The sequence below is a fragment of the Camarhynchus parvulus genome, chromosome 13 (genome assembly GCF_901933205.1).
Source record: "Camarhynchus parvulus chromosome 13, STF_HiC, whole genome shotgun sequence".
NCBI classification, from domain to species: Eukaryota; Metazoa; Chordata; class Aves; order Passeriformes; family Thraupidae; genus Camarhynchus; species Camarhynchus parvulus.
The window spans coordinates 7,545,850-7,675,083 of NC_044583.1; the positions used below are offsets into that span (position 1 = coordinate 7,545,850).

Sequence of the window (129,234 nt, forward strand, 5' to 3'; positions counted from 1 at the left end):
AATACTCCTCCCCCAAACCAAGAAGTACGGGACCAAAAGCTCTGACTGAACCAGAAGGAGGGAATTACCTTCACAGGCTGAGACTACTGCAGGAGGATGTGGAGGCCCCTCTGCTGCCCTGCTTCTGGCTCCAGAGGGACAATGAGATGAGCACAGCCATTGCTTCTGCAGAGCCCTGAGAAGCCCAGCCTGCCCTGGGCTCTGATCTCTCACAGCTGGGATCACAAGTGCTTTCAATTTCTCAGGCATTTATTTTCTCAAATGATCTAGATGCAATAACTAAAGCCCAAGAGGGCCCTTGCCCTCTGTAAAATGTGAAAAAGTTCTGTGAAGGCAATTTTAATGTTCATTATTGCTAGAGTAAGCCACAGTAGACAATTCCTCATTTCCTACAGAAAAATATACGAGTGAAAGGTAATTGGCACAGATGAGTTGGGAAGCTGGTGCCTTGGAAGTTTCTCTTTTTTTGCATGATGTTCCTATTCACACATGGCAAACATTGCCTTCTCATGCTCCACTGGAACAGAGAACAGGAAAAATAAGCACAGAAAAAAAAGAAAAAAGAATATGTGCAGTGAAAGACAGAGAAAGCTGGAAATATGGAAGAAACAAAAAGTAGAAAAGGAAAGTTGTGAATCAGTAGAGTTTGGCTTCCGCTATGAATGAACAAAACCCAAAAAATAAACCCAGCCAAAACAAAAAGTTTCATTTTGAAAATGCAGTACTTACTGTGCCAGAGACACAGTTGTGCAGGGAGCTCCACCAGAATGTTTTCCTTGTTTTCCTCTGCTTTTCAGAGCACTCAGTATTGATCCTAAATTATTTTGATTCATGCCAACCCATGAGAGCCCACAGCACCCAGCACATGGAAACCACTGTTTTACTGCTCTTCAGAGGGTAAAATAGAATTAAATCCAAGGATGGCTGCAGCAGCTTTAAGCTACTTGCAGTTCAAACAAGATACAAACTTACTTAGATGGAATTGCCCAAGAGTTATTAAAGCTACAGGGTCTAGGTTTACCTGCCCTCAATTCTTCCCCAGTGTCCACTAAATTAGTTTGGGGTCTTTTCTCCAGCACCAGGATAGTGGCAAACCAGTGCATCTCCACTGTCAGGACTGCACTTCTGGTATCTCTCCACCACTTCTATGCTTGTGTAACAAGCAATAAAAAATTCAAATTATATCAGAGTACCTTTGCAGAGAGGAGCTGTTGTGCTGCCAGCTCCCAGCCTGGCTCTGCTGCCCTTGGGAGGCTCCTGCTTCCAGATAAATGCATCTATTGGCTCCTTTCCCTTCCCCCTGTGCTAAATACCATCACTGCAAAGCCCTGGTGATGGCAGGATGCAGCCACTGAGAAGTGCCCCTGGGTCAATTGCACCATGGAAAACCCCAGCGCTGAGCTCAGCTGAAGAGCTGCAGCTGCTGGTTACAACACTCAAATGCAAATGGAAATTAAAAAAACTTCCACAAAGTAAACAGCACCACACTGAAGCATGCAAAAAATGCATTACAGCAGCTTTACTTCCTATTTCCTTTTCCTTACAGCTCTCAAAATTATAGCTGCAGAATTCTTTGGCGCTGTTGTGGACAGTTGCTCGTGATCAGGCTGCTGTGGGACTGACTGAGTATTCAGGAGCCATGTACCACACACCCACCACTTCCACAGGATCATCATTTAGGGTGGAAAAGCCCTTTAAGAACTGTGGCTAGAGCCCTAGAGATAGCATGGTGCAAATGTCTTACTCTAGCTTGTATTGCTTGTAGTCACAAAAAAGGGAAAAATTATGTAGAAAGGACAATAAACACCCTTTTGAAGACAAGATGCAATAGGAACCTCAAAGATTTAAAATAGCTCAGGTATGTCTTTGTCCAAGGTTCAGGAATTCTTGACAAGAAACTAGGGAGAGGGCTTGGAGACCGTGAAAGAGGCAGCATTAGGAAACAGGAACTGAAGCAATATCTGATGGGAAAAGAGAAGTGACTGGGATATTTCTCAGCTGGTTTCACATCCAGGCATCTCCTTTCATGCACAGTCACTCCTGCTTTACAACGGGTGGGAAAGTGGGAGGTTGGAGCCAGACCACAGATTGCCCAGGGTATGGGGCTGATGGAAACATCATCATGTGGAGACTGATTTATGAGGCACTTCTTATTTAAGAGAGATTTTTTCCTCTCAAGCAAAACCAGCAGGCTGCCAGCAGGGGTATTCCTGTTTGATATGGTTGTAGCATCAGCATTATGTCCCTCAAAATATGTGGTTGTGTGGGTTTATTTTAGAATAGTCAAATACCCAAGAGGGTTTATGTTTCTGCTTTCTCATATTTACATATAAATAAACCACTTACATATACTCCAGCACCACAACAGCCAGCAAACCCAGCTACACCCTCAGAGACTGGGCTTGCTTTAATTTCTAACAATTCTGCCAAGCAGATACTCCCCACTTCTGCCTACAGTAACTTGTGGTGATGTACTTCATTTAAAGACATGTTTGGAGAGGCTGTTTTATTACAAGTGTTTCCTCAGTACCAATTTTTAACTCACATTTTCACCTAGCAGCTGCTTCATAGCACCACAAATTGGTTTGGGCTGGAAGAGACCTTAAAGACCATCTCATTCCAAAGCCCACCATGGGCAGGGACACCTTCCACTGGAGCAGGCTGATCCAGAGCCCCATCCAAGCTGGCCTAGAACACTTTAAAGTCTCCCATTCATTCCCATTCACTGAACACTGGGAGCTGCTGGGGGTCCTGTGCTCAGTGGCTGGGGGCTTCCCTCCAGAGCAGCTTTTTGCCTTCCATTGAAGAGAAATCTGGTGTCTCCACAACCATGAGCTGATGCAAGATTTGCAGTGCAGAGGAGGAAAGCAGCACAGCTGGAAATGCAGGGACATTTGGGTAAATCACAGCAGAACCCATGGGATTGCCCCCACCGTGGGGTGCTGAGCATGACCTGAACACGAGGGTTCTGTGTTTTATCCCCATCTGAACACACACAACAAGGATGATGCAATTTACCACAGGTTCATTTTTCACAGTCTTTTATCAGAGTAATTTAGAAACATCAGCAGACTGGTGATGACTGAACTTACCCTCACCTTGAAGCAGCCTGGGAAATATTAACCACAAACATGAAATGAACATACCACAGCCACAGGGTTTTTGGTTGGTTTTTTTTTTTTTTCTCTTCTTAGGGTGGTTTTTTTTTGCCTTGCCTTGGCACCCCAGCATTTTCCTTGCCTTGCCCTGCTGATCCTCCATTGCTTTGCATTCTCTTGCATGCCCATTCCCCACCCTTGACCTGCTACTGCTTTCCTCCAGGGCCTTACCTCCAGGCCTACACCTTGTTTGCATTTCCTTGCCTTTCCTGTCCCTTCCTGTACTCTGCCTTGCTGTGCAGTCTGTAGCCTTCCCTCAGCCTTCCTTCCCTCCACTGTTTGTATTGACTTGCTCACCCACCCCCCACCTGACTTCCCTTCCCATTTGTCCAGGTCAACCCTTTCATTTCCTTCCCCTTCTAAGACTCCATTGCCTTGCCTACCTCTTTGTTTCCTTGCAAAGCCACTGATTGTCTTGCCTTGCCTTTGAACCCCTGCCTTGCCTTCTGTTCCTTTGCTCACCCCTCCCTCACCTGGAATCCAAGATCCCATTTCTCCAGACATGTCCCAGCCCTGTGCTGCCCTGAGGACTCCCAGGGCTGATCACACAGCCCCAGTGTTTCAGAAGCACGTGAGAAGAAGCCATGGGGAGGTCCCATGCAGCCAGATCCACCTTCCTGGGCATTTTTGGTGTGGGATCAGTGCTTGCATGTGTTAAATTGTGGACAGGCAATCCAGATTTTGCCCTTGGGCTCTGGGATCAGAATGAGAGTTCTTTTGCATACACAGGAAAGCAGGTGGCCCAAGAGCTTTAGGTGCAGATCAGAGATGGCCCATGTGGGATCAAGGCCAGACAGAGCACTCTGTGCCTGGCTGTTTTTACACACCAGCAGTTCCTGAAGGCATATCTCATTTGCCTTGCCTTGGCAACCCCAAGAGTTCCCTGCCTTACCCTGCAAACCCTCCCTAGCCTCGCACTCCCTTGCATGCCCATGCCGCACCCTTGCCCTGCCTACTGCTCTCCAGGGCCTTGCCTTGCCTGGCCCTTCCTGTTTCTGCCTGCCTTACCCTTCACTGGGCTTACCTTCCTATGCCCAGCCTTGCCTACAACTTCTGGGCCTGCTCTTTCCCACCACTCCATTTGCTTTCACTGCTCTGACCTTGCCCACCTGCACCTTGACTTGCCCACAATTGCCTGCACTTGGTTTGCAGTGCCTTGCCTGCATGGAAGGCAAGGTAAGGAGTGGTAGGCAAGGCTTAGCAAGGCCAGGAAGCTCTGGGTAGGGCTAGGCAAGACTGATGTAGGCAAGGCAAGCAAAGCCAGGGCAGGCTAGGAAAAACTAGGCAAGGTACAGGAGGCAAGGCAAAGCCTCAGAGTGCCTTTCCTTGGGAAGCAAAGGACATGGTGCCAGCGTTGGCAGGGCAGATGTCAAGGTACCATGGACTTTTGGGAAGGTATAGTTCAGCAAGACATTTCTGTCCTGGCCCCTTCTGTGTAGGAGCCATTGTTGGACATGTTCAATACTGGAGACATGGTATGAAACTTCTGCTTGCTAAGTTCCTGAATGAGAATGGCAATGCCTTTTCATGGGAAGGAAAGCATGTAACCCAAGTGTTGGAGATGCAGATAAAAACTGCATTGTGCAGGTCAGCAGCAGCAGCAACTTTCTATCCTGGCATATTTGGTGTGAAAGCCCTGCCTCAATGTGTACAATTATGGAGTTGGTATCCATCCTTGGAAGGTGGTCTCCTGAAAGATTTAATTTGGCATGTAGCTCCCACTTCTCAGAGGCGACCTTCTTGAAATTCTGGAAGCACATTTCTTTTGGACAAGGTAAGCAGCTACGGTGAGGCTTGGTGTGCAGTGATCTAGTGCCCTGGGCAGGTAAACAAGTGTTCTGGGACTTTTGTATGGGATCAGTCACTGGAAGTTTTGTATTTTGGAGGAGGGGACACCATTTCTCTTGAGATGAGCTTCTAGTTCCTCTCTTTGGCAAAGAAAGCAAGTTTGGATGCAGAATTGGGGTGAGCCTGGTGAATTTAAAAGCTTTTCCCAATAGGCAGTTGTCTGGGTTAGAGCTGTTGAACTGCCAGTGGGAATGCAGACACCAGGCTGCTGAGCTTTCTGTCCTGTTAGCTTTAGTGTGTGAGCTGTCCCCAGTCCTGTTCCATTTGGATCCTGACTCTGAGACTGAAGGCTGAGGATGGTACCTAGAGCTGAGAAGGAAAGTGCTGATAGCAGGGTGTGCTGCTAGCTTGATGGATGCAGGTGAAATTGTAGCCAGCAAGAGCTCTGCTGGCACTTCTGTGAGCTCTGTTTTTGCCAGATGTTTCCAAGTTTGTTAGAAGTTTCACTCTTCGAGAGTGAAAAGCTTTGTTGGGTAAAGGAGTTGTGTTGCCCTTTGAATGTGATGCAAAGAAGAGTACGCACTTGGAAGGGGAAGATCAGCCAAACGTTTTTATCCTGACACGTTTCTGACTTGGTGTGTCCTGGGGGAGTGCTTTTGAGCTGGGCTGGGTGTGTTTCCTTCTTCTGAGAGCCGACACCACCATCGTGTGGCTGTTTTGATGAGCGCTGACAGTGCCCAGGACAAAGCCCAGCCTGACCCCATTCCTGTGGGAGCAGTTCTTGGAACAGCTCTGCTGCAGGTCCTGGCCCTTGGGCACTGACAGAATGGGATCCTGCATGTAGCGGGGAAGGAAGAGGAATCCTTTCCTTCTTGACTGAGCAGATTATCAGCTGCAAAAGAAAAGGCAATTGCAGCATGGCCTCTTCCTTTTAGAACCTTTTCTGTGCAATCAGCTGTTCAACATGTGCACCCTCTGAACTGCATCCACCTCCCTGGAAATACGCACCATCTCTCCAGCTCTGTGTACCATGCTACCCTCTCCCTCTCACAGATCCCAAGCCCCTTCAAAACATTCAGCAGCTGCTCACAAAAAAATGTCCTTCAACAAAAAGCCAGTGCTGGCCTTCATAGTCCTTTTACAGTCTGTAAACTAGACAAAACACACTAGTGACCCACACTTCCCTTCTCAACTATACATACAGCATCAGTACAGTCAAAGTGGCAGAGTCCATGGCTAAAGCAAAGCGTTTCCAGCTGCAGTTCAGACTGAAAGATCTGCCAGGGGACAAGGTATCTGCTAAGCTTCCCTCTTCCCTGAGAAACCTGATATTCACAGCATGATCATTTTCACACAGCTTCAGTGTCACTGAGCCCAAGCAGCTCACAGAAAAGTAGATCTCATGACAGAAGACATTCCTAACATAACTATTTCTCCTAACAGCATTAAATTGTGCAGAGCATACTGGGACAAGGCACCTTCCTTCTCACATATATGTCCTGTGAGAAGGACAGGCTGTATGTGACAAGGACAGTCTATAAGTGAGAGGGACAGTCTCTATGTGAGAAGGACAGTGTATATGTGACAAGGACAGTCTATATGTGACAAGGAAGGTGTGTAGCCCCACTGTGCTCTGTGCAATTTAAATGCTGCTGGAGAAATGGCTGCTTTAGGAACATCTTCTCTTATGAGATTTTTCCCTCTGTCCTGAACTCAACATTTTTACTCTTCCTGGATCAACCAGAAGGCATTTGGCCTTGGCACAATTCCTATCTGCCTGGGCCAGTGGCAGCAGTTCTTATGACCAGTGCCAGTTCCCAGGTGGGTGGAGTGGGGTAGACCCAATGTATTTACTAAGAGCCCCTCAAAAACTCTCTGTAGAGCAAACTTAGCCCCTCCAAGCTAAAAGGGCATGGATTTGGGTGCTTCCCCAGAGGAAGGCAGTTCCTGGGCAGCATTCTGCTGGGTACCTGCTTTATGGACTGAAGGCAAGGTCAGAGTTATTTGGATCATCCCTTCCTGTCACTGGAGTCTGGGGCACAAAAAGATGCTCCACAGGGCAAATGGAATGGTTATCACAGGGTTAAACTAGTAAGACTAAATTAAAGCTAAATTATACAAATAACTCTAGGAAATATTGGCTGTAACACAACTTCAAACCCCAAGTGCCAGCCAGGTTTGTTAAATCATCATCATTAAATCAAATACATCACCATTAACAACTTATCATGCTTTAAGAACAGAATTGATTTAGCAATATGGTTTAAATTTTTATGAATTTATTTTATAATACCTGGATATCAGAGTAGGGTTTTTTGTATGCAGTCCAGAAGCCAAAAGTATGATTGCTTTTACGCTGCAACTAATCAGCTATGAAGCAGTCTGCCCACTTCCTTGAGTAAGCACAAGGAAAAGCCAAAACTTTCCTGTCAGTCTGGGGAATTTTTAGCAAAAACCTGAGTTTCTGATAAAACTATTTACTTGAAAACAGTTATTATTTTCATTTCAGGAGAACTCCCTTGGTGATACTTTTAACTTTCAGTGGGTTAAACGCTGCTGCAGCCTTCTGTGAGTAGTAAAACACTTTAGCTTTGCCATTTTCTGGCACATGGATATACATTTGTATGGATATACATACCGCTTGGGCTGAGTTGTTTCTTCATCCAGACCACACCAAAACAGTGCCCCCATCCCCCCCATCCTGTTCACCCCTCAGCTCTGCACGTCTCTGCTACCTCACCCTGATCTACAGGAAGGAATATTTTCTATTCTGATGACTCATGGTTCACACAGCACATCATAATTCCCTATTTATGGCACAGTGACCCTTCACATGGCTCCCCACCCTGGCAGGTTTAAAGAGATCATGGACACTCCTCAACACAGTAACCCTGATCCTGGTGCTTGGGTTTGTTCCTCCAGACTGCAGGGTTTATTCCCAGGGTGTCTCTTTCTTGCTTAGGGCAGCCTCTGTGGTCAGGCTTCCACAGCACAGCTGTGACAGTGACAGGGTGGGCTTCTGCTGGCCTGCTGTGCTACTGGCATACACAGACACCTCCAGCACCTGCCTGCACTGAGTTATTTCTCCTTCCCTTATTGCCAGGTTTTCCAAGGTACACTGGAACTTTACAGGATTTGATGACGTACTTCACGATGCAGCAGCAGTAACAACCAGATCAGGGCAGCAGGAATGACCCAGCAGCAGTGACCCAGTGACCCAGCCTTGTCACCTTGCCTGCCTCCTGCCAGCTCTCTGTGCTTTCATCGTCACCAAAGTGGCATAAACACAGAATGGTTTGGGTTGGAAGGCATCCTAAAGCTCATTTTGTTCCAACCCTGCCTCCGTGGGCAGGGACACCTTCCTCCAGACCAGGCTGCTCCAAGCCCCATCCAGCCAAGCCTTGAGAACTTCCAAACTTTTCTGAGCAACCTGTGCCAGTGCCTCACTACCCTTTCAAGGAAGAATTTCTTCCCACAATCCAATATAACCCTGCCCTGTCCCCGTTTGAAGCTCTTTTCCCCTTTGTCCTGTCACTCTGGGCCCTTGTCAGAAGAGCCTCTCCAAATTTACATTTGCTGATCAGCTTCAAACCAGCACTAAAGGCAACACAGAATACTGCTCCTATTTTTGTAATCTTTGTTTTTTCTTTCCTTAGCAGGGTGTGTCCTCCAAGTGCACAACACAAACAAAGGAAAGCTTCTGCTAACACAGACCCAGGTCCTCAGGGCTGTCTCTGCGCTGCAATGCAATCTGTCCTTAGAAACACCAGTGCCAAGAGGAAACCTGACACTTTTAAAAATGGGTCCAAATCAAATATGTCAACATTACAAGCCCTAACAAACAAAAAACTCACTTGAAAGCTACAATCCTTCCTGCCTGAGGCCATAATACAGTCATGCTCTTAGGCTCACCTCCACTGGGCTCAAAATAGCCCCAGAGTCCCCAGCCCAGCCCAGCTGACACCAGCACGCAACCTGCACCAGCAGCACCAGTCTGGCTCCAGTGGTGGGGCCAGCGCAGCACACTGGGAAGGCAGAACTCATCCCAGACATGCCCAGGGGCAGAAACACAGCTGCAAGGCTGCCAAGTCATCCAGCCCTGACTCTGAGTGACTTTACAAGGTGGTCTAGCAAGCCTGGCTCTGTGTCTCCAGTGAAGAGACACAGAGCTGGATAAGAGCTGGATGCTCCAGTCCAGCCCAAATGCCCTCTCATGGAAAGCAAGGCACTGGGAGAAGGGGACAGGGTACCTCTGCCTTGACAGGGAGACCCAGGACTAGGATTCTTCAGCCCACAGTGTAGAGTGAGCAACAGTTACAGACACAACTCCCAATCCAAAAGCTTATCTATACTCCATCTGTATTACTTGCCTAAAAAATAGTGTTTGCCACCTGGGATTTTTTTTTTCTTTTTCCCATGATGTTTCCAAGGCAAAAGAACAGACATTATCAAGCAGGTTTGATGACTGTAAAAGAGAAATATCCTATCACTGAACACTCACATTGTCTTTTTTGTCTCTTTCTCCATATAAGTTCTTAGTTGTAAACAAAGGACAACAGACAAAATAAATTACAGAGGAAGATGTACTTCAATAAATAGATATACTTTTTTTCCTAAAACTGTCTCAATTCTGTTTATGCTGGGAGACAGCATCCTCCATTCTCCTCAGACAACAAACCAACTCTGAGCTAATCATGCAATTCCCGCAACCAAGGTCACGAGCCTGGTTTTGCTGGAGCAGGCACTGAATGCTGTATCCAGGGCAGAACTCAAAACCTCATTTAAAATGGGCTAAGAATCAACAATTTAAGTAATTTGCTGAACAGGAGGAAAAGCACTTAGGGAATGTTTTTCTCTCAAAAGAAAGGAGGAAAGTCGGAAACCTTGTGGGTCATCTTGAGTGCTTCCTGCAGAGGAAGCCACAGGGAGGGCTGTGCTGCAGCGGCAAAGCTCCTCCCCACCAGGGTGAAACCAGGACTCTTCTCCATCTCCTTGAGGCTACACCCAACCAGGAAAGAGGGAAGGGATGCCTCACCACTCAAACCCATGTGCAAAAATCAAAGTAATTTCCCAGCTGTGACACTCACCCGGGCTGCCAGTGCCTGAAGCAGCAGCTGTGACCCCACACTGTGAACAGGGCTGCTCCCTGTGCTGTGTGTGCAGGAGGGAGGGGTCTGTGCCAGGGACAAGGGCAGGGGCTTGACAGCCCTTCCTGGGAAGACTTTCCTCCTCATATCCAACCCAAACCCCAACAAGTTTGAGGCTCTTTCCTCTTGTTCTATCACACATTATCTGTGAGCAAAGACCTCTTGTACTATCACATTATCTGCGAGCAGAGACTGATCCCCACGTGGCTCCTGATGCTGCCAGGGAGTGCTGGAGAGTGACAAGGTCCCCCCAGAGCCTCCTTTTGTCCAGGCTGTGTGACCCCAGCTCCCTCAGCTGCTCCTCATCCGTCCTGTGCTCCAGACCCTTCCTCAGCTCTGCTGCCCTCCTCTGGACACACTTCAGCCCCTCAATATCTCTCTTGTCACAAGGGGCCCAAAACTGAAGCCAGGGTTTGGGGTGTGGCCTCACCAGTACCCAGCTCAGGGGACAGTCACTGCCTTGATTTCTGCCCACCACGAGATGCTTTTATTTGCACTGTGTATTTGGTATAAATTAAAGCTCTGCTGAAGCCAGCTCCTTCCTCTGCCAAGGGACCTCCCGTATTGATGCTTGTTATCACCAGGCTGTCCCAAACTACAATTTTATTGCCCAGAGAAAGATGATGCAACAGCTGCATGGGAAGCACCAGCTATTTTATGCAATGCTGTTTGTTGTTTCAGAAAAGCAACTTTCAGAATGGAATGGCTGCTGCCAGGCTTACTGCCCTCCTCAGAAGGCTTTTAGCCTTTTCTTTCCTCTAAGGGAGGGAAAAATATCAGGATGAGAAAATGGGTGTATGGTAGGGAAGAGGAGAAATCGAGCAGGGCTCCCCCTGATCAGGCTCCTCCTCTGCCACCCACTCTGGCTCCTCCCAGAGGCTGAACTCCAAGGGTTGAGCAGATAAGACAATCAGTTTCTGTATCTTATCCGTTGCCCATTGCATTATCTCAGCACAAACAAACAGCTGATTTCTCCACTGCTCAGTTAAACTCCCTCGAGGGAGCAGCAGCCACGGCATTGCCTGAGATCCAACAGGGCTGGGGGAACTGGTCCATCCTCCACTGGCGCTGCTGGCAGAGGTGGCAACGCTCCCAGGAAAGGAACATTGCCCCATGCAAACAGCTCGTTTGGAATTATAATGTCTGCCTGCTGTTCTTTCCCTGGAGCTTGCAGTTACCCGTGTCTTACAGGGGCATAGAACCAGTTCAGCTTTATCAGCTCCAGTCGCTTCCGTCATCACTAACCTCATGCCATGACAGTATTACACCACCCCTCAACAAAGAAAGGATGGCAGCTGGATTTGGGCTCCTGAGGACAAACATTCCTGCAGCTTTTCACGGGCTTGTGAAAAGCCTTGCCAGACAGGCACGGATAGTGACAGTCGAATAAATTAAAGGCACATTGACACCGTGTTAAAATCGATGTCAAGCTTCCAGAAAGGCCAGTTCAGTTCCTCCCATCAGCAGGTGTCACTGCCTCTAATGACAGGCAGGTGATTAGCAGGCTGCCCGGGCCCCCAGGCCGGTGCTGGCAGGACCATGCAGCCTGTCCCTCAGGACTGGGGCAGGATGAGCCCAGGACCTGTGCATCTTTAATTTCCAAGGCTCACAGCCCACATTTCCCAGGAAGAAGCATTCTTTCAATTGTCCCCAGGAAGGCCATTTTTTAAGTTTGCAGGACATGGAGGTCACCAGGTAAATGCTTTAGGTAGCCAGAATATAACAAATGCCTTTCAAAAACTCTTATGGGAAACCCAGAGAAAAGAGGGCAGAGGTCTAGAGTTTGTCACCTCCAAATCTTCTTGTTCTGCACCTTCCACCATCAGATGGTGCAAAAGCTGTTTCATCTGTGGAGCCTGAGCCCTGTGTAGGGGTCAGCAGCCGCCTCTGACCCACTCAGCACAGTGCTATGTTATTCAAGACGATCCCTTCCCTGTAACACTCAGAGAAAACTGGTTTTGCAGCCCTTCAGTCGTGCTAATTTGCTAACGGAAAATAAGGTGTTTGTAAGGGAAAGCCAGTTAAGTGGGCTTTATCTAGTTTAATCACCGTGTTAATTGTATAGGAGACGAGCACCATTTAAGTTGTATAACTAGTGTATAAACCTCCTTAAGCAGGGTTCGCTTAGAACAAAAACATCTCACCCATGAAACCACCTTCTCTCCAAGAGCGTCCCTCCCATCAGCTGCCAGAGGTAAAGGGAGAGGAGAGGCTGCCCTGAGGCTCTTCACCACAACCACGAAAGGCAATAAAGTCACACCAGGCGTTCCCTTTTCTCCAGGGACGCGGTTTCAGCTGGGAGAGGTTCACTTGGGCAGCACAAGTTGTAGACATATTGTGCTAAAATAAAAGCAAAGGCTCTATAAGGCAAAGGGGACTGACTCAAACTCCTCCGAAGTAATGGAGCACTTTCAGCAGCAGCTTAACTGCCCCTCAGGGGAGGACACCTCACATCTCATTTGCCTGTTTCTTCAATCAAATCCACCTGCAGTTTCTCTACCAGACCCAGCCCACTTCTGCTGTCCTGCAAACCCCTCTTCCGCATCTCTCTTCTAGAAATAACCCCCCTCCAGGTTTCCTCTTGTTATAAATGGCAATACAGTTATTGGCTTTTGCATTTATGTATTGATCACAGCTGTTGCTAGAGGAGCAAACTGAATTTCATTTGCCAAGGCAAGGGTAAAGCACTCGGTCCTCACTGGTCTCCAGCCTCAGCAACTTACAGTGTAGTCTTAGTCCAACCTCAACATTAGCCCCTTATCCCAGCATCGACTGCTAAACCCACATTATGCCTCACCCCCTTCAGGTTCCTGACCTTTTCTTCACACTCTGGCTCCACCAGCAGCAATCTGTACCAGAGCTACAATCAATACCCAACTTGAGATAGAACAGAAAGAAATTAAATTTACAGTTTATTATAATTTGTGCAAATCAGCTTATACTTGGGCAAGAGATCTTTACAAAATCTGTTGCCCCTTCCCAGATATGAATTCCTTGCTGGAGTTGAGAAGGAGGTTGGGCAGGCAGTGCTGCTCCAAGGAAAGGTCACCAGAACTACGGCCATCTGAGAGCCAAGGGGCAGTCCTTGCCTCCCTCTTGGATGGAAGAAAATAAACGAACACAGAAAGCTGAGGCAGTCACCCAGGCCACAACACTTTCATCTCAAACAACTAAAGCTGGCAGAATTGTAAGCAACTGAAAACCTGAAGATAGGACCTTGCTGTGGGATAAACTGAGCATTGACCAGCTGCTCCCCAGCACTTTGGGACACGCACCAAAGAAACCCCCGAACAGAATCCCAGAACCCCAGAATAGCGTGGGTTATCAGGACCCTAAAGGTCGTTCAGTCCACACCCAGCCATGGAACCAGACCAAGCTGCTCCAAGTCCCAACCTGGCCTTGAACAGGCACCCACAGCTTCTCTAGAACACGCATGCCAGTATATTACTGCTTTCCAGAGATAAATAAATGCGAAGGTCAGACTTGCAGAGCTCCACCGAGAGCTCACAGGACCCAGCCCGGGGGTGCAGGAGCCGGCGGCACCCGGACCGGGGCGGGGATCCCCGAACGGGCGGGCACCGCTCCCAGCTCGCACCCGCCCGCGGCCGGAGGAGGAGGAGGATGAGAAGAAAGGAGCGCCGGGGGGCCGGGCAGGGACTCGCCGCAGCCGCTCGCTCGGTGCCCGCAGCCCTCCCGGCCCGCTCCGCTCACCTGCCGGGCCCGCTCCGCTCACCTGCCGGGGGCCGCTCCCCTCACCTGCCGGGCCCGCTCCCCTCACCTGCCGGGCCCGCTCCGCTCACCTGCCGGGGGCCGCTCCCCTCACCTGCCGGGGGCCGCTCCCCTCACCTGCCGGGCCCGCTCCGCTCACCTGCCGGGGGCCGCTCCCCTCACCTGCCGGGGGCCGCTCCCCTCACCTGCCGGGGGCCGCTCCCCTCACCTGCCGGGCCCGCTCCCCTCACCTGCCGGGCCCGCTCCGCTCACCTGCCGGGGGCCGCTCCCCTCACCTGCCGGGGGCCGCTCCCCTCACCTGCCGGGCCCGCTCCCCTCACCTGCCGGGCCCGCTCCGCTCACCTGCCGGGGGCCGCTCCCCTCACCTGCCGGGGGCCGCTCCCCTCACCTGCCGGGGCCGCCACCGCCCCCAGCCCCGGTCCGGCCGCGGCCCCGCTCCGAGTGACACCGCTCACCGCTTTCACTTTCCCTTTCCTGGCCAAGGAGGGGCGGCCCCGGCTCCGGCCGCCCTCGGGGCAAGGTCTGGGGGAGCAGGGGCGGGGGGATCCCGGGGGAACCGTCCCGGAGCCAGGGCCACGCTGGGGCTGCGAGAGAAGCGGCTCCCCCTCTCACACAGCGGGTTTGTCTCCTCCCCAGGGCCCGACCGCGATTTCCCCCTGAGCTGCAGCCGGACAGGTGCAGAAGCGCTTGGGCTGGGCACCGGAGGGACCAGAGGGGTTTTACAGACGTGTAGATGTGGCACTTGGGGATGGGGCTTAGCGGTGGGCTTGGTAGTGCTGGGGAATGGCTGGACTGGATGATTGTAGAGACCTTTTCCCACCTGAACGATTCTAGGAGGTCCTGTAGCTCCCACAAGGTCATTTACCTCTTGGGATCTGACCTGAAGGCACTTGGGATGGTGGGAGTGACTTTGTTCATGGGGAAGCAGCAGTCCCGCGACAGGAGAGCTCTCTCTGACCAATACCCTCTCTGCAATTGACGGCAGGAGCTACATGAACTCTGCTGGCTTGGATAAAGCAATCAGAGCACTGAAGAGTTCTTATGGCTAAGAACAATTAATGAATAAATCAAAAGGAAATTAAGTTGGTTCACCCCAGGGGCAAAGAACCCTCCAGATGGTCACAATTAAGATACTTCAAGAAGTCTCACTTCTAGCAGAAAGCCAGCACTGACACAGCCAAGGGGAGAAAAGCTGGGACTCTCAGAAGTGCTTTGCAGGAACAAGGAACATCCTCCTCAGCTGGTCTGCAATTCCCCTCCTGCACAGCTGCTCACTCCAGGAGGCAACATCTGCTACCAGGAATGCTCACTCAGTGGCTGCAGGCTTTTAAGGTATTTTCTTCAGGAATTTAATCAATTACCTGGTGTTCTTGGACAGTTGCTGCTTATCACTCATTATTTACCTTGCCTCGAAGTAAAGCTGACCTAGGAGCCAGCACACTTGTAGTTTGTTAGAAGTCAGGCAAAGAGTCAAGCGACACAGGTAAGACTTGCTGGCCTAAGAGGTTGAAGATCTACAGTGCAAGTGAGACAGAAAAACTGTCTCCCTGCAGCTATGGACATCCACCTCCAGAAACAACTGTCTTTACACAGTGCAGTCTCTTGTTTGTATTTTTTTTTCTCTTCTCAGAAGCATTTGTTTCTGCACAAGAATTTCTGGAATGCTGCTCCCAGGCTCTGTTCAGAAGAATGACCCCAAATGTAAGAAAAACCACTGTGCACAGGCTGCTAGAGGCACCAGGGGTTTTACATGAAACCACAGACTGGTTTGGGAAGAGACATTAAAGCTGATCTCATTCCAACCCCTGCTGTGGGCAGGGACACCTTCCACTAGATCAGGTTGCTCTAAACCCTTCCAACCTGGCCTTGAATATTTCTAGAGATGGGCCAGCCACAGCTTGTTTGGGCAACCTGTTCCAGTAGGCACTTGTCACTCCACAGTTGATAATTTCTTTTCAATCTCTTATCTAATCCTGCCCTCTGTCAGTCTGAAGCCATTTCCCCTTACCCTGTCACTCCATCCCCTTGTCCAAAGCCCCTCTCCCACTCTCCTGGAGCCCCTTTAGGCACTGGAAGGGGCTCTGAGGATTCTCTGGAGCCTTCTCTTCTCCAGGTGAGCACAGAGCAGGTGGCTGCAGAGCAAAGGGGCTCCAGCCCTCAAAGCATCTCCATGGCCTCCTCTGGACTCACTCAGCAGCTCCAGGTCCTTCTGATGCTGGGGATCCCAGAGCTGGACACAGCATGGCAGGTGGGGTCTCACAAGAGCAGAGTAGAGGGGTAGAATCTTTTCTCTTGACCTGCTAGTTATTCTAAAAGCACATTTTGTTCTGCTTTCGTTCTGCTCAGATCCTGGGCAGCACATCTGGGTTGCACAAGTGCTGCTGGCACCTCTTGCTGGGCTCCTGGGCACTGCAGGCCTGCTGCTATTGGGATGCACACAGAGAGCTCTTACACGAGGATCCAGGGCACAGACAGTCCAAGGGATCTCAGACTGGCTGTTAAACAATGAAACTTCATATCAACAGCCTTTCAATAGATACTAGGATATATTTCTAACCAAAAAAAAGTCATTTTAAAGATAATTTCAGATATTTTATTCTTAATTTTACAAATAACAAGCATTTCTCCATAAAAAACCTAGGGTAAGAATCAGTGTAGGTACAGCTAGGAATATTTACATTCTTAGAAGAAATTTATATATTTTTCTATGTACAAGGCTGTAGCCATTACTGGTTTAAGGTACTCCCAAAAGCATTTCTAAGTAAGGCTTTATGGTCCTAAGCTGATTCTATGTTTTAAGAAAATAATTTATAACTGCCAGGACTAAGGTTATATTCTACAAATACTGAAATAGGTAGTGCAGTCCAGCCCCCTGGGCAATGCACCCCCTTCCTGTGTACCCACCCACCCCAAATGCTCACTTGCAAAGGGAGGAGGAGTTCACACCTCTTCATGAAATAGTGTCAGAAGTCAGCCAAAGCTGCCCCATTGTGGAAGATGAAATACTAAATGATGCTTATGGAAGCATTACATTCACTGTCAGGAGATCAGAGATTCTAACAATTATTGACTGTGGAGCAGAGAACATCACAAGTAGGTGTGGTACCTTTTGAGTTAATGGCACTTCCAAACAAAGAAACAGAAGTCACAGGATTATCTGACATGCCTGAGATGATGACAGGAGTCAGCCTGAGAGCTGCAAAGGAAGGGATCCTTGTCCCCAAGGCCATTGCTATTCTGTGATTGTTCTCGGGCAACAGGGAATCCTCCCTAACCAGATAACAATAACATGCATTGCTGCTGTGATACAGGTTATAGGCACCCAAACCATGCAGGATTTCCCAGGTTAAGATCAGTCTGAGTGTCAAAGTCTGTTTCATCTTCCTCGTCCACAGCACAAGCTCACAGATGTGTAACAATTCCTCTTCCAAAGGTCAATTCTGGCCTTTCTCCCTATTCTGCAAGTATATCTGTAGTCACACTCTGTGCTGCAAATCTTATCTGTTGTCAACACGGATACCACTCTAAGATTTGCCCATGACTGTATCAGGTCCTTTTATCTATATCTTATTTATGAAAATATTCCCCCAGTTTCTTTTGGAGATGCCTGTTACCCACTAGAACAAGATCCTTGGCTTAGAGCTGAACTTGAAAAGAATAGGATAAAACAGTAAGTACAAAATAACCCAGTCTGCTATTTCAATTATGTTCCACATGTCTGACTCAGACTTTGTGTTTTTAAAAACATAAGCAAGGGAAAAACCCTTTTTTTGACATGAAGTGATTGTCATTGAATTTTGCAGTATTAGTCACAACCGGGAAATCCCCCAATTTGGATTTTAAAAAAATCCCAAACCAACAATAATAACAGAAGACCTCACAAAGAACTTTAGTAAACATCAAAATATTTAAATATTCAAGAACAAAAGTCTCTCTTTCAAGGCACATACTTTGATAAAACAATGGGTGAGAAATTACAGCTAAATCAGATGTTAAATGGACACTGCACTTTAGGACTGGAATTTCCAGACTAAATCATCTATCAGGCAAGCACATATCTTACTTTTCAGGGTATTTTCTGAAGCTGTTTACAGGAAGAGCCTTATGGAACACGGTTGTTTACATTGGCAAATTCATTACAAGGAAGTTGCAGCTAAATGTGTTTTGCCTCAGATTCCTGCAGTTACCAGATCATTCTTCTACAACACACACAAAAAAAAGCTGCTTCTCAATGTTCCAGTTCCTAAACATAAGGTTTACAAAGAAAAATATCTGTACTACGTTTTACAACATACTCTCGTGGTTGCAATAAATATTTCAGAAAGGCTGTAAACCTAACAAATCAGGTCATGTTTTTGGGCAAGGGGGGCTGGCTGTTACATGCACTACCCTGACATGTCTTTGTTCATGTCAAGGCTGTCCTGTGATGTGCAGTGAGGCTTGTAAAATCCAGGTTCTCAATCTTGGCAGTAGCCTCAAATCACACACTGCATTTTAAATCTGCCTGCTCAGGGTTTGTCAACCTACTAAACAGAGTGACACTGAACCTGCCTCAAGCTTTCGATTTTTTTTCCTTGGAAAAGCTGATAACATTGTGGTTTTGGTATCATTCTCTGACCTGGGGACACTGGTCAGCTCCTGGCTGCATTTGTTAATGAAAATCCTGAATAAAAAGTGAGAAAATGCAGGAAAAGTGAAGCAAACCCTAGAGCTCAAGACACTGTTAGGAAGAATTTAACCAAACCAAACCAAACCACTATAGTCTATACAGCATTTTCTACTTTCTTCCTGTGACAAGCAGTCCAAGGTACACATCAGTCCCATTGCTGGAGTCTGCTACCAAGGTCACAATTTGGGGTATTGATTAGTGAAAGACTGGAATCAGCCAACACCACCTGTATATTTAAACACCATAGGAAAATGCAAAACTTCCCCAACCAGCTGCTGCAGTAGAGTAAGGACCCTGAGAGTTTAGGCTACAAAGGTTTAGGTTGTTTATTATTATTGTCTTAATTTAACAAGACAGAACAAAACACAAGTGCCATGAGAGAGAAACCTTTCACCACTCACATTTGTCACACTGTAACCAGCATAGTACAAATGAGACTCTGTGTACATATATATTTTGTATTTCAAGAAACTCAGGTAATGCTAAACTTCCATAACACAAGGAACAGTTTCTTGGCAGACTGACAACAAGATTTGTGGGTTTGTTGGGTTTTTTTAAACAATTTAAAAGCAATTCCCTAATTACATAAGTTAAGTGAAACCTAGAATGACCAGACCTCACAGCAATCATATAGTTGACACTTGAAGATGGAGAATCAGGCGTCAGAGATATATTCTGAGTTTGTTCTCAGTACATTCCACCAGGAGGTCACTGCAGTTGCATGATTAACATAAAAATTTACAACTACATATATTTATTGTGTGCATGTGTACATGAGAGGGAAAAACACAGAACAGACAGGAGAATTGTTTCCATCATCCAAATTGCACAGAAAACATTAAAACAATTTATACATAAAACTTTCACCACACATTGAAAAAGGATAATGCCAAACTAACACCACTCCCTCTACACACAGGTGAAACCATTTGCATTATTTAGAATAAATCCAGCCTGAAAAAAGGCCATATCCAAAGTCAGATGTAAACAACTTCACCAAGAAGGTACAGTTGAAATCCAGCATTGGAATCAAGTGAATTTCATGAACAAAATTTCAGTGCTAAATACTTTGTGCAAGACAATGCTTTCAGTCTATGCTGAGTTAAAACATAACAGGTTAGAATTAATTCTCAAAATCTTTCTTTGCATCTTTCTCAATTTGGTAACAAATTCAGCATATGCAAAGTCATTTGAGTAAGATCACAGAGAGGCACGTTGTCATAAACCTTCACTATAATAAATAAGTTTCCTGATGAGCAACTTTTCCAGGCAATTTTTACCTCTTGATGTAAGCATTAGCTCTGGAGGAGGTTCACTGAAGAATCCAGGCAAACTGCCAGCCCTTGAACTCATTTTCAAGTATCTTTCAGCTGAACTATACGTGTAAAGTTACAAAAGATTGATCAGATTCTGCTCCATGGTACTACTGCATGAACTCAACCGTGGCTGAAAAATCTCATTGAAGGTTACAAAGTATTTATGTTCATATAAAAAGAGAATGTAGGGAACATGGTGTTTAAATTAATAAATAAGGTTAAAATTACAGAAAACAAAGTGTTGTCACTAGCCCTTTCTAGGATAAATTTTAGAAGAAAAGTCCATTTAACTTTCAGTCCACCAGGAAATACATAGGAGTTCCATCAAAAAGCTGTGCTTTTAAAAATCTCTGGATTTTCTTCTTCCTCCTTGGAATCCCTTGTGCTACTAGATGGAGGCCTGTATTCCAACCTGGAATGAAGAAAGAAAAAATAAAATAACTTTAAAAAAAGATGAGAGAACTTGGAAAAAAAATTAAAATCTGAGTCCTGTCTGACATCACAGCTTCCTAATTTTAATATCCTGTTGACTTCAGTTGAAAAGGTCCCTTTCTTACACCACATCTGTGCTCATGTGTCATCTTCAATCAGAGCCATGGCAAAAGGCCAAATGCTCTCAGTGCCTTTTAGATCAGCTGAACTGAACTGGAAGAGTTCAGCTCTTCCCCAGCACTTAGGAGACTTTCAGGACCTACAGCATACCTTGATAAAGCTACACACTTTTAATAAAAGTACATCTGAGGAATGCATTTTAAGTCATCAGAGTCAAATGATAAATTTGGGGCTGAGAGATGTACACATGAACATTTACACTTGGGAAGAGGGACTAAGAATTCAGCTAAGCTTTTGTATTTTCAACAGAGTGCTGCCTTTGCTGCCAAAACCAGCCTCTCCCTCTGACCATACCTAGACAAGCCCATTCCTCAGAGCAGAGGATGTTAAAGCAGGTGGCACTTACCCTTTGACCCTCAGCATTTGATCAATGGTGTCAGGAAGAGGCATACCATAGCTTTCAGGCAGGAACAGTGTGAGAATTCCTGACAGCACAGTCAGGCTCCCCATCAGGATGTAAGGCAAGAATCGATCATAGGCACCTATGTAAAACACAAAAAAAGAAAAGAAAGAAACAAAGAAAAAAAAAAAGCTGCATCAGCTCTAAGTTTCTGATAATCGAGAGATGCTGTGGATGCCCCATCCCTGAAGTGCTCAAGACCAGGTTGGACAGGGCATGGGGCAGCCTGGTCTGGTGGAAGTCTGGTGGAATGACATGATATTTAAGGTTCCTTCCAACCCAAATCATTCTGTGGTTCTGTGGTAATGTTTGTACCAAGGTTCAGGGCTTTACCTATGTAAGATTTGTGCTTTCAGTAAAAACAAAACCAATCAACTCCCATCACAGCCTGACATTTAAAGTGTATGTTGTTATAACTGTGGTTGTAGGAACTCAGGGGAGTGGGAATAAATAGCCGTAAGGAGTGTCCTTATTGAGGCAAGAGAATTGAGTCTCTGGAGCATCTCTCCAGCAGCCCAGGTAACTCACCAAGGTAAACAAAGTAGGGTGAGAGGATGCTGCCCAGTCTGGAGGCCATGGAACTTGCTCCAACTCCCATGTTTCTTACTACAGTTGGGTAGAGCTCAGCCGTGTAAACATAAACCATTGAGAAGGCAGAGGTGATTCCAAACTTGCCCAACATCACCAGCAGAATAGACAGCACACTGAGATCTGAAAGCCAAACACAGTCAGGACTTAGGCTCCTGCAATTCACTGTATCCCTTAACTCCTTTGTGTTTGTGTAACTCCTGCCTAATTAACTCCAATATCTGCTGTCTTTTTTCCCTGTAAATATCCACAAACATAAGCAATGTTCTTTTTAATGTTTTCTTTTTTAAATTACTAGAAGACAACGTATCCATTTTCTCTTGAGAACAGGGCTTCCTGCCAAGTGAAAAATAAAGAGAGCAGAGTCAGAACTGCTGAGATCCTCTCAGGTTTTAGGGGCCAGACCTCTGCTATTGCAAAAAATGCCACAGATCCCTTTTTAATAAAGTGAACAAAGTAAGATATTTGAAACAAATTATTTTATTTTAGGTTTCCTAAAAAACTGGTTTTTCATAAACATTCTTAGCTACATTCTTCATTCTATTAACACTCTTAGCGGTAATAACTTAATTATAGGAAGTTGAGTTGACTTTAACTGAAACAGTTAAGATTTTGAAATCAAAACAGATCATATCAGTGTCCAATTAACTCAAAGAACAGGGGAAAAAAACACCAAACCTTAGAATGCAGCACACATATTACCTGTATAAAACAAGCAAGGCAGCTCTTGCCCATTCTCTTTTGTGTATCTTTGGTTTTTAAATGAGCCCTAGGCAACACCACCTCCCCTTATATTCAACATTGTTATCAGTAATGACTCCATAGCCCTATTAATCTAACTGGACTAAAGACATGTATGGTTTGAGATCCAATAAATGTTGCTTGGTCTTCCTTCCCAATAGCTACACATTATTTTAACTATCAACACTAATTCAGTACAAACATCTCTGCTTATCAAAAATACTTCCATAAGTATTTTTGATACCAAAGTCAACAACAGCTGTTTGGGAAGTGAGTTCTGCAGCCTCTTGGTAACTTCCACTTACCAAATTCTGGTTGGTCTAGTCCTGGTTTTACACCTGGACCTTACCAGGACACCCTGCCAGAGATGCAGCTTAGAGGCAAAGCTGGACTACAATTCTAATCCCAACAGATCCCAAAGCCAATGACCCACCTTTCAAACTGAGTCTGAATGTCCTGCTGTGGCAGTTACTGAGAGCCAAGGAGGAGGGGCAAGGATAGGACATGGGTGTCTGTATTGAGTCCCCTCAGGACACTTTTCCTCCACATCTGCCCCGTGCAAGGTACTGCACCTCACCTATCATAGAAATGTGAGATCAACTAATGATTCCATACGTGAAGGCACCAGCTGAATGAAGAGAAGAACACAGCCTCCCAAGAATAACGCAGCAGCCATTGAGTACCGTCGGGGCAGGTTGCGCAGCAGCAGCCACGAGATGATGTAGGCTGGCACTTCAATCACTGCTGACAGAAAGCAGTTCAGATACACGTCTCCGTGCAAGTTAGGTGTGTCAAGAGAAAGTCCAAAATAGCCAACTGAGATTATCATCCTGAAAGAAACAATAGCAGGGTCAAATCTCTCTTCTTCCTCAGGTTGCCACGAACCTCTTGCACATTTCCATCAAGCACAGAAATGGCTGTGTACGGTAAATTCAGCATCTGGCAGACTTGTTCACTTCTGAAGCAGCTAAAGTGGTGACTTCAGAAACAGCAAGTCAACAATTAAACCATGCAAATGCTTTTGATCTTTCAGACTGCTCTTGAATTCAAAGGAAAAAATATTACCCTGGCAAGAAAGCAATGATCATTCACACTGCAGCAATGCAGTATTGCCATTACTATTGTTTATAGCCTTAACCTGAAAGTCTGAGCTACTGAATTTTACTGCTGCTGAGGCCTAGAGCAGCTTTCCATTATGTTTACCAGGGAGCTCTGGGTGGAGAGCATGGTTTCTGGGTCATTATGCTCCATGCTTTCTGTGTAGTCAGAGAGGAGGAGAATGGCATCCTGGCAGGCCCAAGCAGCCTATGAATTTCTCTGCTATGCTCCAAGCTGGCTGGGCAGCATCCAAATCACATTGGCATGGCTGGGCTGGTCAGTGCATCAGGACAGAGACTGGTGGCTGGATCACTGCCATCTTAATTTTGTGCCAGATGACAGCTGGCTTCCATGTAATCCAGAGAAATACACAACTGGCCTTGGAGGCAAACTCTGTCCTGTCTTGGGAGATGCTGGGTAGAGAAGGTTAAGCTTTACCAACAAGTATAACGTGGTAAATAAGGAAATAATGGGCAGTGGATCAGGACATGTCCAGGTGCAAACATGAGGCACAGAACACTTGGCACTTCATCTCCACCAGCATCTACCTTAAAACAGAACCTGGAGCAAAACCACTGCAGAGCACCAAGTGCACCACTGACAAAAGATTAGCTCTTCCTCCTCCTCACTTAATATTGGAAAAGCCTTCATGGTCCAGTTGCTTAAAATAAAACTGCTTAGTGTACCTGGGAAAGCATGAAGTGACACAGCTGAGAGTTACCCCCTGCTGCTGTGGTGCCCTGCCCTAAGCCATTCTTCTCAGAAGTAGTTCTGCCGTGTTTTTCACACCCTGTGCTCCTTGGAGTTATTTTTATATACAAACTGTAATGCTGGAACTCCCTTTGGTAGCAGATTGCCTCAGCTCATTACATTGGCAAACCTTAATACAATTATATATTTTGAAGAAAAACTTCAGTGGTATTTACACATCCTAGGGTGCCAAGAAGCCAAACTTCTTCATCCCTAGTGCAAACCCTGCAAAGGGAATAGTTTAAGGGCCTGTTACTTAGTCAAAATTAACAAAACACTCAGCACTATGTAAAGCTGATATATTGCTGTCTGCAACTAGCCTCTTTTGTAGCCCTTTTTGGTGAGAACTTTTAATTAATGACACAGAATATACCATCAGTGTACCATGGGCTGGAAAACTGTGCTGTGGGGAAACACAAGATATTATGTCTTTATATATTAAAGGAGATTAGGTCACTGACATACAAATTAGAATAGTGAAAAAATTGCCCAACTTAACCAAATACTTTTCTGCAAGAGGAGGTAAGAGTGTGCAAGTCAACTGTACCTCCTTGACTCTTCCTGCCTATCATAAAACTTGATTTTTGATGTGGTAAAAAGCCCTTCAGTATGGGTTACTGAATCCATTAGAATGGATTACATACTGTCATGTCAGTGCTTCTCTCAGTTGCTTCATCCTACCAGAAATGCTGTTCAAACAGGTTTTGCCTTTAATTTCTACAACCACACACCCAAAGCCAGCTGTGCTCAGGAGCTACTGCCCCACATCAAGCAGATGAGGAGTAGGGCAGTCTCATCTCCAATCAAACATGGGAGTCAGTGACTGGACTTGAGCACTAAGACATTATATGGACACTTTACTGACATTTCTGCAAGGAACCAACATTACTCTTCTTTTTGAGCTGGTTTTTTTTGCACAAGTTCCCTTCTCAGTGTGTTTATGGCTTGGCCTTGTGCTTGGTGATGGGCCAGAGAATCTGGCTTAAATATAAGCCAATTCATCCTTTGCCCTAAGATGCCACATCATCTTGTATGTGCTGGCAGGTCAGTGGACTGAACTCTGAGGCTCTGCCTCACTAAGGAACAGGAACATTGTTCAAAAAGACAACATATAAACTTAGTTGGCTCCCAAGCACTTGAGAGACCTTCTTGGTTTGGTCATTAGGTACATGCACTAATTAAACCTCACTTGTACAGCCTCTGGCAGGTTTTCAGTTACTCTCTCTGTTTACAGCTTTACTGAGATTTCTGGTAAGGAAAATAGCCACCATTTAATCAAACTGAGCATAAAGCATAGCTTCAGCTAGTGAAAACCAAGCTGAAGATGACAAGTAGACAAAGCAGATATCAGGAAGATATAGGGAAATCTCAGATGAGAACTTAAAAGGCAGCATTATCTCTTTAAGAGCCAATACAAAAGAAATGGAAAGATTCTCCCCTTATTCAGGCATCACATTCAGATCCCTGGGCAGAAGTTCTCTGACTGGGGGTAGGGTATGACTCATTCCTCTAAAAATACTTTGTTACAGTCAGAAGAGCATTCCCCAAGGCCAGGATCAGGCAGCATTCCCACACATCCACTGCCAGCTATTTGGATTCTTACTCAATACAGGATGAGTCTGACTGTTTCAGAAAGGAACACCAACCCAGATGTGTTTCTGCACTGTCACCAAAATGAAGACCCTATGTAACCAGAATTTTGTTGTTTCAGCCAGCTAGTCATTGAGTTTTGAGCTGGTTTTGTCTGTATCTCTTCAGAACACCTTAGTATTTAAAGTTACATACTCCTGAATCACACTTGCTTACCAAAGAAGCACTGACATAATTGTGATAGTTAGGATATTTCGAGTTCTCATTAGGTCCAAAATGGTGTATGTCTGTTGCTTCTGGGAATTTACATCTTGTAGCTGTAAAAGAGCAAACAACAAAACATGGGAACTTTAACTTCCTGCAAAAATAATGATTATGAAACTAAGTCCTACCACCAACTTATACCTTAGTCTTTTGATCTACTGAAAGAAGTTTGTATCAAAACACATGTAAGAGCCAAACTTGTGAAAGTAGAAGCTCCTCTCTAATTTAAAGTCACTTAAAATTTAGACTGAAACTCTTAACTCTTGTGACCAGTGACAGGACTCAAGGAAACTGCATGAAGCTGAGCTAGGGAATGTTTATGCTGGGTATCAGAAAGAGGGTGGCTGGGCACTGGAACACGCTCCCCAGGAAATGGTCACAGCACCAAGGCTGACAGAGCCCAGGCAGCACTTGGACAATGCTCTCAGGCACTCTCAGGTGTGACTCTTGGGGTGTCTTGTGCAGGGCCAGGAGTTGGACTCGATGATCTGTGTGGCTCCCTTCCAGCTCAGCACATTCTATGACTCTGTAGTAATAATTTTCTTTATCTGAGGCTTCACAAAACAACTGCTTTTTGTTACTTGAATTATAAAGCAACAGCATTAATTCACTATTTATATGTCACTACTGGAAGGGTTCTTACATCCAATTTTGAGCACTGCACCTGGAGAATCAACTGCACTCAGACTAGAAGAGAGTAACAAGGATGGTGAGACATTTGAAAAAAGTAGAGGGTTTCTTTAGCCTGAGGGCCAGAAGACCAAGGACATCTGGAAAGACACAGCATAGTCTTCAAATATGAGGAAACAAAGTGATAAACTGTCCATTGCAGACACAGCAACAATTAACAAGGTTTGCTGCAATAAACTGCAGCAGGACAGAGCTAGCCAATGACTTCTCAAGCTGGACCTAAGAGTAATGTATTTAAACTGAGACAAAGTGGCTAATGAGCTGAAGAGTGCCCATCATTATCTAGTCTGTTTTTGAGATTATCTTCTAAGAATGTAAACAAAAAGACAACAATCTTCTCCTTTCCCCATTAAACTTTCCAGCCTCTCAACATAAAATCACTTCCATGTAAACAATGCAAGGGTATTCATCCACAAAATATGAGAACAAGTTCTGTGCTTGGTAAGACTGTAAAAAAGAATTTTTTTTCATTAGGACTTCATTTAGACTCCTAAAGAGGGGGACCAAGAAAAAGATTTTTCAAAATATAGAAAAGGTGATTTAAGAGGACAAAACCCATTGATTAAAACTATCAGCTCTGATAAAGCAACTTGGAGTTTCTCGAACCTCTGCAGTAACATGAAAATTCTTTCCAAGTGACAGTCAGTTCTGAAGATCTGGATAATGAAATAGCAGTCTGGTACACACCAAATTTCTGTGTATTTGCTTTCATCAATCCCATTTTCTACAAAAGCCAAACAGTCCTTTACCTTTGTTAGCTTTCATTCTGCCTGAAGCCCAACTTACATCACACAAACTGTAGCCACTTCACAGCTCACAGCCCTTTCTCATAAATCACATGATCTTTCCACATGCCACTACTTGTTGCCAAGAAACAAGAAAAAAAAAAGAAACAAGCAAACCATAAAACAAAACCAGGAAGAGAAATATTCAGTCAATTAGTCAGTTGATGAGAAAAAGGGTCCTTGCCTTTCAAGAGCTGGATAAGCAGACAACATAATCTTTACCAGGACAGGCTCAAACAAGAAGCTATGAGAGAAGGGCAGGGAAACCAAAATGATGATTTGAAATTAAATTTATCACCCAAACATTTCTATCCTTTCTTAACCAACCAGGCCCTATTTGTGCTCCACAGCTGGTTTGTGATTCATGACCTGCTGGACCTCAACTGGCCTGAAATCTCTGGAGTCAAAATTCTGCAGTTGCTGCTCTCCAGCTGCACAGGCTTCAGGAACTCTCCAGCCATAAGCTTGGATGGCTCCTCCATCCCAAACACACATTCCAAATGAGGAAGGCAAAGGGCCAGCCAGATTTCTGAGAACCTCCCTGCAGCATAAACATGCTTCCTACACCCTCAAGAGGCTGTAAGCCTTCTGCTTTCCAGCTCTTCAGATAGCAGACACAAGAACAAAGTAAACACATCACTGATGCAGAGGAGTTTTGCATAGATCTTTTGGCCATAATATTACTTTTACCTTAGAAAGGAAAGAGATGGACAGGAGTTCTGCATGTTCATCAAGCTCATTTTCCTTTGATGGTCAGAAAGTTAGTATGTTTTTGAAAGCTGATGTGCTAATGTCTGTACATGCACACCACATTCTCCAGCCCACCCTGCTGCAACATCAGCATTTCTCCTTGTCCTGCATTTCCTGAAATAAAATCCCAATTTTTGCCCCTGCCTTCTGCTCCTTCACTATCCAACCCCATTAAGAGACAGCAAACTCATCAGTGTTTCTTTCCAAGACAAGAGAGAAGATTCCAGGAACAGTGATCTTAGGCACATGTTGGAGCCAGAGCTTATTTTCTATTCTCCTGCTGCAGTGCTGGCAATAGATGAGTTTTCATGGCCACAGCATGAGAAAGAAGAAGAAGGAAAATATGCATTCTAACAAAGATCCAGAGGAAAAGGTATCAGAAGGAGTGTGTTTTCTTGGCATTCTTACTCTGCTCCAGTAAGACCAGGATGTTTGCCCTACTATCTCCTAGTAAGTCTGCACAAACAGCTTTGTCTGTACTCAGCTGACTTCAACACAAGGGAAGCTGTTTCAATCTCAGTAGCAAACACCTACAGCTTAATGGCTTCCCATTCTCCTTAGCCCAGAACAGAGGCACTGTAGAGCAAATGAGTATATTATACTCATTATATACATTATGTGTATTGTCACTTAAAGGACTGTCAATTGTCAGCCTGCAACTGCCCAGACAGATTCTGCCGAGGTGCCCATTCTTCTGGAATATACAAACAGTTTGTCTGTCTTGACTTTCTGAGGTCAAGTTTGAATGTCTGTGGAACTGCTTCTACACCTTAAAGGCACCCTTCAGCTCAGACAAAGGGAAGATTTCCAGAGAAAACAGGGGCGTGTAGGAAGAAAGAGATGAGAAAGATACCTGTCACTACTTCACCTGAAAGGGGCTCAAATTTTGCTTTCCCTAACGTGGATTAGAATCCTAATATGCCCTTATGGATTTCAGAAGTGCTGAAGGAATTAGCAGTGACTCAGAAAAAAGAGCAATCCAAACATTCCAAGTATGGGATTAATTTAAGAAATTCAGAAATGTGAACACACAAGCAGCACACTGTAGGTTAAGAAACATATCTTTAGAGGCTAACACATATAAAATTAGTAACTGTAAATTCTGTGACAGAAGTTGAGTATGAACTAGAATAACAATATTTCCAATGGCCAGGATTAGCCCTGTGTCATACAGAGTTATAGACTGAATTAACACAGAATCTGTTTGGTGCAAATATTTAGATCACTAAGCAATAGGTACCTCAAATTCATTATCCTCCCCTGAAAAATAGAGTTGAAAAGGAAAAAGGGCAGCTGTAAACTGGATGAAAAAGACGTTTGCATTAGAATGCATGTTGGCATTCCTGTGGGAATGGGACCACAAGGGCTTTACAATGAAGGGAAAGGGTATTGTGCTTTTCAGCAGAAAACAATGATCTTTCACCCACTTGAGAAGCACAGAATGCAGCGCAGGCATAACTCCATTCATCTGTATGGAATTAATTGCTTTATGTAAAGTCCAGCAAACAACTGGACTGCTAAACAAGACTTACCTCACTAGGGTCAAATATTACATCTGGGGCTGTAATGCCATTGGTTTTTGCAGCTTTTCGGATGATGTCTTCTGCCTCCTGAAACCTCCCCATGGAGATCAACCACCGTGGAGACTCTGGAATGATCCTGCAGAGAAGGTTCACAATAACAAGCCTGCATTTCCATAGAAAGAGCTGCTGAAGGGACCAACACATTGTTCCAGGCAGGAAGATCTCTAAACATGCCACATCTTGCAGGAATTAGTGCAGTGATAACAGAAATCAGATTTCAAGTGCAGACTGGTGTAAAGAACAAGACCAGACTAATATGCCCTTATGGATTTCAGAAGTGCTGAAGGAATTAGCAGTGATTCAGAAAAAAGAGCAATCCAAACATTCCAAGTATGGGATTAATTTAAGAAATTCAGAAATGTGAGCACACAGGCAGCACACTGTAGGTTAAGAAACATATCTTTAGAGGCTAACACATATAAAATTAGTAACTGTAAATTCTGTGACAAAAAGGCAAATCAGAGAGCAGAATTCCCCAGTCATTGGATTGCACAGGAACTGAGATGGAAGCACAAACACAGCTGCTACTGTAAGTGAAGCAACACCACCACCACGTGGACTATTTCAGTTTTACATTCCACTCATAAGTAGTATTTTAACAACTACAGAAGAAAACAAGGAAGTGCCACAGCTGTGCAAGTACTGTTTTGTAGTTTGTCATATCTGTGTCACCATACCAATGCCCAGAACATCTGGTTTTTCCTTCTACCCTTAGTTCACACCTATACTTAAAAGCCTGTGGATTTCAGTTGGTGCAGAAGTATGAGTTTTATTGACCTTTTTTTGCTTTCTCTGCATGAGCAAGACTTAATTTTACGGAAGCTTACGGAACATGAAGAGCAGGTTTTTCAGGCATCAGTCACATCACATACAACACCACAGACCAACAGCTAAACAGCTGGGAGAGTAAAGGACACAACATCCATCCTTCACCTACCCATTCCTGAATTTCATTAGCTTCATCAACTTAAAAACCCGCAGACAGGACCTTCTAAAGACTAAAGTCTTGTGAGAGAGCTGTACTCACCACCAGAGTGGGATGCAGAGCAGGCCGGGCAGGGTGAGCGCCAGCAGCAGCATCCGCCAGTCTCGGAGGAAGAACGCGAACAGGGGCAGCAGCATGTAACCAAAGGCATAAAAGATGCACACACCCAGCGTGCAGAACAGCACTCTGACTGACTTGCCAAGGATTTCTGTGCCTGTTCAAAACAGAAGGATTATTAGATTTTCACTTAATAGCAACCAAGTCACTTAATAAAAATATCCCTAGCAATTGGCTTTGAAATGCACTGCACTGCAGAGATGCAGGATGTAGCACTCTGCTGTCTAGTTGGAGGCACCACAGAGCTATTTCATGCTGTGATCCTGCACCAATGGAGGTAATTAGATGTGTAAAAGAATGAGAACTGGGTCACATAGCATTTCTTTAGCTCAATATGTAGCTCATATTTCTGTAACTTCATCTTTTTAGAATCTCACATTTTACCTGAGGAGCTGAAGTCACCTGACATTCTCAACAGTTAAATGTAGCTTGATGTCCAGAATCTTCTCCAGCTTTTGAAGAGTGACCAGCTTCTTTAAAGAATAATTCAAAGGTGCCTCAACTAAGTTCCCAACCTGTATCACCTTCTAAAAGACTGTATAGACTATCTAAAAGACTATTTAGACTATATAAAAGCCAAAATCCTCACTGTCTTTTGGGGTAGACACATGGAATTCATGTTGGTCACAAAGACCACGCTACTGCCAGGGGAATTAAATGCATGAACAGGGGTCAGTGCCCTCCTCTGAAATATTTTGGGACCTGCAAATCAAGAAATAGAGAAAAAAAATACAATCTTTCTTGTTTCCATGGAAATCAAAGAAGATGCCTGCAGTTGCAGCAGGCTATGTGCAGTGAGGTTATCTAAGCACTGCTTTCACTCCTGAACTGACCTTCCTTGGCACAGAAATAATTTCTTGCCACCATTTGGTGCTTTGGACAGTGAGGTCACTGTAAATAATTTTTTTTTTTAAATCTCAGATTCATGAAGAGGTAATTCATATCCCCATAACTAAATATGGTCTTAGTTTGAAAGTATACAAAGCAAAAGTCATGACGACATTTAAATTTTTACTATAGGTTGTTTAAAGAATACTTTATAAAACTTACCTATCTTGGTTCTTTTGCAACTTTTAAATTAAACCGGTATTTAGGCCCCAAAATGGACATCAGAAATCCCAGAAAAATCATAGAATCATGGAATGGTTTGGGTTGGAAGGGACCTTAAAGATCATCTAGCTCCAATCCCCAAGAAATCATGTCTTGATGTATTATCTGTCCCACTAGAAGATGGACTTTATTTCAAATAGTCAGTTTCTGGGGTTTTGCCTCTTTTAGGATAGTAAACCATAGAAAAAATTCAAATTGCACCTCTATCAGCTGGAAGCTTCCAAGGAGAAGAGAAATTATTCATGCATGGTGAGGCCACACTCTTAACAGTGTTGCTTGGCAAAACAAATCTACCCTAAGTCAGTACTGAAAAGGAGCAGAAAAAGCACAAGATGAAAGGACACATGCAGTGACCAGCAGGACTTTCATACCAAGAACAAATGCTGCCACGTAGTTAGATATCTGTCCCATGCCAACCAGCACAAACAACACTGAAAACATCTCCCAGCTGGTAGAGAAGACCTGTATGAAACTGAAGCCAGTCTGCATTGCCAGAGTTGCAAACAGCACATTCTTCCTGCCAAACCTTCCATGGACAGATTAAAAAAAGAAAGAGAAGGGGAAAAAATATAATTAAACAACATCATGAACGAAATCTACAGACACAGAAAAATAAAATTACTTATATGCATAGTTAAGGAGATACAAAACTTCTGCAAAAAGCAGAGGTTCAGGAAATGCAACACAGGCACAACTATTCTAAACACATTAAAAACATCACTGGCAAAGAGAAATTAATATTCTAAGGGCTGCTAGTTAAGTCATCTTCAAGTATGTGCTGGAACACCATTCCTTTCTTACTGACTGGAAACAAATAATTTGGAACAAGTTACTTGAAGTGCAAGAGTATCCAATGCTTCTTCTCCTCCAAGGAGCACATGGTCCCTGACAGATCAACAGGTGAAAAAGAGAAAAAGAAGAAAGGCTTCTGGAAGAGAGGTAAAACTCAGATTTGGAAGATGCTATTGGCAGTGAGTGATCCCGTGCCACAATCTTCATTCTCTTTGGTTTAAATATGAACAATATTAAGGGGTTCTAGAAGACCTCTTGATGAAGTTCTAACAAAATCCCAAAAACCAAGGAGAAAAGAAATTAAACTAAACTCAACCTGTCAAGCTGCTGTAAGAGTGGTTGCTGCTGTCATGGCCCAGGCAGCCCCATGCTGCTGGGACAGGGTGTGCTGAGTGCAGGTTTCACAGCTCCAAAGTCCACACTGACCTGCAGGTCTACAGCTGGCATCACGGCCAACACACAAAGAACTGACTGTTACTTGAAACCCCCAAATATTTTGTCAACCTTCATGTCTCAGGCTCACTGCAGTGCAGAACAGTGCAGGCAGCTTTGCTGGAGCATCCTCCTCATGGATGGAGCATCCTCCTCATGGACCCTGAGCTTGGCATCCCTCAGTGGCTACAGGTGACTGGATGGGCTGCAGGGGTAGATGGATGGGCTGCAGGGATTGCCTGCAGGGATGGGCTCCTCACCTGCACCTGGTGAGGATCTGTGCCACCAGGGAAAGGAGCTGCAGGAGGCTGCCAGGAGTGAGAAGTAGGAAGCTCATGGATTCTGGCACCAGAACAGTTCCTGCTTCACCTGCTGGGTAGTGACCACGGGAGACACTCAGGATCCTTGTAGCAGACAAGGAGCTCTTTGGAGGGAAGCACCTGAACCTTCTGAAGCAGCAGTAGCACCAGGAAAAGGTGGTGAGAGACTCAGGGAAGAGGGGAATCACCCCTCATGTGGGAGGGCATGGATCTGGGCCTGGGGATGAGTGACAAGCCAGCTGAGAACATGGGTTGGGATTTGCAGGGAGGACAACAAGGGTGCTAAGTGCCTGCTGCAGCCACCTGCTGAGAAAAAGGCAAACAGGACCTGTTGCAGAGCACCACAAGAAACCTCCTCGTGTCCAAAGGCACTGCCCACCATGAGGGCTTTGAACACTCCACGCTGGAAGGACACAACCCAGGAGGCTTCTGGAGCTCATTAGTGGTGACTTCCTAACAGAGAAGGCTGAGGAGGTGACAAAGGGACACTGCTGGACCTCAAACAAGGCTGCACTGACTGGGGGCGTGGAGGCTGCCAGCAGCCTGCTGGCTGTGCAGGGGGAAAGAGCAGGACTGGGAGGGGAGGAACCAGGCAGAAGGCAGGATCACAGAGAGAGCAAACACTGGCCTGCCCAGGGATTTTTTTGGACAAAAAGCATAGCATATAGCTTTGCAGAGAAGTACAGGAGACCTGGTTAATTTTTAAAGATCATTCTTTCTAAGCTTGAAATCGGTCCATCCTGATGGCAGCTATGAAAAGCCCTAAATGATGCCAGAAGATTTGTGGCATGGAGATTATGTTTCAGTGAAACAGAAACTTTGCAAGTACCAGCAAATTAGAGAACCACATATTGTTCTCAGGGAATCAGAAAGACAGCACACAATGCACAGCAAATCCCAGGGAGAGAATCAGAAAAACTGAGCTTTACAAAATACAAACAACTGTTGGCATCACAGAAATTAATGGTGTCTTCCTTTTTTTTTTTGTACTGATAAACAAGAAAGTCTTGCTTCTCTGGAGTACAGCTGAACAGCATTTATGCTTCCACTTAAATGGTCTTAAATGCTGTATTTGATGATGAAAAAAAAGCAGCTATAGTTTATAAAAAGAAAAATCCCAATTTAAACTAAAAGAAAAATAGTGTCAGGGATCCCTCTGAACATAGTCCAAAATAAACAGAAGAGAATTTCACTGATCAGATTTTTCCAGACAAAACTCATCTCCAACACCTGTTTTCTGGCATAAAAAACCAGTTTGCTGTAGAGTGACTTTGTTGCAAGAACAAGCAGATGTAGATAACACTTACTAACAATCTTTGTAACATTCTGTTCTAGCTCAGCACATTTCTCTACCCACTCTGTGTACACTCAGGTTAGACAGTCACAGAACAGACATGTTAGCAGTTGCAGAAGGACACTAGTAGGAAAGCTGATGTACAAGAAATGCCTACAAATGAGCATCGAAGAGACAGCAGCTCTGGTGTATATACTTTACTTGTCTGAGAGCTGTCCTGAGATGAAAGATCCCAGCAGGACACCCACAAAGAACAGGGAGGTGCTCAGGGGTCCCTTCCAGTCGTTGTCACATACGAGATTCCACTGCAGGGAGAGAGAATTGGAAAGTCTTTTAATAAACAGGATTTCCCCTCCCTCCTGAACTCTGCTGAGCTGGGTTTGGAAGGAGTGAGAACAGAATTACAGAATAGCCTGGGCTGTAAGGGGCCTTAAGGACCATCTCATTCCAACCCCCTGCCATGGCCAAGGACACCTTCCACTGTCCCAGTCTGCTCCAAGCCTCATCCAGCCTGACCTGGAACACTTCCAGGGATGGGGCAGTCACAGCTCCTCTGGGCAGCCTGTGCCAGGGCCTCACCACCCTCACAGGAAGGGTTTCCTCCTAATATCCAATATAACCCTGCCCTCTGTCAGTGTGAAGCCATTCCCCCTTGGCTTGTCACTGCATGACCTTGTAAATAGGTTCTAAACTTGATTTTCCTGCATATAGTAATGCTTCCCATTAAAAATTCACATTCCTAATTTAAGAAAAATTGAACGATAGAAACAGCAATATAGAAAGAAAAAGCCTTTTTATTACATTTTAATATGGTTTTGAGAGACAGGAGACTGCTCATTCTTCACTGGGAATCTAACTAACCTCAATTAGAATCTTTAAAATACAAATTGAAATATACACCCAACAAAAGAAGATTTCCAAGATTAAAACAAAAATGAGGAATAAAAGAAAATATTTTTTAAATAAAGTCTTCAATATTTTTCAAGATCCTACCCAATTCAGTCAGATGTTTTTGAAACAGCACTTGTGTTATTTTTCCATCTACATAAACAACTATTATTAAAAGACTCCTAGTTCTATTTTGGTTTTCTGGGGAAAAAATGTGTAAATATTAGAAGAAAGGACAAAACCCAGCAGGGATCCCTCATCCCCTCCTTCACAGCTATGTTCTGACTGGAGGACATAAAACCAGTTTCCCAGAGCTCTCCCAGCACCTGCTGCCAGAGGGCAGGTGCTGCAGCCCTGCAGGAGAGGAACTGGGAGGCAACCGATGTGAGACCAAACCCTCCTGAGCGTAGTTATTCAAACAGTTCCCTCAAGGCCCCTTCTGATGTTTTAGCAATGGAAAATTTTAGGTTTTAATCTGTATTAAAAAGGCCAAAATGAAAATATTCACCCTGACCTGAATAATTAATTCTCTTTGTCCCCCAGTTACAAATAATTGAGTCTATTTTTTTCAATTCATTGAAGGGAACACCCTTCCATGCTTTGATCTGCTCCATGATAAACACACAGCAGTTGCTGTGTGCTCCAGCTCCCACACATGGGACTGTTCCTGTTTCACTATCTGCCAGCCTCATCTCCTCAGCACCAAGCCTTTGGCTCCAGGAATCTCACAGCCCTCAGCCTCTTAACAGTCACAGAACCACATCCTAGACCATGGTTTAAGGCTGGAGCATCACTTAAAACTATGCACAGAATGAACAACACCAGCAATGGCCTTTCACTGCCAGATTCCTGTGTCAAAATGCAACTGAGCTGTCACTTATTTCATGGAATAGCATCTAGTTTTGAATTAGAACTGGGAACTGTTCCAGAGATTAATTATGGTCATTCACACAGGCTACACTCTCATCAGCTGTCTAACTCCAGCAGCCAGCTTTTACATTACCTTATATTTATAAGACAGTCATCACATTTATTCTTTTTAACGTCAATATGCACCTTTTTTGCAACTGTACTCAGTTCACTTCACAACCCCTCCATTGATAAATCTCTTTATGATTTTATGTCTGAAAAATCTCTCCTTCTATCAGATTTCACAACCCTCATCACTTCCTCCCCAGGCCTTTCCAGCCTCACAGCACCTGGAACTCAGGTACCAGCACTCCAGGCAGTGCTCCAGCAGATCCCACCACCACCATCCATTAGGCATCGCTACAGAAGTTCCTTCCAGAACTGTGGCTTTCCAGTGTGTTAACAAATGTATCCCAGTCATGGTAAGGAATTGAACTTACTATAGCTATCCACATAATTTAGATTATGAACTATAATTAACATTTATAGTGAAATCTGTATTATTTAACAAAAGCTATACTTCATTATAGATTAAAGAAAGTTTGAGCCTGTCATGACCACAGAGGCTAAGCCATCTAGGAAGCTTCAGTAAAATATACCTGGCAACTTGGAAATACCAGCAAATGATTGTTATCAAATTTATAATTTATATAGGCCAAAGGTCTCAGTGGTTATCATATGCCTTTATATGATAACACCTACCAGAGAGACAAACACCACAAATACAAATCCTGCTGTTCTAAACACTTGCCTACTCACAAGAAGTTATCTTTGCATCAACTACTGCAGCCAGACATCCTCAATAACAGAACTAAAACCTGTCTTGGTCATTAGTCTGTCATTACTAAATAGATCATCACTTTCCAGCTGATCAGCCTGTGCCTGTGAGTCCACCATCTCCTTTCATCTGTCCTGCACCCTGCACTTTGGCACGAGGCTTGAACAACACTTGGATTTCCAGACACTGGCACATTTGTGTCCTGTAACAAACATTTCCTTCAGATCACTGAGGTGGAGACCTTTCTTGGAAAAGTTCAGGGTATTAAAATGTTTAGCACAGCTCTGCCAAAACCTTCTTGCTCTGGCAGGTGGAAACATACTGGGCATTCAAATGTGGCAATGATTACCAGCTTGTTTTTCTGGCCTCTCTGTAAAGCACAGTGAGGAGCTGTCATGCTGAAGACCACTTGAACCAGGCATCAAAGTGAACTTCAACATCAAATTTCCAAAGTAGAATTACCTTGGTTGTACAATACCAGTTATTTACAGACTCCACAGAAGCACAATAATTAGAACAAAGGGATTTTAAGGTCTGTTACCCTTTGCCCCAGTAAATAAATGTCAAAGTCTTCAACTCATTAATGACACACCTATAAGGTCTATTATACTGTGTGTCAGTGATGATGGCATCATCCTTCCAGAATCATTTTGCAACCATTCCCTTTCCTCAACTGCACATTGTCCGAGAGGAAGTCACCAAGGCAACCCTGCTAGATCAGCATGGCAAAGAGCAAGTGTCCCAGGAGTAGTTACTAATCAACCCCCGCTGCTGGTAGTGCTGTTTGGACACAGTATACTGTGACCTAGTGCTCTAAAATCATGTGCTATTTTCACTTCTTAGTATCTTCTGAACTAGCCTGCTAGCTGCAACAGCCTTTGCCCCACTGGACAAGACAAGGTTAACCTTGGCAAGGTATCTGGGCTTCAGACAGGAGAAAAAACATTTCCACTCTGTTTTCGAAGAGCAACTGCTGATTGTGAAGCATTGAGCTGCTCAACACTGGTACCCAACAGAACAGAGCATTCTTGATCTATTTTGTTATAACTTTAGGACATCCTCTGCTGCAGTTTAAACTTGTCTTCTTACTCATCTTACAGATATTTTGTGATTTTTCTACTTCCCAGGCAACTCCTCAGGTTGGGGTGATGTCTGCCAGCAGCCTCACACCCAGCACAGTGCTCACTTGTGTGCTGGAGCTGAGCTGTGCTCATGCACCTCCGTAAGCAGATCCCTGGCTGATGCCAGTGCTGGTGAGGACAGGTGGGAACAGGGGAAAAGAGGACAGGCTATGGAGATGGCCAGGGATGTGGACAGCTTGGGTCAGAAGGCAGGGGGAGCAAAAAGGAGAGGGACTGAAGCAGTTGATTCTCAAGCACAGGTTTGGGGCCCGAGTATCAAACAGTCCCAGGCACTCACAGCCATCACTCACACACCTCTCTAGGAGAGCATTTTCCAAGTTCTGCTTGATCTCCTACATGCCAGCTGCCTGGAACCATGTCTCCAAGTCCCTTGCTAGAAAGGCAAGGCCAGTGACAGAACTGAGAAGAATAAAAACTCTATAAATTACTCCATCAGAACTCCTCTCTCTCACAAACTCAAGACCCTTCCCTAATGCCACTACAAGAATCCTAAACAAAGCTGGACTGTGACAAATACAAACCTTCAAGAGCATCATCTGACTCCTGTCCTACAAGGAAAAGCCTTATAGACAAAACAATTTTTACAGCTACAAGATACTGTGTCTTCACATTCCTTTATTTTTTTAAAACTCTTTTCCTGTCTTGTTCAGAATAACATGCATAATTGAAAAATTAAATGGCTAGTTCCATGTATTAATATTTTCTTTTTAAAAAACAAGACTTTTTGAAGCTGGCCCAGTACGCTGTATTCCCTCCTTCCACTTGTTTCTCTCAGCAAGTAGAGGCAAGTTCTTCAAAAAATCTGTCACACAACCAAGTACTGACAACCTTTGATGCTGAATCTGATTTTGTTTATATCCACACAAGTATTCTCTGCTTACTTGAAAGCTGTGAGTGTTATTAAACATCCTTTCCTCTAAAAACACATTTGTATATTCCAAATACTTAAAAGGTCTAGATGTTACATTGAAACTTATTATCTAAAGCAAACAGAAGTCTGTGTCTACAAAATATACATTCTGCTTAATTTTCCCTCCTCTACTTGTTTTACATTTTTGCAGCAATAAAGCTTGCATAGAACAGGAAGGAAATTGCCAAATATTTTACAATTCCAGTGCAGAAATGAAACTGTTCCCCAAACATCACATTTTTGAGATGGCTGGAAAAAAAGGAAACAGGGCACTGCCATCAACTGAGGTGAGTTTGAAGTTAAAAGTAAAGGCAACATAAAGGGAATTTTACCTTTACTAACTGTCCACAGTGCCTCTAAAAGAGCACTGTTTCCATTTAACAGTATCAACTGCAGGCCTATTATTCTTTAACAATATTAATCTTACTTTATGTTGTGATCTCAGAAACAGCTGTACTTTGTACAATTCCAAACACTACTGCATGATGCGCTTTTTAAATCACACCTTGAAAAACCCAGCATTTTACAAACACTTTTTTATATCTGTCAGACACTTGTATTTACTTATTAAATGAAACCCAGACTTTTTTTTCCTTCTTCTGACAAAACTAGTAATACTAAGCTTTTTCAAAGCTGCAAAAAGCTTTTTTAGCTCCCGAGGCTGCAAAGTTATGAGTATGAACTTCAGCCACAGTGATAAGCAGATATTAACCTACAACAATAAAAAAGAAGCACCTGTTTTAAAAGATGATAAATAATGGAGGTGACTGACATTAATGAAGAGTTGGGTGAGAGCTGAACCTGGGTGACACAGGGTTGATTTACAATTCAGCTGCTGGCCCCACTCCTACAACAGCCTGCTCTAGAGGAAGGTGTCTCTGCCCCATAAAAGTTTCCTTCCTCGATGGAAGTAGATGATCTTTAAGGTCCCTCCCAACCCAAACCATTCCATGATTCTATGACCCTATAAATTGCAATGTCTAGCATAAGCCTGTGTTTTTATTTTGGCAAAGTGAAACAATACATCCCTCTGCCTTCCAGCAGGGTGAACATCGAAACCTCTGGATGAGCAGCTGTGCCCCAGAGCCCATTTGTGTCCTGCACATGTCACTGCTGCAGTCTCCCCTTGCTCCCTGGAGCCCTGGCATAACCCACTCATCTCCAGGGACTGTGGTCTGACAGCACAGCAGGGCACTTGGATCCCTGGGGTGTACAGAATCGAAACCTCTGGGCCCTCATCTCTGCCCAGAACTTTCTCTCTCTGAACAGCCACACAGGAAGGAGCACCAGCCCTGCACATAACCAGCTTCCAGACACCTGGCAAGTCCCACCATGTGCATCCTTCCCCTGCAAAAGCCAACAGGCCCTACAATTTGCCAGTAGCAAAGCAGACACAAAGCATGCAAATCTGGCATACACCACCTGCACTGATTTCAAATTGATGAACAATACAACACCTTTTAGAAGTTGAGGATGAATAAGTGTATCCAAAATTCAGTATCTGTTTATGGTTCACTGTTTAAGAATTACTCTTGTGTGAACTAAAACGTTCTGACTGATGTATCATCTAACACCTCATTATATCATATTTCTAGTGCACTCATGCCCTTAACTCCACTGCTCAGTTCTACTCCTGGTATAGCCCCATAACAGCCATGACTGGCAGAAGTTAATCTTTTCCCTTAATTACTTCTGGTTTAGTCCTTTTACTACCATGCATGAACTTTAACTACTCCTACATTCATTTTTTACAGGACTTATGGAAGAATTAGAATGACACAGTTGGTTTCTTGAGCCAAAATAAAGCCCTTCTTATGCCCTGAGCCACAGCATTTCAAAAAGTAAAAGACAGAAAGGGATTTTGTTACACCAGCACTGGTTAAATACTGCAGACTGGCTAATAATAACCTTCTGTTGTTAGTCTGTGAGAAAAGAAAGTCTCTCTTTAAGTGGGAGAGAACTGAATGTTTTAAGTCTCCCCTGAAAAGCAGAACCATAAACAAGGTTTCTCTAAAGTCATGAGAGATTCAGCAAAAACCTTTCTTAAAAAAAAAAAAATCCCCTTCCCCCTCCCAGTGTCAGCTATGGAAATCTGGGACAAAGGTCCTCATGATTATTCAACGAGTTAGAGATATGCAACTAAACACAAGATTAGTTAATCATGAAAGCAGTACCACCAAGCCAAGAAATTAAACAAGTTAAACACTGAAAACCTGTAAGTGTGTGAAAGGCCACAGCTCTTGCAAAACTCCCTCAGAAGCATTAACATTAGATGAGAAAAAAAAAAATACTGCCTCAGTGCATGATGCCTGGGCAGACAAACATTGCCTCCCACGGACACGGGACATCTGCCAAGTCACACAGACGAGGAGCCAGGGCTGGGGAGTCTCAGCACTATGTGAGCAGCTCCCTTTTCTTATAGGTTGTAAAACTCCTGCACAATACTCCAATAGCTCAAGATGTTAATTAACATCAAGTCAAAGCTGAGCGAAGCTCTAAAGACAAGGCAGCACATCTAAGCCAGGATAACCACCTTAGCACAGCACTCAACACCCATGTGCCCCCCTGTGAAAGGACTGCCCACGAAGATGCCAACTGCCTTACACTGCCCTGAGAGCACTCAGCCTTTCACAACAGTGCATTCAGCAAGCACTGGAGCTGAGACATTCCCAGCAGCTTTCCTCTCCAGTAAGACAGCAATTCTTTAGATGAGGCAATGCCTTGCACTTGTCAGAATCATTCAAACCCTTGACTGAGTTTCCTACAAGTCCTGTGTTCCCATTTCTAATCCTCCCTTATGCTGCCATGGCTCCTTTTCCATGTTCCCCAAGTCACCTTAGTCCTCTGTGCCCAGATCAGCTAATGGTCATTCAGTACTCACACCCATCACTACCTAAACACTGATCACAACCCAGTTTGCAAAACAAGAAATCATGGCAGATTTTTTATGGAGCTCCCTCCAGCTCCATGAAACTCATGTTCAGGCAATGGGACTGTACAAACTTTGTAAGCCTTCTGAAAAAGGCCTATGCTTGTATTGAAATTCAACTATTCCTCAAAAGCACTTCTCAAAATCCATTTCCTTGCTTCTTAAGTCAACCTGCCCCTATGGGTATGGACAGCTTTCTTGTGAAAGCAGTGACAACCGGCCCAGCTTCACCTTTGGTAGGCTGTCCACACCCCAGACCTGACTCAATCAGTGTACACCTGCACAAACACAAACATGACCTGTCCCAGCACGTGAGCACAGGGACACAGCAGACGCACTGTGGGCACACAGCAAAGTTCAGGGTCTTTTGAATAAAGCATCAAACCAGGCCTCCCCAACCCGTGTATCTTGCACAACTCAGGATGACTCCAACCAGTGAGAGGGGTGACACACTGGCACAGGCTGCCCAGAGGAGCTATGAATGCCCCACCCCTACAAGTGCTCAAGGCAAGGATGAACAGGGCTTGGAACTACCTGGTCTAGTGGAAGGTGTTCCTGCCCATGCCAGGGGGTTGGAATTGGACGCTCCTTAAGGCCCCTTCCAACACAAACCACTCTGTGATTTCATGAGTTCTACCACCTTTACTTTTTTTAAAGAAAGAAAACAAACAGTGTTGATGTTCAAAGAGACATCTCTGTCACACCAAGCAAGCTGAACCCAATGCTGACCCTGCTCCAGCCCCTTGCACAGATACCTGATGAACCAAGAAGCATTTGCACAGTGCGATGAGTTTTGCTGGGTAAGGAAACAGGCTGCACTTGGAAGCTCATTATAGAAACAAACAATGTTAAGGGATTGGAATGGACCTTATAAAGATCATCTAGTCCCTGCCATGGACAGGGACACCTCCCATCAGACCAGGTTGCTCAAAGTCTTATTCAACCCGGCCTATGAACACTGGGGATCCACAACCTCCCTGGACAACCTGTTCCAGCATCTCACCACCCTCACTATAAAAGTCTCCTTCCTCGTTCTTATGCAAATGAAAGTGAACAGAAGACCTCAAAATAAACTCGGCATGGCGGGCTTAGAAGCAGATCAATGTGCCGGCAGAGAGCCCAGAAGGCGGCGGAGCTGCACGGGCACTGCGATAACCCCGCGGCTCTCCGCGGCACGCCGGGGCTGCCCGGGCTTCCCCTCCCGCTCCCGCGCACCTCGGTGACGATGGTGGAGCGATAGACATCGCGGCTGTACTCCCAGCCGTCCAGGCACGGCTCCTGCTCCAGCGCCTCCAGCTCCACGTCGGAGCCGGGTCGCAGCCCCAGCGCCGAGAAGTTGGCGAGCGCGGCCAGGCGGTAGCGGCGGCAGCGGCTCGGCACCTCCTGCCCGTCCCGCAGCTCCAGCGGGATGCTGGCGTTGCGCCACTCGCCGCTCAGGTTGGCCCCGCGGGGCACGACGCACCGGTGCTCGGGCGTGCCGGCCAGGAACACGATGGAGAGGCCGTTGAAGCCATTTGGAATGATGCTGGCGCTGAGCAGAAAGAAGACGAGGCGCTGGAAGCGGCCCCATTCGCCCAGGAAGGCGGTGGCCGCATCGTAGTCGCGCATGGCGCGGCCGAGCTGCAGCCGCCGGTCCCGCGGCTCGGTGTGGCGCGGTCAGGAAGCGGCTCGGCCGCGCAGCCCCGCGCCATGGGCCGGCCTGGGGGTGGGGTTTGCCCGAGGCCGCGCAGGTGGGGCCGGCCCGGCGGAGGCGGGCCCGGGGCGCTCCGCCCGGAGGCGCGGCGGGGGCTCGGCCGGGCCGGGCCGGGGCAGGCGGAGCCGCCTCAGGCGGGCCGAGCGCGGCTCTGAGGCGGGGGTGCCGCACGCGGGGGCCCCGCAGCCCGCCCTCTGCTCCCGGGCCTCGGCTCCGGGCCTGAGGCCGCCTTCCAGCTCCCTCCCGGCCCAGGGCTGCGGGACAGGTCCCCTGCCCTTCGTGACTTGTGGTCAGGAACGGCCATTAATACAGGCGTCGGATCTCGTATTTACTGCCCAAAGAATTCAAAAACCAGGGTGGAGATGAATTCTAGTCAGTGGGGTGGGATAGGACCCCACAGATCACTGCGTCCGACCTCTGACCGAACAGCATCTTGTACCTTCCATTGTGCCACCGAGTGCCACGTCCCATCTTCCCTTAAACACCTCCAGGGACCCGCACTCCAGCACCCCCCGGGCGGCCCCTTCCCACCGCAGGGTGACTGGGCTGTGACTGGGCTCCCTGCAGCCCCCAAGGCACACTGTGAACCTGCCTGGGGGTCTGCCAGAAACCCTTGTTTGGGGTCAGTGCCATGTATGAGCCAGGAGCCTTCATGGAGTGCTCTGCTCATCAAAGCAGGGCAGGTGCTGCAAGTTCAGGAGTTAAAGGGTTCCTCATGTCACTCTGTAGCACCTTCCTACAGCTGTCCCTTCAGCAGGTTCAGCTAAAGCTGTAAAAAAGCTTTCCTGACCCTGACACTATTTTCTCAGGCAATGCACACTACATGCTAGACAAATAATAAATTTAATAAATAATAAATAATATTCTAATCCTGGGCCCAAAATCACAGCTCAGTACCTGGTGGTACTGGCAGGAAGGTCACAGAGTCCCATAGATATACAATTCAGCTTTTGAACTGATCACTGCACAAATTTGGTCCTGCTCTTCATAAGGCTAATTCACATTTTCAAGGGGCTTTTTATGGCTGATATTTTTCCCCACCTCTAACTGATTAAAAAATAGTGCACCTTTTACAGCATTTACAATGATCTTTTATCCCAGGTTGGAATCACACAGCTGTGAAAAATCTCAAAGGTAGAAAATTAATGACATAATTGGAGTTAAATCACAAAATCATCCTTGAACCTGGCCAAGGTCAGCTCCCAGGGATTTGCACCTGAAAGGCAGAAAAACTGTACCACACCATCATAATTTCCCTGTGTGGAAGAACTTAATTGGTGAAAGAGCTTATTTCAGCAATTTTTTTCCATGCCTGATCCACACTAAATACATTTTATTATTTATTTATTTAAAATTCTTGGTAATACATTTTATTATTTATTTGTTTATTTAAAATAAAGTTCAGAGACTTGCTCTTCAAATAGAACCCACACAGGAAGCATGTTGAAACAATGTCAGTGCACACTTTTATTGCAATGAAGACAGACAGCAATGACTGACAATTACTACAGCTTTATATAATTATTAGCAGATCCAGGAAGTCAGCTGAGGATCCAAGGTTGCACAGAGAGACCCCAGTGAAGGTGACAGAGGTTACAGATGAGGCACAGAGGGATGACCCCTGTGTCAGTGAGAACAATCCAGCTGGGATTCCCTCATTTCCGCTGTGCTCAGACTCCATAAGGCCTTATAACAACACCACAATTTTAAGAAGGACATTCCACTCCCCTGAAAGATTACTAAATCTGCTGCAAAATATACTAAAGTGTGATGCTAGCTTGAGATCAATGGTTTAAGTAAGAAAAATGAGACTGGTTAAACATGGTATTTTAAAAAACACTGTACTTTTTCTTATTTAAAAAAGGAAAAACAGGTTTTAAGATACTGAAAGGTTCAAGAGTACAAAAATATTTACCTTTTAGAAATACCCAAGCCTATAATCACATAAGTCTCAAAATAACAATCTTCATAAAAATATGACCACCTATATTTAACTCAAGTCCTCAAACCTGTCCTATGCTGATAAAAAGACTTTGTTGAGAAATTCAGTTACATCTAAACAGTACATCTTTAGATTAACTCTGTAAAAGTAAAAGCAAGGTTAAATACTGCTGTTATTAGAGAAATTGATTGAGAAGGGATGAGAAGATCAGGATTCACAGGTTCTCTTATGCCATGTTACATTTATGGCAAAAGCATAACTGCAGGAAATTAAAAATAATATTTCAACTCCCAAAAGCAGCTTGAGTTAATTGCACAAGTTCCTTGCAATTGTTATAAAGCTTAAAATTTGTGCTTCAACTTCAGGGAGAGCCTCATTCTTGTGCCAAGAGCCAGCCCAAGACAACCTACCCTGAACTCATGCATTAGAGATGAGACACTGTGCTTTTGTTAGCCCTTACAGAAGGTGAATCAGGGCTAATTGTTATTTATAGAGGAAAAAAATCAGTCTACCAGGTCTGGCAGACTTTAAGTGACCAAGAAATGCACATACAGCCAATAAATACAAAAATAAGAGGAATTACACTCTTCAAACAATGTAGTGTTCATAAAACAGTAGAAGCACAACTCTGAGCTCGACATTTCATCTTCATCCAATCTAGTTTTGCCAAACTTAAAAAAAAAAACAAAAAAAAATCCCCAAACATGCATAATCTGTAGGATTTGAAAACCAAATACTGGTTTTGTTGGTGTTTGGTTTGTTTGGTTTTTTTTTTTTAAACCCTTGTGGTCCCAAATTAGTCCTTTTGAATTTTTAATAGCTGCAGGTGAACATATCCAGTACAGAAAATCAGATTTTTGTGAGCATTAAATTGCCTTTTAAGTTTGTAAATTCTACAAAGGTTTTGTGAAAGCTTTTAAAACTGCAGTGAATGTTCTCTGAAGATGCAGAACAAAGTGGTATATATTCGAAGAAGAAATTAAATACTTTGGGAAAAGAAAAAACAACACCCCAAGAGAGCTAAAAAACTGCTTATGCCCATATACCACAAAAAACCTGAACGCTATAATGCATGGCACGTTGGGACAGGATCATGGATTTGCTACAGCTCACTTTTCTGTTGAAAGTGGGTGTGACCCACCAGAAAGTCAGCAAATTATAGTCCTTTCTCAGTGCTCAAGATTTTCCCCCTTCCCCAAAGACACTGAAGATTCACAAAGCTGAGGGTTTTGGGTGGGCTCAGGCTTTATGAAAGAGCAGCAGCTTTTACAGGAACAGGGGGATCCCAGGTCCTGGAAAAAGCAAGTGACATCTAAAGCCACTCTGATGGCATGTTTGAAACCCATGTCCTAACAGGGAAGTCTGTGTCTGCTCTGCTACAAATGAATTTTGACTCCACTTAGTCTATGGGCTTTGGTCACAGATTCCAAAGGAGGCCAGGATGTTTGTTTCAGGTTTTGAAAGGCAGACACCCAGCTCCCCTTCCTCCAGTCAAAACATAAAGTGAGAAGAAACACCAGCATTAGGTTTGCTATTTTTTTCCCCTTTCAGCAGCTTTTATCAAGTACCTGACTGCCTGGAGTCACTGCTGTGTTATTTCTAAGGCTCACTTCCAGCTTAGTCCTTGACTTGTGTTCAGCACAGACAGGCCCCCATTTCTCAACAGGGGCTGTGTCTGCTGACAAACAGCAGGGTACAGGACACTGAATGACAGAATAATGGTCCTGCAGGAGCAGACAGCATCTGGTCAGTATACCATGTAATTTGGGGACAGCAGCACAGGGGATAACAACTATGGTGCAGTTGGGTTTTGTTCATCTTCCTCTGGCAGCAAATGCATTTTGAGATGATTTTGTTCTTCTTTCAGCCCCTCTGAGAGGTGTGTCTTTCTTCACAAAGGTGTTATCAGACTTTTAGGACTCTCCTTGGAACTCCTTATGCCAGTGGTTTGTTGCTCATTTCTGAAACTGAAAGCAAGTAAAAGACTGAGCAATTTCTCCAGGGTATCATCAGATACTTCCCTCTCCTACAAGCACCATTACAATAACCATGTTATACTGCTAGTATAAACATGAGATGAAATATAATGTTCTGTACAGTGTGCCTTGCTGGATGGCAGCAGCAGTGCAGCAAACAATGCCTGGAACTTGAACATCATTCAGCAGCTATAACTCAGTTACTTCAGGCTGTTCATCCAAGAAGGCTCCAAAGGGGAACCTGGTTTGTCTCTAGGATTTCTAGCTACAGTTTGTCAACTGCAAAGCTGAAAAGCCACATGTGAGACATCAAAGAAGTAATTGTGATAAAGACCAACATGTCCTTTCTCAAGGAAAGGCCTAGCAATTTTTCTTTTTCTGAAAGCATAATGACAGCTCCTTATGCTGACCAAGAATTAGATAAAGAGAATTCTAGCTTTTTCAAGCTATTATTGCTTACAGGGGCAAATTCCATTCCAATACCAATATTCACTGAACTACATGGTGGCTATGCAGCTGCTCTTTGGTTAATTCAGTTTCCCTCCACTGCTCTAAGAATTTTTCTCACACTGTAGTGGATGTGCATAGATTTGAGTGTTAATATTTGCTTGGGGCACCCTAAATAGCAATGTTGGTGGGACAAGAGAACTGTCATTGCTTACAGCTAAATCCTATAAACCAGAGGAAATCTGTCCTGGCTTGTCTCTGGCTGCCCAGGAAGTGACTAGAATGTTGAAATCCTGCATTTAATTTAGAATAGTACCTAAAGAACTTACACTGGAAGAATGAAGGGTCTCATAATGCATATAATCCTACTAAATAAATAGTTTAAAGGAATAGTTTAAATAAAGAGTTTAGGAGAGTAAATGATATAATAGGATGGAAAATGTCTGGACATCTGAAGCAAGCCTCAAAGTGCTGTGAAGGTCAGCCTTGCTTTGCCAGCACACATCAGCTCTGGGGTTTAGACATTCTGGAGAAATTGTATGATGTCATTGTCTGTCAAATTAACAACCCCAAAGAAAACAATCTGAAGGGCACTTTGAGAGCTTTGAAGTTTTGCAGTGGACCTGAAGAAACATGTTTTCTGATTGTGAAAAGGGACTGTGTTCTGAACTCCTGTGAGGTGTGGGCTGGATGAAAGCTGCCTTACCATTTCACCTTCAGCATCTGCTCAAAGCTCTCGGGCAGTGGATTGCCAAAGCTCTCTGGGAGAAACAGGGTCAGGATCCCAATCAGCACAGTCAGGCTCCCCATCAGGATGTAGGGTAGGAATCTGTCATAGGCACCTGGCAGAACACAGAACATTCCAACAGTACTCAATGTCCACAACTGACAAACTCACAGGTAAAGTTTATATTCCAGATGTTGGTGTAATGCAGAATTAATTGGAATGATTAGCTGAAAGATTCATCAATATCAAAGGTGAATCCAAAACTGAATTACATCTATTACCTGACAGCAAAGAGACTTTTCAATTTTAAAGCTTCAACATGTGCTTTTGGATGGCCACACCTACCATAATTTCATGCCAACCCTCGCATTTGTGTAGCAGCCAGAAGTTTAGGTAATTTTTTTTTTGTTTGGCTTTTTTTTTTATATTTTTATATTTTCAACTGCGTTTTTTTTATATTTCAACTGGGATAATCAACATCTTTGCAAGGCAATAGCTCTGCTGGAGCCTTCAGTACCACACTGTCAACAAGAACCAAATCCTCTGTTAAATAATACAATATGAGGGAATAAAATTGCTTGTAAGCAGTGAAGCACTAATCACTCCCTGAGATCATGCACCCTGCTGGGCTGATGCAAAAGAAGGGAAGGGACTAAGTCAGCTGAACACATCAGTTCCAGACTAACAGCTCATTAATGGGGAACTGCTTTAAAGCCTTCCTTGCTGCAAAGGGAGAGGACATCAGGCTTCCCAAGACACACATGAGGCTCTGACCTTAGTCTACTCAGAAAATTATTTTGGACTTGAATGCAGCAGCCTCTGCCAGCAGCCTCAAGCTGGCACACAGCTGTTTAGGCAGGATGCAAGATCCTCAAGTCACAAGAGCACAGCAATGAAAAGGTCTTTCAGAAAAAGGATTAGCTAGGAGCTAAAGTATTGGAGATAGAGAAAGTACCAAACTGGACTTGACAGTTTTATTTTATAGCTGGGATAGAGCAATATGCTTTATAATGTATGGAATAAACCCAGATTAAAGAGAGGATCTCTGGGTATGTCTCACAGAGCTGAAGTTTGTGATCTGATCTCCTCTGTGTTTTTGAGCTGGATGAATGGCAAGGTCCTAATTTAGCTGCAGCAAACAGCAGCAGCTGACAAGTTTCTCCTCAAACCACTTAAAGTTTAATAAACTACTTTGATACCTGAAACAAGATTTTTTAAAGACTGAGCCCATGGATACCTGGGAGAAAAAACCCACAAATCCACAAAAAACAATCAGTAAAAATGCTATTTTGTCTACATTTCTCTCTTGGTGCTGCAATGGAGACTCAAGACCTTAAGGAGAGTCACAGTCCTGCTGACCCTTTCACTTCACATTTGCACTATACGAGTATGAAACTAAGACAAGGTATTTTCATCATTTTTGGTACAGTATGTTCCAGTTACACTGGAATGCAGAGGTGAGTCAACACTGATTAGTACGGATAGTCATCTCCTCTCCACTTTCCTGCCATAGAGAATCAGCAGGAACCCTTCAGCAGTACACCAGCAATGTTTTGTCAAAGCCAGCAAAGTCAAGCTCATGTTGTATCAAAGATCTCAGCAGGAAGCAACACTCATTAGGGGCAGAGAGAGCTTGACATGGGTCCAGTAATGGCAGAAGGAAATAAATCATGTGCGAATGAAAGAAAGAGGAGATTGAGCACCCCAGACTGAACAGAAGGTATTCACTTTCACCCTTAGTCCCCTAACCTCTATCACTCTTTCCAGTCTGCAACAGGAGGAGCATGTATTTTATGTATTAAACAAAAAACCAAACCAAACAAAAAGTATTTGTTAATATGTGTGCAGCACTCAGAATGTGATGGCATTGAGTGTCAAAAAAAGCCTATGAGGAAATTAATAATTCTGCTTACAGAAATATTGAGCAAAAAGAAAAAGCAAAATGAATGAATGCTGAGATGACTGGCTTAGAAACAAAACAAAAAAAAATTTAAAAACCCACTTCAAGTAAACACACTTTCATGCCACTTAACCTGTATGTTTTGCATGTATTACTTTAGAGAGCACAAATCCTGGGAATGCTTGGATTCCCACCTGCCAACATACCCATCTCAGGATGCACAGGGACAGTGCCATGCAATGAATTTCCTACTGCTACATTTCCTTACTTGCAAGACCACTTCTTGTCACACTCTCCTGGGTAACTAACTGGCATCCTGAGATGTGATTATCATTTCAGCCCCTCTGCTTGCACAGTTTATAAACTTCACCATTCTATTGGACCAGCTCTAACTCACTTAAAGGATACACGAATGGTCCCTAAAGGAATGAAGTGCCTGATCCTTCTGTGAAACCCAGGGAGCTCCACTTAATTTCTGCCATGTGAACTCATACCCAAGCCAAAAGAGAAGGAACTGAAAAGCCAACAAGTGAAGGGACTTAAAGCTGAGCCTGCACTGCAGAAGCTCAGACAACTTCTCTGTTGTGGCAGTTGTGTGGTGCAAGGCAGGAAGAAGATGATCTCACCCAGGTAAACGAAGTAAGGAGCGATGATGCTGCCCAGCCTGGAGGCCGTGGAGGTGGCTCCCACTGCCATGTTCCGCACCAGCGTGGGGTACAGCTCCACGTTGTAGACATAAAGCATTGAAAATGCAGCTGTGATGCCAAACTTCCCAAGCATCACCAGTCCAACAGACAGGACATTAAGTTCTGGAGGAGAAAAAATAAAATCAAGGTGAATAAACAACACCCTGTGCTTATTACCTGTATTATTTCTACATCCAAAAGACTGTATTGCTGTGTTTTTCCAAAAGGTCACGAGTTGGGCACTTTAGGTTTTTTTAATTATACAAAGTATTAATCCCATCCCTAGATGACACCAAACTCCCCACTAAGCATAATGTAGATGCTCAGGTTATTCTGTATTTTTCAGATTTTGGTTGTCTTCAAGTAAAACAGCATTCTTGAAATGGAACAAAACTCTGGATTACACAGCAATAAACTACAAACTTGAACCCACCCCTTTTCCACAAAATCCTTTGGAGATTTACAAAGAGGGAAATCTGGATACAGGTTTTTGTAGCCTGGAAGCACAACCAGATAGATCACAGTACATTTCCAGCTTTCATTTTAGAAGTTGGTTCCCCCCGAACTATATAAAGCTCAGTAATTTGACACAATAAATGAGAGTCGAGTGTGACTCAGCATATACAAATGCAAAAAAAAACAACCTAAGGCTGCAAGGGATCAGCATAAACTTGACCTCGAATTCTAAATTTGATCCTGGTTTCCAGTAATTTTGCAGTACTATTACACAGTACCATCACATATTTTGAATGTTTCATATACTTAAGTCACATGTTTAATTTTGTACCTGCAGGAACCAGCTGAATGAAGAGGACAACACTTCCCCCTAAAAACAAGGTGCCAGATAAGGAGTAGCGCCGTGGGAGGGAGCGGAGGAGAAGCCAGGCGATCACATATGCTGGAACTTCAATAACAGCTGAGAGGAAACAGTTGACATAGGCATTTCCATGCCAGTCTGGAGTGCTGAGGGACAGGCCAAAGTAACCAACTGATGTGAAAAACCTGAGAAAAGCAATAAAAACAAATTATTCCAGAAACAGCAGTCTCTGAATGCCTCCAGTGTTGCCTCAGATGTTGTTACAAAAATAGGATACTGCAAAGCACCGCCACAGGCATTGTGGCTTAAAAAAGTCTCAGTGGCAACCCCCTCTTTCTAATTTTGTCATCCCATTCAGTGATCATATCCACAGCAGCTTGAAGACACCTCAAATTTCTCTGTCCTTCCTGCATACACTACACCGAGTAAAAAGCTTTCTGAAAGTTGTTCACAAAGGCTTTTCACTGCAACGGACTCAACCACACAATGAAAATCTTGCAAGCTTCCAAAGCCAACTACATTCCTACTTGCAGCTAGTGTCAGGATCTCCCACCCTCAGCAGTTCCATTAGATCTTATTTAATCTTCACAGAGAGCTGGATGTTCATGTTTCAGATCTCAGGAGTGCCTTACCAAATGTGCTAGCCAGTTCCTTTCTGCTGGAGTGAATATGGACAGAAAGAGTTCTGGTTTGTCTAAAGAGCATTATTGGGTCCTCATTTCTCATGGCTGCCCAGGCAGGGACCAGGATCTCACTGAGATGGGCACAGAACAGAACAGAACAAAAATGCTGGCCATGGGTCTGGCTCTTGTTATGTTACTGAGTTGCTGCCTTTGCTTCAAGAAAAATATTTGTCTTCAAATAGAGGTTACAGAGATGGGGAGCATTAAAAAAAAACCAAAACAAACAAATTACTTAAAAATACAGAAGTTGTTACATATAGTTTTCTAACTATTTTACATCTGAGTCAAGGCTACTGTCTCCATATTCTTGTGTGTTAATGTGGTGGGGTTGTGAGGACACTGAGGGCCATGTACCAGCCAAGGACCACTGGAGCTCGACTCCGAAGCTCAGACTTATTATCTAAACCCGTGGCACGTGCCCTCAAATCAGGAACTGTTCTATTGCCTGGGTACTTTACGAATACACATTTCCTTACCACAAAAGTAATGACATAATAGTAATAGTTGCAATGTTTCGGGTTCGAAATAGGTCCAGAAGGATAGCCTTCTGCTGCTGCTGGGGCTTCGAATCCTGCATCTGAAGGAAAAAGGAAAACAAAACCAAAAAAATTCCCACACACCTAAGAGCATAACAACCTCTGCTACCCACAGTCCAGGCAGTTATGGAGTTATGGCTATCAGGGGATAAGAGGTCAGCCCAAGGGCCACTTCTGCACCAGGGACCACAGTCCTTAGTGGAGCTTGTCCTTGCACCCAGCTGTACTCATGGGAGTTTCCACTGCACCACGAAGATTAATTAGAAAGGAGAATCAGCTGAGCAGGCAGATGAGTTAATGTTTCCTTAAGGATCTCGCACAGTAGTTCCAGAATTAACCTCAGTACCAGAGGCATTGTTCTGTCCATTCTCTGCACTGTCCATTCAACTCTCTCAAACCTTCATAAGTGATGGCAAATGAATGCAGGAAATCAGCCAGTTTTGCTGCCTGCCAGCACCCTGACAGGGAGAAGAATAGATGAGAAATTTTGGTGAGGCCAGGGCACATCACAGGAGCATCCACCACCTCAGATTGGAGATAGAGGGTCTAGTTTGAGGTTGAAGCAGGAATCTTCTGGGTGGCATTAGGGTGCCTTTCTGCCTGCACACTTTGCCCTTGCTAGGGCAAAGCCAGAACTTGTGGCCAGGCTTCCCCCAGGCCCAAAGAACAAACCATCCTGCTTCTCCCTACAGGACTACCCAGGAGATGCTCTTTCCTAGGAACAGATTATGGTTTCCAAGGAGTGTCTTTCTATTAATGTTTGAAAAATACTTCCAACATGAGACTTAGCATGCAGACATCTTCCTCAGGGTTTTTTGGACAGACATTTTGGCACACAAAATTTCCATGAAGCAGGTGAGTGTCTCCTTGGTTTAAGAAAATACGCAGGAATGATAAAATGCTGCAATCCAAAAAAGTCATCCCCAGTTTGAAAGACATCTGAGGCCTGGCTGTGAAGTAAGGGAAGTGATTATCCATGGCTGGTGTAGAATGAGCTTCCCATAATGGGAACACGCACTTCAATTTACACAAAAACTTCCACTTGGGAAAGAACTCTTCAGCCAAAATATAAGTGTGACAGTCAAGTGATGGGTCCTGCCCAGAAGAGGGGTAACTCAGCATCTTTGTCCTGCAGCCACTGCAGAGGAGCACACGGTGCTTTGCTTTCTGCTCTCTCTGCCACAAAAGGAAGGTGGCAGTATAAGGCAGCAGAGGAAGATCCGACCTACAGACACAAGGTCATTGCTGACGCAAGGCTGGAGGAGTCTTTGCACAAGAAAAACCTCTGTGAGGAGCTCCAGTGAGGGCAGAGCCAGCAGGGGGAGAGATGAGCACAGGAACCAACCATCCCACTGTGGCTGTGCTGCTCCCTGCTGCTGGGCTGCCGGGTTTCACCAGACTTTCTTCTTTTAACCAACAGATATGAAATACAGAAAACCACAGTTTTGAAGAAGAGCTTGATGTTCTTCACTGTCTTCACTCACATCACGGTTTCCAAGTCCCCTTGTAGCACTCCGGTGCTTTGGCTGGTTTGGGCAACCTGAGGAGTCCCTGAGGCTCCACACAGACCCAGCTCATGTGGGTGCTGATTCAGGGTCCCCCACACAGACCCCTGCAAAGGGCCCTCGCTAAACTGCAAACTGCTAAAAAAGCACCAAACTGAAACGGGCACAAACACATTCTCCTTGGGTCTTTGCAGTGCCCAGAGGAGGAAGCAATCTGGGTCACCCTTGCTTTGAAAACCACAATAAACCACTGCTGAGGAAGAGAATTTTACTGTGAAAAGCAAACAAATAAAACCTCCCTCTGGATTCTCACTTTGATCTCTTTGATCACTTTGCTAACCCAGCACTTACCGCAGGCCAGCAGCCACTGCCAGCCCAAGAGCTGCTGGTGCAAACCAGCTCTGCTGGCATTTCCCAACAAGTCAACCAGCCAAACAGGGAAGTGCCAGCGAGGTAAAGCACCAGGATGTGTGGAACATACCTCTGCAGTGTCAAAAAGCACAGCTGGGGCTGGAATGCCATTCATTTTTGCAGCCTTTTGGATAATAGCTTCTGCCTCCTTATATCTTCCCTGGGAGATCAGCCACCGAGGAGACTCAGGAATGATCCTATAATAAGTTTCAGAAGAAATGATTCAATGTTTCCCCAAAAGTAACAAGTTATAAATAACATATTTATTGTGCCTAGGAGTTACACTCAGATCTCACAGCTTGCTTGCAGCAGGAGACAACCAGCACAGAAGCACGTGGGCAATGTATTTCAAATAGATGGGACCTAGTGTCATGCAAAAGTAGATGCTTTGTCCTCAGAAGTTGTTTTTTAAGGAATAATTGATGCCCACCAGGTGTCACCAGGCAGACAGAAAGGATGGGAGCAGCTTAGCCAGTGTGAATCAAAAATATTCTTAGGAAACTGCACACAATGTGGAAATGCTTTAAATATGCACAGTGTGTATTTAAAGGTTTTGTGTCATAGGGATCTTATATACAAACCTCACCATGTTACCACAGCTCTGAGGCAGATTTTCCCAGGCAGAGGGCAGGGGTAGTGTCCCCTTGCAGAGTTGATGACATCCTCTAATCAATTACAGACATGTTGAATGAATTAACACCAAGAACAGGACAGAAAACTTTAACTTTCCTTAACTAAATCCTTTGGTATTAACAGATGCTATCTTGCTCCCTTTAGCCAGCAGCACTTTTTCGTCTCCTTCGAAAAAAGCAGGTCAGGCACTCCTTTTCTGATGAGCCCCAAAGACTGATTCAAAGCCAGGTCAATAATTACAAACATCAGATGATTTATATCTGATCAATAATCACTAATGGGACTTTCTGTAAGATGAGCTGCCCCACTGCTCTTCTTACTGGGAAAGCTGAGGATCTTGAGACTGCAGAGATAATGCAGGGAACCTTCTTGAGAATTTGGAAGAGAAATGAGTAAAAGAGCAAGAATTGTGCAGAGCAGAGGGATGTGCAAGTCACATGGCCCGTGGAAGCAGTGGGTCCACATGCCAAAATGCCAGCTAACACCAACCTGCCTTGGCAGAGCTGTGCCAGGGCACCTTGATCCCCATCTACCCCCACACAGGCCCCAAAGTGCCATCAGAGGAAGTTTTTGGCGCTTTTAAGTGTAAGCTTTTAAAAGGCCTGGGAATTCCCAGCCCATAGATTTCAAAGCAGGGCTCTGAAGCCATGCTCTGGGGACAATTTTCCTGTGCCTCACAGTGCCTGTTTTATAGCAGACATAAAAGGCTCCCACCCAGAACCAGCCTCCCCAGAGAACAGCTGCTTGGTGCAGAGGGAAATGCTGCTGTGATGAAGGAATTTGAAACACTTCAAGTGAAATAAGCAAACTGACCCTTAAACAGAATCAGACTGTCTTTAAAATCCTATGACAGCAGAGGTGGAGCTGAAAACCATTTCAAAGGTTTGGTTTGAAGACTGAGGTTAAAAAAAAACCCCAACTACCAACAAACCATCAGCAGATACTTCTAACAAGACTGGGACATGCAGGAGGTGTTTTAGACTATAGAAGAGTGTGTCTAAATCACTCAACTGTTATAAAGATCCTAATTGCTCACTTACAGATACAACATTTTCAAGATAGCAAAAAGAAAGGAGTTCCCTGAATAATATGAAATCACTCTTCCTGTTGTGAATTATTCTTAAGAGTGTGATGCCTTGCTTTTCCTTTCCTATTTTCAAACACCTGTCCCTTTAGAAAGGCAGCAACCAAATAGGGCTATCTGCCCTTCTTCAGTGCTTCTGTCCAGCTAAAAAGAGCAAGGCTTCAAGTACACAGCACCAACGAGGCTCTCTAGGTAGTTACTCGACTTAAAATTGGCAAGAAACCCCAAACAAAAAGCGCTCCCTCGAGGCAGAGCGTTCTCACGCGGTGAACAGAAGAGCGCCCCTCCTCCCTGACCCAGCACAAGGAGCAGCAGGCGGGAGGGGAGGTGGAAGCGTGGCCCCGGCATGGACTCACCACCAGAGCGGGATGCAGAACAGCCCCGGGACAGTGAGCGCCAGCAGCAGCATCCGCCAGTCTCTGATGAAGTAAGCAAACAGTGGCAGCAACATGTAGCCAATTGCAAAAAATATGCAAACTCCTAATGTAGAGAATAGAATACGAACTGATTTGCCAAGAATTTCTGTGCCTGTTTAAAACAAGGGAGGTTGGATTAGCATCTTAACTCTTTGTTTTCAAGCATGACTAAATACTTTATTGCATTTACAAACAACAACAACAACAACAATAAACTAAACAATCTTAGAAAAGAGCAGCACAGCACAGACATGCCTGTACAGCAATGCTGCTGGGAGTATTGGGAACCTGCAGATAAAGAAGCTACTTCTGTTTGCTTTGATTAATGCATTGGCAGACACAGATAAGGACAGGCATGGGGGATGGCTGGCAGACTTCCAGGAGCCTTCCCCACACACTCATCCTGCTCCCCCACTTAACCCATCTGGATTTAAGATTAATTCACTGCTGGGCACTTCTGAAAGAGCAAAGGTCTGAGCACAGCAGACTGGCATGGGATGGAAGGATGTGAATTTACAGTAAAGTGAGGTGGAAACAAATTTCCCACCTATTTTTGGGAACAGAAGGAAGGTTGGAATGTTGAATGGGCACATCAGGGGCTGAAGGACAGAACCAGGGAAGACGCCATCCCCTAGTAGTGTTACTGTTCCAGTAGCCAGGCAGCAGTCAGGGAAAGCATCCTACAGCCATTGCACCATGCAGCAACCTAATATTGAGTCATGAAAACTCAGTTCTAAGCCTTCCACAGCCCCTCAATTCTTTTATAATAAAACACCCAGCCACTCCTTAGCAGAATCCAGTGAAGCTCTCAGGTCCACCTCACTTCTCCTTGAGCTCTCAGGCCCTGGTCTGCAGAGCTCTCCATCACATCAGGAGCACTGCAAGGGCCATAACTGCCACAGTGTGATCTGGACTCAATTAAAACACAAATGACACTGAGTGAACTGAGGGTCGCAAAGTGTGGAGAGTGTACTTGGCTGTGTATCATGACAAGAACTCCAACATTTATTATTGCAGAGAAGATGAAAAAAAATACCCAAGACTGGAAAACCCTCCTATTTGATAGCTACATGAATTTTCATTTCAGAAACCTGGAGTAACTGAATAAAGTCACAGTAAAAAAACTGCATAAAAAAAGAATTTGCTGGGCTAAAGTGGGTGTGTGGGGATAAATGTTACCATCTTCCTCTTTACTTGCTCTTGTTTCAAGGGACTTTCTTGGGAGAGGTCTGATACTTGAAACATTGGTTTAAGCCTGTTAAAGGTTGCATTATAATTTGTCAATTCAAAGTCAGTATGAGATGAGGTCTCTCCTGCCTTTCCTCTTCCCTCGTTCTCCTAGCCATGGAGTAACAGTCTTGGACAATACCAACATGCCTTCACAAACCTCTGCAGCGTTTTGCAGCCCCAGAACCTGAACACAACAGTTTTGAGCACAGAGAACAACTGAGACTAAAGCTATGACAGAAATTTCACAGCATGTGATTGAAAAAACCCTAACATTGACTACAGAAGTTCACCAACAGCTCAGGGGGAACTCTTTCCAAGAAGGTGGGCAACAGTGCAATGGGCAGCATTAGCCTGGGTGGCTTAGGATGCTGAAACAGAGTCTGAGCTGCACATGGGGGGGCAACAGACGTTTGGATGCTGAGAGTTTGAGTGACAAGAGAAACTGTGCTGAACTTGGGAAAAACCCACTGCACTCAGGGATGGAGGGTGCCAGGGCTGCAGCACAGCCAGGGTCAACAAGGCCTTTGTAGGTGCTGGTGTCACTGCTGCCCTGCCAGGCACAGCTCAGCCCTGCCTGCTCTGGGATGAAACAAGGGGAGCATCTCCAGCACATCCTGTAATCAGGATGGGATTTCTAAAGGAGTTACTTTTCTTTTAATGGCTATATTCTCCTATTCAGTACCTCTATCATGGGCAGCCTACTGGAAGCTCCTGGGCTTGCCTTGCCACAGGCAGAAGTCACAGTGCTTATGGGGACACCTGGACACCTGGCTGTGGAGCGTAGGGTGGGACAGACCAGCCTCTGTAAGTACCTCCCTCCTTACCCATGACAGGCAGCTGATGGCTCACTTAAACGAGGAAGCTAAGTTAGTTTAGATTAACCTTGCCCTTAGAACCAGCCTCAAGGCTGCTGGGGAGTGGCAGCACTGCTGCCAAGTGCCCCAGGAATCTGCCTCTGCTCCCTGGGAGCCACAGCTGAATCTGCCCCTCTGTGCTCCCTGGCAGCCACAGCTGAATCTGCCCCTCTGTGCTCCCTGGGAGCCACGGCTGAATCTGCCTCTGCTCCCTGGGAGCCATTGCTGCTGTGGCAACTCTATAGAGGAGACAGCCCAACGGGGCAAGGGCCAGCAAACAACAGCTAACCCATTAAACAAGCCTAATGGCACTGGGGGAAACCCAGCCCCCTCTCAACAGAAGAACCATTTGCCCACTGGGGTGTTCCTGGCCCTCCCTTCCAGCTTTGCTTCTGATGACCACTGAGACACCTTCCCAATCCACATCCAGCTGTGCCTCGCATTCCCAGGGGAGCTCCCAATCCACATCCAGCTGTGCCCCACATTCCCAGGGGAGCTGGCAGCTAAATTCCTGCCTGATCAGAACCTGCACCTCTGCTACACAACACCCATGCATTTCCACAAGGATTTTCAGCTTTACCCAGTGCTGTACCTCCCAGCCTTCCCATGGCAGGCATTTGCTCCTGCTCCATCAGCTCCACACAAGAATTAAACTACCAGGACAGTGGAAGCAGCGGCAACTGTGACAGGAACAGTTACGAAGGTGATGGCAACAAGGGATCTCCCTGCTGACAGCCTGACCTTTATCCTCCCTGTGCCACAGGCAGCAGTGACTCCTGGCTGCTTGAGGACACAGTGCTGTATCCTCTTCATAGCACTGACTTCATTTTATGCTCTTCTGAACTGTTTTTTCCCCGTTAAACCTCATGGGGTAGGAAAGACCAGCATTAACTAGTAATGTACAATTTTACTCTAGCTCACATTACAATCTACAAATTGTAGTGTTGACACCAGGGGTTTAAAATCAGCCATAAATACATATTTGTACAGACTTTAAAGACAGCAAACTCCATTTCCCCCCTGAGACCTGCATCACTCATCCCCATAATCTGCCCATGGTGCTGCCTCTCCTGAAACCAAAACCCCCGTGTCCAGTGGGAGCCTCTGTGGGGTCCCCTTCCCCATGGGGTCCCTTGTTCTCTGCAGGGTCCCCAGGCCATGCAGCTGCTGGATCTTTATTCCTACACTCCCCGTAGTAAAGAAAGCAAAAAATCTTCCAAAACTTAGGTCTTTATCACTGATCTCAACACTGAGAGCATTTATGGCTAATGGGGCTTTGGCACCCAGCCAGCTCCTCTGCTCTGGTCCCCCTGACACTCATCGTGCCTGGAAATTACTGGTTTGCTCCAAGGCTCTGCACTCAGGTATGCACTGACCTCTGTGCAAAGGGTGCAGAGGGAGGCAGGAATGCACCCAAATGCCTTCTGTATCTCAGACCTACTGCTGCTGCTAAACCCTGGACACTGCCTTGAATGTCTTTTCCAAAGAGGAATGAAATGCATGTTTATTTAGACTCTTCCTGCTCTCTTCTTTTTCTCTAAACCTACAGAAAGTATAGGCTTGAAGAATCACAGAGCAAAAAACCAATCATTCTGGCCCAAAGTAGGAATTTTACCAGTACAGATTTACCACTGTCCAATTAAATGATCCAGGTTCAGCAGGGAAAAAAAGTAACAGTACAATAAGCAAACATTTAATCTAATGCAAATATATTCATACCCAAAATGAAGGCCACCACGTAGTTAGAGATCTGTCCCATCCCCACAATGAGGAAGAGCACTGTGAACATCTCCCAGCTGATGGAAAAGATCTGCAGGAAGCTGAAGCCAGTCTGCACAGCCATTGTCAAAAAAAGGACATTCTTCCTTCCAAACCTTTGGTACAGAAAAAGATTATTAGTGAAACAGCATGTATTTATGGTGGGGGCTATGTAAGAGGGCACAAGAGATAACAAATATCCAATCTCAAGTCATGCATCTTAGCACAACCTGAAGTTCTGTTAATTTTAAAAAAATATTTTCATATGCATTAAAAAATATTAAAATTTACAAGACCCAGGAGACAAACAGAGAAGAAAAGCTATGAGCAGAAACTTCAGAAAGCCACTAGACAGAGATTAAGGAGACCAGGCAACAGTACAATAGGGAGACACATGCAGACTGCAAGCCACACACCTGAAAGTGAGGAAATGATGGATTTTAGGCTACTGGCACCTATACTTGCAACACCATTATGCTTTGTGTGTGCTAAATAGCTTTGTCAACTGCTTCTGGTCTGAGTTGCCAGACATACTGCCCCCTTTGTCTCACCTGTTTCTCTGCACTAGGATTACATGGCTTGTGGTCCTGGAGAGGCAGGACAAGCTCAGGTTTTCATACCTGTGGGCACAGATGCTGCACAGGCTGCATAACCCGCTGCCTGCAGCAGCCCCTCACTTGGCAAGGCTTCTGTGGCAGGCATGGGGAAATTGCTTAGGGACAGGCTCAGATCACAACCCTTTACTGACAAAAGCCCCAAATAATCCAAGGAAGCTCATGTGGGAAGGCATGAGCCGGGCTCTCAGTGGCTGCGCTGCCACCAGGGCACACACACTTCCTCAAATGCTCCCACTGGGAAATGGCACCACTGGGATTTAGTGATTATCTCATCTCCCTTTCAAACAGTAACACCAACTGACTTCTGCACTGGGGCAGGAGTCAGGAGATTAAATTCAGATCACATGGAATTTAATGCTGGCGGCTTTAGGATTAAGACTCCCAGTGAGTTTTGAAACCCCTCCACTAAGCACCCAGAGGAACACTGCTAACTTATGACATCCTCATTTCCAGAGAGCAGTTGAGAGACCAGAGATCCCATCACATGGGTATGGACACAGGGCTGAGGGCTGAATGGAGCAGAGATTTGCACAGGGAATGTGTATTCTGCATTCAACACTTGTAAGGCCAAAACCTCAACACTGCTGAGACAATTATCAAATGCCTGTAATGATTTTTTTACATTTATATCTAGTGAGATGCTAGGACAATTGCTATCATTTTCAGGTAATCTTTTTTCCTTCCTCTCACATGACCTTACTCTGTTTCCACCAAACCATCTCTCCTGTGCAGAGATTCCATTCAAAGGGCAAATTCCTATCTTGCAGCTCTAGCAAGGGATAATCAGTTCATGTACAACAAAACCAGCATCTTTTAAACTACTGAAAAGGCTGGATAAAGAAACAAATGGGAAGTGGGCTGTGAAGGGAAACCCATTGCATCAATCTGCAAAGCAGCCACATGGGCTCCTTGTGGAGATCAGTCCCCAGGCTCTGAAGTGCCTGAGAGAGAGAAATCCTTCACCTGGGGTAGACCAGGATGGGATTTTTGAAGAAGCCAGGCCAGTTACCTAATTTAGATCAGAACTCAGAGCATTGGACATTTCACTCCTTTTGTCTCTCAAAACAAATGCCCCAGGTGTGCCCTGCCCATGGCATTACCTGTCTGAGAGCTGCCCCGAGATGAAGGAGCCGATGAGGACCCCCACAAAGAAGAGGGAGGTGGTCAGTGGGGCTTTCCAGTCGTCCTCACACACCAGGTTCCACTGCAAGAGAAAGTCCTGTGCTCAGACATAGCCCCAGTGCTGTGCTGAGCCTCGTCCAGCACAGGGGCTGCTGGCTGGAGACACACACATCTCCATGCAATGGAATTCTGTTTCCCACACTTCCACCCATCACCAGCACTGTTTTCTTGGCCAAGGTCACTGTTGGAACATCCTGCTTAAAGCACAGGAAAAAGAAGGGAAAGTGATTTTCTCCCCCGGCAACTCCATGAGGCCAAAGCACCAGCAGCTGACAGCCCCACTGCCTCTGGCCAGCAATGCCAAACCTGATGGGAGCCAGTGTGTGCAGCTCAGGGGCTGTCCTGGACCTGCTTCCAGCACAATCCTCCCATCATGTGCCCACCAGACCCCTGGACGCGGCTCCCCATGGTCCAAGATGCTTCCACCAGTGAAACAGAGCAATGGAGAAGGGTAAAGAACCATCCCGGCTAAGGACAGCTCCGTTTACCTCTGCAAGCACAAAACCTGCTGCATCTCTAGAACTTCTGGGGCTGACAAAGAATGTGTAAGAAGACACACAGAATGAAATCTCTTTTCTTGCACTGATGTGTTACCAAATTCTGTTCCACCCCACCACCTGCACCACTGACTTGCCACCCATCACTCACAGCCTCATGACTGCAGCTGGCTGTGGCTGCAGACTTAGGACAGGAGCCAGTGTGGAAACTTCCACCTAAAACTACTCATAACCTCAGACGAGGTTTAAAAAAAATAAAAATGGCATCATGAGCCTCTGTCCACTGAAGTTAGAGCTGAGCATGTCTCTGCCAAGGCTTGCTCCCCTCCTAGTGACTAATCTCCTGGTTAAGACATGTCTGCCAGGAGCACTTAGGGAGAGGCTTCAAACATGTCACTCTCAGATCAGATAATTCTACCACAATGGTAAGCTAGTTAGATAACAGATTAAAGTATGGCATAATTTTAATAATTAGCCATGCTATCAGAGAGCAGGGCCACTGCCTGCACCAGCAGCCACCCTTTGCTCAGAGAATGGATGGGCCAAGCACAGGCAAAGGCTTGGTGATGGAGCAGAAACCTGCCATCAGAGCTGCTCAGGCTCCTCACTCAGCTGCAGGCAACAAGGAGCAACCCTTCTGTTACAGAGGCACCCAGGTGCTGTCTGATGGCACCACAAGCCCTGCCAGAAACAAACCACCAGTGGATTGGTGGGTGAGCTTCACAGCCACTGCAGAACAGGCAGGCAAACCCCAGAACAAGGGGGAAGGTGGTGTGGTTTGATGCAGTTTGCTTTGGACTATAATTTAGGCAAGAGATGCAATTAATGCCTATTTTCAGACAGAGTAGAAGTACACTGCCAGCAGAGGGGAGTCAAGTAAGTACCTCTGCCCCTTGCCCAGCCTGCAAAGTAACACCAGCTACACAGCAAAAAAAGAAGTTGAGGTTAAATACACAGTCCATGCCTCTTCCTGAGGAACACACATGTCTTCAATGCAGGAACAAGGAGACTTGTGGACTAAAATGTGCCTCCAAGACCTTAATCTGATTAAGAACAAAAAGAACCCTGTGGCAGAATTTTCTGTAAGGTATTTTCTTGTCCCTGCTGGGAAGGGAGAGGTGGTGAAGTGTGGGCCTGTCTGGGCACACACCTGCACTTATCTGCACTCTGTTTTGAGAAGGTGGAGGTTAGCATGTGGGTCAGTGGGGCTCTGGTACATTCAAGGATGATAGTTGTGAAAAACAGATGCAGGGATCTGCTTCACCTGTGGAAGAAAACAGATTTCTGTAAAGAAAGTCAGTACAAATCAAGTCTAGTATTTAAAACAAAGCAAAATTCAGCTACAAAAACCACAGCATTCAAAGTGTACTGTAGAGGTCTTTCACCTCATCCTGCTGCACCTTCCTTGCCCCACTGAGGGAAAGCTGTTGAGTGACAGCATGGCAGAACCTGCAGCTCATACAAACTATTGTCAATTATCTGTACTGAGCACCTTGCTCTGGGGCACCAGCACAGCTCCTGCTCCTGGACCTTCAGACTTGAGTTGCTCGCGGTTAAGGATCAATGTTTTCAAAATGTCTCCATGGTGCCAAAGGCCCTTTGGCTGTAAAATAAACCCAGCTAAATAATAACTTGCCCATGAAACTGCATTACCTCCTTGGTGCCACATGCAGGTGTTTGCTCCATTTTTTCCCATTATATACTTCATACCCAGGAAAAATTCACTGTACAGGGTCAAGTCTTTCAGATCTGGGGGATGTGTAAACAGCCCACAGCAGCTGGCTGTCCAAAGAGGGGTTACTGTGTACAGGATCTCACTGTATTTGACCAGAAAACACACAAACACATCAAATCCATCTGACTTTAAGTATACTTGAAGCTGCTAAGTGAACAATCCACCTATTTTAGCTCCAATATCACATGGTACCTGAGCAATACAGCCCTACCCTACAGCTACACTCACCTCCCAAATTCCAGCTTCCCATCCCCACAGGCGCTCACTCTGACTGAGCCTCATGCACAGTGATCAACCACAGATCAACATGGTAAGGTTTCAGCAGTGCTTCAGTGTGTAGGAAAAGTGAAATGTAATTGTTTGACCCCTTCCTCAGAGCTGCATCCCTCACAGACAGCACCAAGCACACCATGGCTCCAGGAGCTACAGCCCAGCCACAGCAAAACTGCCTACAGTTAGAACTTCCAAAATGTCTCTACTGGGCTAATTATACATTAACTAGAAAATAAGTAATTCTGTAATGTCCCTAGCAAAGCAAACTGGGGAGCAAAGTTCATGTAAGATTCCAGGCAAGGCCTCTGAATGCTAGGAATAGGAGCTGCTCAAGAACACTGTTATTAAATCACTTTATTCCCATCAAATCCCTACAGCACTTTCTGACAAGCTCCCAGCTACTGCAAGAGTCAGTTCTGCTAAGTGCTGCTGGCAGGATCACTATAGATGGAGGAGCTTTCTGAAAAATTGAAATTGCTGGCGAAGGCGCCCTGACTACCCCAAGTGCCCCCCTACCAATTAGAAATCACTAATTAACCCTCTGAGTACAGCCCATTCACATCAGAGGAGAAAACACTAGTGGAGCCTTGTGTAAATGGGTGGGGCTGCAAACCAGGGAAAATCTGAACTTGTTTCCAAGAGTAAAGCTGACCATGAATAACTCAAGAAGTGTTAATTATTCACAGATGGCCCCATCCTGCTCCCTGGGTCCCAGGTCCAGCAATGACACCAGCTCTGCTCAGTGCACAAATGACAAGCACCAGCACCTCCATGCCTGAGCACAGGGTGGGCTTCCAGGGCTGGGCAGGGCTGCTGTCCACTGATGGAAAAAGAACAGAACAGAACAGAAAAGACCTTCAGATGCCTTCAAACCAAAGCAATTTCTATCCAGTCTCTTGCCTCTGCCAGTCCCAAAAGCTTCTGGTTTCTGCCTTCACTAACATCAGGGCCAGGGCTGGGACAGGGACTGAGCAGGATGACACAGGTGACAGAGCAGTAGCCCCAGCAGAGCCTCTGGCACTCCCTCTGCCCTTTGCAGGGGCCCCAAAGTGGTGTCTGGGGTACATGCCATGCCCCAGTGGTGGAGAGCAGCTCAGTGTCCCCAGGGAAGCAGTGCTGGTGACAGCCTGGCTCAAGGGAACTAACTGGATCCTAATGCCTACTCCAAAGGGCAAAATCAGTGCTTGTCCTTGAGCCTCTAATTCATGTTTGACCTGAACATCATTATCTGGAAGTAAAAAAAAGTAGATTAAGTTCCAGAAAAGAATAGCAATGTAACAGTCCCCAGGAGCCTGCCAACAGGAAAAGGAAACCCTGCAGCCCCTCCATCTCAGCCAAGGGATCACTCTTGACCCCACAATGACTCACATTTCCACTTGCTCACCATTACTCTTACAGCCCCTTTCTTACATCAGCCTGGCCCAAAGATCACCTGTGGACATGTTCACTTTCCCCCATCATCTCCATTTTAACACCACCAAAATGTCTCAATCTGGGATTCTCTGGTCCCAGGGTTTAACATGTCCTCACAGACCAAGTAACACAGGTGCTGAGCTGGCATCTCCCACTTGCCTTCAAGCAGCATTTAATTACAGGATTAAATGCAACTGAATGAATCAAATTAAGTCTCCAGCACTTAATCCTGTACCATCAAGTTCTGTTCTTTGAGTTCTGAAGCTATTTCTTCACTAAGCTCTTCTGGTGGCCTGTCCTGGCTTGTCTTTCCTAATACAGAGAAAAATGTTGGGTACAAAAATAAGCATCTCAAATTTGTCTAAACTGCCTCTTTCCAGCATTTAATCAGTGCCTGTTTTCCTTGTTTTGAAACCAAATTCTGCATTTTTTCCAAATGTCCATGACAATTTTGAAACAAAACAAGTATCCTTTTCCATCTGGCTTACAGATGGGAACCTGGCACTTGGTTTCCATCTCTGAATGTGCTATTGCCTCTCTGGCACACCCCAGGCCCCCAGGCAAACCCCACAGCTAAGTCCCATCCAAATACTGCACAGAATTCTCTTGTCTGGCATCTTCCAACATAAATGATTTACTGTTCATTAAGAAGAATCACATTTCTCCTCCTTTTGCTTCATTTACTGCCTCTCCCAGAGCACCCACTGACTCTAAAACAGAGATAACAAGCTCATTGAGACACCAGGATAAACTAACCTCCCTCTGGCAGTGAGAGAGCCATTGTCTGTGCCAGTGGTGGCCACCAGGCACCTGCCTGGCAGCCGTGCCAGCCTGTGGGTTATGTGGGCAGCAGCTGTGCCAGCCGGGCATGTGGGCAGCCAGGCTGCTGCTTCAGTTTGCCCACGGCCAGGAGCAGGGCAAGCTTTCCACAAACCCCTGCCTTGATCTGATATTGTGAGGGATCTCCAGTGACTGAGTACCAGTGTCAGCACAAATGGCAAGTGTCACACGTGCCAATGGCGTCCCTTTGAGCAGGTGACAGGAGGCTGACACCTCCTGCCCACATGCCAGGCATGTGGCTGGCCTATGTCTGCCCACCCCTGGCACAGACCCTCCTCCTATGTCCTAAGGGCACAGACTCCTCGCCTCAGCACCAGAACCTTTCCTGGCTGTGCCATCCTCCGATGTTTTTTTGGTGGCAGATATTGCTGCTGAGTCACAGGGACTCGTGAGGAGCGTTCCCCCCCTTTCCCTCTCACGCTCCCGAGGGTGAGGAGGGTGGCCCTGGGCTGAAGGACCGCGGAGCCTGCCGGCTGCCACTGCCTGCCACGAGGGCGAGCCTGTTATTCCCTGAAACCCCTTACACAATGAGGAACAGCAACAGCACTCCTGCAGCTTCAGAGGAATCATTTCCCTTCTCTAACGGAGCTCCCCGCTCCGTGCCCGCGTTACGGAACAGCACGGCTCTGCCTCCACACCCCGGCACGGCCAGAAGACACAAACAAGTGCTCACATTGCCCGGCACCGCTGATGTTCCCCCGTGACGCTCTGCACAGATGATGCCACTGCAGACAGAGCCTACAAACCGAGGGGACAGCCAGGTCAGGCTCCCGTAGGAGTGACCGCGGCACCTGCCTCCCGCCGATCCCAGCGCTGACCGCCACGGAAGCACCGGCATTCCAGGGCACCGGGCCAGCGAGGGTCCGCTCTGCTCTAGCCTCGGACAGCTGGGGGTGTGTTTATCTGAACGTATCCATGTCCCCATTCAATGGTGCACTGAGGACGAGCAACTCCATCACATAGAAAATTACCGGGATGGTCAGCGTGAGGCAGGGGGAAACTACCGGGTTTCAATTTTCAGCCTCTGCCTCCCCCTCTACCTGTCCCAGAGTAAAACCAGCTGGCAAACACAACTGGAACGGCGAGGGCGCGCAGCTCCTTCGTCAACCTTTACCTCTCGCATCCCTACCGCCCCTCGCAGCATGGTGCCCAGCCGGACCCCTTCCCACAGGCACTTCACCCGATGGTTCCTGCTCCCTGTTCGCCTTTCCCCGGACAGAATGACAGGCCCTGGCCCCAGCAGGGCCCGGGGCAGGGGTGTCACCGCGGCCGCGCACCTCGGTGATGATGGTGGAGTGATAGACATCGCGGCTGTACTCCCAGCCGTCCAGGCACGGCTCCTGCTCCAGCGCCTCCAGCTCCACGTCGGAGCCGGGTCGCAGCCCCAGCGCCGAGAAGTTGGCGAGCGCGGCCAGGCGATAGCGGCGGCAGCGGCTCGGCACCTCCTGCCCGTCCCGCAGCTCCAGCGGGATGCTGGCGTTGCGCCACTCGCCGCTCAGGTTGGCCCCGCGGGGCACGACGCACCGGTGCTCGGGCGTGCCGGCCAGGAACACGACCGACATCCCGTTGAAGCCATTTGGAATGATGCTGGCGCTGAGCAGAAAGAAGACGAGGCGCTGGAAGCGGCCCCATTCGCCCAGGAAGGCGGTGGCCGCATCGTAGTCGCGCATGACGAGCGCGGGGCTCCGCGGGTCTCCCCCGGAGCCGCGCTCCGCGGAGGCGGCTCGGGCAGCTCCGCCCAGCCCGGCCCGGCCCGGCCCCCGCGGGGCGGCGCGTCCCGGCCCGGCCGGAGGGGACCGAGGGGGCTCGGTCGGCCCCGGGCTCTGCCGACCCCGCCTCCTCGCGGCATCCCCGGAGCCTTCCCCCGGGCGCCGCGTCTGCTCCGCCGCCGGCTCCGGAGCTTTCCGTAGGAGGCGTGTCCGGTTTTTTTCCATTTATTTGCCTGGGCAGCCGCAGCCGGAGCGGAGCGGGACCGGGACCGGGTCGCTGTCTCGGCAGCAGCTGCCGGTGCGAGATCAGCGCCTGGTGGGAGCGCGGCGATGGCTCCGCCGCCCCCAGCCTTCCCCGAGCACCGAATCCCTCCCTTCGGGGAGCCAAAACAGGCTACCCCCTGTATTGCTGCTGCAAGATGGAGGCACAGCATCGTACCACCCCCGCGGGCGCGGAGCACAGCCGGGCATCACGAGCACGGTTAATGGACAGGCAGCTGGATCAGCGAGCCATCAGCTGCGAGCTGCCGGGCCGGCGGGGTCTCTCTCCCCGGCTCATCCCACCAAAGGTAGCGACGTCAGTAATGGGAGCCCTCCTACACACTGGCACAGAGGAAAAACAAGGACGGTGCTTTAGGAATCGAACGTTCTCACAGCCCCTGAAATCCCGTCCCTAATGCTTTTTCCTAGCAGTGTTTACTCTCGGCAACAGACAAGGTCAGCAGTGTCTGCTCAAGGAGCCTGCAGCAGCCTGGACCGGAGAGAGGAGCTTTTTATATTCCCATCTCCTATCCATTTACTATTCCTGCTCCACACGTGACTCTGGCCTTGCCCACAGTCCCATACGTGGATAGCTGTCAGAGCCATTTCAGAAATCCGAACAACGCTGTCATCTTATGAAATGACTCAGGGAGAGCGCTCAGAAACGCGGTGGTGTCTAAAACAAGCGCAGTGCTTGCCCTGCTCGGACAATGCAGCTCCCTGGAGCTGTGAGCAGGGTGCCCGAGTCGGGCTGTGCCCAGACGAGGATGCCCGTGTGCGATGTGCGAGGAGGGCAGGCTGGGAAGCATCGCTCCAACAGAGATCACAGAGGGCGAGGGGGAGTGTGGGAAGGAAGCACGGAGTGGAAGCGGCGGTGCTTGGGGAGGAGAAGCTTGTGGCAACATTTATCTGCCAGGCAGCGATCTGCTGCTGCTTTGGATGTGGGCGAAGAACTCATGTCATGGGAAGCTTCAGATATCTCCTGTTTGGAGAGGACATCCTCGTGCCAGGCCTGGGCTACTGAGCAGTCTAAGCTGTCCCCAGTGATAAGAGCAGGGTGGGGGCCAGTTGGGACGGATCAGGGGTTCCCAGGCAGCAGCAGGCAGCAGCCCTCCACCTGCCCTGCCCTGAGGCTGTGCAAGAACCATAGTAAAATGCAATGCATGCCTGCTCCCATGAGGAAGTTAGGGATGTGGAGTGTATTGTCTTAAGCATTAATGTTAATGCAATCTTAGTAATTATTCAGTCAACAGTAATTTATTACAGAGGACTAATTCACAGAGCTCAGAAATAACTGTGGTTAGGCTGCAAACTTAGCATATCAAAAGTGCTAGACACAGACTCAGTAAGGGGTAGATGATGTGCTTAGGTTTATCTGGTTTGCAGATACATGCTTAACATATTAAAATTTCATGTGTCTGGCATGAAAACACCATGGGGTTTTCTCTTATACTGTGGACCTGCATAAATTAGCAGTAATAGAAATCCCTTGTGTTCTAGCCAGCTCTGCCACAGCACCACAAGCTCTTGCTGCAATCACCATAGCCCAGAGCTTTTGCTGGGTGTTCCCCAGCTTGCAAAACCCACTTGGGATCCAACATCAGGGATGCTTTAACCCAAGCATGGAGATTATGAAAACTACATGAAACAGTGGCCAGTGAGTGGCTTGGACACACACTTGTGGAGCAAATTCACTGTAGGGGAAGGGCCAGTCCTAATTCTTGCAACTGACCCTTCTTAAAGAGGTCAGTGCATGTGTCTAGAGAAGGGCAACAGAGCTGGGGAAGGAGCTGGAGCACAATTCTGATGAGGAGCAGCTGAGGGAGCAGGAGGGGTTCTGGAGTATGGGAGGCTCAGTGGGGACCTTCTTGCTCTCTACAAGCCCCTGAAAAGAGGAGGTAGTGAGGTGGGGGTTGGTCTCTTCTTCCAAGGAACAAGCAATAGGATGAGAGGAAATGGCCTCAAGTTGTACCAGGGGAGGTTTAGGTTGGATATTAGAGAAAATTTATTTGTGACACTGGCAGTGGTGGAGTCACCATCCCAGGAGGGATTTAACATGAATGAAGATGACTTGGTGACATGGTTTAGTGGTGGGGGCTTTTTTCACTAAAACAATTCTGTGATTTTACCACAGCCTTATAAAACACACTTTCAGCTATTAGGTGAAGAGCAGCGTGTGGGAAATGAGCTCAGGGAGAATCCCTTAAACTGAAGCCAGACGCCAAGGAGCTGGCAGAGCAAAGGGGGAGTACTTCATTATAGGGGGAGATAAAACAAATCTTTGAATGGCTGAGACACCACCTCTAGTGCAGGCACTTGGTTCTTGTGGAGGCAAGAAGATGCTCCAATGGCTGCTGGATGCCACAGCTGCCCCCAGCTGTGGAGGAGCCCAGCTCCTGCTCGTGCAGTCACATTATCCTCACCCAGTGTGCCACTGCTGGCATCAGAGCTCCTGCTCTGCTCCTGAGTGGGGTGGTGCTGCCCACATCAGCTCTGCTCTTTCTGCCAGGGCAAAGCCCCTTTGAAGGGACCCTCTGCTGTGGTGGGACAGCTGTGCCACCCTCCCAGTAGCCATCTGGAGAGCTGGGAATTAAGAAAGCACATGATAATTTAGAGTTCTGTGGACTGCCAACACTTGGATCGCGTGGAAATTTGCTTATCAACAGGGCAAAGCAAGGCCTATTTTGTATGTGAGCTGCAGTGTGTCCTCCGAGGGGCTCTGTGCCACATGCTGAAACCCCTATGCCACCCTGCTGGAGTGTGGCACAGCCCTGCTCTGGCCAAAGCCCTCCTGCCTAACTGCTGCCCACCCTGGAGCTGGTGGTCCCATCCATCAGGGTCACATCACACTGGACCAAGAGCACTTGGGAAAAAGTCATCTTTGGCAGCCTTTAAAAAGGCTCTTGACTCATCTCAGCCTTTCTGCTCTCCCAGCAGTACAGTGCAGGTACCCCTTGCAGCAGTGCCAAGAATTGCCTGAGGCTCACTTGAATCCAACCTGTGGGACTTGGAGTTCTCAAGGGCATTATGGCCATCACTTCCCAGCTCCTGGTAGTGGAGAATGAACTTCTCCTAAGCAGAGCCCAGCAGACAAGCATTTGGTATGAATGATTTTTCATCTTATTTGTGGTAGGAATCCTGTAAAAGAGATGGAGTAAGGGTGCCTGCCTTCAGCACGTGTGTGAGGATTTGGGATAAAGCCTCCCAGAGCCCACCTGCTCCTGTGCAGTCAGCTTTCCTAAGGCTATCCACCACTCAGGAAGGACTTCAGGAATTTTGCCTGGTGCAATGTCACTCCTGGTGGGGAAGGGACATTGCTTTGGCCCTGCTGGGGACCAGCACACACTTCCTGTGCAGCAGGAGCATGTCCTGGCCCCCAGCCTTCGGGTCAGAGCTCAGTGATGTGGGCCAGGGCTGCAGCAGAGCAAGGAACCGCCAGAGGTCTTGCCGAGAAGAGACGAGATGCTCGAGCCCATCACTCCGGTGTGAAACGACCTCTCCCGGGAGATCATTGCCAGAAGTTTCCCGAAGTGCTGCCCTGTGGGTGGACTTGGATGTTCTCGCTCGGGAACCTCCCCACGGTGCCGGGACTCCTCACAGAGCTGGCTCTTGTCCCATCCTGCTCGAAGCCGCTGGATATTTCAGTTTTCATCACTAGATGGAGCAGGAGACAGCACAGCGCCGGGATGGAGCTCTGCCTTGTCCCGTGGCCCAGCAGCCAGACAGCTCCTCTGCCCCTCATCGCCATCCCATATCCTTTATAGCCCCCTGCAGCCCATCTGCTCCTCATCTGCCCCCACACACCCTTTATAGCCCCCTGCAGCCCAGGCACACCCATGTACCACCAGATCCCCTACAGATCCCATACATTCCCCTACACGTCACACATCCAATCCCCTCCTTTACATCCCCTGCACTCCCCCAGATGCGGGGAAAACCCCTGGGATGTGCTGCTTGGGGAGCTGAGATTGTCCATACCAAGGACAGGTTGGACACCTCTTGGGAGGGTCATGGTGGCTGATGCTGCCTGGGGACAGGGGCAAGGTGTGAGTGGCCTCCTGAGAACCCCTCCAGCTGGATTTTCCAGTGGTGGTGTCCATGCCCCACTGGTGAGCCCAAATCCTCCCAGCCCATGGTCCCACAGTGCCAGTAGCTTGCATCTCCTCAGAGTCCATCAGTTTGGGGAGGACACACTCATCACTGGCCTCCTGCAACCCTTCAGGTTTGGGAGTGAAGGACTAAGGTGCTTCTTCAGAAAATAGTTATTAATAAAGGCAAAAGCCTGAACCAGGCTTGAGCAGAACCTTTGCAGAGTGAAGTGTGGCCCTGTGCACTTGAACTGCCCTGAACTACCCTGGGCTGGGTACTGGCCCAGCCCAGGCCCTCCTCGCTGGGCTCCCTGCACAAGCAGCTGCTGTAGGGCTACCTAAAAATTCAGAATATTTAAATGTCCTGGGGGAGAAGCTGGTCCTGGCTGGAAGAGCTCTGAGAGTGTTTGCTGAGGAGAAACAGAGACAAACAACTTGCAACTAAGTTGCTCTAGAATCGGGAGCAGTTTTCTGGGTTTTATTATATGTGTAGGGAAGATTTTTTTCCTCCCTAAAGTAATGAAAATAGCTTCCTTCATACATGAGAAAGGGAAGAGAGGGACCTTTTCCAAAAAGCCTCTTCCCCTCAATCCCCCTCCTATGGCACAGGACATTTATCCTCAGATAAATGGACAAGCTGAGATTTTTTTCAGTCCCTGGGGCAGACCACTAGTAACAAAAGCAAAGTTAAACAACTCCAAACAAAAGCTGCAGCAGAGCAGGGGCGTGGTGGTGGAAATAATGCCTGGCTAAGTAAGAAACTTTAATGATACATGGAAAAAGTTAAACAATTAAAACTTGCATCAGTCTGGCCCTGGTCCCACCTCATTTAGTTAATAAATGCTGTGCTGTGGAGCTTGTGCCTCTTTTTTCCTGAAGAAGAGAGGAGGCTCCCAGTGTTGGGCTGGTCAGAGTAGCTGTGTGGGCAGCAGAGGGTCTGGGGGGTCCCAGAGCTGCCCAGGCTCTCTGTACCCCTCAGTGGGGATCACCCCAAGGGGCTGAAGCCCTCCAGCATCAATGCCCAGGGCAGAGGGGCTGGGGATGGTGGAGGCTAAACCACAGAAACACATCCAACACATGTGTGTGTTCAAGGGTGAATAGAAAAACCACTAATTGGAGAGTCATAACCATATTAATTATTTGAATACGTGTACAAATTAGACATAGAGTCACATAGACCCACACTGGAAACTTTTTCTTTCCCCTATGGAAACCTTTTCTGCCACATGCAGAGCCTCAGAGGTTTTTTCTTTTAAATGTTTTAGGCACATACAGACAACAATTTCCATATATGAATGCTTGCCAAATCAAACTTTTTAGATTAAATATTGGAGGCACTTACCTCACACCACTTCTGACTTTCCGATACACCAATGATTTGAATCCCAATCAACTGTTAAAACCAGACCCATAGAGACTGAGCTACAGAAGCAAACATCCCTCTGACACAGCTGCTAACCCTGCCCTCACCTCCCAATCCCCCACACTCCCACCACCCAGTGGGCTTCTGTACTCCAAGGGTCAGCAGTAACCTCTCCTTGGGAAGAAGGCCCAGCTCACTCCAGCAGTAATACCCCAGTGCTGCAGAACTGTGGATCCCAGTCTGAAGACAGCCTGGGACATCAGGTGGGAGAAGGATCCCTTGGAGTGTCACTGCGGCTGATTAAACATCACCAAAAACACTGATTCATCAGCCTTGTGCAGGAGCAGAGGCAGCAAAGCTCTGGACCATGACCGGGTGAGCTGGGTCACACTGGTGGAGAGGAGCCAGGCACCAGTGGGGGATCACACAGAGACAGAGTGGCCTTTCCCACCTCCACACCTGATAGGATGTAGGATTCCAGGAACGTCTCAAGTTAAAAAAACCCCACACCAATTCCCCCAAAACACAGACCAAACCTCAAACAAGCTCTCAATGAAATGTGGAAAGCAATTCACATTTGCAATTAGCATGGAGATGCAATTTGTATCTCCAAGATGCTTTTTGAAGTTTATCCAGCCCCCTGGATGCCAGGGGACCCCCACACATATAGACCAGGTAAAGGCCAAGTGATGTGAGACAAAACCCATAATACAATTTTATTTTATTTGTTTCATACAAACAGTACCCTCCCCACATTTTACAGAGTTTAACAGCATTATCTGGTGACAGAGAAGGTGACACTTGCTTGTGGCTGCTCCTGCAAGCCTCACAACGGGATCAGGGTGGCCTGAAGCCAGGAAACCATGGGCCCTGGGATGGGCCTGTGTGAGGCAGCTCCAAGCTCTGCAGGGCGATCAGGTGAATTGATTACTCCTAAGAAAAGGTATCATGAGATGCCATGTGGAAATATTGATTGGAGGGAACTTGGGATCATTAGAAGAACAGCTCCATGCCCAGCATTCCCACAAGCAAGAACCCCCAAGGGTGCCCTGGCAGGACCCTGCTCAGCTGGGTGTTTAAAATGAGGGCAATGAACCAACTTGTGAACTTCTTGGTGCTCCCCTGTATCAGGGCTGCAGATTCCTGGCATCCTGCAGGACACGGCCACCACGCAGCTAGAGTCAAATGGGGACAAGAGCCCCAGGGAGTGACAAACAGCACCACTGGCAGCTCCAACTGCCTGCCTGGAAAACAGGGAAGGGCATCCTGTGCCATTCATGCTGGGAGTCTTCCATCATGCAGCTGGGCTGTATTCAGTCCTGGATTTTGGTGAAGCCTGAACTCTCAAGCTACAGGCACCAGAGCTCAAACCAGCAATGTATAAGGATAACAGAGGAATTCAGAATAAATGTTTCTGACAAGGGCACCCTAAGGAGCTCCAAGCAGAGCCCTGCAACCAGGGCAGTAATGCTTCCCACCTGATTACCATCTCCTCCTTTACACTTGTCCCAAGCATTCCCCCCTTCAGAGGGTCCAACTGACCAAGCAAGGCCATGCAAATACAAGAAAAACGTGGTTCAGCACTGTGATAAAATCTACACGTTTCTTGTACTTTAATAATTAAAAATTCCTGCTGGCACAAGGAGGAGGATGTCCTCTGGATGTTCCCCTGCTAGCAGGAATGCACACAGCCAGCATCTCTGTGGTACCCAGCTGGTGGGAGCCCAGGCTGCTGGGACGCTGCAGGGCATGGGGCAGGAGCTGCTGTGTCCCTGTAAGGCATTGCATGAAGAGGTCTAGATGGAGACCAGTAACACTCTAAAATCCCTTCTGGGGTGCAAAACCTGTAGGGAGAAATTGCCTGCTCAGCCCCAACTAGGATCATATTCCCAACCCTCCTCCAATCCCCAATTTTCCCTCGTATGGAGAGCCAGGAGGGAAAGGGGTGCTTTGCCCATCACTCCATTTCTTATTTTCCTTTTCCATGGAAGGAAAGCAAGCACAAGCATTTCTTTTTCTCCCCCACATCCTCCCTCTCCCAAAATGAGAAGGAAGAAGACTGAGGCTGTTGCAAAGCAGAAATAACCTTGTTGTACCAAAAATACAGCTCCCATCACCTTGCACAGCAGTACCCAGCAGCTGAGCAAGTCAACTCTCTCTCTCCTCCTTCTAAGTACTAACATGAAAAAATCCACAATCCTCTAACAAAGAAACATTTCAAGAGCCACTAAATCTTTTCCCTGTCAAATAAAGTGGATGATGGACCTGGCTGAAAGCACAGCTTTGGGAGATAGGTATAAACACAATCCTGCTGCCCTGGGACCCACCCAAGCTCTGGTTATTCCCTAAGTGCCTGGAGGGATTTTATCACCCCCTCTCTGCTGGGAGGCAGACCCAGATAGCAGCAATCTGAGGATTTAGAAACAAAGGACTACAACATTAGAGCAAAAACTGGGGAATAGTCACAATGGCCAAAGCAAAGGCAGCTGTGGGCAGAAATGTAGGTGGGGATAATTAAAGGGTGCTCCAGACTGCTGCAGTGTCCTTTCAAGGTGTGCTTGAGTCATTAGATGACAGAATAATGGAATTAGGAGTAGAAGGAGGAAGAAAAAGGCCTCATCACACACTCAGTATGGAGATCTCTTGGGAACTTGAATCAGTCCTTGTCAGCCTCAAACTGCACTGCCCTGGTCCAGAGAGTTTCACTGTAATTACTGTTTTAAGAGACCACCCTTCCTTGGCACATCTGCTGGGATTCAGCTGAGGCAGGCACCCACTGGTACTGTCCTGACTCTCGGAGCTGGTTTTGAATCACTGGGGCAGCCACAGGACAGGAGATTAGGGTCAGGACATAAAAGACAGCTTCTTTTGTTAAAGTGCCTTATTTTCTTTGAGCTTTTAAAACATCTTCTAAAACATCTTCAGTAGAAGGAGGGCACAAAAAAAAAAAGAAAAAAAAGGAATACAGGTTTTATATGAAAGAGAGTAGAGAATTAATCAATATTTACACAGATCTTGGATAAGATTACAGCACAGACTAATAACCCAACACAGCAAAAAGCAGAGTGTCAAAAAGAAGGGCAAAACCTGTTTGAATGCTTTCAACACCATTCCCCAGAGATCCCAAGTGTAAACGGTTTTATCTAGGAAAAGGCATTTGAACTTGGGCTTTGGTCATGGGGGTTGATTACAGCCCCAGTGCTTGCAGCTGGCAGGAGCACGTGGGTGGGCCACCCCACCTCTCCAGAGCACAGCCCAGCCTTAGACGAGTTCAACTTTGGCGTTTGGATAAACAGCCACCACGTCATATCCTTCGGGGGGCTTAACCCTCTCCTTGGCGTGTGTCTCGCAGTACAGCTGCTCCTCAATGAAGAAATACCCCCTCTGCTTCAGGTTGAGGCCACAGTCGTCACACATGAAGCACTCGGGGTGGTAGAGCTTGTCCCGAGCCTTGACAATGGTGCCCCTGTGAGAGATCCGGAGAGCTCGAGTGAGGTGGAGGAACAAGGAGCATGAACAGCTTTTCCTGCTGCCTCAAGTGAGACAGTAAGTGGAGGAAAGCAGCGTGCAGGGACATGTAAGGGTGTTATCAGGGGTTCTCAGCCCACCCAAAGCTGCCATCTCACTCCAGGTGTGGCTTCACTGTGCTTCTGCAGGGAGGGTGCTCCACACCCAGCAGCACTGCTCCACAGCTTGATGCAAAACACAGCCTTAAATATCTACACTCAGCCTGGATCTGAAAATCAGCCAGCATCCTGCAAGGACTGGGGCTGAGCACCTGCAGGCACTATGACTTGTGGAGCAGAGACCCTCACTCACAGCACCAGCAAGAATACAGTTGCAGGCATTTGCACAGCTCACACTCAGCCAGAAAATTTGGCTCCAGCAGGATGTAAATTACAACAGAACATAAATTACAACAGGTCATAAATTACAACAAACAAAGCAGAAAAAACCTAAACTTTCTGAAATAAACATCCATCTGTTGGAGAGTAACTCTTCAACAAACAAACAAACCAGCTGTCTTCTTCTCAACACTCAAGGTGTTTCTCCCACCAACCCTTGTAAGGCAGTGAAGGAGTGCCTGGTGCCGTGGTGCTATTCATAGTCCCTGGGCAGCTACTATGATAAGCAGGGCACAAACCATCCCATAAATCATCCCTTGCGAGATTCCCTTAAAAGGGGCAATCCAAACTGCATTGCTCAGGTTTAGATATGGTTAGAAAAAAACAGAAAGGGATTCAAGGTATTCTGCTTATAAATTCTAACCCACGTGCTGGGCAGGACCCAACCCAACCACGTCCCAGCGTCACTGTCCCCACTGCAGCAGGGGCTCTGGTGAGGCAGGACACTTACACAATGCCATTCCTGCAGCGGGTGCACTCGGGGAGCATCTGCAGCCCAGACATGGGGCCACCAAGCTTTGGCACCGGGGACTTGATGTTCCGGGGGTTGCTCAGTTTGTCGAGTTTTTCACCTGCCAAGAATTATAAAGACACAGATTAAAAACTTGGCCTCCCAGGGCTGTTTTCTTCCCCCTCTTCTTTCTTCTTCTTCCTTTTTTTTTTTCCTTTTCCCTTATGGTGTCAGATGAGCCTGCCTGTCATAACAGGACCTGCAACTCCCTTGGAAGTTCCAGGACAGTCCCAGCTCAACAGACATGGACCTTGTCAAAATGCAAAGCAGCTGTGATCTAGAGATGAGAGGTTAATTTGGCTATAATACTACTTACTTAGTTAAAAATCATAAAGTGAAGAGCTCAGAAAAGCCACTCCTCCCCACCCCCCCCACCAAAAAAGTTCCATCCATGAAAGAATTTCAGAGAATGAAGCAAATTGAACCAAACAATAATAGAATCACATGCACTTTTCTTCCTAGAGCACACATTTAAGCTCAAATAATATAAATCAAAATACTGTGATAGAATGTAAGGTCTTCTGAGGCACCGGGCCTCCTTTAATGAAGGTCCAACAACAGGAAAGGAAGCAATGAAGATTTTGTGCATATAGAAAATATCATAGGAGAATTTTCAGTGTTGCAGCTCCCACTCCCTACAGACCATCTACCATCTGCCCTCCAATTCTGGACAACACCAGCATGCTTGTTGCCAACTCCTGGGGTACTTAAAAGCTTCCAGTATTGACTGCATGGTTTTCCACAGTTGACAACTGACTGGTCTGTTTTTTGGCACGTATTGATCTACAGTTCCTCTGTGATTGCCTAAGGTCATAGAAAGGAAAAGCTCATGAAGAAGGACCAGCTGGCTCACAGTTTGGAAAAGCAGCAGAGGAGCTCTTGGATGAAAAGTCATTCTCCAGCGTTCTAATTTGCCACCTGGAGCCTGGTACATCACCACTGCTGGTTGCTAACAGCCCTGGGACAGGGTGACACCACAGACTGAAGGGTGTTACTCAGAAAAGAGACCCCTGTTCCCCCACCTAGTGTGTCTCAGGAGTGCTTATTGTCCTGGGCCCAGATGGGAAGGAGGGTGCACCCCTGACTGATCCCCTGGGGTGCACAGGCACCTTCCCACCACAGCCCCCCTGTCCAGCCATGGCTCTGACACAGAGGCCAGCACTGCCAGCAGCTCCAGCCGAGGGGGTAAAACCAAAAGGAGCAACTTGCCACCAGAGCCCACCTCCCCAAAACACAAGACAGTGTTTGGCAATGCCAAGAGCTTTCATACATGCAGGAGTGCCTGCCCAAGAGCAGAGCAGGGCTACTCCACCCCAGGAGTTCCCCCAGTACTTGGCTGGCTCCAGCCAAGCCCCTTGTTGAATCCTTCCGCTGCCTTGCTGGGAATAAACTGGAAGCAACTGCTCAAGCTGTTGGCTTCCCCCAGCACGAGACACAGCATGCTTGGACTAGACAGGTTCATCTGCCAACATTTAACAGTTAAGCTGTCACTGCCTCTCATGCAGAGTGCTTGGATAAGCTGCTTAAAAAAGGAAATAAGGAAAGATAAAAAAAAAGGGATTTTAGAACAAAATGAACCCTGCAGAGAAGGCTGCTTCCCATCTTCTTGATCTGTGTATCATTTCCTTCTATTTACCAGCCCAGTCTCATGGTGATTTATGGTCTTCAGCAAGGCAGCAAAATGCTTTAACTCCACAGCCTCAACCTTGCCATCCCCATTATGGCTGGAGTTTTTTGTCCTTTCTGGGTTATGGGTGCGTATGAGGGTGGGCACTGCCATTCCTCCAGCCTCCACCTCAGCTCCCTAAGGGTGTGGGACAGAGCTAAAATGCTTCCAGTAGGAACACATTCCATATAAAACAGGTCGTTGTCCAAGACACTCAGCTCCTTGGGAGAGGAGAGCTTGACTTTAAAAGGACAATGCAGAGCAGGCTCAGGTAAAATGTGTAATTTTAGGCTTAAGGATAAAGGAGCAGGGGTGGCAGCTGTAAAACAAACCCAGCAGGAACACTTAGGATTGAAAACGTGCTGGAACATCACAGAGCTTCATGCCAAGCAGAGATGCTTTTCACCTAATTTCTCATCCCTTGTGAAATAAACAGCCTTGGAATGACCAAGGCATAAGTGAGGCTGTGCCTGCAGGCAGTCGCACATCCCCTCCACACTACTGAGAGGGAGAATGGTAGAACCCAGGTGACAGTGACTGCTCCAGCCTGTCCCATACTGGCTGGTACCAAAAGCAGCCTGTCAGGCTCCAGTCACACACACAGTGTTGAACTGGTGATGGGCAAGAGCCAAGAGAATGCTGATGAGCACACATCCAGGACTGGCTGCACAGTCCCAGGATATGGGGACTTGTCCTGGCACCTCTTTTTTCCCCAGCCTTTTCTTTCTCCCTTCCTCCTAGCACTGGGTTTCTGCCAACCCAGGGCTGCAGGATGCAGGGGGAGGCAGAAGCAAACCAGCAAAGCTTGAATTTTTTTCCCTTTCCCTGGCACAGAGAAGGGAGGAAGGCAGCAGCATTACTAATTGGGATTAACACAGTCACTTCCCATTTACTTTTTCCTAACAAGGAGACTGTAGGAGCAGCAGATTTGTCCTTGCTCTTGGAGGTCCTGAAGGACCTGAAGGTCCAACTGAGGCTTGTATTTAACATTAATCCAAGGGCTTTAATACTGCCACTCCAGGGGCTGTAATACTAATATAAAATACAATAATATACCCAAGTGCTTCTGAGGTGGATCCTACCTCATGCTTTGCAACTATGGCTCAGTCCCACTGAGAAAACCAATACTGGTGGAATTCCATGATGATCAGAAGTTACCTGCAATTGTGCTTCTTGTGAAGCAAGAATCAACATCCTTCTAGTCAAAGAACAGACTTCTCCAACACGTTACACAAACAGAAACTGAAATGCAACAGCCCAACTCACTACCTCTCACGGCTCCATAATGAGATTTACAGCAGTTGGTATTTTCTCATAAAAGATATGTTCCTGGATTCACATGATTGCAGTATGGGGCCCTTGTAAGGAAACAGAAAGAGGGGTCTTGCCCTGTAAGACTGTAAAGCAAAGCCTAAAAACTTGAACATAAAAGCCCCAATAGACTTAACGGTGAAAGACAAATAAAATAAAGAATAAGCTGAAATGTATAGATTTGGGATCTTATTATTTAATGTGTTAACAACATGGGCAGGAATCTGTGACAGACCTGAGAAATGAGCCAAGAGCTCCTGATCTCTATCCCTGCCTTGCTGAGGACCATCCCACGTCCTTATGCAAATGCCATTTACTTAACCAGACCAGGTTCTCCAACAGTGATCTTACACAACTGCTTAAGGCCATCACATCTCATAAACCATCTCAGAAAACAGCTGCCACGCTGCTTACAAATCCAGCTTTCACATGGTGCTCAAGTCAACCACAAAATCTGGCAAGCAGGAGTATGTGAAACACTAATTTGAAACCTGCCATCCCGGTGGTCTCCTCAGAGGAGGGTGCTTGGGTGCCAACCTCCTTACCATTCTCACTGGCCTCCAACATGCCCTGCAAGTACCGGAAGGATCCAGACTGCTTTGGCTCTGAAATGGGCTTTTCATAATCCTGGAGCATCTTGTAGACATCGGACTCCACATCAATCCCATTCCTGTTCCGTGGGAGAGACTTCACGGGGTCAATGCTGGTTTAAAGCAAAGAAAGAAAGGCTCAAGTCAAACAGAAACAGCTACTGTCAGCTCATCAGGGAGGTACTGAAATCTCCACATTCCCACAGATTCAATTAAGCACCTCTGTTCTCATGTGTTTCCCTGCCTGGAGGTATGTCTGGCACAGGAACAGTTGCTGAACCAAGGAGGTTAAACTTGTTCCCTGTTGGGCTCCAATTGAGCAACACAGCAAGGGCTGGCCCAGTTAGCAGATGCCTTCAGGAAAGAGGGCAGCTGCTTGCAAATGCTGTAAATTGCTTTGCTACCTATGGAATTTATTGATAAAATGGGAAAAAAAACATGCATTTTATTAACTGTGTAGGGCCAGGGGATGCACCCATCCCTTGTAAGGGCATCTGGAGAGTGTGTGCCAGGCAGGACAGCCAAATCCCTCACCACCCACAAGTGCTTCCTGTGAAGCTGGTGTTAGTGTAGGTACATCACAAACAGAGAGCACAGCTTAACTGAGAAAACCACCTCACCAGGGAGGGGAACATTGGGGCTGCCCTGTAACTGCTGCCCCCCCCCTCCAGCCTGGAGCTGCTCCTGCTCTGTATGAGGAGCATTTGGGATGCACAGACAACAAATAGCAATTTAAACCATTACTCCAGTCCAGTACATCAAAAAATGAAAAGCATGGTCTGGAATCAAATATATTTCAGGTACATGCTTAAATGTCCTGCTGAGAAAAGCTGAATCCAAGTGCTGTTGTGCTCCAGAGGCCCCAACAAATAGCACAGCTCCAGGGGAAGGGGCTCCTCTTTCTTTTTATAGAGCAGGTCATCAAGGTCATTATAAAACCCATGAAAACAGCAAGAGCCCTGAACTCCATCAGCTTCACATACTTTAGCTATCATCTGGATAATTTTCTCCACCAGTGTTATATTCATGTCTGCTTAAACAAATAAACAAAAGAAATAACATTCACTTTCAAAGAAGGAGAAAAAAAACCTCCAGCAAAAGACACTTTCAAAGAATGGCTAGAGCTCCATATTCTGGTAGCGACTGCCCAGCAGCTCTGCTCCCTGTGGGAGGTGAGGGCCAGCCTGGGTGGTGCAGAGCCATGGACCCATCTCTGTGACTCCCAGCCAGTCCAAACCCCACAGATGTGCTCCCAGTGCTTCTCTACCCTGCTACAGCTCACTTCTACATCAATTCACACATTTTCAATGGCAAAGGGCAGGTTTTGGCCAGCTGTTGTTATTTGGCCCAGCCTGGTTTGTTGGTAGCAACAGGGAGGGGCCCCACAAGGGTGGCTTCTGTGAGAAGCTGCTGGAAGCTTCCACCACGTCAGACAGAGCCAATCTCTGATGGCTCTGAAGTTGGACATGCTGCTGGCCAAATTAGAGAGGTTGGTAACACCTCCGTGATGACATATTTAAGCAGAAAATCAAAATGGAGCAGATTTTCCAGGGATGGCACGGCACTGCTGTGGGGGTCCATCCCTGGCCCGGCCTGTGGCGATACGCAGCCACGGCTGCCGCCACCTTGGCATGGCCTGTGGTGAGTCTTGCCCTGCCTGGCCAGGCATGCTGTGGGCAGAGGGGCAGGGGGGCAGCAGTGGCTTCTCTTTCCCCTGCCCGGCAGGGAGGAGAGGCGTTAAACAGTGCTGGGGCCGCAGCCTCCACTGCTGGCTCCATGGTGGCAGGGCCTGGCCATGGTGGAAATATGGCCAGAGACTCCCTGACACAGAACCTAGACAAAATCAACCTCTCAGTGCTGTGGGATCCTGCAGGAATCTTTGAATTAGTGGAACTTGTTGGCAATAGTATCTACAAGCAGCAGCTTTTTGTCAGTCAGAGAAGAGGAAGAAATGAGGACGCGTGAGGGAAAACAACATGGCGGCACCAAGGTCAGTGGAAATACAAAGAGGGGGAGGAGGTGCTCCAGGCATTGGAGCCAAAATTCCTTCGCAAGCTCTGGTAAATACTATGATGAAACCAACTGTCCCCCTGTAATGCAGGAAGTCCACAGGGGTGTAGAGATCCACTCAACCCATTGGAGAAGTGCTCACGGCAGAGCTGGTGGATGGCAGAGAAAGCTGTGATCCAGTGGGAGACCTGAATGGAGACAGGGCTCCTGCTTCCAGAGACAGAGAGAGGGGCCTTGCTGCCAAACTAGAGCAGCCTATCCCCAGGGGACTGTACCCCGTGGATGAGTGACCCAGGCCACAACAGTTTTGGGAACACTTGTTTGCCTGTAGGAGGGACTCACAGCATAGTAGAGAACAGACTCCTCTCCCTGAGCAAACAGAAAATCTTGGTGATGAACTGGGCAAACCCCCAGACCCCGTTTTGTCCTGCGCTGTCACTGGGAAGGGAGGGAGGGGCTGGGGGGGAAAATAGGTGTTTTAAAGGCTTATTTTACTTCTCATTAGCCTCCTTTTACTCTGTTAATAATAAATTTACATTATACCTAAAAATTTGAACCTTAGAGTTTTGCCCTTAGAGTGTTTTCTCCCAGTCCTCATCTCAATTCATGAGCCCTTCGTTATTTCTTTTTCCCTCTCCTCTACTCAGCTGAAAGCAAGAGAGGGTAAGCAAGTGACTTTAGTGGTGCCTGGCATTTGGCCAGTGTCAAACCATGACACCAGCCCAGCCTCATCAAAGAAAATGTACTGCAATTCAAAGAAAATGCACTCCTGCCCCAATTCTACTCAAAGACCCAAGTGAATGTCCTTGCTTTAGGCTAATTTGCAGAAAATACCAGATTTTGTTCTCTATTTTTTGTGCAGTTCTCCTCTTTCCAACTTCAATAACTTTCCCGGAGCAGCACAAGGAACGAGCTGGCTTGCTGCATCACTGAAATACAGATTCATGCAGACACAGAGTTCCTAAGCTGAAAAGAAACTCTCTTTGCATGTGATACAGACATTACTTTCTTGCAGGATATTTTGCCAGTTTGGAAGAATATAAATCAGATCCTCATAAGCCATGTGAAAGCATCCCATTCCACAACCTGGCTTGTCTCAAAGTCTGAGTTATTCACCCAAACCATTCTTGGCTACACAAAAGCCTTTTCTTTCCTAGGAGCATTATTTATTTCTCAGCCTCCCGGACAGCTGCGCTGAGCAGATCTTACACTTATAAACATCCCAGTTACTGGAGTTCATCCTTTCAGCCAGTATCTCCAGCTTCCAGGGCAAGTATTGGCTCCTAGGTCTGTGGCAAGGCGATCCCCACTCCTAGGAGGGCAGCACCCTCCATCCTGCCTTGGAGATACACTTTGTTTATACTTTGTTTTTTCAAAGTATTATTGTCTGTGACACTCACAGAGCCATGGAATTGTTTAGGTTAGAAAAGCCCACTAAGATCATCAAGCCAAACCATTCCCCCAGCACTACCAAGGCCACCACTAAACCATGTCCCTAGCAGAAACATCTACATGTCTGTTAAGTCCCTCCAAGTATGGTGAATCCACCATTGCCCCAGACAGCCTGTGCCAGGGCTTGACAGCCTTGTTGGTGAAGGAAGTTTTGCTAACATCCAATTTAAACCTCTCCTCCTCTTGTCTTCCTTGGCATTAATCCCAGCTGGGGGCCACTAATCTACCTACTCACATCTGCAACAGAAGGATCTTAACAGAGATCTGGAGAGTGAGCACCTTCACCAAGATGCAAACCTGAGCATTGCTTCAGCATCACAAGCTTCAATTTTATGTTACAGTTGCTACCTATGTAGATGTGGCCATTTTGTTCAGAAATTGCTATCTCCAGACCTTTTTATTTTTGCTTTGGTTTGTTTATTTGGTTGGTTTCTTTTTTCCTCCCACCGACAATTGACCAACAGAGCAGGGGTCCAGCCCAGTATCCTGATGTACTTGGCAGAGTTAGGTCAATGGTTAGAGAGGATGATCTTTAAGGTCTTTCCAACTGAATTGAGTCTAACATTCCATGACCTCAGGAGCTTCAGGAGCACAACAGCCTCTGTGCACACCCTGAACCTTAGTTAGCAGGACCAGCAGCAGATGCAGAGCCAAGCCCTGCCCTGGTCCTACCTGTGTGCAGGAGTGATGTGGAGTCCACTCAGCTGGCCTGGAAGGGCTGATTCAGAGCTGTTGTTCGTGTACAGCCGGGTTGGTTGGTGATGCTGCATGTTCAGCATCTGCTTGCTGTCCACAGGGCTGCCCCCAGCTCCATGGGGCATGGACCTCCTGCTCTGGGCAGGGCCACTGTCCTGGAAGAGAAAGAAAGCAGAAAACATGAGATTTACAGGGTATGATGCATATGGAGGGGCTGTGTTGGGACATGCAGTTTGCAGTAATAACATTTTATGTGTGCTGTGGAAAACAGAGATGTGCAGCAGGAAAAGGAAAATTCAGGCTTGACCTGCAGTTAAATTACGCTGAATCTACACAGCTCCCCTTGGTCCCCAACCAAATGAATTTGCTGTTTCTCCATGGTGAGCCACTGCCAAATATTCTGCATTTATTTCTCCTGCATTTATTATATATTTAAAAGCATATGCACTGTTTCTTTAAAAGAAAGGCTGTAAGTCTATTTCTTATTCCACATTCCATCACTCTGAGCACACTTGCTGTGCTCCTGACTTCAGGGCCATCCCTTCCATTTCTATCAGCAAAACAGGATAAACCCATGCTAGGCAGCTCCATGGGCAGGATGGGCAACACCTGAGGCCAAGGGACCAGTCCTGGGATTTTCACTTGCAGCCACCCTTGTCCACACAGATCCACATTCATTTAGGAAGGTTTTCTCCCCAAATAAGATTAGTCATTTACAGTGTGAGAAACACATCAGTCAAGGGTTTAGCTTGATATTCATATTTCCATTTGCTTTTTAAGTCCCAAGGTAAACTGTGGAAATATTTTTGTCATATGAGCTCAAGTCAGGAACTCAGATGCCATTTAATGACAAATTTTCCACATTATTTTACCATTTTACCGATGTCAAACATTACCTATGTGTTATTCCACACACATGGAATTCCACATACATGGGTGTGCTATTAGTCAGCCCCATCCACACCCATAAACTAAGCAATACCTACTGCTAATGTCACCTGAGCCAGGCTTTGCCTGCAAAAACTCAGTATGGGGAGAGGAGCTAACCCCAGGAACTGGGAAAAGCAGCAGGAAGCTGGACACAGCCCATGGACACACGTTGGCTGCTATTTCCAGCCATCTGAGTCACAAACATGCCTGGGCCGATGAAAGACATAGATGCTGTGTAAGAGGCTGCAATCTGTTTAACCTGGTTTAATTTGTTCTAGGGCAGCTCCCCAACACAGCTGCCTTCCACCAGCTTTTCAGTAGATTGAAGCTGATAAAAAAACAAGCAGGGAAATAAACCACTATCCTGTGAACAAATAACGAAGTGTATATATTGTGGGGCTCTGATACAAAGCTTATTTTGACTAAAATAATCCAATAAATACTAATTAGAAACAAGTGTCTCTCCCTAGTGCACAGGAGAATGCACTGGCACTCACAAACCTTGTAAAAACAAACAGCTAAGAGAAGTAAAAACCAGATCCTGCTAGAAAAAGATCTAGAAAGTCCAGTTCTTCAGTTCTTCCTAAGGCAAAATGTCCATTGATAAAACCAAGCTTACTTAAGAACTGAAAGATGGTGTCTTTGAGGTTTTTTTCCTACCATCAGCTGAAAGCCTGTTGCCTTCAGCAGGCTCCCAGCAACTTCCCCTGCCTCAGAAGCTGCCTGGAGCCCTCTTGGCACAGTTCCCTCCACACCATACATGCACAAACACGTGGGGAAAACTGCTTCCAACATAATAACTTCAAATTGTCTATTAAAAAAGGAATTTTGCTGCCAGGAATAATATAATTTTAACTGTTCCCCAATTTATAGTCTTAAAAAAACCCAACCATATATATACACACACAAGCAGGCTATGTGTTCCCAATTCCTAGATTTAGATTATTATTTCAAGGGAAATAAAGAAAACACTCAACTATGATGCAGAGAGGAAAAGAAGGATCATAAACATTTTTTTGGGATAAAAGCAATGGTCCATATAGGTGGAAGCACTAACAGCAAAGCTTTTAGAAAGCCATTACCTTTAATTATCTGGGCCAGATTCACACTCAGTCCAGGGTGGCTGCAGGAGAGGCCTGGGTCCTCTCCTCTGACCTCATGTGCTCCTCCACAATGGTGCCATCCAGATCTTTGCTGGGGAGCACAGAACTGGCAGCTGTTTCCAGAATGGAAACCTCCTGCAGCAAAGCACCTCTAGACCATCATCTCCATGGACTTGCTTAAATCCAGAGTAGTTTGTAAAGCATTGTCCCTTCGTCCCTGTTAAGCTCAGCAATTTGTACATCAGGACCAAATGTTGCTATAAAGCTAAAAGTTATTGCTTGGGCACTCTCCAAAAGGAGGCCCTTGATGGAAAGGAGGAAACAGAGCCCTTCCTGCATTGCCTGGCAGTGCCACCAGCTCCCTGTCCCTGTGGGAGGAGGATGCTCATGGTGGTGGCAGCTCACCTTTGCTCAGCTATGTTATAAAGCCATAGGTGACCCAGCAGCATCCATAGAGATCAAGAGGCTCCTCCTGCAGCACAAAATGCTGCTCCCAGGCCAGAGCTCAGTCTCCTCTTCCTCAGAGGCTTTGAGACCTCTGAAAGGCTTTACTTTGTGCAAAACACTCACACATTCACCCTCGGAAACCCAGAACCAGATGGATTTCTTTGCAGTTGTCAAATTCAAGATCAGTTCAGATTTCCCCCTTTCGAGGCCTAATTTGCTTTTCTTTGCTGGATTTTCTTCCTGCTTTTTATGGCCTTTCTTAAACTGAGCTTGCAAACACTTCTTAAGAGTTGGCCTGTGAACTCTCACCAAGGAGAACTCTTTCAGCCTACAAACCAGAAACTCCCAATTTGTTTTCACATGCTTGGCTGTTTTTTTAACACATATTGCAAAATGTTCTATTTGTCCGTGGAATTCTGCACTCTTTGGCATGTGGCGGTGTGGTGTGGGACCCACACCACCACAGACCAGACAAAATGAGATGAGACATTGTTGGGACCCTTGGATGGGTGATATGCTTCCACCTAATCCCTGTCACTCTCCCTCTCTCCTCCCTTCTTTTTATCTTTATTTTCTCTTTCTTTCTCTTTGCCTCTTTTACTATTAAATAAAAAATACATCCATTTTTTGGCACCAATATCTGGCCTACATTTGGTTTTAATCTAGTTTTTGGGTATATTTTGAACCTTCAAAGCTCTTTGTGGTTTATACACAGAGACTCAGCTTTCCTCACTTTTCTGGGTTTAAACTGGATTGTAACAAATGTATACCACAGTCTGAATGAAAGCCTTATCCATCACATCCTTCTCACTACACTCCTTTCACAACTGTCAGCTAAATATCAAATCAGTTTTTCAGATCTAAATAAGAGACCAAACCCTTAAAATCAGAGGATCTTTTTGAAAAAAGGCTGCAGACAATGTTCACATGAAACATGACTGAAGCTGGAGCCCCAGCCCGCCCATATTCCCAGGACAGGCTGTACTGCACAAGGGCATGTAGTGACAGGACAAGGGGGAATGGCTTCATACTGACAGAGGGCAGGCTTAGATGGGATATTAGGAAGAAATTCTTTCTTGTGAAGGTGGTGAGGCTCTGGCACAGGTTGCCCAGAGAAGCTGTGGCTGCCTCATCCCTGGAAATGTTCAAGGCCAGATTGGATGGGGTTTGGAGCAACCTGGGATAGGGGAAGGTGTCCCTGGGCATGGAAGGAGTGTGGAACTAGATGAGCTTTAAGGCCCCTTTCAACCCAAACCATTCTGTGATTCTGTATAGCAGAAGGTATAGCACATATTTAACCCAGGGACAAATATCTCACACTCAAAGAGCAGTAACATTTCTCCACCTTGGAGCAGCCATGTGGATGGATGGCCATCAGGAAGGCTCTGATGGATGTTTCCTCCCACAGCTCCAGGGAGAAGCTGCACCCTCGTGCAAATTAAAGAGCTCAGGAGAGACTCAAGATGCAACGCCAGGGCTTTATCCCTTAACCTACCTGGCCCCCCAGCAGTCTCTTAGAAATCCACAGCAATGGAAAAAAGTTACCTAAGACTGTCAAGATTGAAATGTGTTTGCATTTATCTTGCCTGCACAGTGCAGAGAGCACATTTCTAACATCAAGTGTGAAAGGGGCATTTACCCAGCAGACAGAGGAGAGCTCTGTATAAAGGTCTTGGTAGAAGAACCTTGAAATTTCCTCCTTTGCCCAGCAGCAGCAACAAGCTCCTGCCAGGTGACTACTCACTAGAGCTAGGCTTAAAAACAGTCTAAACCCTAGAGAGGACTGTCCTAGATCCCAGTGTTCAGAGTCACCTTCCAAGCCCAGGAACAGGAGGGCATTTCTCAGTGCAGGTGTTGGACTGATGCCCCCACCATGCACAGGCTGCTGTTGGATTAACTCCCCACTGAAAGAAAATAATATCCACTACAGATGGAAAAAAACCTGAAACCATCACAGCAACCACCCTTATGACTGCCCCCTTTCTCCCAGGGAAGATGCTGCTGCTCCCATTTCAATCACTTTACTCACCATTTGGTGTTTGGCTTACAGGACAAACCTGGTGAGCTTAACACTAACAGACTATGCCCTGATATCATGTTTTCCAGCTTACTGTCACTCTCCTCTCTCTCAGTTGGGGAATTGTTGCATTTTCAGGTGTTACCATATCACACTTTCTGATTTTCTTTCCATAATCATTATCAGCAGCTGATAATGAAATTGAAACAAAAAGTTTCACTGGCAACAAGCTAAGCTTCAAGCTACAAAAACATTACACGCTTAAAACCAAAAGGTGCCTACTTCACCAGCATGGCTTATCTGAACACTTCCTGTAAGAGTCAGGGTAAGGTACACCAGAAAACACAGCAAAAGCAACAGGATGATGTATTGTTTCATTTTGGATTGTCCCAACGTTTTGGTTTTCCTCATTAATAAAAAAGATAAATTCAGGTAGATTCAAAAACATGTCTCAGCCTTTCCCAGCCCTCTGTGGCATGAGCTGCTTTAGGGGATGGAAGCAGCTGCTTCAGCCTGATCATCCTGAGGGACCACAGTGAGCATCCCTCCAGCATCCCTCTTTGCACCACTGGGGATGGCTATCTCCACTCAAGTGACCTCCAAGAGCAGTTAATTCCTCTTAAGTGACACAGAATGAAAAGTGAAAGAGGATAAGCTGTTTTTCCTGACGGACGAGAACAGAAACACTGAGCTACACCTGTGCTTCCAAACACTTGGCACTTCTGAGTACACAAACAGCAGTTTCCTTAGCTGTGTTAATGCAGTCATCACTGAAACTGATGTTATCAAGTAAATAACACAGTATATGGCTGTGTTAGCACTTAATCCAACAGCATTTTGTTTTGTCCCAAACCAACCCTCATTTCAGGATAATTCCTATGTACCTTCAATGAGAAGAAATTACTCAAGTTACCTGGACAGAAGAAAACACTGTTTTGAAGTTTCCATTCCCATTTTTCCTTCCTTTATCCTAATATTAGTTTTGCCTCTTTCATATACCAGGACTATCAAAACTCACTTAGAGATGCTAATTTACCTAAGACATACACAGAGAATTTCACATAAAAGGTTACAGCTTCAAGATGTTACAGTGGTACTCAGAAAACTCCTTTGCTTTCAAATGATGCAATATTATATCACAGGCAAAAGTAAACACAGGGGCACACGCTGTGTGTGTGTAACCTTTTCACCCAGTAAATTAGATTAGTGGGTTTTTGTAGTGTAAAACCCCAATATCTGGGTGTGAAATGCTGCCTGAGCACCCAGAGCTCAGGGCTGATGCACCCACAGTGGCTGTCAGCATTCAGCATGTTTCTGCTATTAAATCAGTCCTCAAACAACAAGCTGCGAGTTCCCATGGAAGAGAGCCCGGGTTTGTGCCAGGGCATGAGCTCATCCTTTGTTTTCCCCAAAGCAGACATTTTCCCTCCTTCCTCAGGAGAGTGTTGGTTGGTGTCCTGCTGGCTGGGACTGGGGGTCACAGCAGGAGCTTTCCCAGAAGCAGGCATGGCCCATCCAGCCCCAAGAGCAGGGGAGGAAGGATGGTCAGTCTCCCTGAGAAAGGAAATTCCATCTTTCCAGCCAGGAGGCTTTAACCCCCAGCTCACAGAACTCAGCATGGCCTATGCCAGGCTTTTGCAGAGAAGTACATAGAAGTTTCCTGCTTGGCAGCAACCCACAGAGAACTTAAAACAAATACTCCATCTAATGAAAGTTAACTTAAATCCATTACTCAGTTAATTACACAAGGAGACATTCACCCTTAGTTAAAAAAAAATATATATATAATCTAGCAAAAAGTAAATATGAGCATATTTAACACATTTCAAAGGTGTTAAAATCAGTTCTAAGGGACAGGTTAGCAGCCAGCTACCCTCCCTGCTCTACTGTGGGACACCACTGCTGTCCCTGGGTGCCCAGAGCTGGGGCACCAGAGGCTCAGACTGCCCTGAAGCCCACATGTGATTTCATTTATGTAGTTAGGAGCAAGCACGATCAGCAGTGATACTATTTGTGAAGTCAGGGCAAGTATGAAAAGCTCCCAGGAATGATGCTGCAGAGCCCATGCTGGGTGGATGCCATGGGCAATGAGAAGTGGCAGGTCCTCAGCCCTGAAACCAGACACACCTGAGCCCCTCTGACAGGAGCAAACAAAGGTGTGCTCACATTTCCACTGGCCTGGCTCACACCCAGCACTGCCTGGATTAGGCTGCTCAAACAGTTCCAATAGATGCAAGTTTATCCCAATTCCTCCTCTTCATCCCATTCTGGCTGGCACTTTCACACTGCAAGCCATACACCTTGTGCCTGATTTTAGTCAGAGCAAACTAACAACAAATCTCTGTGGACTGAGACTTGGGTGTCAAGAACAGAGTAACACACAGGAAAAATAATTGGTAAGTGATGAGCAGAAACAGCCTTCTCACTGTTCCTGTGCAGCTCCCCTGGTGCTGTGGCTCTTCTCCACTGCCCAGAGCTCACCCTTCCTGTCAGGGGGTCAGGATAGAAAAGCTCAGGACAGAGCACAAGAGAGGAGCAAGAGTGCTGATGCACCTCCCTCATCCATCCTCTGAGAATGACATGGGGCTGCTCTGCTAGCTCAGTAGCACCAGGATGCTGTTCCTCATGGATAACTGTGGGAAATGCCTCTGCTGCCTGCACTGCCAGAGGAAGCCCAGCCCTTCATCCCAAGGAGTTATTTCAGCCAAGCATCCAGGTTTGGGAGGACTTGCATCCTATTCCAGCTCTGGTTACGTGCTGCCAATTTAATTTCTGCTGCAATTATTCTTCCACCCACACACTTGATCTATTGTCAATTAGCACTGACAGAGTCCCCAAAGCCCAGAGCCCACATTTCCAGCCCCCCTGGGCCAAAGAGCTGCCAATTCTGGCAGTTTGGGAATGAACAACAAAACAAACATCCTCTCTTTTTATTAGCACTACATGGCAGTGTTTTGACTAGCAAGCTCATGCTACAGGAAGCCAATAACAGTGGGATCTCCAGAAACTGGTGGATGGGTGCTCCCACTCCCCCTGTCTGCTGGGGAAGAGTGGCTGGGACCAGTGGCCACAAGGACACCAACACCATGCCAGGTGAGACTGGGGATCCCAACAGGTCAGCAAGGATGTCATGTCTGCATGATGGAAATCTGGACTGCTGGCTGGAGAGCTCTGAGCTGTCCCCAGCCTCTCTGTAGGTCCTACCTCCATCCATCTCTGGGTCCAACAGACAGGCAACCCTTCTTTAGGTTGCAAGTCTGAGCATCACTGCATTTGTGGCCTCCTCTGTAGGTCCTTCCTGTTAAGGATAGACTCATCTAGCAAAACCAACTGATAACCAAAGTCTGCTTTAAAAAAAAAAATATTTCCCCAAAGTGACTCACTCATCTTGTTCAGTGCTGTTCCGGCTAACTGTGAAAAAGCAGCTCTCCAGTTCCAGCTTCTTCAGTTTGAGGGCAGCTATTTCCCACAGTCATGGCAATAACCAAAGTTTTAATAAGGAGGATTGATCACATTCTTGGACTCTGAATAGGGGTTTACCAGAAAGCTCAACTGAGAAACCACAACAGATTTAGAAAAAGGGGAGAAGAAAACTCACCAGCTACTCCACACCTTCCAAGTTCTCTTGCACAGAAGGTAACTACAAATTTCACTGCCTTCAAGACAAAGATTACACCTAAAAACCTAAACTGTAATAACAGAAATACAGATTTTCCTACAAATCATTCAGACTGAGGCATTCTGCTTATGCTCACATGTTTCAGGCAAGAGTTACTGTAATCATAAGTCAAGATTTTCAACAGATCTTTGTCCAGGATGATGAAAAAGCATACAGAGCAAAACCTGGAGGAAGAAAGGATATGTGCTCCCCATTACTGCAAAGGCCACTTGGGGTAAAAATCTCAAAACCTTTTTCAGGGACAAACCCTCAACCTCTTTTTGTGATTTGAGGGCAGAATTCCAGCAGAAACTTTTCCCTGTGTTTCAAAGCAGATTGCTTTTTTCCAGATGCAAGGAAGTGCACCTAAAGGTTGCACATATTGAGCCAAGTTATTACTTTACAATGAGATTTTTCCTTCTCACAATCTAGTACGTGCCTTTGCCAGAGGGGCTGAATGAACACAGCACAGGACAGCCCTGGGTCACCTGGCATTGCTCCACAGGGACCCCAGCCCTGCCTGTGAGCTCTGCTGCCAGGGGATTGGCACCTGCAGCAAAGACTGGCTCTCTTTGGGTGCTGATGGTCACCCTCAGCCTCACACAGGTCAGAGGACATCAGTGATAACACTGATAAGATACGCACAGCTGCTGGCATGTGCTCCAGGCTGCCAGCATGAACCACACTGGAGGCAGTGCGGTCAATCAACACATCTTGGGTGCAAGCACAGCAACCTGGAGGTGTGCATGGAACCACCTTCACCTCCTCTCTGGGAAACCCAAAAAGCCACTAAGGAAGACAACACATGGATAGAGACACCAAAAAAAAGAGCAAGAGCAGGAATCTGCTGCCTGTACTTGTGTACCCTTGTTCACACACCTCTCTCAGTGCCCTCCCACAAACACATCTGCCTTGCACACCTACTCCTCAGATTTACATATTTTCAGTGTAGGTCTGGATTCAGAATAGTCCATCCCTACCCCCTTCATTATATTCTATAAAACTGTCTAATTTTTGAAAAGATTCATATGCAACATATATTAATAGTCAGATTCAAATCCAATCTGCATTAAACCTCAGGAAGTTGTATCTGGCAGTGGAACTGCTGCACATTTGTTCCTCATTTAATATTATTCATAGGTAAAGCCTAGTAAGAAAAAATATCTGTCAGAAAAGATGGCTGTAATTGATAAATGAAGCAAACATGGCCAGAATGCAAGGCCCAAGCTCACACATCAGCCTGTGCTGTGAGTCAGGGCAGGAAAGACAAACAGCCCCATGTGCTGCTGGTGTGTGGTACTGAGGCAGCTCTGCCCTTGCTGCTGTTGTGCTGTGCTTCTGCCTGCTGTCCCGGGCAGAAATGCAGAATATCTGCAAATTCCACATAGCTGGAATGGCCAACAGACCCAATGGTCTCACACTCTGGTCCATTTCTCACGGGGTTTTGGGGATCTCACCCTTGTTCTGAGCACTCAGTGGGCTCTCTGCTGCCAGTACTTTCTCCCCATTCCTCACTGAAGGAGGAATTGATTGTAGCATCACACCCTCTCTCCCACCCTTGCAGCTCTTGTATTCCTTCTGAACTGAGCCAAGGGAGGGATGAGGGGGCACCCTGGAGCCCTCATCAGGACACTCTAAAAGCCCCTCTGGAAAGGAGCAGTTGAGCTAAACCAGCAGACCCTGCACACAGGCATTTTGTAAGGGCTGGAGAAAAAGCATGGAAAAGCATGTGACATAAACCACCTCTGTGGAGGAGACAGCCATCTGAGCAATATTTGAACACTCAGCATCAGCCAAAGGGAGCTCACTTGCTTTGGGGGCAAGCACAGGGGATTCTGTCAGCCTGAACTGACATACTCTGACATTCTGAAGGCTCTGGGCAGCCCCAGGGCCTCTGCCCTGCCCTGGGAGGGGTGGCCAACCTACAGCAGTGAGAAGCCTCAGCAGGCTCCAGCCCTGCCATCCATGACCTCGAGTGCCCTGGGAAGGCTGGCAGCATGTGCACCAGCTCAGCACACATTCAAGGGGGAGCCAGACAGCAGGAGCTGCCCTCTGCCCATCTATCCTCCTGGTCTCCTCCTTGTTCCCCAGATATCTCCACCACATGGACCAGCACATGCAAAAATTGACAAACCAGTACCTTATAAGCAGAAAGGGAGAATTTCTCTTTCCATCAAGAAGTCAAAGGAGAATGACAGTCACCTCTGACCTTGCTAACAAGCCATTAGAGATGGGTAGAAAAGATGGGGAGACCTGCTCAGCTCCATCGACCACCTGGCTGCTGCAGGAGACAGGGTAGTAAGGCAGGGCAGGATACAGGCAGAAGGCTCCAGGGAACAGAGCTGAGGACAGAGGACAGAGAGAAGCTGCAAAACAGAGAGAAGGAGTGAGAGAGAAAAAAAACCAAAACAACCCACAAAGGAAAAAGATGAGAACATTACAAAAAAAAAAAAAAAAAGAAATACACCATCATGGGAGGTGAATCACTGTCACAGGATTGGGAGGGTGCAGCAGATTTTGGAAGCAGCCAAGGTAGAGGCACACCAGCTGAGGCAGATAGACCCTGGACGTGCTGTACCTTGGGAAGGGCAGGCACTGGACAGTCAGAGTACTCCCAAGAGCTCCATCCAAAATAACACTAACTCTGAGCTTGGTCACAGCCTCACAGGGTCAGTGCTGGATGTCACCCTCCATGTGCTGCCCAGCCATCCTGTGTCCCCAGCAGGCTGATCCAGCAAAGCCTGGCCTGGCTGGAAGGCAATGACACAGATGGGATTGTGCCAGATCTGCTCAGGATCTGGCTCACCATGGGAACCAGCCCAACAAAAGCACAGATAGACCTGCAGAGAACTTTAACACCGCACATGGAAACTCCTTCACTTCTGGAAGGAGCATAGGCAGAGCACAGGGCTTTCCAGCCTCCAGACATGGATGTCCTCTCCTCCAAAGCAAGCTGGGAGAGCAGCAGAGTGGGGCAGGGCTGCAGCTGCCATACCTGTGGGTCTGGCTCGATGTTGATCCGGTATGCTTGAGCCTTGCCATCTTCCAGGACAGGGGGGGACCAGGTCTTTCCTTCAGATCTGCAGTGGGAAATAAGGTAAACTCTACTTGAATTGCTTTTGAGAAAGCCCAAACCAAAGTGCTCGCGCCCAAACAAACAAAACCCACAAAAATCCCAAAGAAAGAAACAAGCTCCTTAAACAAAACCAAAAAGCAATTAAACAAATTTTTAAAAAAGGCCAAAACAAACAAGCCAAAAAAAAAAAAAAAAGAGTCAAACATATATATAGCATATATTAATTCCCTGGCAGGTTTATATTATATTATATTTGCAATTGTCCAAAATTATCCTCAGAATGATACAATGATAAATAGAGAAGTTGACAGTTTCATCCTATTAAAACCATGAAGCTCAAAACCACCCTTGAACTACGAGGTTCTGTCTTAGTTTGAGGTTAAAGAGACAAACTTATTTTGGTTCAAGACATCAGAATACAGGTTCTTGGTGACTCTATTTTGCATATTCCTGGCTTTGTCCCTTTATTCTGGCCCTGAATCCAGAAAGTATTCTGATTGCACATGTGTATAGATATACATATATATATACACATATATACATGCAATCCTGGCAGGCCTGTGTATTAGACCACATCAGGAATTCTACAAACACCTTTCAGGGAAAAGGCTTTCACCACCCTGTATGAATCATTCTGACCCTTTCAACAGTTGCCAGATAGCAAAAGCCCTAAAAATACAGTTTCCATTCCCAAATGTATCTTCAGTCCTGCCAAGGCAGAGCAGAATACTGTCACTGTCCAAAGATTTTCCATGTGCCTGATAATTTTTTCCCCACAAAGGCACCTGGGGACATGGCTGGAATGGGATCTCCAGCACTGAGGGTATGAGGGAGTCCCAGGGGCCTGGGCAAGGTCCAGCAGGTACATCCACAGACTTCTCAGGATGCAAGAAGGTTAAGCTGGAAGATGGAAACTCGAGTAAGTTCAAGATAAAGCTTTCAACATGCAAACTATGTTTATCATCACGCTCTGTATCTGCACGACTTCACAAAAACAGGTGCTGTTCCATGGGCACAGATGCATCCAAGCATCCTTTGTGGACTCTCACCCCTGCCACATACCACGTTCACTTTCAGTTAAATTATCTGCAGAGTCCAAGTTTGAAAAATAAGGAGCATGATTTTAACCCAGGAATTCTCAAGGAGATTTTTACTTTTGGTATTTTGCAGCTACACAAGTCAACATACAAAGCTGCCTTTACAAATCTAGGGTCTGACCCAAAACCTACCAAATGCAGGGACTCCCACTGACTTGAACAGACTTTGGATCCAGCCCCTGAGGATTTCAGCTTTTTTTCCTCACTACTGCCATTACAGCTTTTTCAACAGGGAGTGATTACTGTCATAGCTAGGTATCTTGTTCTGATAATTTATCTTTACTGTCATTATTTGATTTTAGGCTGGAACAGTTAACTTATAAATTGGTCTTTCCAACTGGGACAAAGTCCCTCCCAGGAACATTCTCAGCAACCCCAGCTTGCTTCTTGCCATGATCTGGTGCTGTGTACATTGCTTCCACACTGAAAATCAAATCTGGATGCCCAGAACAATGGAAATGCCTAATTACATTGGCAGGGATCACCACTATTATTTCTGTGCTTTCCCCTGCACTGAGCTAGCCTGAGGAGAGCTCACAGTGCCCCAAGGAGGGTCCATGATGACTTCCCCCCACTCAGCTCTGGAGCCCACATGCCAAACATGGCTTAAAGCATCCCCAAAGACTTCAACCTGCCAGTAAACAAAAACACAGCTTCAGCAAGTGATTCTGATTGCAGAAGATAAGAGCAATAGCAATGAATTCATTCTGTGTGAAGGTATGGCATTCAGTCACCAGCACTGCCAGTTCTCCATACCCCTGACAGAGATCACACTGTCTGAGCAGAAAGCAGATAACCCTGTGCTTTCCAAAAGACATCATGGGTAAGTTTACATTTAATGACAGACATGGACAGACTCCAGTTCACATGGAGAAGCCCATTCATGGTTAATGCTTTAATGATTAAACTCAAGGTTTCACTATCAGTTCTGCAGAGTGACAAGAAATTCTTGGTATAACCAAGACCAACTCTGACAGCTTCCAGCAACAGCGTGAACAAAGCCAGGCTCACATCAGCCCCAGCTTCCACCTGAACCACGCTGAAACAAGCTGCTACAGCACAATCTGGGCACCACTTGGCACTTCGAAAGGCAAAACTAAGGTGAATGGGAGAACCACCAGCCTCACCAAAAAGAAAGTCAAGTTGTAAGTTCAATGAGCATTTATGCTTACACAGGGAGACCCCCTCGTTTCCCTGGAACAGCAAAACACCATGTAATCTGAAATAATCCAAAATAATTAAGAGATTACTCTGCCTGAGAGAACAATGCTACAGGCAGCTACTGCAGGAGGGGCTGGTCCTTGGAGCTCACACCACAACCCCAGCTGCCAGGAACATCCCATGCCCACATCTCCAGCAGGACCAGCAGCCGGGGGGTCCTCTGTATCCCCAGAACAAGCCCCAGAGCAGTGGGGACTTGAGGGCCAGCAGAGACCCCTCCCCAGCAGCAGGTTCACCCTACCAACAGTCAGAGCTTTGTGTTTAGGCAACAGCAAAATCCCAACACATTTCACATACGTCACAGGCAACAGATCAGGCATCACTCAAATGTTCCGAGTTGTTTAATTTACAGTTCAAGGACAGGAAAAGTGTTCTCAGATGTGCTATAGGGGATTAAAGGCAGTTATGTGGAAATCATTACCCTGCACTTACACCACTCTGCTCTCTTAATGGCATCCAGGACAATCCCAAGAAAAATAACTTGACCTAGGTTAGTGCAAGGCCTTCCACACAGGGCTTTGTAGGAAATGGACCCATAAACAGGACATCACTAAAAAAACCAAAAGTTGCAGACACCTTTTATCCCACCATTTGCTTTCTAAAAGTCTCAGTCATTCTCAAAAGATTACTTGCATATGCTCACATATTTTACCAGAATGTTTTTTCACCTGGTAGTGATCTGCAAGTCTCATTCTCAAGTTTGTCAAGCTGCTTTTAAGTTGCAAGAATTCCTGTGTCTTACCAAATTTCTTATTTCTCAGTCTCCTAAAAACTAACATTTATCACTTGGGGAAGTGCCAACCTGGATCCAGGTCACTGCTGCCACCATGCAGCCACAAACCACCAGAATAATCATGTTGCTATTTTCATCCCCTTTCTTTGGGGGGTGACTCCAGGGTCCTGCCCATCTCCTGACTGCTCTTCACCTCCCACTGTGGCACATCACTCACAGTGCTCACAGTTGACTGTTATCATGGATATGGCCACCAGCCTTCTAGAAGCTGAGCTCGGTCTAGAAGCAGCTACAGCCAATGCTTCAAACTTCCCAGGCTTGTGAATCTCACCTCAACAAGTGTGGGGTGTTGGATCCATCCTCTGCAGGGCAGCTGAGCAGCACAGGAGCTGAGCTCTGCTGAGCACCCCAAAGGACACAGCTCCTTTAGTCATTGTGAAGAAGCTGCAGGATTTCTCCTCCTTCATTCCTCTCAGCTGAAACCATTGTGTATTGCTCTGGAAAGCTGCCGGGTTTCCTCTCTATTAGTCTTCAAGGAGCTCCAGAGGGGAAGCTGTGATTCACTTTTTCAGTTGTACTTTTACTGGAAACTTGAGAACATACATTGTCATCCTTCCCATCTTCCAGCAGCTTGCCTGTGCTGCTTACAGCTAACAGACCCCAATAAAACCCCCAGGAACTGGGGGAGATGGGAGGAACATCAACTACGTGAGGTTCCAGGTCCTTTTGGGGCTACATGTCCAGCAGACTCATTACTGGGCCTTCTTACACAGAAACTTTCAGAGAAACTCCTTCTTTTTACACAGACCAGGAATACATAATCTTTGACAACTCTCCAAGCAGACTCAGCAGTGCCATACATGCCAAACCAAGGGGGAACAAACTGCTTCCAGGATTTAGTTTAGATAGAAGGAACCAAAGCTGAACTCTTGAGGATTTATTCTTTGACACCACAGTCAGGAAATAAATTCAGCTCAACCACCCTGGGGTTCTTGGCTGCACCTGGGGCCAGGCAGATGTTCCCAGTTGTCCAGCACCCACCTGGCCCTGTGCACAACAGCCCCAGGGCTGTCACCAAAACAAAGGGCTGGAATCAGATTGAACTGGAAACCATGAATGTGTGAAAGTTGAAAAAGCCTCTCAGACTATCAAGCCCCAGTGCTATCTGATCATTGCCAAGCCCACCACTAAACCATATCCCCAGGTCCCACATCCACATGTCTTTTAAATCCCTCCAGGGATATGAGGTCCCTGTGCTTGAAAACCCTTTCAGCGAAGAAATTTTCCCTAACAGCCAATTGAAACCTCTCCTGGCACAACATACTAACACACTTCTTGCCTCTTAAGGAATTTGTTGTGTAACTTGGAAGCAACTTCACAGTGAGTAAAAAGAACAAGTTTTATACCAGGTGTTTGTGAGTAATAGTTTATGGGGCTGCTCAACACCCCGGATCTTTCTCCAACCAGCTGCCACGTAACTGGCCTGACCCTTCCTGCACTAAGGCAGGCAAAGTACAGCTTGTGCTACCTTGGCTTGAGCTTCAACAGCTGGGAAGATAATGATGGAACAGCTGCCTAATTTATCACCAGAGCAGCCTGAACCATCCTGCTGAATCTTAATCAGCACCATCACTGCCTTCCCCACAGCCTCACTAAGCCCATGTGAACTCCTGGCCTCCCACTCTGGAGCCATGAACCACATCTGAAAATCCACCAGCCCTTGTTCCAGGAGTGCCCACACCAAGTAATTCCTCACATCTTACATCAGTGCCCACATAGGCATCAGTTACATAAATCAACTCCTTTTGTAAACCAATGAGGATTTTCAACCACTTTGTTACAGAACAGTAAGGCCACTGTGCTGCTTTGCCTTTCACTGCCCAAAGACAGGCTTGCATAAGTTGGGGAAAAGCAGGATCCAAGAAATCCAGGGACAAAACACCCACTAACTTCAGGGAGGTCAGGGGTCTGGCTAAGAAAGGAGGCAGAAAATGGAGGGTATGAAGAAAGAAGTAAAACCCCCTCAAGAGATTTGTCCTTGATAAAGGACAAAGATTTGAAAAAAGGAAGTATCTGCTAGTCCAGCCTGAGAGCAGGGGCAGCTTCACAGACACCAACACTGACTGTGGGCTCCAGGGGCACAGGAGAGCCATGGAGCCCAACATGCTTAAAAACCTGTGACATCCTTGCCAGCAGTTTTTCCAATGTGGGCATAGGGCCAGTTTCTTCAGGAAAGCTGCAGCACAAGGCTTCATCCTCCCTGGCAGATGACAAAAGGTTCAGAAAAAGCTGTGGGGCTCGCCCTGGCCCTCTGGCACAGATGGGCAGGTCTGGACAGTGCTACCAAGGGTTTCCTGGCAGTCTGTGTCAGCAGGAACAGCAATGCCATGTGGTCTCCCATCCCACACCCAAGGTACTTTCAAGCAGTGATTTCAGCAAAACACAGCTCCAGCCCCATTTTATGGCTGCCTTTATTCTATGCATGATACTTGGTCTTGGTCAGGCCACTCAGTAACCCCTTTCTTGTTTTCCCCACATTCTGACTTTCCTACTGAAGTTCCTATGTCTAAGGGCATTTACTGACCAGAGACTGAAAACAAAACCCATCTTGTTCTCTAGCTCAGTAACACATAATGTCAAGGGTTGATGGAGAAAGGGCATGGAATGAAGCAGTCCAGAGGGCACCAGGGGGATGGAAGCACTGCACAGCTCCCTGCCTTCCCCTTCCCTCATGCCTGGTTGGAGGAATCCTGCTTTGACAAAACAGTTCCTCACTAAAGACATGCAACAAACAGGCTTCTTATTTCAAATGTATTTCAGACAAACACACTTCAAAATAAATCTTTTGTGTTGGCTTGCAAACTGTATTTTGTTGAAGACAGTGGACAGAAAAGATGCTGCTTGAAGAGCAACTTCTGCCCAAAGGAAAAGATACCAACCCACAGCACCACAGGCAGGGCTTTCTTGAAGCTCAGCCTCAGAGCAGGGTCCAGGGTGTTGATCCACAGCTGTGACAAACAGCAGTGGCTGGACATGCAGACAAACCAACAGAACCCCTCATTATTGCCCCAGGACATGGCTCCCTGAGCAGGACCAGGTCACCCCACATTCTAGGAGGCAGATCCTGGAGGGATCCACTCACACCTAGGAAGGAATGCCAGATGTGCTTCCAGCAATGACTAACAGCTGGGCAACAGGATCCAACAGGTCACTTGGGAGACAGGAGAGAAATCCAAGAACCAAGTCACTGTGCACCCACTTTGGGTCAAACTAAAAATAGACCTAATAGCTCATCACTGGAGCTGCTGTCCCTACTGCAGAAAAAAACAAACTACTCAGTTTTTCCTGTCAAGAGAAATGTCATTTTTATGGTCATCTCTGGGCAAAGCCAAGGTGAGTTCTGCCCTTGGAGAAGCCACCAAACAGTGTGATCTCCAAGAGGAGCCACCCCAAGCTGAACAGCTTCTCACTTCACCATCTGTTCCTGCCTTGCAAAGCCCATGAGATAAAAAAGTCTTTAAAATCTGTGTTTATAAAGACTAAGGCCTGACAAAACCATTGCAATCCTACTGCTTAGCAAAGACCAATCATGTCACTCACAAACCCTGCACCACTGAAAGGCTGTGGGCCACCACCAGCAACATCTCTGTTAGAAAATTCACCTTCTCTGGACACACCACAAGGTCTCACTGCTAAAAATACCCACACCTTGCTAGGTACAGTTGGGAAAAACAACCTGAAGCCACAGACCCTCCACACAGCATCTTCCAGGTCACCCTGAGGTCATGAATGACCATGGAAAGGGAAACCAAGCAGGCAGATCATCCGTAACCCCAGCAAGGCACACACCAACACTGCTGTGAGACCTCTGTGACCACAACCTGTGCAGGAATCACCACTTAGGAGAGGAGATGCACCCACACAGAGATATTCAAGGGTCCAATCTGAGCCAAGAAACAAACATCAGTTGATATCAGGGGCTAAAATGTAAAGGTGGGAATTCAGTCCATCAATCCACACAGCAGAAACCCTCATCCATGAGAATAAACACTGCCATGCTGCAGCTGAAAGCTGCTTTCAGCAAAACATGGTTCTAACTCCCAGTGAAGCTGCTCTGCTGCCAGACCACCCCAGCAGCTGGTGGCTCACCAAAACCTCCTGTTCTGGATTTTCACCCCTTCCAAGGAGAGCTCCAGTAGCCTGCAGGCAGCCAGGAAGGGAACCCTGGTCCTGCCCTGGGCACAGGTCCTCCTGGAGGTAGAAAATCACCTAATCTCCCTAAAACTGCTCCAGATGGAAAGAGGAACAACTGCCCTCCTTGGCTATGGAAACTCCACCTGTGTGAAGGGGTTTTTCTTGCTTTTCTGATTTTCTTTCTTTTGTAATACTGAAGCCACATCATCTGTACACCATGGGCTGAGCTCAGGGGACTTTGCTTTGGCCAGGCAGCTCAGAGATGCCTGTCTGAGGAACCATGAGGAATCACTGAGGGTTTGCTCCATTTATGGCAGTGCTACTTCCCCACTGCCCAGGCATCCAGTCAGAACTACATGGTTTTCCAAGAAAAGTATAAACAGTAAATGATAGCTCTTTATATCAGGAAATGCCTCTTTAATCTGAAGTGGAAAACTATATTCACTCATTTTAACTTATGCCAGATACTATTAGCCATTTGTGAACCTTATAAGGAGTGGTCATTTTTCTTGGGTAATTTGCGATTTTGCTATAAAATTAATTCCAATAGAAATCCAAAAAAAGACCAAGAAAACGAAACCAACCAACCAAAAAAAAAAAACCAAACCCCACAACACACACACACAAAACATCCCAACAACAACAACAAAAAAAATCCCAATACCAAACTCATGCCTTCATTTTGCTTTGAAATACCCTACAAAGCGAATCTGGCAGGATCTTCAAATGTTTTTTATTGAACAGATGCTTAAAATGATGGGTGGATGTTAATGAAGTGGAAGGGTTTGTCCAAAGGACATTCTGATTCCCATGCTACTCTTGCTTGAGTTCACAAAACCACAAAGACTCAACTCAGGCCACAGCATGGAAAAGCCTTACACGGTACAAATGATAATCCACATGTAAAAATTAACTGAACCCACTTCTTCTACCAGTGAACCATTAAAAATAATTTTGTTTTACTGTTTTTGAAAACACAGGACAATTACCCAGACCATGGGGTGCTCCAAGAACACATCCTGAGAGCTCATATCTGCTCCAGGGCCAGCCAAAAGCCCTCTGAGCAAAACTGACACAGGAGCACATCAGAGAGAACCAACCTGTTCACAGAGAGCAGCAGCTGGTCCACACATGCCTTGATCTTGTTTTGAGCTTCTAGATGCGTCATGTTGTCCGTGTTCTCTCCATTAATAGCCAGAATAATGTCTCCTGGGCACAGGTCTGCCATGGCTGCTTTACTGCCAGGGTTAATCTGGGGGGGGGAAATAAAAAGGGTTACTTAAAAGAATGTTGGGTTTTTTTTAAAAAAAGAAGTCCAGTTTCTTGGAGTAAGATGCAGGTAAAGGGAAGAGTTATTTCTGGAGAATATGTGTTTTCTCTTCACCAACAGCACCTAACTGGGGTTGGACGTCAGAGCTCTCAGGTCTCCAAGGGCCATCCCCTACAACAACACTCTTTGCAATAAGGAATTTCAGTCAACTCCAGCCACTGTGTGACCAGGTCCCCTCTTCACATTTGTCTCTTGCTTGAAATAATGCAATATGCTCTTTCCAGAGAGATGTTTCACACTCCTTTGGCTTGCAGACCTTTCACAACGCTGCAAGAGTCAGTCCCTAGGCAGCACATGAAACCCTCCTCTGGTTAACCACCATCCCCCTGCCTGGGGGAGAGGCCACGTTTGACATCGCTTCTTCTGGACTGACATCCAAATGACTTGTCTCTTTCTAGCCCTGCATGGTCACCAGCCCCAGAGGGATTTAGCAGATATGGCACTTGGGAGCATGGTTTAGTGGTAGTCTTGGCAGTGGTGAGGTAACAGCTGGAATCAAGGATTTTTAAGATCATTTCCATCCTAAACGATTCCATGATTTTATTCTATAAATATCACACAGCTCTTTTAGCCTCCACAATTCTTTCCTTCGGGTTTTGTCACAGTGCCAGAACCTTATAAAACTTCTAACTTCTTTCCTGAAGAACTAATGACAGGTCCAGGTACAGTTTGTGGTCAGCAACAAGACCAATCCTATCGCCCATAAAAGAGGTTCTTGAGAAATTACCATTTCATTTACATCATCCTAAATGTGGTTTTAATTTTACAGTAATATAGAATGATGCAAGGCATATTTAGAACAGGTAAACATGTCTGCTTAAACTCTATGCTATGTGCTTTCCCTCTAATTTCCTCTTCAGTTTATTCACAGCATCTGCTAACCAAACACATTTTATCAACTGAGAAGTTATGGCAAGCCTGACTTTTGGTTATTCATGTGTCACTGCACTAAAGCAAGCTGGTGCTTTTGTTCTGTTTACTCTTGATTTACACAGATGGAATTCCCTGACTTATGTGGTGGGTTTCTGCCCCACCCTGCTTGAGAAATCCAGACAACAGGAGCACTGCTGTACCCACCACCTGCCCTTGGCTTACAGCAGTGCATGACAGCAACCAGGAAGACCAGGTGTAGTTTTTCAGGCAGTAAGCCCAAGTGGGGCAGTTCCCCAGTGCCCAGAAGCCCCCAGCCACAGGTCATCCTTAAACACGTGGGGCTTTTTTTAGAAAGGGGGCATGCACTGCACATCCCAGCCTTCATCTTGATTTCATAGAACCCTACAATGGCTTGTAGGATTAAAGATCACTTTAAAGATCATCTTGTTCCAACACAGTAGCACATTCCATCCAGGTTGCTCCAAGCCACATCCAACCTGGCCTTCAACACTTCCAGGGACAATTTGTTCTTTTTTTGTAGGGAATTAGAAGAGGATTTAGTCTTACCACAACAGCCCCTGTGGATTGCAGTAGAGCTATCCCTGGTGAGCGGCAGGCAGCCCCAGTGTAACACTGCATTGCTGCACAGCTCCTGGCAATGCTGAAACACAAACCTGAAGGTGTTTGACAAGCTCCAAACCACTTCTGACAATTAAGTAGAACTGGCAGCCCAAGTTACAGCTTTTGTTGCATTGTCAGAGTAAATCAGTATTTGCCATTTGCCCTTCAATAGTTTCAGCTGGGCTGTTTGGCTTCAACAAACCTGCCCAGACCAACTGCTCAGGGGCTGCCCTGTGACTCAGCTCAGAGCAAACAACAGGAGATGGCTCTCAGCTCCACACACATCAGCTCTGACACAGGGCATTTCAAGCCAGGACAGGATTATTTTCCCTTGGCATTGTTAGGGGTTTTTGACCCATATATCCATTCACAGGGCATTAGGGTCCTTTCACAGCCACAGAAGCTGCCAGGCTCACCAGAAAGTCAATCTAAAGCTCAACCAGCAACTCCAAGGAAGCACCTCCATGCTCTTGCCTGCTGTTATCTGCTTCCCCCAGTGTTCATCCCACAGCTCTGACTGCCATCAGGCTTTTAGACTAACAGACCTTCAGCCTGACCCAGGACAGCTGTATTTTGTTCTTGTCTATTCAGTGCTGTCTAGATGTCTGATGGATTTTTTCCCCCTGTACTGATCTTAACCACATTGTAGCTTCCTTGAAGAATAAGCTGTTCACAAATGGGATTTTTAGCTGTTTCCTAATTTAAGCTTCTGCTTCATTTCAAATTATTTTGGCAGTATTTTTATATTAGCATTTTATGCTAGCTGTGGAGTTGACCGAGGGCTTGAAATGGAGCTGCACTCCAAGAATTCATCTGAGATACAGCATCAGTGTCTAAACAGCTTGGGAATCATTACTGTAATGTCTGTCAGGCCCAAAGTTTGTATTTTAGTGAATAATATTTAAAATACTGTAGACTAAGTTCTCCTGACCCACAGCTGTGCAAAGCCACTGACAACCAAACACTCCACAGAAAACCTGACAGGTGTGGTTATGGGTCAGTGCTGTGCCTCAATCCAAGTGCAGGGGTTCTGCCTGTTTTGGACATGGCTTAGTGGTGACCTCAGCAGTGCTGGGTTAACAGCTGGACTCAATGGTCCTAAAAATCTTGTCCCACAAAGGACTCTGTGATTGTATGACATTGGAGCCTGGCAAAGCACAGAGGTGTTGGGATGGAGCTTGGATCAGAGGCACTCACTTGTGCCTCTCTTCAGAGAGCCCTCAGGTCTGCCCTGAGCCAGAACCACAGTGTGGGTGACTTCAAGGAAGCAGACACGAATCTGAGAGTAATCAGACAGGTTATGAAGTTAAAAACACTGCAAAGAAAACCTGCACCAAGTCACTGCAGCCCTGTGCTCTTGAAAGAGGCCTCCAAAGGAATTGATGTTTGGGAACAGGAGAGGATTAAGAAAAACAGTGGTAAGATTTTATTTGGTTTTGAGCTCTCCATCTGTGCCAAAACCAAACCATTTCAAAAATCAATGCTGAATGAGCACAGACCAAGCCCAGACCAATGGATATGTAACTCAGGGTGGTGTGAGCTATCTACCCACCACAGGCAGCAGAGAGTGCCCTTAAGCCAGGTCCCAGCTCATGCACCAGGACCTAATGTGGGTTATGTGCCCTGGCACCTGCTGCACCCTGCGTGTGCCACACCTCATCTTGCCTGGGCTAGGTGCCTGCCAGCATTTGGGCTGCTGGGGTCCATTTCTGCAGTGAGGAGCTTGGGCAGGGCAGTCACACACCAGCAAGGAGCCAGCCCAGCCCCTCACACCCTGCGAAGCCCCAGGGCAGCAGGGCCCCACCAAGTGTTGGTGTTTCAGGTGGGGAGTTCTGTGGGTCAATGGGGTGGTCTAAGCCCCCATGCCATCAGCAGCTCAGTGGGGTCCTGCTCCCTACGAGGCCACGTAGCTCCCAAAGACCCCTGCTTGTGCCATGGGGTGACAGCCACCTCAATGAATCTTCAGAGCAGTCCTGTGTACAGCACCAAGAGCCAAACCCACAGCAAACAGCACGGGCTTAAAGAAACATAACTATTTGTATTACAATTCCCCTAAAGGTTTTTATTTTTCAATCAGACAAGACTCCTGCCTCTTGTGGAAGCTCTGAGCTCCAAAGACATAAGTTCATGAAGCACTGAGATGAACCTGCAGCCATCAGCTAACTCACATCTGGTTACTGATGTCCTGCATGCAAAATATTTTCCCAACAACACAAATCCAAAGCCAACTAATGGAGACCTGGGGTGAAGTTGCCCAACACAGACATGCCAGTCCTGCAGAAAGGGGAGAGGACCATCTCTCTGTATCTTCCTGCTCCAGGAGTACTATCCAACCCCTGCCTGTGTGCCATCCCTGGTGCTCAGCAGGTTCTGAGGCACAGCCTGGGATGCAATCCAGAAGAGCTGAATGTTTTATAGAATCACAGAATGGTTTGGGTTGGAAGGGACCCTAAAGATCATCTTGCTCCACCCCCCTGCCATGGGCAGGGACAGCTTCCACTATCCCAGGCTGCTCCAAGCCCCATCCCACCTGGTCTTGAACACTTCCAGGGATGTAGCAGCCACAGCTTCTCTGGGCAAACTCTGACAATGCCTCACCACGCTCATAGAAATAATTCCTTCCTCATATCTAATCTAAATCTTTCTTACTTCAGCTTAAGGCCAATCCCCCAAGTTTTCTGCAAGTGAATCAAAGCAACTCAGAGGAACAGGTCCAGTGCAGTGACCTGTCACCAGGGACCATGGCAGGGCTGGGGTGAGCTCCTCATGAGATGGTTAAGCAGATCCCAGTGCTACCCACCACCTAAGCACTGCTACGTTTTCAGCAGGAAGGAACCAAGCATGAAATATGTGCAGAACCAGCTCATGTGCTGGGGAGGTCACTGGCACTGGTGCTTTCCCAGCTCCTTTTATGCCCAAAGAAGCTCTGGTGTGTTCTCAGCCGCGCACGCACAGCACGGCCACTGCTCTGAGAATGCAGAGTGCACGCCTGCCAGCTTCACTGCTCTCCCAAAATTAAATAAAGAACAACCCTCTGAGTTTAACCCCTCCACATAAACAAGCAGCTGCTTCCTCGCTTCTCTCTCTCAAAACACGAAGATGCTTCAGAAAGCTTATAAACAGAAAAGACTAAAAGAAACAAACCACCTGCCCAGCAATGCTATGGTAGAGCAGAGCACAAGGGGGTGTCTGCAGAGCACTTGCCCCAGGTAAGCAGCTCCAGGCTCTCCAGGTCCCAGAGAACAGCCCCTCCTCACACAGCATGACTGTGGAGGGTGGGTTCTGCAGGGATTTGTTACCCTAGGGAGCCAGAATGTACTTTTCCCCCCTTTTCTAATAAAAGTATTATTCTTCTTCTTAATCCCCTCGGGATATGCCTCATTTGTGACATCTTTCCACATCCTCCACATAGCATTGTGCTTCAAAAAATACCAGAGGTCCAATATTGGTGCCTGTCTCAACCTCCTCTATTGTTCCAGTAAGAAAAATCTATTGTTCCAGTAAGAAAAAGATAAATTTAAAGAAAGAGCTCCCAGTGGACAGCCCTTCTTTCCCTGCCCTCTGCCTCTTCAGCCACCACAGAAGGTTCAGTGACAGCCCTGCAAGCATCACCTCCACACCATGCCTTTTGCCAAATCATCCACCAGGGAACTCTCTAATTTTAAAAAACTGGTTGTGTTTATCAAGTTTTTTCAACCATATTCCCCACTGCTTTTTCCAGGACTATTATCCACCTGTCCACTCTCCTCTAAGGCAATTACCCTCCAGCAGCCCCCTTCCCCAGCCAAGTGCATACTCTGATGCTATGAAACAGATTGGGATAGTCCCAAAGCCAGCAGCAGCTCTCTTATCTGGCCACTGGAGCATCACCAGGATTTACTGAGTGCTGGCATCTGACAATGACAGGACATTAAAATAAAGTACACTGGGGCAACTGCCTTGTGCTTAACCTAAATTGGTTGGTGTTGGAGCCATGCAGTCTAATTTAGTAAGCAAGATTATTTGCACCAAGGGAAGTTTGCTCTTGAAAGACAGTGTTCTACCATCTGCCCTGGAGCTTGGCCACAGAAGGGAGCCAGGGCTGGGAGAGCATTCAAACCAGGGTGAAATCCCCACGCCTGCACCCCTGCCCTCACAGGGATGGGAGCCCTGCCCACTGCAAGGATGGCTCTACTCAGAAACAGCTTTGCTCAAGCCAACTTCAGAACTGGGCAAACACCACAAGCTGAAACAATCAATAATTTAGTAAAAGGTTAATTTGTAATATTAACTTAATCCCTTTTTATTTCTACTCTTTTCCCCAGAAACCTGCATCTAAGGTCACCTGTGTCAGGACTGAAGGATGAGGAATGCAGCTCCTCACTGCCTGCAAGACCTCAGCACAGCCATGGGAAAGATTAGGTTAGTCTTTATTCTCACAGAATTTTTTTATCCAAATCAACAAAAGGTGCCTATTCAGGACATTCCCACCTACATAATGAAGGCAGCTTCATCTCTGCCATATCTTCACTTTTTATTAAAAGTGTACTCTAATGCATCCCATCAGTGAACAAAGCCAGGATTTAATGGGTTAAAAGGTGCAATCCCAAACAAGCCTACACAGACCACACCACTCTTCTCTTAAATCCGTGGTAGTTTGTTGTAGGCAAGGCTGGGGGAATTTTCTGTTCTGCATCTGTGATCAAAAGGACCCAATTAAAGTCTTTGAGAGACTTTCAAGACAGTGTGACAAAATTCGCAGCTTTTAAACAAAGCCTGTCTGTTCCATGCTGTGGGGTAGGGAATGATCTTACATAGCTGTATCTTTTAAAACAAGATGAACCAAGAGTCAAATAATTAGCTAATGAAAATAAATTCCCTAAACCCTTTAAACATTCTTTCCAGGGATTCTCTTCAGCTTTTCAAAGCATCCTGCCTTGAATTCCTTGCCAATTCATTTGCATTTTTCTAGTTGCTTATATAAAGTCTGATGTATCGAGACATTATTTAGATAAGCTCACAGCCCAGTACATGAACAATACAGTTCATGGAATCTGAATTCATTTAACTACTGAAGAAAACAAGCTTAAAACAATACAAGGGAAAGAATCAGAGTACAAGTATTATAAAAGGCAAGAAAGTCAAAAATCCTTTTGAATCCAAGTACTAATGGATCCAAATCCAAATATAGAAACAGTTTCATAGAGCAGATCCTAACCCAGCCCAAAGTATGAGGGCTCTGTACAAAGAAGAGGCTGAGAATCAGTGAAACTGGACATGTGCTTTAGAGCAACCAGCCACTAACCCATGTGCAAACATCAGAACATGGACTGAGAAAAACAAGGAAGGGATCCACAAGGATCACCTGGTGTATCCTGTCACCAGCTCTCTTGCTCATCCCAAGGTCACACAGCACAGCTCTGGGAGCACTCCCCAGGTCACAGCCACCAGGAGCCCCTTACTCCCTCCCCCACAGACAAGTTAAAGATTCTGCACAGAACAGCCCCACTCAGCAATACAGCTGCCACTACACTTAAATCTGCTCTGTGTTTACTTTGCCTTGTTAGGGAGCAAGGCCAGGGAGGGAGAGCTGCCCTGGGGACACCAGTGAGCCCCTGGTGTGGGTGTGCTTGGAGCACCACCACAGTCCCTCAGGTACCCCACCTCTGCACAGACCAGCCTGAGCAGCATCACAGAAAGTGTTTATGGCCAGAATTGCTTCATCTCCTTCACGGGTTTAGGAGCCAGCTCTCCAGTGAGGTTTTCCCCCTCAGACACCCCTCAACAAGCAGCAGGGCTTCTCAAGCCCTTCTCAGGAGCAAGCCTTAAGCACTGTGCAGAAGACATAGAGGAACTGCTTAGAGTTTGCCTTCCAAACCATCTGCCTCTTGGCCAGGAAGGCAGGCTGACACTTTCCTTCCCATCAAAAGGAAAGTGTACACAGAGTGATCTCCAAAGAGAAAAAAAATCTTCAGCGTAAAAAGTTTAATCCAGTTGGTGAGCATACCTGAAGTTTCATTCTTGCAGCACACTCAAGTGTTAATCACAGAGTGCAGAGATTTGTGCCTTTGCTAAACAGCTGCTTTAATGGTAAATGTCAAGTATTTTGCAGGGTTTGGTCTTTTGGACCAGAACCTTTACACATGCTAAAGATTTCTGAAGTGTTTTGTTGCTTATGGTAAACAACAGCATTCAGAGCAGGGTCAGCATCCTGCAAACCTCCTCTCTGACAATCTCCTCTGCTCTTATCGACCAGTCCTGGAGTCAACTGCTCAAAACAGCTTCTCTTTGAGCTGTGCACTGCCCATATCTAATAATTAAGAATAACAAAATAATCTTCTTTATTCTGGTATATTTTGTTTTCTGAAGCTTGGGCTGTAAAATGTCATTGCCACATAATCCACTATCAGTCCACACAATATGTAAAACTACTTAAGGCTTAATGGGTGTGAATGCAAGTTTCTCTGGTTGTCAAGAAGGATTGAGTGTGGCTGTGAGGCATCTTGATGGTGTTTGGAAAACTCATTGGCTGAAATCCTGTTGAACAGCACTTTTTATTTTTTTTAAATACAGCTGTGTTCTCTGTGGAGAGAAAGCAAGTTTTGTTTTGGGCTTCTCCTGGCTGTAAAAGTTCCTCAAAAGCCACACTATGGCTTGAAATCTTTGCTGTTGCTCAAGTAACATAGTGAAATCTGTGTTTGCTTGAAGTTTTTGTGTAAATTCTGAAGTAGAAACCAAACACAGCCTTATCTACCAGGGCCTGGGGCAAGTGGGGTGTTAGGGGCTGTGTACAAACCCACTACATGAACAAGCTCAGTGAGATACGGGGTTTGCTCTGGCACACATCTGGCACTGATAACAAATCAAGCAGAGTATTTTTCTGTGAACTTGTTTGTTTTAACCTTTTCTATCAACACTGCTAGATCTTGAGAGAGCTACTGTTTTCTTTCACACTTGAGAACCTGTGGTTACAGATGACTTAAAAAATAAAAATGTTTTTACTAAGTGTTTGGGGATCTGAGAACCACAAGTCAAGGCATTTTGAGAGCTCAGAAATTGGAAAACAAATTCAGTTAGAAATACTATATTGTTCCTTCTAGGATTTCCTGTGACATGTATTTCATCCTCAAGCTATCAAAAGTGAAATTAAATCACACTGGTCTGCATTAATTCCACACAATTCATAATGATGTATTTGTATAAAAATTAAAGGACTTACCCAATTTCAGGAGGACCAGGATTATAACCATCTGTGGTGTTACATAGCAAAAAAAGTTTAGGGAAAAAAGAATAATTGCACATAATTCCCCCTGTATACTTGTTGCACCAACAGGGTTGTTCTAGTAAGCCTGTTATCTAACTATTCCCTTTAACCCACTTTATCAAGTGGGATTTAAGTGCACACTTCTACAAAATAATTTTGAATACCTGTCCCAACAGGCAATCTTTCCATCTTAAGGGGAAGCTGACATCACCATCATTTGAAACAATAAGAAGGGAGAAGGAAGAAAAACCCCAAACCCACAAATCCCAAATACCCAGGGACACTGACCCTATGCTGCTTTGTCCAGCCTGGCAGAGGCCTGGTGTTTTCACGGGTGTGCTGGGTTTATTTTGTTAACTTGCCCCAAGGTCAGAGCATGCCTACATGGATCTACATGAATCATTCTTTCCACCTGCTTTCCCACTCAGGATTATCAGGGTGCTTAATTATGGTAATTAGTATTAGGTTTTCATTCCAGTATGTTCCACCACTACTGTCTCCTGAACCAGCACAAGCATTTATTCTTCTTTTTCAGTTATTAAACAAAGCCTCAGCGACAGAAACACCTCAGCAGCAAATATATTAGCAACATATTTCTGTTAGTTCTTATCTGTAGCTCAGATTAAATGTTCCGTACCAGCACAGCTTCACACTTAAACACCCAAACCTCTCGGCCCTGAGTTTATAGGAATGATGAGAAAAACAAAAACTGACTAGCTAAAGTATTTCCTTCCACTTGAAATAATCATCCCACTTGAAATACTGTAACAACTTTACTATGCAACAAAGTGAGCGACTGCTTTCATCACTCAGCTCTACGCAGGCAGCAAACCCGCCAAAAGTCAGCAGAAATCAGGTGGGGCTGTAGTTTTGGGATTCAGCAACACAGAGAGGCTTCTTCAGTCCATTTGGGAGCTCTGAACAGAGTGCATCATTTCCAGCTAATAAACTATCAAATACATAAGAACCATATGAAACAAAAAACCCACCTTAAGGAAATTGAAATCCTCCTAACTTGTCTCAAACAGAGACAAAGCTCCTATTCCTTTTGCTGCTGTCTCTGATCCTTGCCTTCTACACCAACACATATGGAGTTCCTGGGGTAACCAAACCAGTTACTGCCAGCCCTAGCTCTGGGGAGCCCCTTCTGCTCAGCCATCCCACCCGCACAAGAACAAACCTCCCAGGTATTACACCACTGAGCCCTCTCTGCATTCACACAGGATCACAGCACAGACTTGGGCATTTGCTGGCTGCCTTGACAGAGTCAACAAAACCACTTTTACTGGAATTCCTTCCTCAGCAGAATTCTTTCTCGAGTATCCTAACCTTTAACAGGACACGTCTCTGCTCAAATGTGAAAGCTGCTTAAGTTTAAAAGTCAACCTTAACTCAAACAATACCTGGATAATGGATTGCAGACCAATTATTTCTCATCCTTCTTGTGTTACAGTTGCAAGTCAAAGCTGAAACTTGCATTTTTGCTGCTCCTCTAGAGATCAGTGGGTAAACTAATGTTGAAGCCAGCAGATAAAGGAAAAATTGTATTAAAATCTCATTAAAAATACTGGAATTGGTCCATTTGTCAATTATCTGTTTAGCTAAGTAATTTATCTATGATTTCAAAAACAGCAAGTGCATGGATTAACACTGGCAGAACTGGGCAGATGATGACATCAGCTGCTCCAGGAGCAGGACAAGCAAGTTCAAATGATTAAATGCATTCAGCTCCTCCAGTTACGCTAATGACTGATTATCTTTTAATCCCAGGCAAGGGGGTAGATCAACTGTGATCCCACACAGAACCACAGCACTCACTGATGTGGTTACAAGCACAACACTGGGAACAGCCAAGTGAGTTATTCCATTCCTGTTCCTGAGCCATGGCTGCTGGTCAAAAGGAATGTTGTCACTGGAGTTAGAGCCACAGGGAACCCCCTTTCCCACAGAGGGCAAACACAGCACCCGGTATTAGCCTGCTCAACCGAGGAAAAGCAGCTACCAGAAATTTAATTAAACAACTTTCTGTCAAGTCATTAAGGTCAACTCGAAGCATATATTTTGGATCATTTCCTACCCCCATAAATATCATTAGGAGGAGTAACAATTAATGATGTGATGTCCTACACCTACTGTTAGCTCACTGTAACAGTGGCTATAAAACAAACTGAGCCCTGTGCTGACAACACACCAGTCTCACCCTCAGGGCTGCATGCCCCCAAACCAGCCCAGCAAACTCCAGCCCTGCTATAATATGGGTCCTCCTGAATATAAAAGAAGAAACAGGATAAAAGGGTGGCTATAGCACACCTAACTTTTCATGTGACTGTATGAGAGAGATGCCCTAAGCATGCCCTTCTGGATTTGCATTTATCTTTAATACCAAGGAACTCAACATCCCACCTGGAGCCCTGGCCTCTCCAGGGCAGAGCTCAGCATCAGCTGCTCAGCAGAGCAATCAGATCCTTACCCCTTGTCACTTAAGACTTATCAAATCACAGAGAGAAGTGATCTGCTTTCAAGAAAAAAAGACCATTGCTTAATGTCATAAGCCTATTAGAGACAGCTGCAAGGGACAGACTGAATACCATCAGCACCTGCACAGACACAACCACCCCACAGCGGCTAAAGGCCAAAGTAAACCCTTATGAGCAAGGCAAGTTCCATCCCAAAGCAGGACAGGGTCATTGTCATGTTCCATGCTAGCAAATCCATATATTCTCATTTATCTCTTGACAATATTATCACAAGACACTTTGTGGACCACCTTCAGCTTTGTCCCTTGCCCAACACCACTGTGCCTCTTTCTCAGCGTACCCTGGCAGCTCCTTTCATTATTTCCAGCCTCCAGCACCCAGAACTGAATGTGGGTGGCCTTGGATGCCTCAAATCCCAAACTGCAACCTGATTTCCCAACATGACCAGTCCAAGTGGGATGCTTGCAGAGCTGTACAGCCCAAACGCCTTGTGACAAGTTGATCCCCAGCTCCCTTTGGCCAAGCAGTGGGACACAGCAGTCCCACACCCCTCAGGCAGCCCAGCACACCCAGCACATGTTGGCATCCTGGGCCCACAGCTGGATGTGGGAATCTGAGAGTGTGGTCCTGCCTCCCAGCAGGATTTCTGCCTTTCCAAAGATGTTTGTAATTTAATGGCATTTTAGTATAAAACAAATAAAACTGAAATTAAAGAAGAAAGGCACTTTGAAGGGAAGCAGAAGTCAGCCAAAAGCCTCCACAATTAGCAAGAGTCTCCTGCTGTGAGCCAGGCTGGGCAAAGGGGATGGAGGCTTCTCATTCCTGCAGACGGGAAGCCCCCAGCCCCCTTTGCCAAGATCTAAAGCCAGAAAGAACAGATTTCCTGGACAATTACAGAATAAAAGGGAATATGGCAGCACAACAGCCATGATCAGTGCTCTGCACAGTAGCAGGGTTGCACAGAGCCACCACCAAGCAAAGCCCAGGCTCTCCGAGGAGCCCTCCAGCAGCCCCTTCCTGCATCCCCATCACCAGGAGCTGTAGCAGAAGATAATTCTTCCCCAGCTTTAACATTTTCAGGTATTTGCAAAGCAAGTGAACTCTTTTCTTGTGTTTAGAGACTGGAGCCCAAGCAGAGCACCCTACATCTCTATTTACATCCTAGTGATTTGTTTCCCACCCTCCAGGAGCAGCTGTTAGAGTACAGCACATCAGAGCATCAGCCCACTCCTCAGGGAGAACTGAATTTAAAAAGCATCCAATTTAAAAGGCTGCCAAATGGAATAACACCCTGCATCTGCTTCTTGCATTACAACTCCTGGTGATCCACAGCAAGACTGGCCTGAGGAGAATCATCCTCCTCACACCTCCCAGGTTTGCTGAATCAAACAAGAAATTTGGCAAGCCACCTATCTAGGCAGAAGCAGACTTCGGTTTTCCTTGTTTAATATTAAACCAGTTGGGTTTTTTTCTAAAGTAACAAGAAAACTGGCTCCCTCCACTGAGTTCAGATGTTCACTTCCACAACAAGAACATTTCTACAATTGCTGGGAAGTGATTTTTGATACATCCCATGTTACCAGGGGAGAAATAGAACTCTCCATGTCCAGGAGGTTCAGGCTGAACCCCAAAAGCCGAGTGCCCCTCTCACAGCACATTCCCCTGGCTGTATGGAACACAGCTCCCCCGTGCTGCACAGCCAGCCCCACCTGCACCACCCCACCTTCCCTGTCCTCCATCCAGCTCCTCCTGCTTCTCCTCCAAAACAGCCCTCACTGGAGCACTGGGAAAGGGACAGGCCAAAGTAGAAACAGAAACAAAGCCATGCAATAGATATGTCTGAACTCAAAGACAAACTAAACCTCTTTAAAACACGCTCTCTTCCATAATTATTTCTCTGAAACTCAGGATACGTGTTTTCTCTTTTCTGTCACAGCTTTGGCAGATGAATGAAAAGACGGCAAACGGCTTGCGCGCATTACAACGGTATTTCTAGGCTACAGCTCCTTTCAAATGCACTCAGTGTTTGTTCCAGAAATCCAGCAGCAGCAGCTGCCCAGGGGAGCTGGGCAGTGCTGCAGAGCCCGACATGCCGGGCAGGCAGAGCAGGGCATGGACACATCAGTGCCCCAAGGAGCGTGCCCAGCTCACACCCAGCACCTCATCCATCACAGCACCGCGCCGCCGGCCTTCCTGCACGGGGGTTGCTTTGTTTGCACATGTATCTACACACAAAGCCTATTTCAATCTATCTGGGGCGTCTTAGCAAAGAATTTTCCAGAATACATATTTATAAGGTCAAACGCAAGTGTGAGTACACTTACACAGTAATTATTACCAGCCCACATAGACCCCAGAACACTGCAGCCTGCATGGAGAAACTTCTTGTTGACTTAACTCATGCCTTCTTTAAAAACCCCAACAGCCTGTGAACTCAGTCCAGGGCACGAATCCAAACCCTGCGAACAGTAAAAACTTTGAAAGCAGATCCTTATGAATTAACATCCAAAAAACTAAAGCACGGAGAACGCTGTAACACTGGGGAAAGCAGCTGAAACAGCGCAAAGCTCAGAGTGGAGCACTTATCTGAGTGCATACAGAATAATTTGGAGCTGCAGAGAGCCCAAGCGCTGCCGCCCGCCCGGCCCCGGCAGAGCCCGCCCGGCTCCGGGTACCACCCGCCCGGCCCCATCACCTGCGGCCGCCCCGCTCCCCCTGCGAGCTCACCCTGGAGATGGTCAGCGGGGCGCTGAAGTCTTTACCGCCCACCAGACGAAAACCCCACGGCGAAGGGCCACGCAGGACCACCGAGTGGGCCATAGCGGCGGCGGCGGGCGCTCCCTGCCCGCGGACTGCTGCAACTCCGAGCGCCGGCACCGAGCGATCCCAGCGCCGGCACGGAGCGATCCCGCCTCCTGCACCCACCGATCCCGCCTCCCGGCACACCCCGCCCTCAAGGCGTGCCGGGGGGGAGGGATAGACCCGACCCGGCTGGCCTTAGGGGAGCTTCGGCACAGATTTCCCCCTGGATCCTTTTATAGGTGGGGTTCAGAGCGATTACTCGCAGTGGTAAAGTTGCAGTACTTTGCTGGTAGTAAAGCATACTACCAGTATGCAAAAGTAAAGTTTGGTGTGGTTTGGGTCAAAGTCCCCCTCACTGCAGTTTCATCTTCTGCAGTGCAAGGAAAATGATGCAATAGGTCAGTAAACGTTTGGTTGTGACTGTTTTATTCATTACAATAAGTCTCCCGAATGAGAAAAAAGTTCAAGGAAATAATCAGATTTGGTTTAAAGCAGTTTGTGAATCTTTCACAGTCGTCACTTGGCCAAAAGATAAACTTCCAGGAAAACAATCACAGAATCACAGAGTGGTTTCGTTTGGGATGGACCTGAAATGTCATCTCAATCCAAATCCCTGCTGTGGGCAAGGACACCTTTCCCTGTCCCAGGTTGCTCCAAGCCCTGTCCAACCTGGCCTTGAACACTTCCAGGGATGGGGCAGCCACAGCTGCTCTGGGCAACCTGTGCCGGGGCCTCACCACCCTCACAAGGAGGAATTTATTCCTAATATCCAACCTACCCCTGCCCTCTGTCAGTTTGAAGCCGTTCCCCCTTGTTCTGTCTCCCCATGTTCCAAGTCCCTCTCCAGCTCTCCAGGAGCCCCTTTAGGCACTGGAAGAGGCTCTCATTGTCCCCAGAGCCTTTTCTTCTCCAGGCTGAATGCTCCCAGGTGTCTCAGTCTGTCCCCACAGCAGAGGTGCTTCAGCCCTCAGAGTATCTTCATGGCCACTCTACCCCAACATTACTGTGTCCTTGCAGGGGTCTCTGGAGCAGCACCTGGCTGCAGAGGATCTCAGTTTCCTGGTGGTACAGCTGGATCAGTGACTGTTGGAGCACCATGGAGATGCCCATGCTGCCAGTGAGTGTTGAATGGAATGGTTTGCAGGCACAGAGCGGTGGGTTGCAGGTGGGGTGGGTGGTCAGCAGAGCTGCAAAGCATGTCCCCCAGAAGCTGAGAAAAATCTCTAAATATCTGTAAAATTTCCTTTTCTTCCTGGAAAGGGTTGGACCAGAATTTCCCACTTGAAAAAGAAGGACCTAACAAAGGATTCATTGTTTAAAAAGTCCAGTTCCATTGAGCACCTTCTTGCTGCCTGGTTTCTGCAAGTTTGATTTATGTGCCGTGTGCTGTGAATGCTCTTTGCTCGTGACACAGGAAGGTTTGTGTGACTGCCTCAGTGCTGTGCCCATTTTCTGGGCTTTGGTCTAGGACAGGGGTCACAGCTGTGACTTTTAAATAGGCTCCTGAGCTGTCCTGCAGCTTTGGGATACAGCAGCATGAGTAGAGTCTACATGCTGTGTCACAAACCTGAAACACAATACCCTTGGTTTCCTTTGCTAGAAAGGTGCCTGCAGAGGGGAGGTCCAGCTGCAGCCAATACCAGCAGAGATTTCCCCTGCTCTTTGTTCCTCACAAGAGCCTGCCTTCACCAACAGAGGCTACACAGGCTGAGTTTTGTCTGGGTGATGAATCATACCTCCTTATTCCTGCATGATATCACCCAGCTTGCAGAAGCCTGGGAGTAGGCTGGGCTGAGGTTTCTTGCTTGTGTTAGAAAATCCACCCAGCCAAACAGCAAAATTCCTCTCACAGAGAGCTGGAGGACTGGTTGCGTCCCACCTCTCCTGCTCTCGCTGTTCAGTGATTAGGAGGATTCTCTGAAGGACAGAGTTAAAAACGTGCACAAATGCAGCATGTCAGCAATGGCATCTCCTTCCTCTTAGGAGGGGAAAGAAAAAATTCTTGCTGTGAAGGGCACGAAGTTTACTGGAAAGTAGCAACAATAAACCAGAGCTATGGAAAAAAAGAGGAAAAAGCGAAACCCAGAGTCAAACATTTCCCACTGCCATTCGCTGGAGCTCCATTCCCTGGGTGGGTTCTGAACTGCACCCTGCTGGAAAGGGCAGCTCCTCTGTGCAGCAAAGCTTCAGGGGTTCCAAGTAATTTGCTGGCAGAGGCAAAAGATGATCAAAACACAGAAATCCCCTCCATTAGAGTATTCATTTCAAAAGCAGACAGGAAACTGCTGGCTCCAAGGCACTTTCTCTTCAAGGCTTTTTGAATGCTCAGCCCAGATCACTCCTTATGGAACTGATGCCTCATCTAAGACTTAACCCAAGTAAAACAAAATAGCCAAATCGGTATAAATTCGTGGGTGTGTTTATTCTGAGACTATATTCCAGAATACACTACACTGTGTGAAGTAGAGGCAGTTTTACTATGAAGAAAACTTTCTGCATTTAAATTGCTCCTGATTGAAAGTGTTCACATGCAGAGCAGCTCTCAGGATTCAGAATGTATCAGGAACTAATTTTGCACCCGTCTGTCATAGATGTTTTCCCCAGGATGCAGGGAATGAGAGCATTAGCTAAAGAGGTCCATGGTGCACAGGTGCCCCGTGTTGTCTCAGCTGCTCACTCACCTTTTCATATGTGCTTTCTTTGAGCAAAGCAAACATGACTGCAGTCTACAAAGGACCCAATCAGCTCTCACTTCAACCACCTAAAGTGGGCTCATAAATTTCTGGTTTTTTCTTTGAGGGAATCATAGAATCACAGAATGGCTTAGGTTGGATGGGACCTTAAAGATCAGCTTATTCCAAACCCCACAGACAGAGACACATTCCTCTAGAACAGGTTGCTCAGTGAGAATTTTTCAATTCTATTTCAGGTAATTTCTAAAATCTAATTGGAACTAATTAAGAGAAATTAACAGGACCAACAGCAGCTGAACCTTGCTGTGGGAGCAAACCTCAACTTCCATCTGAAATGCAGAATTGCCAATGTGCTCATTCTTCAGCTGAGTGCTGAAACCCGACAGCGAGCTCTAACAAAGACCACACATTATTCAAAGGGAGGTCAAACATGTTCATGAATTCAATCTCATCACTTTGTTCACTTTATCTATCTTTCCCCTCCCCAATATTTTCCTTGATATTTGTTTCCAGTATTTTTCCACCCCAGAGACTTATCACCTCTTTGTTTCTGTTTTTGACTATTCCATTCAGGCTCTACTTCACCACTGGTGACACTCTCAGTTTCCTTCCTTTGTTATCACAGACTGACTGGGTAAACTATGGATCTTTGTGTCCCATTCTGAATGAACATTCACGTTTTCCATCTGCCACCCTCCCAATATTTAGCAGAGGTCTGTGTTTATCTGAGAGTCCTGATAATGACCCTTCAATGCTTTGGTTTTGAACATCTGTCTATATGAGGATGATTTAAAGCATCATTATGGCTTGATAGCTCTTCTCCAGGTCAGGAGATTTTCTTGCTTGTACAAAATGCCATCAGGGCTCTGGCTGTTTCTGCTTAGAGCCATTTCAGTGGCTGAAGTTAGTAATGAGTTATCCATCCCTGGAAGTATTCAGGGCCAGGTGGGAAAGGTCTTGGAGCAGCCTGGGCTGATATAAGGTGTCCCTGCCCATGGCAGGGGACTGGAATGAGTTTTAAGATCCCCTTTAATTCAAACCATTCTGTGGTTCTATGATTTAAAAGTAGCTTTAGACACCAAACTAGCCATTAGTCTGTGGGTTGGCCTTACCAACAGCCACACTTCTGTTAAAACTGTGTGTCAGAGGCACATGGTTTGTCTTTGGAAATCATTTGTTGTGAATGGTTATTTGTATTTTTTAATGCTGGTTACTCATCTTGATATTTTTGATTGGAAAAGGTCCCTAAAAGTGATGCTGATCATATGAATTCAAAATCCTCATGGGAATAAAAAACTCCAAGCAATGTTCCATGGCATTTGTGCAATTTGCCCTCCCAGTAGTCAGTGTTTCTCAGAGTACAATCTCTTTTCCTTTCTTACATTAATCAGTAATCCTTGATTTTTTCATCCTAATTTCCATTTCCATTGCCTGAATGAGTTCTTTCTGATGTCTTCCTATCCCAAGAGGATTCACATACAAAGATTCTCAAGGGTTCCAGTTTATTCCTTTACTTAATAGTTAAAAAAAAATCCAAAGCCTCAACATCCTGTGAACAATTACATTTGAAACTCCTTACTTGGATTAAGTACAGGCAAATCTCAACCCTATGGCAGCTTTAGCTGCAGGTTTCCAAAAGATTACTTAATTTATAGGCTTTGCAAGATCTCTCAGATCTGAGTTATTATTTTGGCTTTTGAAAGTTCCTTGGCAGATGCCCAAGTGTTGGGAACTGTCATTCTGAATTCTGTTTAATTCATTTGTTTGTCTAAATAATTTCTAAGAAGTTTGTCTCACAGATCTAAGCATCCCACAGAGAAAAACCCAGCTGTGATAGAAACCATTAGGGTAATGAAAGAAAGAAAGAAATCTCATTCCTCCAGTAGAGTTTTTTCTCTGTAATCACATTCAGGTGAAGAAGCCAGCTGCCTCCCAAGGCTTTGGAGATTTAAGGGGTTGAAGCAGCCTGGTCTAGTGGAAGGTGTCCCTGCCCATGGCAAAGTGTTGAATCAAGATGATCTTTAAGGTCTTTTCCAATCCAAGATGTTCTATGAGTCTATAAAAACTAAGAAGCTTCACTGTGCATGGTCAGATTCATCTTTGATTTGCAACTGTGCAGCAGGAACAGAGTCACAAAAGGGACAAAGGCAAATCCTTTGTAAGATGCATTCAGAGAGTAAAATGCAGCAGGGCCTGACACAAAATGCAGCTCATTCTTCTATTCTGGCAAATATTCGTGAGTCAATATTCTAAGTCTTGCTCATCAGGTTACCAGTCATCTACCAGAACTTCATGTGTCGGGGTTTTGTGACCCCCTAAGCAGCAAGGACAAGTCCCTACCTCCCAAACCCTGCAGACTAAACACAAGATAAGAGCCTGTGATGGATTTCCCAAGGGGAGCACCAGGAAGCAATGACACAGCGTGGCCAGCTCACATCAGAGCTCAACAGCAGCCTGTTCTTGATAATGGCAGCTCTGCAGAAGGCTGTGGACAAGGACAAGGCTGACATCAGGGCTCAAAGAAAGGTCACAACATGTTCAAAATGTTACAAACAAAGCACTTTAAAAAAATATATATATATATTCCCTTCTTACCAATTTTGCTGGAAAATGAATTGGTTTAATGTTCACCCTATTCTCAGTCTCGCTTTCCATCTCAGAAGTCAGAGCAAACAGATGAGCAAGTGCCTGTTAGGTCACACCTGACCTTTCTCACCTTAATCCCCAGACTGAGACTAATGCTGGGACAATGCTGGGACAGGCTGGGGAGCACAGAGCAGGCAGGGGACTGTCCTGCTGCCCTGCCACACTCACTGCTGCCACACCACAGCAGATCCTTGGGTCTTTTTCACCTCACCTGCATAGCTCCAAGCCTGTAATACAGGGAGCAGATGGAAGGAGCTGGTCTGTTTGCTTGGAAGGGGCATGACCTCCGGGCGGGTTCAGCTGCTGCTGACAGCAAGGGCAGGATTAACCCTGGCTCTCACCCTGCCAGAGCTGTAACCTTTTCACAGCCATGCCACTGTGACCAGGGAATGGCACTTGAGAAAATCAAAAGAAATACTGGCATAATATTGCAAGCAGAAGATGAGATTACAAGTGATTTGCTTTTTCTGCAAGGATAATTGTTCCCATTATGGGATTAAACTGATTGATTTCCCATCAGAAACGGGGCCTGGAAGAACAAAGTCAAAATCTCTGGTCTAATGTGAGTCACTTCACTGAGCAGCTAAACAGTGAGATTTTGTTGGTTTTTCTCTTGTGAAATCATGACAGATGTCAGCTGTTGCTATATTCTGCAAACAAATTTGGCACATTTTTCTTTCACACAGTAGAATCCAAGTGACTGTACCTATCCAGCAGAAGAGCTCCCCAGCCTTTCCTGGGGATCTCAGCATTTATCACCCTCTCTCTCAACTCTGTTTACAGTGATGCATCCTTTTATGGGTGATGTACAGCTCCAGAATGCAGACAACTGGAGAGAATTAAGCTGAATGTTCCCAATTTATGCAGGTCAAGGAGAGTTTGCCTTTTATCCTTCAGAGATAAGTGCAGCAAACTAACTCTTTTTGAAAGGCTGAGTTCCACAGATGCCAGCATTAAGATTCAGTGATCACAAAGGTTCCTGTAGATGGATTTCACATGAGTTTCCCCATTCATTTCAGCCTTAAACTGATAGGGACAGAAGGACAAACAGTAGGCTAAGAAAGAGGGAACAAGTTTTGTGATATCTTATCCCAGTATGTTCTGCTGGAATTAATTTAGCCCAGTCCATCACTGCTGTCTCACCCCATGTAAAGCATCCCTGCTGTGCTGAGAGTGCTCCATACACTCCCTGGGGAGGATCCAGAGGGATCAGTTCTCATCTAGTTTAAGAGTCTGTGCTCTGCAAAGTGTAAACTGCATGGTAGGGGCAAAGCAATGCTGCAGAATAGCTCAGGGTGTGAGAACAGGACACAGCTCAGCTCAGCTCCTGGAGCAGATGCTTTCTCCCTCCACTCAGGCTGTGCTTCATCACTTCCAGCACTTTTGCAGAAGTGTCTATAGAGGCCCAAGGCATCTCCTCACACCAAGGTTTGGCTCACTAATGCACGTTTATGTCACATCTTAGGGAAGGGAACATCCCCTAGAAGGACATGGAAAATGAAGTGCATATCTGGGGGTGTTTATCCTGGAGGAGAGAGGTATGTTTAACAATTTGAACTCTCCCAATTTCCTGAATTCATCGGTTCATCAGAAGAGGATTTCCAAGAATCTTTTGAAAAATATTGTGCTTGAACTTTGAGGTGAAATGCTATGAGGTGCTCAAACTGGACAGAAGATTAAGCATTCATCATCCACGAGCAAGAAATGAAGAAACTGAATAATACAAAATGAAGAAACTCCTTCCTGATGTCATAGGCTTTAGCTTACTCCTTATTTTTTTGGTTACTGTAAAGAAACAAATAGACTAAGCCTTCATCTCACTACTAGGGCTTGCAAGCCAGAATTAAGATGCTTTGGTGTCCAAATCCTGCCATTTCTGGGAGAGAATCTCCTGGTACCAGCTGAGACCAAAAGCAGGCAAATAACATGCCAACAGAATTTTAAATATTTCTATAACAATTCAAGATTGGTTTTCTGAATTAGTATGTCTTGTCCTAGTTCTCTCTTAATATTCCTGAAGTTTGCACTTCTGCTCCCAGATTTCACAAATACAACAGCACAAATTCCAAACCCTGAACACAGGCAGTGACTTTATTGAATAGGCAAAAAAAAAATCAAAGTAATTGCCAATATTTATGTTCTAGCACATAAGTAGGAATTCATAAATGCTTGCAGGAATGTAACATACCAGCCTCCTTAAACAGCCATATCCTGTTTCTTTTGTTTCCTTTTCTGCCTTTGCAGTGACTGTTGCTACAACACCATCCATCACTGCTCCTTTCATCTGTCGGGCCCTCCAGCCACCCGCCCACAGCTCCATACCTGTTTCCCCAGGTCTGAGCTGTCTGGATTTCCCCCATGTTTGCTGTTTCAGGGTAGATGCTCTCCCTTT

At 46.3% G+C, this 129,234-nt stretch overlaps 3 protein-coding genes across 3 annotated transcripts; all 3 read right to left on the reverse strand.

Annotated features, from left to right (window-relative positions):
• Positions 1-18,804: 18,804 nt before the first annotated feature.
• SLC22A5 (solute carrier family 22 member 5) lies at positions 18,805-43,975 on the reverse strand. Its single transcript, XM_030957302.1, has 10 exons — positions 43,480-43,975; positions 34,910-35,013; positions 32,242-32,396; positions 30,686-30,857; positions 29,608-29,734; positions 25,803-25,903; positions 22,764-22,978; positions 21,348-21,530; positions 20,766-20,901; positions 18,805-20,219 (listed from the first exon to the last, which is right to left on the reverse strand). Exons 1-10 carry the CDS (start codon positions 43,870-43,872, stop codon positions 20,132-20,134), a joined length of 1,674 nt encoding a protein of 557 aa, XP_030813162.1. The 5' UTR covers positions 43,873-43,975; the 3' UTR covers positions 18,805-20,131.
• A 1,427-nt stretch (positions 43,976-45,402) lies between these two features.
• On the reverse strand, positions 45,403-69,857 carry SLC22A4 (solute carrier family 22 member 4). The gene is made up of 10 exons (XM_030957657.1): positions 69,397-69,857; positions 63,280-63,383; positions 61,524-61,678; positions 57,661-57,832; positions 55,658-55,784; positions 53,612-53,712; positions 52,423-52,637; positions 51,576-51,758; positions 49,029-49,164; positions 45,403-47,866 (listed from the first exon to the last, which is right to left on the reverse strand). Exons 1-10 carry the CDS (start codon positions 69,787-69,789, stop codon positions 47,791-47,793), a joined length of 1,662 nt encoding a protein of 553 aa, XP_030813517.1. The 5' UTR covers positions 69,790-69,857; the 3' UTR covers positions 45,403-47,790.
• A 6,373-nt stretch (positions 69,858-76,230) lies between these two features.
• PDLIM4 (PDZ and LIM domain 4) lies at positions 76,231-121,621 on the reverse strand. The gene is made up of 7 exons (XM_030957592.1): positions 121,429-121,621; positions 107,258-107,409; positions 98,832-98,916; positions 87,658-87,836; positions 83,479-83,636; positions 79,897-80,017; positions 76,231-79,006 (listed from the first exon to the last, which is right to left on the reverse strand). The coding sequence occupies exons 1-7, from the start codon at positions 121,519-121,521 to the stop codon at positions 78,802-78,804; spliced, it is 993 nt and encodes a 330-aa protein (XP_030813452.1). The 5' UTR covers positions 121,522-121,621; the 3' UTR covers positions 76,231-78,801.
• Between the last annotated feature and the right edge of the window lie 7,613 nt (positions 121,622-129,234).

Bases quoted from the DNA above. Each gene is read 5' to 3' on its own strand.
- SLC22A5 (XM_030957302.1), bottom strand. From the start codon at position 43,872: ATGCGCGACTACGATGCGGCCACCGCCTTCCTGGGCGAATGGGGCCGC. The intron at 22,979-25,802 runs GTAAGCAAGTGT...TGTTTCTTTCAG, and splicing joins ATTATGTCAGTGCTTCTTTG to GATGATAATCTCAGTTGGCT. The intron at 20,902-21,347 runs GTGAGTTACCTG...TGTTTTACATAG, and splicing joins ACCCTACTTTGTTTACCTTG to GTGCCTATGATCGATTCTTG.
- SLC22A4 (XM_030957657.1), bottom strand. From the start codon at position 69,789: ATGCGCGACTACGATGCGGCCACCGCCTTCCTGGGCGAATGGGGCCGC. The intron at 63,384-69,396 runs GTGCGCGGCCGC...TTTCTCTTGCAG, and splicing joins ACTCCACCATCATCACCGAG to TGGAACCTGGTGTGTGAGGA. The intron at 52,638-53,611 runs GTAAGGAAATGT...TGCTTTTCTCAG, and splicing joins ATTATGTCATTACTTTTGTG to GTTTTTCACATCAGTTGGTT.
- PDLIM4 (XM_030957592.1), bottom strand. From the start codon at position 121,521: ATGGCCCACTCGGTGGTCCTGCGTGGCCCTTCGCCGTGGGGTTTTCGT. The intron at 98,917-107,257 runs GTTGGTTCTCTC...TTCCCACTGCAG, and splicing joins CTGCTGCTCTCTGTGAACAG to ATCTGAAGGAAAGACCTGGT. The intron at 83,637-87,657 runs GTAGGACCAGGG...GCTTTAAACCAG, and splicing joins CACATCACTCCTGCACACAG to CATTGACCCCGTGAAGTCTC.